This window comes from Dermacentor variabilis, chromosome 4 (assembly GCF_050947875.1).
Source record: "Dermacentor variabilis isolate Ectoservices chromosome 4, ASM5094787v1, whole genome shotgun sequence".
In the NCBI taxonomy this organism is placed as follows: domain Eukaryota; kingdom Metazoa; phylum Arthropoda; class Arachnida; order Ixodida; family Ixodidae; genus Dermacentor; species Dermacentor variabilis.
Genome location: NC_134571.1, coordinates 178,979,731 through 179,123,909, shown reverse-complemented (window position 1 = coordinate 179,123,909; position 144,179 = coordinate 178,979,731). Strand labels below are relative to the sequence as shown.

Below are 144,179 nucleotides of genomic sequence, written 5' to 3'. Positions count from 1 at the left end.
CGCCATGGCAGAACATGTGGGACGTTTTTGTTCACCACCGGTGTGGCGTACTGGGAACTTAGGAGCCGGAAACAGGCCAATAAAGCCTCATAGGCTACCTCATGGCATGAAGGTTGCCAGTGTCTAGGCCCTCCATATGCAACAAGGTGAAGCCCGGTCATATGTAATTCGAAGGATGTAGGTTTGACTTCAACGTGCGACAAGTTGTCCCTTTGCCAGTTTTTCATTTTCCTTTACTGACTGTTTCTAAATTTTCTTTTCTAAATTTTAATAAATAACACATCACTACGTGCCATATGATGCAAAGACAGGTATTTTCTAACGTTGTGGACATCGTATTGTAATAATGGTGCGGAACGGCTGTTTTATTGTTACTCCAAAAGTATTCTATATTCAATTCGGCCCCGAAAATCGTTACTCGCTCGCCCTTACTCGTTCAACGTTGAGACCCCTGCAGTATCGGTGGCAGCATTATTCATGCCTGCAATGTAAGGCGCCTCGTAGCTGTCAGGATGCTGTTTCTGGCTCACAGTGGCAGTTGCCTCGCATACCGTATTGTGCCAACATGTCTTCGCCACGCGTAGTTCACGAAGAGAAAAACCTCGCAGGACAGTTACAAGTGTGTAATGCCAATGTTTAAGCGTTAAGTGGGGGTGCGTATTAGGCATTTTTCGCACCCGATCTCGCTGCCCCTTATGCGCAGAGAGCAACATCATCTGGTAGTGTTACAGGAAACCAAGTTTTGGGTTACGTCACCGGCCACTTTTCATTTATTGATGGAAGCATCGCGTGACCTTCAGCCAATGGAAGCAGTCCTCTCGCATGTGGACGCAGCCAGTGGCGTGAAAGTGAGCAAAGAGCTACGAAAAGCTAAGGCTTTTGAATTGTCATCCACGATGCCACAAAATAAACCCCACAGTACATCCCTAAAACTGCCACCACAGTGACTGCATCGCTGCTCAAGTGCAACTGTCGATTTGTATTAGTTAAGGCTCACTCACGTCACCAGCTTGAGGCGATGGTGCAGCCATTTGCTACTGGCGACCAAAAAGAGACAGAAGGCGACTTATTCTCACGCCAGCCAGTGCTACCGGCTAGTCACCGTCTGCTCACAATTGCATTACCCCGTAAAATAGGTATAAGGGTATCAAACGTCCTGTTCCGGCGCATCTGATTGGTTCAGTAGTTTTGCGACTGTGGTCGAGCGACTGAAAAATCGAGCAGTGAGCGACTGGCCCAAAATGATTTATTTTCGAGAAAGCGACCATTTGCGACAATTAGCGACCAACATGGACTCGCGACCGCTGTAAGTCTCCGGTGTGAATGAGCCCCTAACTGATTGATTCTTTCATTTGCAAGGAAGTACAATGTGGTTGGTACATTCATGGCGACCAATCATTGTCGAAGAGTTCATCGGTATATAGATCTCTTGCATAGTATGATGATTGATCGTAGTATTATTGATATGATTGATATGCTATATGTAGTATGATTGATGATTGTTATGATGACAGTATGATTGATAATATGATTTCATGCGTCCTATTTTTCGCGCTGAGAGAAATGTCCTACTTTTTATTAGTTAAATGTTGCTACTTGTTGCTTGTTCTTGTTTTCAACCTGCTGCACGAGACGCTCCTTTCTTCATTGAAGATGCTTTTTCAGGGCCTTGAAAGCTCTTGCAGACACTTCTCTGACTTGAACAAAAGACGCTGCTAACATTTTTTTTCTTTTTCGAGTAAGACTCTTCTACGCCTGCGCTGGTAGAGCCAATTTTGTCTCTCCCACAGGCTTACCCCGAGAAGAGTTTGAAGCAATGTCCGTTCTCGGCTGACCATATTGTTCCTGCCACTGAGCTAATGCGGCACATATACACGTGCCCGCTCAACAATACAGTCGGGCGCTTCCAAGAAGGTAACACCCAGTTCTCCAAGTATTGTCCTCGCTTTACCTATACCTGATTTTCCGTTTTTTTTTTTTAATGCCCTGCCCGACATTGATTCTGGCCGTCTCTTGGCAGATGAGGCGACTTGACGACTGCGGAGGTCTGCAGCTTCACCGCTGGACTTGCAGTGAAAGTCCAACCTAATTCAGTTTGCAGCAGTGTGTCTGTCTGTCTCTCTGTCTTTATCTCTCTCTGTCACGTGAACGCCTCAAAGAGAGACTTGGTGGACCGTGGTATTTCAAACACAGGAAAATGGCTTCCTGCTACTTTCCCTGTGTGCGTCGGTTCGGCGTGAATGGAATGGAATGGAAAACTTAATAAAGTTTTCCATTCCTTTTTAAGGTTTTAACTTTTTTAAGGTTTTAGCGGGTCGAGGCCGAAGTTTTCATTCTTGTTCGGCGTGAAAAAGCATTAAAGTCATTTGCTTGCTGCGAGACCTGGAGCGGAATAAGACGCTGGAGGCTCAGCAGAAGCGGGACCACCAGAAGGCGACCGGCACATATAAAACCTGCGAGCAATGATGAAAGAGCGCGCTTTCGTTCTTACTTTATTTCGTGACGACTGTTCTGAATGCGATTATTAGACTTTAACTTAGCACCCGCCCTGGTTGCTTAGTGGATTTGGTGTTGCGCTGCTAAGCGCGAGGTCGCGGGATGAAATCCCGGCCACGCCAACCGCATTTCGGTGTGGGCGAAATGCAAAAACACCCGCGTACTTAGATTTAGGTGCACGTTAGAGAACCCCGGGTGGTCAAACTTAATCCGCAGTCCCCCACTACGGCGTGCCTCATTAACAGATCGTGGTTTTGGCGCACAAGACCCCATAATTTATTTTGTAACTTAGCGTTGCTTATGGTCCATTCTGCTTACTTTTCCCTCTCCCGGGCAATGCAGAGAAATACGTCAGTTTTGCGTCTTCCAGAGCGTGTTTCCCAGAAACCTGAGTGACGCACAGTCTGGTTGGCTGTGAAACGACAATAAAGGCAAGTAGACAACAGAACTTCTTTTTTTTTAAATCACGCGCGGCATGTAGCACATTTCTACTTCATGGGTTAGATTACTCTCAGAGGCGTACATTATTTGCGCGAGAAATCAAAATGACCATTTGAATCATCATTTAATATTGGCTAACTAGGTATTGAACTAATTACTTCATGGCACATATTGCAATTTACGAATTGTACCCGTGGACACCGAAAACCGTATCCACTTAAAACAAATTATGGGGGCGATAATCTCAACATGGTGCCATTCCAATGTATGCGATAAGATGCCACACGTGATGTCCGAGTAATTTTTGGGGCGTTTAATGCATAAAAAGGCATGTCTTCAAATAGTGGATAAGTGCATTTTTACCGCAAGTGTGATAGCACCTATCCCAATAGTGCTGTTTCGAAAATTTGTTCCGAGTGAATGTGCCTAGTGAAATCACTTGCTTCAATTCACTAGTTTGATTCACGAATTTGAAAACCTGATTGGACACCAGGCATCGCTCTCCACTCTCGACAGCTGCTTCTGCTCTCGCGAGCATTTCAAATATGTCTCGATCACAGAAGGTGGACGTTACATCTACGTCATGCGCCAGAACAGCCAAGGATAGGCAGCGCTGCTCTAATCTAACGGAAGAGAACCTAGAACGCGTGGGCTTGCAAACTCGCATATAGGAAACACCATAGTACAATGCTTCCCACCGCGATAGTTCCGCTGAATAAATTTTTGGCCGTTTTTTTTTTCTTGCACAATGCCCCGAAACCATTGTCCTTGTGTATTTCAGGACGAAAGCGGTATCTGTGTACCGCATATCCCTGTGGTCAAACCGCGCCCTCGTCAACAGCCTGTCATCGTCGGCGCAACTTGTCACGCATTAGTAAACTTCTTTGATCCAACAGCTGGCCCTGCGGCTTAGGAAATGAAAACGTGCAGTTATTTCTACTGATTTCGCTTAAGGATGGCTGTCCCTTCGAAGAGCACCATTCCCTTCGATGAGCCACCACCTAAATTTATATGTAGTTGCTCGCGTTCTTGCACAGAAGTGCAAGAGCTGGTGACCGTCCCCTGCAGATGTTGACGCAGAACACATTGGACATCCCACAGAGTCTTCGGGTGTGTAGCTCGCGGGACAAGAGTCGCAAGCTGTAATGGCCGCTTCGTTCGGTCCGGAGAGCGACTGGCCGCACCCGGCGTAAATGGTCGTAAGCGTGCCCGTGCTCTTTTAAGCAAGAACCTTAATTTGGTTATCTCGCCGGCCTCACAGCTTAGCTGTTGAATGGTGTTCCACCACGGTTTTCGTGTGGCGATGAAGTCTGACGAGCGACATCGTGGTTGATATCAAATGTAAATTCAACGCAATGTGGTTCGTAGTCACCAATTGGTTTTGAAACTTAATTATATGTGATTAAACCTCGCGTATATCTTCTTTTAATAGACTACTTATAAGCGTGTTTCTGTTTGTTTGTTCGTTTATTCGTTTGTATGCAATTTGTTTGTTGGTTTGTCCAACAACCGCTAATATTTAGGGTTAGGCGAATATTTTGGAATTTCGAGAGAGTATCGAGTTCAGTATGGAATAGTTGAGCGCGGACGCATAAATTTACAGGGAGAATATTTATTATGGTTCACTTAGGTACTAAGTCTTTATTGACAAGCAGAAAGATGAGAGCTAGTTATGTATCGAGCAGCTGGCGTCCTTGCACACAACAGCAACAAGTGCTTAACGTCCCCTGTAAATGTTGGCGCTGTTCGCTATTCTGTTGAAGAGAAAGCAACAGTTTTAAACCCAAAATCATTTTTTATCAGTTCAAGAAGCGCACAGATGCCCCTCAACTTCGGAGCCAGCCTCTTTAAAAACAATCTTGCCAAAAAAGAATTGCTGCTAGCTCTATGTCTAGCCTTTAAAATATGCTAAATAAACGGTTGCTTAACAAAAATTTCGCTAAATAAACATGTATACTGCAGGATTTGCAAGTGTTCTGTATACACGTTTAGAAGGGCCTTAGTTTTGGAAAGAGAAAAGTCCATGTGGTAGGGTAAAATATAACCTTGCTCTGTGACTAGACTGCCCAAGAATCCTAGTGACAGACTACAAGAAAAAAATAACAGGTTCGCATATAGGCTTCAGCCGTGAAACCTAAAAACAAAGGCACTATAACATAAGACTATTCCAACCTCTTTGTATTCCGATCGCCTTGCGTCAAATTTACGTAACCACTGGCGCAAGCAGCGGGCGTAAGCAGCGGGCGAAAGCAGCGGGCGCTGACCCATAGCGTTGTTTGAACAGCCCAATCAAACGCTCTCCTCGTTTATAGGAGGTCACTTTGTTTGCTTCTAAAGCGAACAGCATTGACCGCCTTGACTGTTTCTTTTTCTTATTTAATTGGCTGACAAGACGCTAAGAGCGCGTAGGAGTGGAGAAGGTATTCGTTGGGTACGAGTTAGCGAAGTTAAAGCATATAATCGGATGACTATACGAACAGGAGATTCTTATTGGAAGCGACTTTTTAAGCCAAGGCTCCCACGTTGGTACAGTGGGCTAATGACAAAAAAGGGGTAGAATCGCAAGGAATTAATTTCATTTAGTTCAGTGCAATTTCGCATAATGACTGTATGCACGTCATATCAGTTTTCACAGTTTTCCTGATGCCGCTTAACATACACGCATAGTGGGGTGGCCCGAAACAGTTTTGACGAATCGTAGAGGACTGATTGCAGAAATTGGAAAGAAACAGCTTGGAATAGCTTTACGTTATACCACCCCAATGCTCCCATTGCCTATTTTGGTCCTGCAACTGGTTCGGAAACCTTTTTTTGTTGTCTCACTTCCGGTAATATGCGATACTTTGTTCAGCAAATGGAAAACAGTTGCAAGGCTTTAAGATTCGGCTATTACAGAATATTTGGTAGATTTCCAATATGAAAAAAATATCGAATAGTTGTCTTTCAAGTACGAATAGTTAGTGTCTAATATTTCATTAGTATTCGGAACTTGAAATATTCGTCCACCCTCGGTTATTTTTGTTTCTCACGTCGCCTTATGCCGCTTCCACGTAGGAAGTGAGGAGTTCGTACGACAGCGACGGTGAAAGCTGACGCCGTGGCGTTGCAACGCAGCCACCGTTGAGATCGCCACTTAAAATTGGCTTTAAAATAACACCGCATACGTGGAAGCCGAGAAGCGGCCGTATGACTGCGGCGTCGGTGCTGATTTATTTATTTATTTATTTATTTATTTATTTATTTATTTATTAGTATTACCCTCAGGGCCAGAGGCATTACAGAGGGGAGTGGAACATACGGAAAAAGAGACACTATACAGGTTTTTCTTCTGCTAATACCATGTTAGCTAAAACGATGAGATAATTGCGGGAGGCAACAAAAATTCAAGCAGTTGACCGATAACAAATATAATTACATAGGTGTTTAGTTACATTGCAATACACTTGTGTTTAAAACATTATGAAACTGGGAATAGTGAACAGTGGACGTGACTGCTCCAGGAAGGTGGTTCCAGTCCTGTGAGGTGCGGGGTACAAATGATTGATAACATGTTTGCGTTAAGCACGACATTATTCCCACCTTTTGTGCATGATCGGAACGAGGGGAAATGTATGAGTGAGGAAGAATAAGGTCGTTGTGTAGGGCGGGACTCTAGTATATATTGTGGAAGAGACATAGGCGAGAAAACTTGCGGCGACAGGCGAGTGACGCAAGCTGTACGGACTCTTTCATTAAAGTGATACTGGCAGTACGACTGTAGTTTCCTAGGATGAAGCGGACAGAGTTATATTGGACAAGCTCGAGGGCAGAGGTTAATATAGCAGTGCTGGGGTCCCAGATTGAAGAGGCATATTCGAGTTTACTTCGGACTAAAGATTTTAAAGGAGGAGTTTTAAAGAAACAGGAGCAGATGAAAAATTGCGCCGGAGGTAACCTAACGAGCGGTTTGCATTGCTAATTATTTTGCTAATATGAAGAGACCAGACCAAGAAAGAGAGGAAGTTATGTGGAACCTAAGTAGCAATAGGACGTTACGGATTCGAGAGCGGAATTCTGGAGCAAGTAGGAAATGGGGCAAGAAGTTGTACGGGAGATGCGTAATACTTTACATTTTGTAGTGTTGAGTTCCATCAGCCAGACTTTACACCAGTTAGATATACAGTTGATATCGTTTTGAAGGATCGTAACATCATTTTGGTAAATCGTCGGCGAATAAGTGAATGTTAGAGGTCACGCATTGCGGCAAGTCATTAATATAAATGAGAAACAAGAGAGGGCCTAGCACTGAACCTTGGGGCACGCCAGAATGAACTGGCCTCAACGGGGAATTATAAGTGTTAGCAGACACGAATTGTGAGCGTCCGGTTAGAAAATATCCGATCCAGGAGAGAAGTTTCCTATCAGTGTTGAATTTGCTTAATTTAAAGAGAAGTAAACTGTGGCAAACTTTTTCAAAAGCCTTTACGAAATCTAGGAAGACACAGTCAGCTATAGAACGACGATCAAGAATTGTATGTAGCTTGTGTGTAAAGGAAGCCAACTGTGTTTCGCAGGAAAGAGATCGGCGGGGACCATCTTGAGCCTTCGAAAAGAACGAGTTGGCATCAAGGAAATTAACAATGTTTGTGTAAAGAACATGTTCGAGGATTTTACACGGGATACTAGGTAGTGAAATCGGGCGGTAGTTTAGGGGTAAACTTTTACTTCCAGATTTATGAACTGGAACCACCTTTCCGACTTTCCAGTCGTATGGCAGTGTGGATTCATCAATTGATTGTTGGAATATTTTGGATAGCATAATACTAGAACATATTTTGATACTTTTTAAGAATTCCGCGTTGATAAGGCCAATTCCTGGGCTTGAGGACACTTTCAATGACTCGATTATTTTTCGATGCCAAGGGGTTGAATAATTACTGGATCCATTGTTAGAGAATCAAAACACTGCACGTTGGGAAGTGTTGTAGACGAGGTTGTAACAAAATTACGCCAAAATACATCATTTAATACCACAAAGCAGTCGGCAACCGGAATCGCATCACCCGAAGAGTCAAGTAACGTGATTTCGCTATTACGGTCGAGGTGAATGGTTCGCCAAAACTTTTTTGGGTCATTACTCAGCATAGCTGGCAGAGTATTTTGTAGGAAGTTATTACGAGAACATTTCAGTGCGGAGACATAAGCATTATTCGCTTTCACATATGCTTCCCACCGCTGCTCGGAGGGAGAATGCTTGGCAGAGCGATAGAGCCGCTTTTTTTGTTGTTGTTGTTGTTACGAAGTCGTTTTAAATTCGAGTTATACCAAAGTGCCTTTGAATGCGAAGAAATAGTGCGCATAGGTACGTGCTTGTCGATTAGTTCATGTACTTTTCTTGTAAACATATTCCAGTTAGTTTCGGTAGTACGGCTTTCAAAATCATCTAAGAAAACGTTGAGAAACGTAGACAGTTCGTTATTAATAGCTTCAAAGTTGGCTTTACTGTAATTACGAATGGACTTTTTGACTGTCCGGTTTATCGACTGACAATATTTTACTTGAAAACAGAGCGTTAAGTGATCGCTAATACCTGGCAGATACGATAAATCAGAGACCATATCAGGACAGTTCCTTAGTATAAGGTCAAGCGTATTTTCCGTCTAGTGCGATTAGCCTAGTAGGTTGAGAGAGAAGCTGATAAAGAGAAAATACCGAGCAAAGATTAATAAAGTCAAAGCTTTCTGATGAAAACGGTTTCAAAGCCGGGGGCTCAGAAGACCAGGAAATGTTGGGAAAGTTGAAGTCTCCCAGGAGGAAAATGAAAGTGTTAGGATGACGTGCAATAATAGTATCAATGGCATCATGTAAATGGACAGCAAAATTTGAGCAAATATCGGGTGGGCGATAGCAAACCCCAAACACAAACCTTTTATGGCAGATATAAGCGTGCGCCCATACAATTTCTAGATTAGTTTGAACAGGAATATAGGAAGACGGAATATCTCGCGAAATAGCCAACATAACACCGCCTCCTACACGTGATTCACGGTCACAGCGATAAATGCTGAAGCTCGGTTCGTCATGAAATATTTCGTTGTCTGTAATGTTTGGGTGAAAGTGAGCGCAATGATAGATGAATTGCACGTGTCAACAACTGATTCAAGTGACTTACGCTTATTAAGTACGCTTCGGACATTTGCCAGAAGTACAGACACACTGGGTGCTGGCGACAAACCACCACGTCCCCTCGCGCTTACCTATGATGATGTTTCGCCAGTCAAGTTTGGCGCTGAAGGTCGCGATACACTGTTAGTTGAAACACTAGAAATGGGCGGGTTTAGCTCTTTAATGCTGCTGCCGGCTGCTTCGTACACGTAGAGTTTATTGTGGGCAATAAGCTTGTTGTGCCGCAGCTGGAAGTTCGGTGACCCGGGTAAACCTTTGGCGAATTCAACCAGCTTTCTTCTAGCATGGCGAGTGGCGGCCGAATGAGCCTCTCAGCTAGGCCGTTTCCTTCAGGATGATAGGGCGCGGCGAATTTCTCTATCACGGGCCCATTCTTGAAGCTTCTTACTGCGGAAAGCTGACCCGTTGTCGGACACCACCAGCTTGGCGTCCTTGAACATATTTAGCTCCGCTAACGTCAGAACAGGAGCGCTATAACGTAAAACTATTCCAAACTTTTCTATTCCAATTCTGCTATCAGCCCTCCGCGATTGGTCAAAAACTTTTTTCGACCACCCCCCACTTCACCTGTCTGTCACGCGACGTCACGAAAACCGCGATACCTCCCCATCTGATATAATGTGTACGCACTGATTATGCATGATTTGACAGAAAAAAGAAAAACAGTTATTTCTGATTCGACCCCTTTTCGCCATTAGCCCTCGGCTATTGGTAAAAAGTTTTCGGGCTGCACCCACTTCACCTGCCTGTCACGCGACGTCACAAAACCACAGGAACTCACTGCGTCAAAGTGACGTGTACGCGATAAAGATGCATTAATATGCCGAACAAAACTGAATTTCTTTCGGAATATCCGCAGGCTGCCCCGTTCCGAAAGGAATAAAAGATGGCTGCCGCCGATCGCTGAGACGCAGGCTACTCTCACCTGCCGGAGAGCATGGGTGTATTTGCGTATAATAAAACTTCTTGCGTGACCGTGTAACGTTTTCAAGCACTTCCGGCTCGTCTACTACCTCATTCTGCCAACTCTTCTTTGCTGAGGGTCTGTTTTAGCGTCATTCTTAAGCTTCCGTTGCATGCCGCCGCGATTTTCGACCAGCCACCACAAGCTAAGTAAGGGAAAGCCGACCAATCGCAGACGCCGTCACCACCCTCTTCATCCGGTTATCGATTTTCAGTGCACTGGCTCTGCCCCAGTGAATCCCTCTCCACTTGAGCGTTCTCCTCGCCTCTTGTCAGCCAATTAGCTACGACAAGCCGCTCAGTGTAGGCAATGTTATTCGTTTTTCAAGTAAACAAAAGTGACCTCCTATGAACGAGGAGAGCGTTTGATTGGGCTGTTCAGACAACCCTGTAGGTGACCGCCCGGTGCTTGCGTCGGTGGTTACGCAAATTTGACGTCAGGAAATTGGAATAGAAACATATTGGAATAGTTTTACGTTATAGGGCCCCAGAATTGGCGTCTACCTTTCCTGGCTTTGCAGCTGCCATGCGTGCGCATTCATCTATTGCAACAAGAAATGCTTGAGTCTTACTGACTCCCTCGCCTCGCTTTTTTATTTCTGCAAAATTTAGATACATTACTTCAAATGGTACTTGGGAATGATTAGTGACCATTTTATTCCCTCTTGGGCAATACTTGGCGTTGTTACTCTGGCACTGGTGACAGGTTTTCACGTAGGTCTTGATGTCTTCCTTCATATTTTTCCACGTGAATTGACCTTTTATCTTTCAATAAGTTTTCCAGTATCCATCATGCCCTCCTGACTCGGTGCTGTCATGGTACAGCTTTAAAACCTTTTTCACTAAACTCCGAGATACGCAGAATTCGCCATTATCGCAAGTCAAGTCTTCGGTGCCTTCCCACAAGCTGTAAGCGTGTCAATGATCAGATGTGCCCACTTTTGTGATGAAGCTGCAAAGGGCATGTGCGCCAGGCAACTTATCACCAGGTCGATGGCTTACATCGAAAGTGAACTGTTGTATTTCACTGCAACCCTGCCCTTAGGCTGGGTTAATCCCAAGAGGTAGGTTAACGCTCAGTTGTCAGTGAAAAGCCGGAAATTACGACCCTCTGTGTAGCTACTGAAAAACCAGAATGCCATCACAACAGCCAGAGTGTCTTTTTCTGTGGTCGAATAATGTTCTTGAGCTTTTGAGAACGTAGAAGAATGATAGGCAATCACTTTGAGTTGCCGTCCCGTCTGTTCCTTTGTGTGTCATTGTTATAGAACGGTCCCTGTACGGTATTGTGAAGCGTCTGTGCACAGTTCGAAACGCTTGTTGAAGTCAGGTAGCACAAGCACAGGATTCGACGACATAGCTTCAACAAGGTACTCGTACGCTTCCTCGCACTCTTCACTCCCCATAAATGGCACATCATTTTTGTGACAGCTTAGTGACGCATCCGGTCTTTTCAGCGTAATCATTAATGAACGTACGGAAATGACCGGTGAGTCCAAGGAAAACACGGAGTGAGTGTAGGTCATATGGCTTGACGAGCTTCCGCATTCTTTGTACAGCCTTCTCTTTTGTTGTTTTAGTTTGGCCGTCAAAAAATCTTCCTAGAAAGACAACATTCGTCTGAAAAAATTCACTCTTGTTCCTGGTAATTTTCAACTTTGACCTGCTGAGGGCTTCTAACGTTCACAAAAGGTGTTCTTTATGTTCTCTTGTATTTGAGTATATAACGATGTCGTCAGTGTATACGTTACAAAATATTCCCAGGAACTCATCAAGAATGCCATTCATCATTTTCTAGAACCAAGCTCCAGAATTCTTCCAACCGAATTGTAACCGGTTGTACTCGTACACATCGAAAGGTGTTACAAAAGCAGTGTACTGCTTGTAATATTCTTATAGTGGCACCTGCCAGCATCCTTTACAGAGGTCGATCCGAGAGAAATAATTGATCCTGTAGTTTCATTGATGATCTCGTCTATTCGGGGCACGAGAAAAGGACACAAATCAGTCTGGTCGTCTATCTGCCGGTAACCTGTGCAAAGGCGAAATGAGCCATCGTCTTTCGGTACTATGGTGATTGGCGACGCGAATGTGGATGTTGAAGGCCTTATAATACCGGCATTTAGCATTTGCTGCAGTTCAGCCTTTAGCCAGACCTTCTTCTCGTGGGAGAGACTGTATGGCTTTATACGCACTACTGTCACGTCACGAAGCTTAAAAGGTACCTCGAGTACATCTGCAGCTGGTGGGTACGACTCAACACAAATAAGTTCGGGAACATTTGTCAGTATCTCATCATCATTTCCAACGCTTCGACGTGAGTTTTCATTTCCACACACATTAGGCTTAACTGATCCGTCAACGCTCACTTCTCTCCAATAAACATTCATTTTCAATCGCTTCATATCAGGTCTAGATAAAATAAACAGAAAGTCAACACCCTGCATGACGAAGGCATCTACTTTCAGATGATGTCCACCAAATCCAACTTCTACTTCGGCCCAGTGTTGCAGCCTTCTAGTTTTTCCATCATAGCTTTGAACAATAACTACTCTTCCTTTAGATACACCTTGCTCGGTTGGACAAGTTCCTAATTTACCAGGCTTACGGATGCTCCAGTATCAAGCAGCGAGTCCACACTTTTACCATTTACCATCATTTTATCAAATAAAAGATTTGATTTCAAAGGGTATGCATTTTCCCTCTTTTCACAGTGGTCGGACTCCGTATTAAAATATTCTACCGTTTCGCCATGTGCGTCAGTGCTCAGTAGTAGAGTACTATGTTTTTTAATAGAACCATCAATCAGACAACCGATGTACACATACCTAAGGCAAGTGAGTAAGTCATCCGTGGACGTTAGACGGTGTACATGAACCCCTCTTTGGGATTCGTTAGTGATGCCTTGAATTATCAGCGGAAGGATTGCGGAGCCCGGTAGACTAGGGTTGGCAATGTAGAGTGAACGTCTCTTCTCGAAAAAAATAATCCATGTCTGTCCTTTCTCTGTGTCTGAAATGTATTGCGCCGTCCCATCTGTCAGACGGATTTTGCTCAAAAGCGGTAAGAAAATTATCTTTCCATTTATGCCATGAATCACGGCATTGGCTTGCGATTCGCAACTTCCCACCATTTTCGGGAATTGCCAGATACCAACGGTGCATGTTACACACTTTGCCGTCCAATGAGGTCCAGTAGTTTTGCGCACATGCATATTCATAAAATCTGAGCCACAAGTTGGCGGCATTGGACATCCCATCGAAACTATCAGGCTTAACCTCTTTATCTCTTCTAGATGTGAGTTGCAAACTGCTTCGAGAATCAATCGCTGTTGCTCATACTGAATGGTCTGCTGCTGCAACAGCGCTTGCAACAAGGCGTTATTCGTGTGCTCCGTCTCGTTCTTGGAATCTATTTTTGAATGTCCCGGAAACCTAATCTAAAATTCAGTCTTAAAAGCATCGATGCGTACCGCACCCTTCTCGACGAGGGCCGCTTCGCTCACTTGACTCTTCTCAGCGATGATGCCAAGCAGTTCCGATGAAGTCGCTGATTCATGAAGAAGCACTGGGTCTTCGCCATCAAGCTGGTAGGTCTTCATGGTCGCCTGCCCCATCTGTTCTTCTTTACCAACGTTACTTCAAGCCACATGGCCGGCTGCGCCAAATATTAAGTATTAGTTAAAATACACTCATTTATTTACAGGGATCCATCTTGACCACTTTCTTCTCTTCTTCCTCTTCCTGTCTCTTCAGTTTCCTTCTGCTTCGCCGGAACATCACATTCATTAAATGTTTAACTGTTTCAGAGTTTCTCTAATACTATTGAATAGCTAGTTTTCATCAACGCTAACTATTAGAGAGATTTAGATTACGGTACGTAAGCGTTGAGGTCCCTGTTACGTTTCGCCTACGACGCGCGGTATAGCCGGCGCGGATGCAACGGACGCTGGGGCTTCGTTCAAAGCGGCAGACATTTTGGCCCGTTCGGCGCCGCCGCTACGCCTCCCCGCCAAGCGCGTCCAGGCATGTTCCAATGCCACGTGTCTTCGTGTGCGTGTGTGTGTGTGTGTGCATGTTGGTGCCCACGCTTGTCGAAGCGCGGCAGCCGGGGAGAGGAGCTCCCCCAACTGTGAAGCGAGGAGGTCTGACCGGCGCCGGCCCGGCGGATGCGTCACCTACGCGTCCCAACGTGCCCGAGCGGCGCCGGCCCGGCGGATGCGCCACCTACTCATCCCAACGTGCCCGAGCGGCGAAGTCACGTGCGCGTCTATAGAGGCGTTCCTTCTTGCCCTCAACTGCGAGAGTATAAAAGCAGCTGCCCCCGGACGCCAAGGGAGAGGCTCCGATTTCTTCTGTTGAGTAACGCGCTCTCCCGTCTCTCTACTTCGGTCGACCTGACCGCCCGCTCTTTTACGATGCTAGAATAAACAAGTTGTTCTGTTACCTGTCGACTCATGCTTTGCCGGGACCTTCGGATGCTTCCAGTTGTGCCCCAGGCCGCCAGGCCAACGCTACCCTTGGGGCTTGCGACCCAGGTGCAACAACGGGCGTCAGCGCTGAGGTCACAACAACTGTCTGCCAGCGGTGAGATCGCGACAACGGAGGCCAGCAGCGAAGATATGCAGTTGACTGTATGCTGAGCAGCACAATGACCATCCGGGAGCAGTGCAACGAGCCCTGTGTGATGACTGGTTGCCTGCAGCGGAACGACTGCGCTGAATTCTTGGCTGCGAGGTTTGGTGAGTGCGGGACTTTCTTCTTCTGAGTTTTGCCAGGCTTTTGTTAGTGTCAGAAACAGAGCTGGTAATTGTGGTTGTCGTTGCTGCCGGGTTAGTTTGCGGCAAGACAATAATAGGCAGTAGAGAAAACAGCATTCAGAGCAGCCATGGATTTGAAGTCGTTGCGCAAACCGAAATTGCTGGAGCTTGCAAGAGAGTTGGGTCTGGATGTCTCGGACAAACTCAGAAAACCAGAACTGCTAAGGGCTATTCTTGAGTTAGAAGCTGAGGATGACGAGCTGTCGGAATGCCTTGAGACCATTGAGGAGAGGGAGACTGCAAAAAGACAGGAGCGCGAACTTAAAGAGCAAAAAGAGAAACAGGAGCGCGAACTTAAAGAACAAAAAGAGAAAGAAAAAGAAGAGCGCGACTACGCTTTGGAAATGAAGCGTCTCGAGGTAGAGTTAGAACGCGCTCGTAATGGAAGTCAGGCACACGGTGCAGGAGAACGAGTATTGTTCAAAATGACTGACCTGATGCGGCCGTTTAAGCTTGGAGAGGACATTGGTTTGTTCCTGGTTAACTTCGAGCGAACGTGCGAGAAGCAGGGGTTCTCTCGGGAAACGTGGCCACAGCGCTTGCTCACTTTGTTACCCGGCGAGGCGGCCGACGTAGTCGCTCGCTTGAATGGAGAGGAGGCAGAGGATTTCGACAAAGTGAAATCGAGTCTGTTAAAAAAGTACAGGCTGTCAGCAGAGGCGTTCCGTCGGAAGTTTCGGGAAAATGAGAAAGGCAGAAGTGAGTCATATACGGAGTTTGCGTACAGGCTTATGTCAAACATGCAGGAGTGGCTCAAAGAAGAGAAAGCGTTTGGTGACCACGATAAAGTTCTGCAGTGCTTCGGGCTGGAACAGTTTTATAGTCGGTTACCTGAGAACGTGCGGTACTGGGTCTTGGATAGGCCAGACGTTTGTACGGTGGCTAAAGCCGCTGAGCTAGCCGAGGAGTTTGTGACGCGTCGGGCTCGCGGAGCTAAGGACGGTCAAAAGGGTGAATTTGGCTCGAAGTTTGAGAGGCCGAAGTTCAGACCCATGAGAGCAAAGGGGAACACACGTAGTGCGGATGCGAATGAAAGCAGTGCGACCGAACCTAAGGAGACGGCGGCAGCCGAAGCCGAACGCAGAAAGCGGTTCGAGACGAGGCAAGCGCGCGTTTGTTATACGTGCCAGAAGCCGGGTCACTTTTCGGCGCAGTGTCCGGAAACAAAAACAAAAGTCGTGTTTTTGTCATTATGCAGCACTGACGAGAACATGAAGCTTCTCGAGCCTTACATGCGAGACCTCCTCGTGAACGGGAAAGAGTGCCGAGTGCTTCGCGATTCCGCAGCTACGATGGATGTAGTTCACCCCTCCTACGTAGAACCCCATATGTTCACGGGCGAGTGCGCATGGATCAAGCAAGCCGTGGAAGCTCATAGCGTGTGTCTGCACGTAGCCAAAGTGCTTATTGAAGGACCTTTCGGAGCGCTTGAGACGGAGGCCGCAGTGTCATCTATGCTGCCCCCCCAGTACCCGTATCTATTTTCGAACAGGTCCGATCACCTCCTGCGCGAGAAAGGGCTTTTGTTTGGTGAGGCTAGCGTTCAGGCCTTAACCAGATCGAAGGTTCGGGAGCTCGCTGCAAAGGCGGTAGTTGCGGCGCCGACGTTGTCAAACAATGAAAAAGGGTCAGAGGCGCCGCAAGCTGATATTCAGAGCACGCCCGAACTGAATAAAATTGAGTCTGTAACGTTAAAGGCACCAGATACCGGAGAGGAAATTACCGACGCGGGAAAGTTAGAAGAGCTATCTGCAGATTTGCTCATCGCGCCTACGTCAGACGGACTTGATAGGTTGCTAAAAGTCAGCCGGTCGGTTTTGATAGCCGAGCAAAAGAAGGATGGCAGCCTAGAAAACGTGCGCTGCAATGTCAAGGAAGGTATCGCCAGGAAAAATGCGCGTTTTGTGGAAAGAGGTGGAGTCCTGTACCGGAAGTATCTAGACCGCAGGGGAGTGGAGTTCGATCAGCTGATCGTGCCTCAATGCTATCGTGAGGATCTGTTGCGCTTGTCGCACGGGGGTTCGTGGTCCGGACACCTAGGAGTTAAGAAAACTAAGGACCGTCTCTTGCAAGAGTACTATTGGCCAGGGTGTTTTCGGGACGCAGACCATTTCGTGAGGACATGTGACACCTGTCAGCGGGTGGGCAAACCAGGGGACAAATCGAGGGCGCCGTTGAGATTGGTACCTATCATTACGGAGCCTTTAACACGGCTCGTTATTGATACAGTGGGACCTCTGCCGGTAACAGCCACGGGGTACAGACACATTTTGACTGTAACAGCCACGGGGTACAGACACATTTTGACTGTGATCTGCCCAGCGACAAAGTTCCCTGAAGCAGTGCCGCTTAAAGAACTCAGCTCAGTTGAGATAGTCAATGCACTACTGTCCATATTTGCGCGAGTTGGATTTCCGGCGGAAATCCAATCAGATCAGGGCACAGTGTTTACTAGCGCTTTGACGACAGCCTTTCTCGAATGGTGCGGGGTAAAGCTGTTACACAGCTCAGTGTACCACCCCCAGTCGAATTCCGTTGAGAAGCTCCACTCCGTCATGAAGCGCGTGTTGAGAGCATTGTGTTTTGAACATGAAACTGACTGGGAGCTGTGTCTGCCTGGGGTGATGTTTGCATTACGGACCGCGCCACATGCGGCTACGGGGTTTTCGCCAGCTGAGCTGGTGTACGGTCGCTCGCTGCGATCTCCGCTTCGCATGCTTCGAGAATCGTGGGAAGGCAGGGGCGACGACTCAGTCGTGGTGGAGTACGTGCTTAAGCTCCTCGAACGCTTAAGAAGGGCACAGGAGTTGTCAGGTGAAGCAATGGCAAAGGCCCAGCAGAGGGCCAAGGTTTATTATGATCGGACAGCCAGGGCCCGTCGTTTCGAGGTGGGCGGTGAGGTCATGATATTGCGCACATCGCTAAAAAACAAACTCGACATGCAGTGGGAGGGCCCAGCACGGATTGTTCAAAAAACTGTCGGACGTTAACTACGTGGTGAGTCTGCCAGGAAAGCGGAAAGCACAGCAAGTTTACCACTGTAATCTGCTGAAACCCTATAGACAAAGGGAAGCAGTGGTTAGCATGATGGTAAACGTTCCTGAAGAGCTTCCGGTCGAGCTTCCGGGACTAGGCTCAGTGACGAACAGGGAAGACACCGATCAAGTCATTAGTGACTTAATCAGTAAAGCACCGCTGTCGCCTGAGCACAAAACCGAACTACACCAGCTCTTACAAGAGTTTCAAGGTCTGTTCTCTGAGAGGCCCGGTAGGACTTCTGTCCTTACTCATGACATAGAACTTACCTCCCCAGAGCTAGTACGATCCAAGGCGTATCGGGTGTCACCCCGCCAGAGCGATATTATGGAGGCTGAGGTAAAGCAAATGCTACAGCTCGGTGTTATTGAGGCTGGTGAGAGTGATTATACCTCACCTTTGATTTTAGTTGAGGTACCGGGCAAGGAACCTCGTCCTTGCGTCGACTACCGCAGGCTTAATTCCATCACTAAGGATCAAATTTATCCGATCCCTAACATCGAGGAGCGCCTTGAGAAAGTTAGTAGCGCTCAGTTTATTTCCACCCTAGATCTTGTAAGGGGTTATTGGCAGGTTCCACTTACAGAAGAGGCTAGTAGGTATGCGGCGTTCATTTCACCAATGGGAACATTCCGTCCTAAAGTGTTGAGTTTTGGTTTGAAGAACGCGCCATACTGCTTTTCAAGCCTCATGGATAAAGTGTTGCGGGGACAGCAAGAATTCGCTTTACCGTATCTAGACGACGTAGCGATATTCTCCGCATCCTGGTCTGAGCATATGGCACACTTGCGGGCAGTGCTAACCCGCCTGCGCGAAGCGGGCTTGACAGTCAAGACTCCTAAGTGCCAGTTAGCACAGGCCGAGGTTGTCTACCTCGGTCACGTGATTGGTCAGGGTCGTCGCCGCCCCTCTGAAATAAAGGTGGCCGCTGTGCGAGACTTCCCGCAACCGCGCACGAAGACCGATATTCGGTCGTTCTTAGGTGTCGCCGGCTACTATCAGAGGCACATCCCCAGGTACTCTGATATCGCGGCTCCCCTGACGGATGCTCTAAGAAAGACAGAGCCGCAAACAGTCGTCTGGGACGAGACAAAGGAAAGAGCTTTTAGCGCCCTAAAGAGTGCCCTAACAAGCCAGCCTGTGCTATGATCGCCAGACTATACAAAAGGGTTCGTTGTTCAGTGCGATGCTAGTGAGAGAGGCATGGGCGTTGTACTGTGCCAACGGGAAAATGGAGAAGTGGAACACCCCGTCCTGTATGCTAGTCGTAAGCTGACCAGTCGTGAGCAGGCGTACAGCGCCACCGAGAAAGAGTGTGCGTGTCTCGTGTGGGCCGTTGAGAGATTGTCATGCTATCTAGCCGGCTCGAGGTTTATCATTGAGACGGATCACTGCCCTCTCCAATGGCTGCAGACCATCTCTCCCAAAAATGGCCGCCTCCTGCGCTGGAGCCTCGCTTTGCAACAATATTCCTTTGAGGTGCGTTACAAAAAGGGGAGTCTCAACGGTAACGCCGATGGCTTAAGTCGAAGCCCCTAACGTAGGAATCAGCCTCAAAATTGTTTGTTACTGATGTTTTTCTTCCTGAGGCAGGATTTTTAACATATTGCTTTTGTTTAGTGTTTCAAAGTGATGACATGCTTTCTAGTGCAATTTTCCAATTTGTGGACGCGTTCTGAGTGCTGCTAGACTACTGTAAGGAACTAGGCAGTGGTATAAAAGGGGAAAGAGCCTGGCAGGGCTTAGTGAGGGTTGTGCCGTGCTTGCTGACGGAGCGGTTGAGTTTCAGCGTAGTTCTAACGCTTGCCGGGAACGAGAACAAAAATGTGAACTCTCCCGAAGTCACTTTGCAGTGTCCTGTGTGAACCTGAACGAGGCCTTCTCTGTGCGCTGCGCTCAAGAAACGTCGAGGGACGCCCGACTTCGGTTATGAGCATCATCGAGCGACATCCCTCCGGACAGCGGATGCAGTCCCCTGACCATCGGGATCTCCTTCCCCCGGCGGGGCGGTCTGTTACGTTTCGCCTACGACGCGCGGTATAGCCGGCGCGGATGCAACGGACGCTGGGGCTTCGTTCAAAGCGGCAGACATTTTGGCCCGTTCGGCGCCGCCGCTACGCCTCCCCGCCAAGCGCGTCCAGGCATGTTCCAATGCCACGTGTCTTCGTGTGCGTGTGTGTGTGTGTGTGCATGTTGGTGCCCACGCTTGTCGAAGCGCGGCAGCCGGGGAGAGGAGCTCCCCCAACTGTGAAGCGAGGAGGTCTGACCGGCGCCGGCCCGGCGGATGCGTCACCTACGCGTCCCAACGTGCCGAGCGGCGCCGGCCCGGCGGATGCGCCACCTACTCATCCCAACGTGCCCGAGCGGCGAAGTCACGTGCGCGTCTATAGAGGCGTTCCTTCTTGCCCTCAACTGCGAGAGTATAAAAGCAGCTGTCCCCGGACGCCAAGGGAGAGGCTCCGATTTCTTCTGTTGAGTAACGTGCTCTCCCGTCTCTCTACTTCGGTCGACCTGACCGCCCGCTCTTTTACGATGCTAGAATAAACAAGTTGTTCTGTTACCTGTCGACTCATGCTTTGCCGGGACCTTCGGATGCTTCCAGTTGTGCCCCAGGCCGCCAGGCCAACGCTACCCTTGGGGCTTGCGACCCAGGTGCAACAACGGGCGTCAGCGCTGAGGTTCCAACATCCCCTAACACTTGTGTAAGTCTGCAGTGGCGTATACCCAATCCGAAAAGTATTACAGGTTTGCGCCCCAAGCGCTAGACGCGCGAGCTCGCAGCCCCGTCAACATGTAATCACATGTGGCGTTTGCATTTCCTAAAATATAGAGCTAAAGATATAATTACAAATAAAATAAATACTTTTTTCAGGAGATATTTAGACACCGAAGGTCTTCGCTGACATGAAGCAAAAAAATATACACGTGCGTAAGGTTGCGGTTAATGCTGAGCTGAAAGAATCCACATGGCTAGACATCTTGTCCTCTGGGGCGCTATAACGTAAAGCAATTCCAAACTTTTCTATTCCAATTCTGCAATCAGCCCTCCACGATTGGTCAAAAAATTTTCGTACCATCCCCACTTCGCCTATCTGTCATGCGGCGTTACGAAAACGGCGAAAACTCCCCATTTGATTTATGATATGTGCACACTTATTATGCGTGTTTTTACCAAACTAAGGAGTGAGTGAGTGTGAACTTGATTTAGGTCCTGAGGAGAAAGAATTAAATCAATCCGGCGGCTCCACCCAGGTCGGAGCCGGTAGACAGAGTCCTTCGGCGACGGCCGCGGACTCGAACAGCCTTGAGCTGAGCGATGAGCTCTGTGTTTCTGAGAGCTGAGTCCCTGCACGACTGGTCAGAAAAGTCCATGCCCGCGTTGGCAGGGCACAGCCAGACTATGTGTTCGAAGTTGTATTCGTGGCCGCAGTATGGGCATTCAGTAGAAAGGTCGGGATTTATCCTGCTTAGTGTCGTTGGTATTGTGTATGTTCTAGTCTGCAACTGTATGTTATTGACGGCCTGTGCTTTTTTGAGCTTTGGGTGGGGAGGAGGAAAAATTATTCGTCCTAGCCTATGATTTGAAGTGATTTCGGGGTATGACAGGAGCGGGTCTTTGTTGTCTAGTTCCCTCCAGGCTGGTTCGAAGGGAGCGGGTGGACAGCAGGCGCGGAATTCGAGTTCTCGCGCCAGTTGGTGTGTCCGCTCGTTCAGCATGCAGTCAGGACGTCCGGAAATGTTGCCCCTGTTTGCCGGGAACCATGTGATGTGTGGGGACACGAGATTGTTATCTCCCATGTCTTGGAAGAACAGTTCATTGACAACCGCAGCTGCTTTCCAAGAGACGAGGGCCGCCGAGAATGTTCTAATGGCTGTTCTTGAGTCCGAGTAAATGACAGAGTCACTTGTACAGCTTCGAAGGGCCACCGCGATCGACATTTCTTCTGCTACATGAGGGAAGTTGGTAACTACCGCGGCTGCGTTGACGAGCGAGCCATAGGTGTACACCACGGAGACCGCATAGGCGCCTCGATTCCAATATCTGGCTGCGTTAACGAAGGGGACTTGCGTTTTGTTACGTTTGATGTTGTCGAGGATTACCTTGGCTCTCGCTTCTCCCCACCATTCGTTGTGGGTAGGTTGCAAGTTTCTTGAGATTAGATTAATTGTTATTGCCCTTTTGGCGTTTGTGCATAGGTGCGACTTCTCTGGTGGCATTAAGAGGGACTGTATGGCTGCTTCTCGTAAGATCTTGATTCCCGCCCTTGTGAGTGAGAGCCGACTAATTTGGGCGTTTCGCTGTGCCTCAAATAGTTCGGTTGCCGTGTTGTGTAGCCCCAGTTGGAGGAGTCGTTCCGTGCTAGTGTTTCTATGGAGGCTTAGGACCTTTTTTAATCCTGTTCTGATAAGTGGGCCGATTTTGTTCATCTCCGGCCGTCTTCTTCCAGTTGAGGAAGGGGGCGGCGTAGGTTACGTGGCTGATGAGGAAGGCGTGAAATGTTTTTATGAGGTTGTCCTCTTTCAGAACGTTCCTTGTGCTGGCGACCCGTGATATAACCCTGGTGTTGGGAACTCAGCGCTGACGCCCGTTGTTGCACCTGGGTCGCAAGCCCCAAGGGTAGCGTTGGCCTGGCGGCCTGGGGCACAACTGGAAGCATCCGAAGGTCCCGGCAAAGCATGAGTCGACTGGTAACAGAACAACTTGTTTATTCTAACATCGCATAAGAGTGGGTGGTCAGGTCGACCGAAGTGGAGAGACGGGAGAGCACGTTACTCAACAGAAGAAATCGAAGCCTCTTTCTTGGCGTCCGGGGGCAGCTGCTTTTATACTCTCGCAGTTGAGGGCAAGAAGGAACGCCTCTATAGACGCGCACGTGACTGTGCAGCTCGGGTACGTTGGGACGAGAAGGTGGCGCATCCGCCGGGCCGGCGCCGCTCGGGCACGTTGGGACGAGTAGGTGACGCATCCGCCGGGCCGGCGCCGCTCGGCACGTTGGGACGAGTAGGTGACGCATCCGCCGGGCCGGCGCCGCTCGGGGACGTTGGGACGAGTAGGTGACGCATCCGGTGGGCCGGCGCCGATCAGACCTCCTCGCCTCACAGTTGGGGGAGCTCCTCTCCCCGGCTGCCGCGCTTTGACAAGCGTGGGCACCAACATGCACACACACACACACGCACACCGAAGACACGTGGCATTGGAACATGCCTGGACGCGCTTGGCGGGGAGGCGTAGCAGCGGCGCCGAACGGGCCAAAATGTCTGCCGCTTTGACCGAAGCCCCAGCGTCCGTTGCATCCGCGCCGGCTATACCGCGCGTCGTAGGCGAAACGTAACAGACCGCCCCGCCGGGGGAAGGAGATCCCGAAGGTCAGGGGACTGCATCCGCTGTCCGGAGGGATGTCGCTCGATGATGCTCATAACCGAAGTCGGGCGTCCCTCGACGTTTCTTGAGCGCAGCGCACAGAGAAGGCCTCGTTCTCTCGTTCAGGTTCACACAGGACACTGCAAAGTGACTTCGGGAGAGTTCATATTTTTGTCCTCGTTCCCGGCAAGCGTTAGAACTACGCCGAAACTCAACCGCTCAGTCAGCAAACACGGCACAACCCTCACTAAGCCCTGCCAGGCTCTTTCCCCTTCTATACCACTGCCTAGTTCCTTACAGTAGTCTAGCAGCACTCAGAACGCGTCCACAAATTGGAAAATTGCACCAGAAAGCACATCATCACTTTGAAACACTACACAAAAGCAATATGTTAAAAATCCTGCCTCAGGAAGAAAAACATCAATAACAAACAATTTTGAGGCTGATTCCTACGTTAGGGGCTTCGACTTAAGCCATCGGCGTTACCGTTGAGACTCCCCTTTTTGTAACGCACCTCAAAGGAATATTGTTGCAAAGCGAGGCTCCAGCGCAGGAGGCGGCCATTTTTGGGAGAGATGGTCTGCAGCCATTGGAGAGGGCAGTGATCCGTCTCAATGATAAACCTCGAGCCGGCTAGATAGCATGACAATTTCTGAACGGCCCACACGAGACACGCACACTCTTTCACGGTGGCGCTATACGCCTGCTCACGACTGGTCAGCTTACGACTAGCATACAGGACGGGGTGTTCTACTTCTCCATTTTCCCGTTGGCACAGTACAACGCCCATGCCTCGCTCACTAGCATCGCACTGAACAACGAACCCTTTTGTGTAGTCGGGCGATCGTAGCACAGGCTGGCTTGTTAGGGCGCTCTTTAGGGCGCTAAAAGCTCTTTCCTTTGTCTCGTCCCAGACGACTGTTTGCGGCTCTGTCTTTCTTAGAGCATCCGTCAGGGGAGCCGCGATATCAGAGTACCTGGGGATGTACCTCTGATAGTAGCCGGCGACAACTAAGAACGACCGAATATCGGTCTTCGTTCGCGGTTGCGGGAAGTCTCGCACAGCGGCCACCTTTATTTCAGAGGGGCGGCGACGACCCTGACCAATCACGTGACCGAGGTAGACAACCTCGGCCTGTGCTAACTGGCACTTAGGAGTCTTGACTGTCAAGCCCGCTTCGCGCAGGCGGGTTAGCACTGCCCGCAAGTGTGCCATATGCTCAGACCAGGATGCGGAGAATATCGCTACGTCGTCTAGATACGGTAAAGCGAATTCTTGCTGTCCCCGCAACACTTTATCCATGAGGCTTGAAAAGCAGTATGGCGCGTTCTTCAAACCAAAACTCAACACTTTAGGACGGAATGTTCCCATTGGTGAAATGAACGCCGCATACCTACTAGCCTCTTCTGTAAGTGGAACCTGCCAATAACCCCTTACAAGATCTAGGGTGGAAATAAACTGAGCGCTACTAACTTTCTCAAGGCGCTCCTCGATGTTAGGGATCGGATAAATTTGATCCTTAGTGATGGAATTAAGCCTGCGGTAGTCGACGCAAGGACGAGGTTCCTTGCCCGGTACCTCAACTAAAATCAAAGGTGAGGTATAATCACTCTCACCAGCCTCAATAACACCGAGCTGTAGCATTTGCTTTACCTCAGCCTCCATAATATCGCTCTGGCGGGGTGACACCCGATACGCCTTGGATCGTACTAGCTCTGGGGAGGTAAGTTCTATGTCATGAGTAAGGACAGAAGTCCTACCGGGCCTCTCAGAGAACAGACCTTGAAACTCTTGTAAGAGCTGGTGTAGTTCGGTTTTCTGCTCAGGCGACAGCGATGCTTTACTGATTAAGCCACTAATGACTTGATCGGTGTCTTTCCTGTTCGTCACTGAGCCTAGTCCCGGAAGCTCGACCGGAAGCTCTTCAGGAACGTTTACCATCATGCACACCACTGCTTCCCGTTGTTTATAGGGTTTGAGCAGATTACAGTGGTAAACTTGCTGTGCTTTCCGCTTTCCTGGCAGACTCACCACGTAGTTGACGTCCGACAGTTTTTGAACAATTCGTGCTAGGCCCTCCCACTGCACGTCTAGTTTGTTTTTTAGCGATGTGCGCAATATCATGACCTCATCGCCCACTTCAAATCGACGGGCCCTGGCTGTCCGATCATAATAAACCTTGGCCCTCTGCTGGGCCTTTGCCATTGCTTCACCTGACAACTCCTGTGCCCTTCTTAAGCGTTCGAGGAGCTTAAGCACGTACTCCACCACGACTGGGTCGTCGCCCCTGCCTTCCCACGATTCTCGAAGCATGCGAAGCGGAGATCGCAGCGAGCGACCGTACACCAGCTCAGCTGGCGAAAACCCCGTAGCCGCATGCGGCGCGGTCCGCAATGCAAACATCACCCCAGGCAGACACAGCTCCCAGTCAGTTTTATGTTCAAAACACAATGCTCTCAACACGCGCTTCATGACGGAGTGGAGCTTCTCAACGCAATTCGACTGTGGGTGGTACACTGAGCTGTGTAACAGCTTTACCCCACACCTTTCGAGAAAAGTTGTCGTCAAAGCGCTAGTAAATACTGTGCCCTGATCTCATTGGATTTCCGCAGGAAAACCAACTCGCGCAAATATAGACAGTAGTGCATTGACTATCTCAACTGAGCTGAGTTCTTTAAGCGGCACTGCTTCAGGGAACTTTGTCGCTGGGCAGATCACAGTCAAAATGTGTCTGTACCCCGTGGCTGTTACCGGCAGAGCTCCCACTGTATCAATAACGAGCCGTCTAAAAGGCTCCGTAATGATAGGTACCAATTTCAACGGCGCCCTCGATTTGTCCCCTGGTTTGCCCACCCGCTGACAGATGTCACATGTCCTCACGAAGTGGTCTGCGTCCCGAAAACACCCTGGCCAATAGTACTCTTGCAAGAGACGGTCCTTAGTTTTCTTAACTCCTAGGTGTCCGGACCACGAACCCCCGTGCGACAAGCGCAACAGATCCTGACGGTAGCACTGAGGAACAATCAGCTGATCGAACTCCACTCCCCTGCGGTCTAGATACTTCCGCTACAGGACCCCACCTCTTTCCACAAAGCGAGCATTTTTCTTGGCGATACCTTCCTTGACAATGCAGCGTATGTTTTCTAGGCTGCCATCCTTCTTTTGCTCGGCTATCAAAGCCGACCGGCTGACTTTTGGCAACCTATTAAGTCCGTCTGACGTAGGCGCGATGAGCAAATCTGCAGATAGCTCTTCTAATTTTCCCGTGTCGGGCATTTCCTCTCCAGTATCTGGTGCCTTTAACGTTACAGACTCAATTTTATTCAGTTCCGGCGTGCTCTGAATATCAGCTTGCTGCGCCTCTGACCCTTTCTCATTGTTCGACAACGTCGGCCCCGCAACTACCGCCTTTGCAGCGAGCTCCCGAACCTTCGATCTGGTTAAGGCCTGAACGCTAGCCTCACCAAACAAAAGCCCCTTCTCGCGCAGGAGGTGATCGGACCTGTTCGAAAATAGGTACGGGTACTGGGGGGGCAGCATAGATGACACTGCGGCCTCCGTCTCAAGTGCTCCGAAAGGTCCTTCAATAAGCACTTTTGCTACGGGCAGACACACGCTATGAGCTTCCACGGCTTGCTTGATCCATGCGCACTCGCCCGTGAACATATCGGGTTCTACGTAAGAGGGGTGAACTACATCCATTGTAGCTGCGGAATCGCGAAGCACTCGGCACTCTTTCCCGTTCACGAGGAGGTCTCGCATGTAAGGCTCGAGAAGCTTCATGTTCTCGTCAGTGCTGCATAATGACAAAAACACGACTTTTGTTTTTGTTTCTGGACACTGCGCCGAAAAGTGACCCGGCTTCTGGCACGTATAACAAACGCGCGCTTGCCTCATCTCGAACCGCTTTCTGCGTTCGGCTTCGGCTGCCACCGTCTCCTTACGTTCTGTCGGACTGCTTTCACTCGCATCCGCACTACGTGTGTCGCCCCTTGCTCTCATGGGTGTGAACTTTGGCCTCTCAAACTTGGAGCCAAATTCACCCTTTTGACCGTCCTTAGCTCCGCGAGCCCGACGCGTCACAAACTCCTCGGCTAGCTCAGCGGCTTTAGCCACCGTACAAACGTCTGGCCTATCCAAGACCCAGTACCGCACGTTCTCAGGTAACCGACTATAAAACTGTTCTAGCCCGAAACACTGCAGAACTTTCTCGTGGTCCCCAAACGCTTTCTCTTCTTTGAGCCACTCCTGCATGTTTGACATAAGCCTGTACGCAAACTCTGTGTATGACTCACTTCTGCCTTTCTCATTTTCCCGAAACTTCCGATGGAACGCCTCCGCTGACAGCCTGTACTTTTTTAGCAGACTCGATTTCACTTTGTCGAAATCCTCTGCCTCCTCTCTATTCAAGCGAGCGACTACGTCGGCCGCCTCGCCGGGTAACAAAGTGAGCAAGCGCTGTGGCCACGTTTCCCGAGAGAACCCCTGCTTCTCGCACGTTCGCTCAAAGTTAACCAGGAACAAACCAATGTCCTCTCCAAGCTTAAACGGCCGCATCAGGTCAGTCATTTTGAACGATACTCGTTCTCCTGCACCGTGTGCCTGACTTCCATTACGAGCGCGTTCCATCTCTACCTCGAGACGCTTCATTTCCAAAGCGTGTTGACGGTCGCGCTCTTGTTGCTCTCGCTCTTTCTGTTCTTTACGTTCACGCTCATCTTTCTCTTTCTGTTCTTTAAGTTCGCGCTCCTGTCTTTTTGCCGTCTCCCTCTCCTCAATGGTCTCAAGGCATTCCGACAGCTCGTCATCCTCAGCTTCTAACTCAAGAATAGCCCTTAGCAGTTCTGGTTTTCTGAGTTTGTCTGAGACATCCAGACCCAACTCTCTTGCAAGCTCCAGCAGTTTCGGTTTGCGCAACGACTTCAAATCCATGGCTGCTCTGAATGCTGCTTTCTCTACTGCCTATTATTGTCTTGCCGCAAACTAACCGGGCAGCAACGACAACCACAATTACCAGCTCTGTTTCTGACGCTAACAAAAGCCTGGCAAAACTCAGAAGAAGAAAGTCCCGCACTCACCACACCTCGCAGCCAAGAATTCAGCGCAGTCGTTCCGCTGCAGGCAACCAGTCATCACACAGGGCTCGTTGCACTGCTCCCGGATGGTCGTTGTGCTGCTCAGCATACAGTCAACTGCATATCTTCGCTGCTGGCCTCCGTTGTCGCGATCCCACCGCTGCCAGACAGTTGTTGGGAACTCAGCGCTGACGCCCGTTGTTGCACCTGGGTCGCAAGCCCCAAGGGTAGCGTTGGCCTGGCGGCCTGGGGCACAACTGGAAGCATCCGAAGGTCCCAGCAAAGCATGAGTCGACTGGTAACAGAACAACTTGTTTATTCTAACATCGCATAAGAGTGGGTGGTCAGGTCGACCGAAGTGGAGAGACGGGAGAGCACGTTACTCAACAGAAGAAATCGAAGCCTCTTTCTTGGCGTCCGGGGGCAGCTGCTTTTATACTCTCGCAGTTGAGGGCAAGAAGGAACGCCTCTATAGACGCGCACGTGACTGTGCCGCTCGGGCACGTTGGGATGAGAAGGTGGCGCATCCGCCGGGCCGGCGCCGCTCGGACACGTTGGGACGAGTAGGTGACGCATCCGCCGGGCCGGCGCCGCTCGGGCACGTTGGGACGAGTAGGTGACGCATCCGCCGGGCCGGCGCCGATCAGACCTCCTCGCCTCACAGTTGGGGGAGCTCCTCTCCCCGGCTGCCGCGCTTTGACAAGCGTGGGCACCAACATGCACACACACACACACGCACACCGAAGACACGTGGCATTGGAACATGCCTGGACGCGCTTGGCGGGGAGGCGTAGCAGCGGCGCCGAACGGGCCAAAACGTCTGCCGCTTTGACCGAAGCCCCAGCGTCCGTTGCATCCGCGCCGGCTATACCGCGCGTCGTAGGCGAAACGTAACACTGGTGAAGTTGAGGGGGCTCCTTTTGATGCGTTTTAGTGCCTCCGCGTTGTCATTGCTGTAAGCCATAATGACTATGCCCAGGACCTTGATTGTCGAACACCTGGGGATGTTTCCTCCATCCCTGGTGTGTAGGTGAACGGGGAAGGAGCTAAGGGGATGTCTTTCCCTGGGGCCTTGTTTGCACAGGAGGAGCTCTGATTTGCTGGGGCTGAGCTTCAGTCTCATGTTTGTAAGGAAAGCTTCCGTGGTGTCCAGCGCTTGCTGTAGGTTCTGCTCCAGAGTGCCTAGCGGGCCGCTCGCGGACCAAATGATTATGTCGCCCGCGTAAATCGCGTGCCCTACTCCCGAGACTTTCGAGAGCTTGTTGGAGAGCTCGTGCATTGAGATGTTGAAAATAAGTGGCGAAAGCGCTGATCCTTGCAGCGTTCCGATGTTGCCTAACCTGTGCTTTCTGCTCCTCATTTGTCCGATGTTTATGGTGGCATTTCGGAAAAAATGCGTCGAATAATAGATAATTACGTTTCTTTCGTTTGGTAATTCACTTTAAATTTCGGAGTAAATTACCAAACGAAAGAAACAATTATTTCTTATTCGACGCATTTTTCCCCATTATAACCCTCTGCTATTGGTCAAGCGTTCTTGGGCTGCGCTTACTTCGCCTGCCTGTCACGCGACGTCATAAAACCGCGAAAACTCAACGCGCCAAAGTGACGTGTACGCGTTAAAGGCCCATTAATGTGCAGAACAAAACTTAATTTTCTTCTGAATAGCCGCAGGCTGCCCCGTTCCTAGAGGAATAAAAGATGGCTGCCACTGATCGCTCAGGCACTGGTGACTCGCACCTGCCGGAGAGCACGGGTTTATTTGCGTATAATAAAGCTTCTTGCGTGGCCGTGTAACGTTTTCGAGCACTATCGGCACGTTTACGACCTCGTTCTGCCAAATCTTCTTTGCTGAGGATCCGTTTCAGCGTCATTCTTAAGCTTCCGTTGCATGCCGCCGCGATTCTCGACGAGCCATCGCAAGCTAAGTAAGGGAAAGCGGACCAATCGCAGACGCCGGCACCACCCTCTTGATCCACTTATCGATTTTCAGTGCAGTGGCTCGGCCCATAGAATCCCTCTCCACTTCAGCGTGCTCCTCAGCTCTTGTCAGCCAATTAGATAAGACAAGCCGCTCAGTGTAGGCAATGTTATTCGTTTTTCAAGCAAACAGAAGTGACTTCCTATGAACGAGGAGAGCCTTTGATTGGTCTGTTCAGACAACCCTGCGGGTGACCGCCCGGTGCTTGCGTTGGTGGTTACGCAAATTTGACGTCAGGAGATTGGAATAGAAACATATTGGAATAGTTTTACGCTATAGGGCCCCAGTGCCCCGTTCCAAAATGAATAGAAGGTGGCTGCCCGCCGCTGCAGGAGAGGGCTCAAGTAGCGGGAAAGGAGGATAGCAGTTGCTTTCGGCACCGGTGCTTGCACCGCTGGAGACAACGGCGCGTCCTCGTCCGCCACACTATTGTTAGTTGTGCCCTTCAGAGTACTGAGGTACAGATGTCACCACTCTTAGATTCAGTGTGAGGCACAAATAACGCAAGAAAGCAGCAAGCGCGTAAGTTCTACCTATACATTGGTTCGCTGGTTGGTGTGGTGTGGTGTGGTTTGGTAATCATGGTTTTTTTCTTTACCCTTCCGCGAGCTGGAAGCGTGAGATGGGCAGGTGGCGTGGCGATGGCGACGACTTGGCGATGATAGCAAGGCGTAACGGAAAATAAGCTTGGCTGACTCCCCTCGTAAGTGTACGTGCCATTCCTTCGAGGCAACAACAACATGATGAAGTGTGATGATGAGACGGCTCTGGCCGGTTCCAAAGGACGCGACGGCCCTGGTGCGTTCGGAAGCGCCAGGTATGAGTACGAAGAAAAGAAAAATAAACAAGACGGACAAGAAACAACGACAGCTGTATGAAATACAAAGCAATGACAGTTTCGAGAATCAATGTAGTTTCAGGCCGTCATATTTGAAGTGCTATATGTGACGGTGCTTCCTCGTCAACAGCACTTAAATCCGAAGGGTTTGCTATTCTCTTGAAAAGAAAACTTCGCCCACTTCCGCAAGTGAAAGAGGATAACAAAGACCAGCAGTGATGTGCCCATTTTTCTCCCACAATATATACCAGCATGCTTGCGTACGAAGGAACTAATTTGCCAAGCATTTCATAAGCGGGCAACTTAAATAAATACACTAGAACAAGAACATTACAAACAACATCAAAAGATTGCGATCCGATGCGAGAAAGGTCGTCTAACCTCAGCCCTTTGTTTCCTCTCCAGACAAAAACAAGAATTTTGTTTTCGATCTGCGCAGAGAGACTACAGTTTGGTGCGAACATTTGAAGCACCCCTGGTGGTCGGCAAACAGGAATATCGGGCCGATTATTTTTCTACTTTTGCAGAGGAGTAATATGGGCGAGCCACGTTTATTTCCTATATCGACGATCTAAGAGCATCTCTCGAAAGAGCCGCACTGCAAGCCACCGGAAAACACTGCACAGCTTGCCGCAATTTGCCCTGCCAAAACACGCCCCAAAGAGAAAATTTAGGAGGGCAGTCCGCCTTTGATTTTTACGTTAAAAATATAAAAGCACCGCATATCCCCTTTGCTAAAAGAGGAGTGGGAGATCCGGAAGGCATAATGATAGACCATGCAAGGAAAAAAGCTGCCATGCTATGCGACGGACTTGAATGTGAGGAAGACCTGTTCCCAAAATTTCACACACTCAAAATATTCGCAACGCAACTAGTGACGACAGAAACGAAAGTTTCTAGACACTCAAGAAAGTAAGAACATTTGCAGAACCTCGCTGCTGAAAGCGGCTTAATTGACTGGTTCTCCATTCACTGGTTGACAACCCGCGTCGATGAAGTTATCTCCGCGCTGATGGAAAAAAACCCGCGGCGCACGAAAATCACGATGAGAAGAAACTATGGAAAACCGCGCTAGAGCAACGTCATGTCAAAAAAAAGGAGCTGGTTTAAAGGCAGTGCGGTTATGAATGTCATACTATATCAAAAGCACGTATGGGGACGGCGTAATAAAATTCTCATGTCGTATTTTCATTGATTAGATTGATGCCGCCTAAATGTGCAAGTGCCTATGTTGTTATATCGCGGAGCAAATTACGAAGTAGCATCAAATAAGTTTCGAGACTAACCGTAACCCTACGTGGTTCCTTAGTGGCTATGGTGTTAGCCTGATAAGTACGAGGTCGAGGGTTAGAATCCCGGCCACGGCGACCGCATTTCGAAAACAGCCGAGTGCTTATATTTAAGTGCGCTTTAAAGAATTCTAGGTGGTCCTAATTATTCTGGGGTCGCCCACAACTACGTGCCTCATAATCAGATCGTAGTTTTGGCACGTAAGAGCCCGTAATTTAATTTGTAGACTAAATGTAATTTTAGGAAAGTTACTTTTTTTGTGCATTCAAACACCGTCGCCTTCGAAGTTGTCCCCTTGCGGAGCGTTCCTGCCACTTTGGAGATACGCCATTGAAGTCTTCTATCTAGCACAAGCTTTTGAAGTATGCTCGGAAGTTCGGCTCAGCGTTCAGCCAATCAACAGTGAACGAGCAAGGAAAGCCCCAGCGTGGGTACGTGTCTTCGTCATGGCCTTCACAAATATGTTTGCTTGTTGAAACGTTGGCTCCAGGTTCAGGCTTCCCTTGCTCACCTCTGTTACTCAGTTGAAGCGTTCATCTCCTCGCAACCTTTTTGCCTTGTTCGAATAAAGCCGAGATGTTCTTTCTACATAAAACCGCAAGTTGCATTTTTCAAGGATCCGTGAGTATTCATTGGGCTTACTTAGATGTTTATTTCGTTTAGTGTCCGTGTTTATTCACACAAAATTTGCAGAAGTCCCTGTTAGCACTGCTGCCTCCGTAACCTTCCTTGCTTTTCCTAAGAGTACTTCACTTGTGTCTAAGCCTTTACGGCCACACCTGTGCACTAAATGTGCACCATAGGCATCAAGAGCAGACAATATGTGTTGTAAAATTTAGCAAAACGTTTTTTTTAAACCACGTTCATCTCGCCATTGTGATATGAAAACAATGCGACATTGCAGCTGCAGCTTATTTTTGCCGAGCACTTTTTATGTTTCCTTTTTTTCTAGCGGAAATCGTCGAACGCCAGCAATATACGTATGATACGAAACACTTTAAGCAGCGCCATACGGAACTACAAGTATGAGGGTAGCCGAGCATCAGGGTTGCCAGATTGGGCTATTAATAGCCAAAGTGGGCTACTTTTTATGCGGGTTGGTGTCGAAAATTCCGAGTTGGCGCTGCATGGCTATATTTGGGCTACTTTTCTGTTAAGAACTTCCAAGTCCCGAGGACACGTCAACACGGAGAAAATTCTGGAAGGCCGGTTTAGGAAAACCCAAAGCTCATTACTGCTACAAAGATACGTAGGCAGTCTCTAATACTGTGTTTTTAGCAATGTCGGCGCTGGGAGGATGGCATTAAGTCATGGCTGCCATATTTATACGCCATTCCAGCGCTAAGCTCTCTTCTTTTTGTTTTAGTTTGGGCGCCATCTGCTGCCGGTTCAAGTGTGGTTCAGTCAGAAAAAAGGTGGGGCTGACAGCTGTTGAGTACATGTTCCGGGCCGGCTGCTATACAGCGAACTATTAAGTGGGCTTAACACAACAGCTCAAGTATTCGCGCGCATGTCGTAGCGGGTCACTTTCGCCCGAAGCGTTCAATATTTATCAAGGGTTCCTCGAAGCCTATTGCTTGGTTTTCCCGCAAATCACCGCGTTATTCATTTACCCAGTAAGTTTACGAAAAGAAATCCGCAAGTAGCTTCAAACGAGAAACGTGACAGGTCGTGTCTTTATATATGTACATGCTCAGCGCAGCGCAGTATAGTCTCGACTGTCGATCAAAACGAAATATTCTGCTCTAGTATGAACAAATATCAGGGATGGAAAAAACATTGCCGCAAATCCAATGTTCCCCCTGCTGTCTGAGCTCGCTTTGTGCCTACTTGCGCAGCGTCTTTCGAACGCACCATGCAGTCCAACGCGTGTTCAGACATGTTTCGTTGACAAAGAATCAGTTGAGAAAGCACATGTCGGATGAGACACTGCAAGCTATCCTTCATGTTAAGGTTGGTCCGGCAGAGAGTGGGAACTGCTGCAAAGATTTTCAGCAAGATGAACAGTTTCGGTCGCATTTCTACTCTGCAGTTCTATATGGTCCAAGTGGCAGTAGAACATAATTAAAATGGAGCTAGACTGTATATTTAATCCATTGCCGTAAATCCTTTGTGTGAGAAGTGTCAATTGGGACTCTGCGCAATGTTTTCTTTTCGTTCTTTGTTTTAGTCAAGCACCTACGTATTACGTGACATTTTCGATTGTTCCACAGTACTTCTTGAACGTTGCGTATTATTACAAGGATAAGCTCTGTAAATATATGAAAAACTATGTTCGTCCACAGTGCAGATGGCAAGGCAATCGCTCACCGAAGGTCGGCGAGTGATTGCCTCGCCAACGATGGTGACTCGCCGGTTTTCATACCGTACTCCTGCGACAATTTTTTTGCCCTTTAAACATTGTGCGTGCGAGCAATGCGATTATGGCTTGCTTTTTATATGCACGTTCTTTATCATCATTGTAATACTTCTTTGTTCTTTCTTAAGTCATTACATTGTATTTGCGCACGCGTGTTCTCCAGCTGTGGTGAGAGAGAAAAACTGCCTTCGATATGCCTACCAGGTGCTCGTCGTACTGTTACGCCCATATTTTATCATTCTTCCACGCATCGCATTGCTCGTTTGGCAAATAGTTCTTGCCAGTTTGTAAAGTTATATATACTGTTACTCTGACGTATAGTGCTTGAATTTGCTAAACAAAGGGGTTCACTTTGTACTTAACTTCGTGACAGCCGTACGCTACCCATATAAATCGATTTTACGTGCTCCCTACCCGGATTAAATTTTTAATATTTTTCAAAGTCGCACTGAAAGTAAGGTACACAGCCCGCTTTGGAAATTTGGCAACACACGCATTCGCGCCTGCTCTCACAGAAACTTGCGTACGCGTTTTCGTGTTGAACGAATCTTACCAGCGAATTTCTTTTTAAATATTGCCCAGTTGAACTCTTTACGATACTAATACCACATGGATTATTGCCAGCGCCGTAATCCAGGTGGCCATTAAAACCATAAACTTTAATTCACCTCTTCTCTAATGGGCCAGCAGGTCGTTCTGTTTGTTGTTGTTGCCTCAAAACATGGCTGCCCACTCAAAGGCGAATTGCAGCCTGAACTTGCGCTTCCTTGCACGAGGAAAATGTGTGAACGTTTCAAGCATGGCTTCAAGTTTTCTCCAGAGCCCAGTCTGCCTACAAGCGGCAGCATATGCTAGTTCGATGACGAGCTGCTTTCGAGTAAATTCAAAAAGAAAGAGAGGTAGCGGGAGAGAAATAACAGGTTTATTTTATGAATTAAGCCTTGGAAACGCATCCCTATTTTAATGCCTTGAGCTCGCACCGCCTCTTGGGCACACGATTATTAGTGTACTAGACTTTGGTCCAGTGCGCCGAATGGCGCTCTCCCGCCGTGGCTCCGGGTGTGGAAAAATCGTGCGAGGGCGCTGGCGAGCGAACTGGATAGGGGTGGAGACATGCTTCGCGGCATATTCAACGTAATTTGCTGCTGGCGCTGAGACCGATTGCGCGCTTACGCGCTTATAATGGCGCTTTATTCCAACTGAAAATCTATATTGACACCTTTTTGCTACTTATACATATCTGAGGCATGGGCTACACAGGATGACGTCTTGGATTTTGCTCTCGTTGTCAAGAGCGTCGTCTGTTAGCGAGCGCGCGTTCGTTGCGCGGACGCTGCCGAACGCCCAGTTTTTCTCGCAAAAAGTCTGTTCAGTAAAAACTTTTAAGGTTTTACTTGCTCTGGTGCCCCCGCGACTCTTGTCTGCCGGTACCAATGTAGCTCTAGCCAGGTGAACTGCTGTTTTTAACGCAGTTTTCTAAAAGTTTTATGTAATTTTTGCCACAAAAGCCGCGTACCTGCAACATGAAGGTACGTAAAAAATTTTATTGATATCGCGTTATTTTACGCGCGCTTCTTATTAGGAAAACATTGGTCAGGGACAATCATCAATGATAACAATATTGTAGCGAAATAAACCATTGTTATTGACTGCGTGGTGACAATAGATGCAGACGACCAATGTACTACTAGGTAAATCTAAGGGTACATAGCCAGGTTGTCCCACATATCGTGAGCCAAAGTTTTAAAAATGAAAGGCACTCCGGACGCTAGTTCAATCGAATGCATAACGTTGGCACTGGGCTAGAGTTACTCAGGCTATCTTTTATACCGATTACATAACGGATTAGTTATGTTTAATTAGTCAACTTCTTTAGTATTGGCTGCAGGCCCCAAGTGTGATACGCAATGTTGTAGAGCACCTCGAGAAACCTCTGAATAAATTGTTCCCAACACGATATATCTCATGTGGTCCTTTTTTCGCGTTCCAAAGAAAACCCGCAAAATATGAAAAAAAAACACCACGTCATACCACACATTGTTATTGTGCTGCTCTCAAGCGTGCGATGGATGAACAAGGTCGGCTGCAGCGAGACTGGCCTGCGTCAGGGCATTTGCACCGTCACGCGATAAGAGCCGCATGCCCAGATACCTACACCAGGCATCTGTTAACTTGACCCAGGCAAGAAAAACATTTTTTTGACAGTCTCACCACGTCTTCAACTCATTAAAACTGGGTGCCCAATGTGGTACCCCACTTCTTCAACGAACACAGCAGATCTACAAATTTCTCTATGTGTATGTGAGGCGTGCCGTTACTTTAGTTGTTTCATTTTATGATAGCGCACCGGAAAAGTGAAGGCAGCCGTTTATAATACAGAAGCTGCTTAGTCTAGCGGACGTACAGTAGGGAATGGCGTTACATTTAAGTATGAAATATAAGACAGGCGTAACATGTTTTTCTCAGAAACCAGACTCGAGCATAATTTTTTTCGTTTATTGCACCCCTAGAAGAAAGCCGAAACGCCTTCGTATGATTGCGAAGCACCCTGTGCAGGTCTCACCACCTGGCGTTCCTTAATGTGCACCTAAGCAGCAGTACACGAGTGTTTTTCCATTTCGTTCCGATCGAATTCCGCAACTGAACCCGTGAGCTCGAGTTTAGCAAAGCAACGCCGTATCGACTCATCATCATCATCATGCTGTTTTATGTCCACTGCTGGACGAAGGCCTCTCCCTGCCATTTCCAATCCGCGTTTTGCGATGCCGAACTGCGCATGCGCAATGCCCTAGCGGCTGAGGAACGAAGCAGTTTGGCAGGCGCACCTGTGGGCGCACGGCCGGACTCGACTCACTCCTCCGAGTGAGTGTAGTACGGCCGTGGCAGGCACTGCATTGGTCAGTGGAATAGGACGCCAGGCCTATTCAGACTCTTACAGACCTCAGACTCGCCTCACTCTAAAATCAACAAAAGGGCCATTGCTAAACAGATTATCGAGCAATCTCTGAAAAAGTCATGTACACATGCCATGCAGGCCAGCTTCGACATGCAAATTTCTAGGCTGAAAGAGGCCGGCTTCCCCGATGTGGTTGTGCTGAAAGTTGTTGAAACGCTCGAAAAGAGGCTAAAAGCGCCTTAAAAGATAAACACTGATGTTGCCAATAAAGCTTCCAAGCCAGTCGTAATCCCTTAAGTTCATAGAACTGCACACATTCTGAAGAAGATAGCAACCAAGCACGGTGTACCACTCGTTTTCTCGGCTCCCTGAAAGCTGAGTCACCTTTGCGCCCGCATTGGGAGACTTCACGCCAGAGAGAAGCAAGGTAGCTATGGCGTGAAACACAAGAACCCCCATGCAGATTGCCAAGTTGGCGTTATTTATCAGATTCCCCTGACACGCGGCAAAACCTACATAGGCCAGACGGGCCGTTGTTTGAACGTGCGAATCCGTGAACATAAAAGGTTTATTAAAAACCGGGAGGAACGCCATTTACCCATGCATTGCCTAGATCATAAATGTAGGCCTCTGCTCAATCAGGTTAAGATCCTGTGCAAGTGCAGTAACGAAAAAGCACGGGAACTTCTAGAGGCATATTATATAAAAAAGAAAGGACAAGCATGCATCAGTGACACATCGATCATACTTTACGATAGGGAGGCACGTTTCCTAGAAAATATGATTAGCTGAGCCACGCCATTGGCTTTTTATGATTTTGTGTTTTTTCTCCTCTTATCTGCTGCCGACACCCTGATACGCCTGCGCTGGCATGAACTGACATTTCAGTGTTTCCCCCGAATACACATCAGTTGTTAGTTTACGCCTGTGCCGTGTTCTTCCTTGTGATCGTCTACAAAGCGCATCCAATCTTTCCAAATATTGTGTAACTGCCACATTTCAGGGGCGCCATCGCTGTCGCCCAGACATCTGGACTTCATACTGACACGTGTACTTGTTTATCTTTTTCGGGTGACCGCTTTTCATTGTCAAACAAATGTTATCGCTCAGCGCGAGGCACTCCCGCATGTATCGGAAGTTTCTCGAATGTTATAGATCGTTCTATCCGCCGTCTGTTGTCGCCGAACCTTGAGTAATCTGATTGCATGTATGCGCGACGCGAATGATGTAGAACTTTCTGGAAGACACGTGGGCACTAGCTATTACTCTCGAACGTTCGCTGGCTCCTGTATAAAAGCTCACGCGCTTGACCCGCTGATCAGATTTGGACGATCACCTATATACTGCACTCGCCGCTATCGTTGTGCTTTAAGTGTCGCCTGTTTTTGTGGGCACAGGTTCGGCCAATAAAAGTTAGCTTCGCGCTTCACAGTATTGCTACTGTGTTCTTTGGCGTCACTACTACGTGACAATACCGACGCTGTTTGTGTACACGCACCAGTTTTTACAAATGACGCGGTCGACCGCTATGTTCGTACCGCGGCTTGTTCTAAGAGGGAGACAGGCGCCCCACAAACAGGGAGATATCACCGATTTCGGTCATTCTGACCATTTTTTAGCATTTTTGTAGATGTACACACACTTTATGCGGGTAAATAACGTATGCAACTTGTCATTCTGTTGGCCTCCCCACTGCCTGTGAATGTATATACGCCTAGCACTATGGCACACCATAAAGCAAGACATGAAGTAATGAAACGTGATAGTCCCCCCTAAGAACTACACCTCATGCCCTGTTTGAGTCATGCGGTTTTGTGCGTACTTATACTGCTTTGTCACTTATTCACTTTACGCCACAGATGCAGCGGTTTCAGGCCAAGGAGCAGCTTGTAAAGCGTTGTCGAATCTCTTCTACCAGCCGTTTATCACGCTGAAGAAACCTCCCGGTACAAAGCATTCACCCGCGGGCTCGACGGCTAGCTGACGATGACAAGATATGACTGCGCGTACACGTTGTTTCGGTCTTGTCTCACGCGCTGCTTGTTCGGTCGCGAGTGTCGCGTGGGGCACCTGCCGCGGCGTGCAGCGGCGCCTGCCAAATTGTTTCTCGTGGCCACCGCGTGATGGCGCCACAATGCATCGCAAAAGGCGGATTAGCCCTGTCCTGCGCCAACAGATTCCAACTAGCACCCGCAGATTTCCTAATTTCGTAGCACCACCTGGACTTCTGCCGTCCTCTACTGCGCTTCCCTTCTCTTGGTACCCATTCTGTTACCCTAATGGTCCAACGGTTACATACTCTACGAATTACATGACCTGCCCAGTGCCATTTTTTTATCTTCACGCCAATTAGAATGTAGTCTATACCCGTTTGCTCTCTGATCCAAACCGCTCGCTTTCTGTCTCTTAATGTTATGCCTAGCAATCTTCGTTCCATCGCTCATTGCGCCGTCCTTAACTTGTTTCCAAGCTTCCTTGTCAGTCTCGAAGCCTCTGCCCCATATGTCAGCACCGGTAAAATGCACTGATTGCATACTTTCCTTTTCACTGATAACGGTAAGCTCCCCGTCAGGAGCTCACGATGTCTGCCATATGCGATCCAACTGTTTTTTATTCTTCTGTGAATTTCCTTCTCATGATCAGGGTTCCCTGTGATTAGTTGACCTAGGTAAACGTACTCCTTCACAGACTCTAGAGGCGGACTTGCGATCTTAAACTCTTGTTCTGTTGCCCTGTTATTTATAATTATCTTTGTCTTCTGCATATTAATCTTCAACCCTGCTCTTACACTCTCCCTGTTAAGGTCCTCAATCATTTGTTGTAACTCGTCCGCAATGTTGCTGAATAGAACAATGTAATCGGCAAACCGAAGCTTGCTGAGGTATTCGCAGTCGATCCTTACTCCTAAACCTTCCCAGTTTAATAGCTTGAATACCTCTTCCAGGCACGCAGTGAATAGCATTGTAGAGATCGTGTCTCCTCCTTATCTGACCCCTTTCTTTATAGATATATATATATATATCTTCCTACTTGTGTAGAATTAAGGTGGCTGTGGAATCTATGTAGATATTTTCCATGGTATTTACGTAAGCGGTCTGTACTCCTTGATTGCGCAACGCCTCTATGACTGCTGGTATCTCTACTGAATGAAATGCTTTTTCGCAATCTATGAAAGTCATATAGAGACGCTTATTGTACACTGCGGATTTCTCGATTACCAGATTAATGACATGGATGTGATCCATTGTAGAGTATCCCTTCCTGAAGCGAGCCAGTTCCCTTGGTTAATATATAATACTGGGAGTAAGCTAATGATCCTGTAATTTTTCAGTTCTTTAACGTCTCCCTTTTTGTGAATTCGTATAATGCCTGCATTCTTCCAGTTTTCTGGGACCATTGCAGTCGATAGACACTTCGTATAGAGAGCCGCCAGTTTTTCTATCATTATGTCTCCTCCATCTTTGATTAAATCGACTGTTATTCCATCCTCTCTTGCCGCTTTTCCCCGTTTCATGCCTTACAATGCCCGTTTGACCTCATGTATAGTTATAGGAGGAGTTTCTGTATACTGTTCATTATTGTTTCGGATAGAGTACTCCTGAGTCCTCTGGGCACTGTGCAGGTCAGTATAGAATTCTTCCGCTGCTTTTATTATACCTTCGAGATTGCTGATGATATTACCCGGCTTATTTTTCAGTGCATACACCTTGGTTTGTCCTATGCCAAGTTTCCTTCTCATTGATTTCAGGCTGCGTCCATTTTTTACGGCTTCGTGAGTCTTCCTCACGTTATAATTTCTAATATCACTTATTTTCGCTTTGTTGATCAGTTTTGACAGTTCCGCGAATTCTATCATATCTCTTGAGTTGGACACTTTCATTCTTTGTCGCTCCTTTATTAGGTCCTTTGTTACATGGGAGAGCTTGCCTACTGGTTGCCTTCGTGTATTGCCTCCCACTTCAATTGCTGCCTCTGAAGCCAGCCTCGTTACTTGTTTCATTCATTACCTCTATGTCATCATCATTATCTCTCTGTTCTAAGACTGCATATTTCTTTGCAAGTACCAGTCTAAATTTGTCTGCTTTTACCTTTACTGCCTCTAAGTTGACCTGTGTTTTCTTGACCAATTTTACTCTTTCTTTCTTCAAATCGAGGTGAATCCTAGCCCTCACTAACCTATGATAACTGCACTTTACCCTACCTAACACTTCTACATCCTGCACTATGCTGGGATCGGCAGAAAGTATGAAGTCAATTTCATTTCTTGTTACACCATTAGGGCTTTTCCAGGTCCACATTCTGTTGCTACGCTTCCTGAAAAAGGTGTTCATTATTCGAAGCTTATTCCTTTCTGCGAACTCTACCAGCATCTCTCCGCTAGTGTTTCTAGAATCGTCGCCGTAGTTGCCACTTGCCTGTTCACCCGCCTGCTTTTTCCCCACTTTTGCATTGATGTCACCCATTAGTACTGTTACTACTACTCATCGCTAATTCAACATCTTCATAAAACTGATCTACTTCGTCATCGTCGTGGCTGGATGTTGGAGAGTAGGTTTGTACTACCTTTAATCTATACCTTTTATTAAGTTTGATTGTTCTGTAGAATAATCAAACTGCTGTAGAATACGACAATGTTGCCCGCTATGTCCTTATGAATTAGGAATCCTACCCCGTATTGCTTATCACGGAGACCTCTGTAGCCGAAGACATGGCCGTTATTTAGCAATGTGTAAGCCTCACCAGTTGTAATCTCACTAAGGCTGACAATATCCCAAACAATGTCTGATAGTTCTTCGAAGAGTCCTGCTAAGCTAACCTCACTCGAGAGGGTCCGGGTGTTAAACGTTGCAAGGGTCAGTTTCCATTGGCGGGCTGTCCGGATCCATAGATTCTCAGCACCCTCTGCTGCGTTACAGGTCTGACCGCCGCCTTGGTCAAGTGCTCCGCAGCTGCTGGGGACTGAGGACCATTGGTTAATTGTATATATCATCAGGGTGGTTGTGGCCGAATACTGCACAAGGGAGGCCAATTCCTGTTCTGATGAGGGAGTGCCTTTGTTAAAGCTTAGTGGGCCTTCCTAATTTGGTTGTACCTGGATTAGTATAGCACCACTCGCTCTCGGCATCTTTCGCCAGTGTCAGGCGTCACTCCAAGCCTGCAGATGTAGTGTCACTCCACTACCACTGTGGTGCCATATCCACTATGTAGCCACTAATTAAGATACCGCGCAGCTTTTTTTTTTAAGCATGGACTCAAAAAAAAAAAAATTAACACAGCTTACGGACCAAAGATTAACATATATAATGGCTACTTAAAACTGTTTTCGGCGCCCTAGGTCCGACAGCAATAAAAGAACCCGTACCAATTACACAGTATTCTGTTACGCGCGGAAGACGGAAACATGAATGGACTGTTGCACTGGAGTTTTTTTTTTTTTTTTTCTATGAGAATACTTCCCGTAAATCAGAGTACAGGGTGCCGTATGGGGCAGATATGTTTTATTTGTTTGAAACAGCAAGCAGGCAGTTTACATATGTTTTTCCGTCTGCGTTTCGCAAGGCCTACCAATGGAAAACTATATGCGCAAAAATACACACGAGAGATACATGCTGCTTGAAGAACAAGAAAGATATAAGTTCTCCAAAGGCAACCGTACAATAACATAGTAGAATGAAAGCCGACACTGCGGCCGCAATGCACGCGCAATCACCGAGCAGCATTCTAAAAAAAAAATGAAGAAGAGAAAGAAAGCGTCTATTCCGAAGGCGTAAATACCAAGCTCTTGCTGTTATACTGCCTAATGGCCTACCTAGGTTAAACAATAAAAAAAGAAAGTAAAACACTATCAACTCCCCCAACCAAATTTTCTGATACCCTATTGCGCATTGTGCTTTTGAACGTCTCTGTCTCTCTTTATTTTTATTTTTTTTTGTCGTGTCGCTACTTTTCTTCCACCAATCCTTCAATCGCCTCTTACTAATCCCTATTGCGAACATGTTTACTTTTCCACTGCTCTCGCTGAACCCAAGGGCTTCAAGGAGGCCAGTGGTGCCTAAATCGACCGCTGGGTAGACGTCTTCACATTCTAATAAAACATGCTCCATAGTTTCTCTAGCTTTACCGCAGCAAGCACATGCTTCTTCTTCCTTCTTATATCTCGCTTTATAGGTGCGTGTTCTAAGGCATCCCGATCTCGCTTCGAAAAGTAATGAGCTTCCCTTTGAGTTATCATAAATTGTTTCTTTCCTGATTTCCTTATCTCCTCTAAAGTAGTTACTCATGGTTTCTTTTCATTTGCCGCCACCCATGATATTATTTCAGCCTCTCTGACTTTCCGCTTGACCTTCTTTGTTGCTGTGTTGCCCACCCCACAGGCCGCATACTTGCTGGTAAGCTTCCTAGTTCTTTTCCTCCACTGTGAATCAATGTTTTGTCTGTACAGATACCTGAACACTCTCCCAGCCCATTTACTTTCTTCCATATTCCTCAGCCGTTCTTCATACTCAGTTTTACTGCGAGCTGCCCTCACTTCAAAACTCGTCCAGCCCATATCACCCTGAACAGCTTCGTTTGTAATCTCCTCGTGAGCGCCCAATGCGAGGCGACCCACATCATCTTTGTTTCCCATCGAGTCCTGATTGTACCCCTGATTTAAAGCAAACAACCGCATTTCGAAAAGTAAGTCCTGGAACCATTACACTTTTCCACATACCTCGGAGCACCTCGTACCTATTGTATCCCCATAGCGCTCTGTGCATCATTATGGCTGCATTTCTCTTCCCCTTCTCCGTAATTGTTTTTTCCTGTCCTTCCATATATCTATATTGCCTTCGTTTATCCATATAACAAGGTATTTATATTCTGTTACCCGTGGTATTTCCTGGCCCTGTATCGCCACTGTCTGTTCACTGTTTTCATTGAACACCAAAACACCTGATTTTCTAACACTAAATTTCAAACCTAAATTGTTGCCTTCCTGTCCACAGATATTAGCCAGACGTTGCAAATCGCTTTGCTTGTTAGCTAGCAACACAATGTCGTCCGCTTAATATAAACCTGGAAGCTGCTGCTCTACTACTGTACCCGCCTGTTTGTATGAGAGATTAAAGCCGATATTACTTCCTTCTGGCGCCCTTTCCATCCACACCATGTACATCATAAACAGCAGTGGGGATAAAGGGCACCCAGTCCCATACCCAGTCCCTTGTTGATATGAACTTTCTCCTCGCTCATAATCCCTTCCCATTCAACGCAAGCGGTATTTTCTGGATAAATCACTCTCAAAAGCTGTAGACAATCGTCTCCTAAGCCTTCCCCTTGCAGAATATCCCACAAAATGTTGCTGTCTACGTTGTCATAAGCTCCTGCAATGTCTAAAAAGCCCACATATAACGGTCTGCTTTCTACTTTTGATATTTCAATACATTGAGTAAGAACAAATAAGTTATCATCTGCCAATTTTGAAGCCATTCTGAAGTTCTCCCAAGATGCCATTATTCTCTGCCCATGGTTGAAGCTTTAATTTGATTGCCTGCATATTACCGATCATGGTCAACGGTCTATACGAGTGAATTATATCTTTCTCCTCCTTACCTTTATAAATTAAATTAATTCTATTTTGTCGCCAACTGTCTGGCATTCGTCTATCTTATGAAGTTTTTTTCCACTGCCTTCACCAGAGCTTCCTTACTTTTTCGTCCTAGTTCATTAATCAGCCTAACGAGAACCTCGTCTAGCCCTATGGCTGTGCGCTTAGGAATTTTCTCTTGAGCTTTCTTCCAGTTCAAGTTTGTCAGCACCAACTCCTTTAATTTCCACCTGGGTCTCTTTCATGCTCTTTTTTTCTTCAAATACAATCTCGGCATTGTCCTGAAAAGATTTGGCTGTTATTTTTCGGCTGTAATTTATTGCCGCTTCTCCTTTCATCTTCATCCTTGTCTAGGATATGTTGTTGTATTGTTTTTGACTTCCTGCCTAATAATTTTTAGGAAGGACATTACGCAGTATAATAGCAAGAGCTTGATGGCGCAACCCACTTCGCCGTTCCAATGAGGATGCTCATACCATCTATCCAGCTATCCATTCATTCATCCATTTTTTACATGCTTTACGCAGATCTTGAGGCCAGTGTTGTGCTGGTGTGCGGGCGGCGCAGGTGGTCTTGGAGCCCTAAGTACACGCAGTGAGATTTCTGCACCATTTGCACTATCTATAAAACACCTGCAGAGCTTCATCCACAAAAGCACATAGAACATCATAAAACATTTTAGCTATGTTTTTGGCTACTTTTCGCTCGCGAGAAATTTGGGTCTGGATATTTTCGGGCTACATTTTTAGATCATTTGGCGAATTGTTGCAGGGACCATCGGCAACCCTGGACCTATCCAAAACTATTATCTGTGTTACTACTGCTGTGTTTTTCAGCATTATTGGCAAGTTGCTTTGTGGTGGCGGCTGGAGGGAGCGCGCGGCTGGGCAGCAGCACGAGCAGTTTCACCTCGTAAGTGACTCCAAGGTCCGTTCACCTTGGTCCCTCTTCGCAGCCTTAGCAGCGAAAGGGTTTTTCTTACGGTGGCGTAAGTCTTTGTACTTTGCTGCCGTACTTACGTGGTCCTATTTGAAACGGCGCAGACGGGACGAAAGACACAGGACAAGCGCTGAATTTCCACCGTCTTTCGTCCTGTTTGCGCTGTTTCAAATATGAGCGTTTAAACCACTCGCCCAACTCCACGCTCGTGTCCTGTTGCTGCCGAGCGTAGTCCCGTCGTTGTGAGCGGGCAATTGCTTTAGCTCTCGCAGTGAACGCCTCGAGACATCTTGCAGTCGTACCTTTCGCTTTGCACTGACCGCGGCACTCAAAAGTGAGCTATGGTTTCTCCAGCACAGCCGAGAGTATTGCATTATTGGTAAAGCCAATTTTAAGTTACTTTTGAGCGCTGCCTTCCTAGCTTTCTGCGCTGCTGCTTTCGAGCTACGCGAATCTGCATGTCCTACGTGCTCGGCCATTTAAGCAACGTGATGATTGACAGGTGGTACGAAGCAAGTAGTGCATTGTGGACGTACGCGTAACGACACAAAGGCGTACCGCGTTCTTTGCTTGTATAGCGCTGAAGCGTATGAAGCGCTTGTCATCCAATCGCTGTGCTGTGGGTGTTAGCGCTACAAGGGTCGCGGTGCGTTAGTTACGTACTTGCTTCTCTGTGTAAGGCAGCAGACTTGCCGCCTACGAACAGCGAAACATTTCGGAGACTATTCCACACCTATGCGCAGCCTGTATTATAACACGTCGAAGCTATTTGTTGCTTTTAAGTCTGACGTTTGAAAACTGCTTAAGGCGCCGTTCTCGGTTCGGATGACGCGTTCCACTGTGGGGAAATACGACAGAGGTTCGCGAAAATTACCCCTTTAAGAAAAAACATAGACTGTCTTAGCAGTATTTTAGCATATGGTTGGCAGTTTCGAAGCATTAAGCGGCTGTCACCCTGACGCTGGGGATGTTTGTAATACAGACTAATGTGCACGTTAGCGCAATTCAAGATTTTGGTGCCATTTTGTATGCATAATAAAGCTACGTGAGCGTAATGTGTGTTTTTCTAAAACGCTGCCACTCCCTAATTTTTGGACCCATTAATACTAACAAATTTTAAACTGATGCAATGCGTAGGTAATTTGCCATTGAAATTGTTAGTGACTGGAATGTACTGCATGATGCTTTCTGGTTTGTCTTAAAATCTGGCGCAGTTTTATCACCTTCAGTGGAAGACAGGTGCTCAATCTATAAATGCCAAACAATACCTACTGCCAAATGCAGTTTCTGAACATTGTGAGTCATTATGTTTAGCTAGAGAAGTCTGCCTGTCTGAGCGATGCAGCATGCTGCAGTACTTTAATTCCACTGTGGATGAAATTAGTTCTGGCACATTTGCTTAAATTCCATGTCTTACTGTGTGCAGGCGATGTGTAGTACTCGAAAACAATTAGAAAAATATTCGGTCTTTCATATAGCGACTATGCAATTTGAGGATTGAATCGAACAGAACAGAGTTCCATTTGTTATTCATAAGTTTCAAGTATTCTCACTCACCTAAAAACTCAAGTAAACCTCGAGGAAATCTTTAGCTTGATTAAACCATTCCGACACAGGCTTCCTGTTCATCGCCACCATGTGCATTGCAAGACACAGCTATTTCTTCTCCCTCTTTTGTATAGCCTTTTGGCATTTTGGATCGAGTCTTCCTTGATCGTTGCTTGCACCAGTTATGAGTGCACACCAAGGAAACAAACAGACGCTCTTGTAAAAGCTAACTGCACCAAGCACGCGTCACGCGTATGTCATCTCCATATCCCTGCGAGCGTGTATTTTTCAACCAAACTGCATGGCACGACGTTTTTCACACTAGAGGGTGCTCGCATCCTTTGGAAGTGGTAAATTATCGCTGAGGTGTTCTTTCACATCAGCGTTAGTTTATAGGTAAGCTGCAGAGTGGGGCATCAATCCATTGTAACAGTTAGCGGAGTGACTGCGCTCTCCTGTTGTACTGTTTCTCTTTAGCATCGGTGGAGTGGCACGTAGGTAAAACCAGTCTAACCTTGTGGTGCTGTGATTTAAGTCTACTCGGGGCACTGCATGCTTTTTCTTCATTTCCTTACGAACTTGCAAAGCAATGCAAAGCAATTTAGGATTCCTGCAATAGGGGCCGGAATACATCAAAACAACTAAGGGCGTGAGCCCAGATCAGCTATTGCAAGACGATCGTGCGCTGCAATTTGGGAACAAAATAAAGACCCCAGGTGCCCAAAATAAATGCAGTGTCCGTCCACTACTTGCCTCATAACGAAATGGGGGTTCTGACTCTTATTAAACAGCAGTATTTAATTTAATGCAACTTATGTAAAAGTGTTGTGTGCATTGTGCTTGTGGCACCAGTTGTTGACTAATGTGTTCACAGGGAAGCAGCTGCATTAGCAGAGGGGGCTGCATGATCCCTTTCACCAGAGTGGGTTCACACTGAGCTTTAATGAGTAAATTAAGCAGCAAGTACATGGCAGCTACAACTTGGGAAAGTAACATGGAGGACCATTTGGCTCTTGACCAAAGTGATGACACATTTGATTTCAGCATGCAGTAGCGGTATTCTTACTTGAGCATAGTGAAGGTATTTGTGCACTTTAAAAAGTACTATGTGGTCAGATTTAATCCGTAGCCTTCTCTAAGGTGTTTCTCTTGAGGCTCATTCACATTGGTGACTCGCAGAAATCGGGCGACCACAATGGTCACAAAGTGATCGGTCATTAATATGGCTGCCCTTAATGATCACTTTGGTAAAAAAAGAGCAACTGTTTTGGATTAGTAGCTCGCTGCTTGATTGTTGCTGTGAGCGAGTCCTTAGTCCCGGTGTTGCTTTGGGACTCAGTCAACCAATTGCTAGTCTATCCATGCTGCCATTCTGACTCATTCCAGTTGTGAACCATGGCAACGTACCAGTATCGCCAGGAGCCCCTGACAACCTGTCCCTACAACCCTGCACACCAGGTGAAGCTCGGTCGGCTGCAGATCCACATCACTAAGTGCAAGAAGGTGGGTGCCAGCTTGCACCGACCGGGCGCAAACCGTTGACTTGTCGACTCTCAAACTGTGCCCCTGTTGCATGCATGTTGAAGGACTGTTGTGTAGTCTACCTGTTGGCTTTTATAATTTGATCGCCCAAGGCCACGTTTTCAGAGCTCGTTTACGATTATCTAATGACAGCAAAAATTTTCTTGTGTCCAGTTTAGGGCAAAAGCTGCTTTCAGAGGACTATGAAATCAGCTGTTCACTTTTTTTTTTTGCACCCACTCCTAAAGGTGGGTGTGTAATGCTGCTTGAAAATTTTTAGGAATCCTTATATGAATATTTCGTGCAAAAGCTTTATGAATATTTTCATTTGTCTGACTGAGATTGTTCTAGTCAACTATTAAGAGAGCTTTTTGACAGAGTCTTCCGAGAAATCTTCAAAATTTTTTATAAGCAGTCACAATCTTGAATAAGAAGTTTTATTGTTTCAAAACAAATTGCATTATGTTCTGTCCTCGACTGTGGAGTTTTTTAAGGAAAGATTTATTATACACTTGAACTTCACTTTAACGAGACTGGATGTAACAAAGAAAATGCAATCACCCATTAAATGTCCATAGAGATCCATATATTTAAAACCTCGTTTTGGGGAAGTAAACTTGTTTTGCCGATGGACATAATGAACTAAAATCATCTCCTAAAGCAAAAATACCGACCATTGCGCACTGAGCAGGTCTCTTTCCACCGGGTTCTGCACTTGTTCCATGCAGCATTTCAACATTAGCAACACAAGTCCTTCTCACTGCCATGCGCAAGGTGCCTGCACACAAGCAACACTTGTTTTTTATTGTTTCGCACCTCTGTGTAGCTGGCAAAGCTAGGCGCACTGAGATTGCAATCTCGAAGGGCATGCCTGGCTACACCGCCCTACATATTGATGATGATACTAGTGTGCAGGGTGCTAAAAACCGATGGCCGCACTTCTCTCCCACTGCGGCATGCAGCGCTGTTTATGCCACAGCTAGGAGTGACATCTAAAATTGTGGAAAACTGGCACGAGCCAGCCAGCAAGCCAAGCCGGTACGCACACACAATAAGAAAGTGATAAATAGAATAGCTTCGCTTCCAAGGGCATTTCTGGTGCTGTGCCAGCTCTGTCTCTTGCGAAAGTGAAACTATCTCCGATAGTCATGGAGTTCGCCCAAGATTACCAGCCCGGCTGCGTAGTCGGTGCGCTGTGCTGTGTGCCTCATGCTGTTCGAAAACTATGGACTTCATTTGCGTGACAGCACGCTAGACTAGCTGTTCCATTTGACCGTGTCAATGTTTTGCCAGTTTCACGACGATATGAGCGAGCCAATTGGAAATTGGAAGCAAACGACGTTTTGCAGCAACATAAGGACGTTATCGCAACAGCTGTTGTGTCGTGTGCTACAAAGTCGCATGTTGGGCATGCTAGAGATTCTTTCACTGTTTTATTGAATTTTCATCGCATACGTGGCCTCATAGCAGTTCAGTTGGCCGCGGCACCGTAGCCGTCTTTGCACATTCAAAGCTGTGCATGCCATTGGGCATATGCTGCAGCAAAGGGCAATGCTTGGTATGACGAAGTAACGGATATAACAAAGTAATTTCAGCTTCCCCTTCAACTTCATTCGAACTAGGTTGAACTCTAGTGTAAATCTTTTTGTATTAGTGGGAAATGCGGTTCTAGCGATGTCACATGCAGCTGAACACAATGCAAACTAGTCTGTTAGATTAGCAGCATGCCAACACCAGTGACTGTGACATCACCTAAATGCAAGAGCTTGCAAAGTAAAAGTAAACCAAATGCATACCATACGTCAACCTAATCTAATGCTGTATCCATATTATGCACACAGCACTGACCACTGTGGCACCTACCATACTTTGCATTTCTGCATACAGTAGTGTCGATCAGAAAGTTTAGTTAGTGGTTCCATCTCAACGAAATACGAAGTACCAGCAAACATTTGTGACCTATGGCCTCTGAAATCTGGCAGAGCACATCTTGGTGAAATGCAAAAGCACTGGTGTACGAGGGACGTCCCGGAAGTAAGTTTCATCATTTTTTGGAAGAGAAGATGGTACGTTAGGTGAAGCAATCGCGTAAGAATCCACACCCATTACTGCTTCAACGATGGAAGGAGCGTCAGTGGAGGAGGAAGGACGCAGGCGCAGAGCGCTGAAGAAGAGAGTAGCAGCAGACTGGCTTGCCCGAGGTAATCAGAGTGCAAATCATGATGGCAGACAGACGTGCTGACAATGTCGTCGCCAGTAGAAGTGCATGCTGTTATCTGGTACGAATGCGCACCCGTTCCCTGCATTGAAAGCCGCACTCTCGGGGCGTCACTTCCAAAACAATGCTGAGGTGAAGCAGGCTGTGCGACAGTTCCTTCCATTGCAGGGCACAGAGTTTTGCCAGAGTAGTTTCTTCAAACTGATTGCACGCTACGGCAAAATTCTCAATGTCAGTGGCGACTATGCGGAAAAATAGTGTGAGGTGTATAGTTGATGAAGCCATGGTGTTTTTTTTTTTTTTCAGTAATGTTTCCGTGTGAAAGTAAATGATCAAACTTACTTTTGCAACGTCCCTCATGATAAATGTAGGTGTACGTTAAAGAAACCCAGGTGGTCAAGATTAATCGGGAGTCCTTCCCTATGGTGGCCCTCGTAATTGGATCGTAGCTTTGACACATGAATCCCCAGAAAAAGTGCATGGTTTCCAGCATGCACCGTCGAATCTGAGGTATATGTACAGCTAGCACTGCTGCAAGTCCTTGCATTCTGAAATATGCTGTACTAAATTACTAATGCAATGCCACCTGCAGGGCTGCTCATCATGCTGGCATTGTCAGGGCATTGCGGTATACCAACGTAATGTCTCCACATATGGTTTGAGGAGCTTGAGGGTAAAACTTGCTATCGCTGTCACCAATCTTCGTTAAGCTGAGTGACTGACTTTTTTTTTTTTTCATGTGGCCACCAGATTGTTTACAATCTGCAAGTCAAACCAGTTCAATTGGGTGCAATCTTGTTACGGTTTGCTTTGTAAAGTGTTACAAGGTTGTGTCCCTGCTTAGCACCTTCATGGTGCCCAATAATGGTTGTGGAGTTAATTAGTGGGCTTTTGCTCGCTAATAACTTTTCATGCATGCTCTTTCATTGCACTTGGTGAGAAGATTATTTCCTGTTTAATCCGTTTTCAACTTGTCAAACATCCTGTTTAGTCGTTGAAGATGCTTTCTTAGGGCCTTGGCAGTGGCTGAAAAACCTTCAACTTTGTTTTTTTTTTTTTTTTGCTCAACGAGTGTTGTGAACTCTTTTTGCTGATGAGCAGGCGAGAAATCACGCAAGTGTCTTACTTTGTGAATGTTCACTTGCTGTCTCCGGATTTTCTGGGTGCCATGCTCCCGCCCCACTGCGCTGAAGTCTGCTGACAGAAGTGTGGCGGCCAGTGAATCGCAAGAGGGCAGGCGAATATTTGGAAAGCAAAATCCTTGCGCGGTTTTGCCTTAGGTCTCTTCTATGCCTGCAGTACCAGAGCCCATTTCTGTCTCTTACGCAGGCACACCTAGACAAGGATATGAAGCAGTGCCCATTCTCTGCTGAACATGTGGTTCATGCCAGTGAGCTGATGCACCACATCTACACATGTCCTCTGAACACAACAGTAGAGCGCTTTCTCACAGGTAACGCGCAAGTCTTTGCCTTCACATTTCTCATCTCGTTTATTTCTGAACAGTGGCTGGCCAAACTTTGATTTTTGATTGTCTTGGCGGATGGCATTCCTTAGCAGGGAGATCTGAAATTGTAACAGAAACTGTACTTAATGCTCCGTAAGGGGCAACTTGATTGGGCTAATTAAAGCATGTGGCTGCTGCTCGCCCTACAATAACAAAATTTGGGGTAAAATAACTAGGTAGTTGGAGGGGGGAATTTGTTATTTCTAGGGTGTCTCTCGCCGCCACTTTGTTGCATAGAGGTCACAAATACATGTGTTTCTACGGAGTGACGGCGGGGAATAGGGAAACTTCGGAATATCGAGGAATTCATTGCATGGAGATTCATTATAGGCAGGTTTAATAGCAGAGGTAGAATGTTTGAAGTGCTGCTAACCCATAATTTCAGGCAAAGCGTGCGATTTTGCATGCTGTGCACGAGGACAGCTGACTAGCAGTATAAGACACTGCTACACACACTGAGGCAGATGCAAGTGGAACACAGAGCATGATCGTGCACTGGAACACGGTAGCAAATGGCAGTTTTCCTCTGCACGCACGACTATGACGTGGGAACAAGCATACGAAATAGAACTACATGACTCTTGCCACAGTACCAATTAAAAGAAATACGCACGCATTCGGTTTGTGTTTTATTATTTCTCTAAACTTTAATTTGTCTATGGAGCAACAAATTACACAAATAACAGAAGTCGCCTTGAATAATTCCTGAAGTGCCGCTTGTCCCTATGAGCAACATCACAGCAAACGCATGTGCGTAGGCGCACTACCACGTGTACGTCATTCTCCCGCTTGGAGTGTGGTGGCTGCGAGGAGAAGGGAAAACGGCGTTTACTTTGAAATTTCAGCTCTTTCCGTGATGTGTAGCGATGTAATTCCTAGAAGACACGCTCTCGAGTGTGCATTGTATGCACAACACTCCTCAGCTCAAGATGGCCAGACCTGCTGAGGAATCACTGCTGACTGCTGTACGCGATACTTTATCCTGCTTTTTTTTTTAAAAGAAAATATCTCTACTTATATTTCGATTTATACAGTAGCCACATGGGGGTACCTCGAAGGGACCCTGAACCACCTCTGGGGATTGGTGAAATAACATATTCCACCGGTAGCATACGTTTCTGTGAACATCTTAGCCAAGTTTTGCTGTCATATGCAGTGCATGGAGCTCGCAAGCGCGTACCTGCCAACCTTCCCGATTTTTTACTGAACTTTCCAATTGTACGATTACTGTCCTAAATCTTCCGAAAAGTGGTCTCTGTTCGCGCAATAATGGTTATTGCAAAACCAAAACCGGCCCTGCAGAATCTACAGCCACATTGTAATCATCAGCATCACCAAACAACGGCTGCACTAGCACCATCGGTATCAACGACTAAGCAGCCGATTATGGTGCCTAGTAAGCTGACCAAAGCCAGAGCCAATGTAGCTCTTGCATTTCATGCATGCCTTCATGCATTATGCATTGTTGCTGGTGCTAGGCTGTGTGCGTGCGTTGCATCGCGTAAATTTAGAATCCTCGCGTGCTTGATGCCATGGTGCTATCAAAGCCTAAGAAAAGGTATTTGCAGAAGTTTTTGCGATCTTACACTTCTGAATTTCCATGCTTTTCGACATCAAGAAAAAGAGAGCATTTTGCATTTTGTACAACGTGTGGATGCGACATCAGTGTGTCTCACGGTGGCAAAGGCAACTTGTAACTGCATGTTTCCACGGCGAAGCATCAAAGCTATGTTCGCACCATTGAGCAGCAAGACAACATAGCGAACTTTCTCCGGAACAACTGCGACAACACTGTCATACGTGTGGAGTGCCTGTTTATTGGATTCCTTGTCTGAACACAATCTAACCCATAGTGTCAGCAACCACGTTGGGCCACTTCTACGGAAAATATTTCCGAAATGTGATGAGGCGAAGTGTTGTGGATGTGGACGCAACTTTGAAACGCAACTCTGAAGAATGCGGAGGTGGCCAACCTGAAACATATTTCGCAGGCATCGCTCTCAAGTCTTCGTTTCTTCATTCAGAGTTTCCCTCAGCTGTTGCCCCGAGATTCCAATGAACCTGCTGAAGATGCTTTAGATGCTCTCGAAGCTGAGTTTGGCACACTACAGGCGTACAATCTTCCAGAGGACATCCTGAATGAAGAAAGGTAGGATGTATAGTGGTTTGTGGCTGGAAAAATGAAAAACACTGATGGAAAGCATGTTTCACAGAGTTGCTAAGGTGATGCTGGATTTACTCGTGATACTGCATAGCTACGCAGAGTGTGAGTATTTTTAGCACGACGCGAAAAGTAGGACTGAATTTTGCTCATCGATGTGCAACACAACCCTCCAACACCAGCTACTAGGGAAGGGCTGTCAGTCTGGACCACGTTTTGAGCAAAGCTACTCTGAGAAATTTTTGAAGTGAGCAAAGTCTGCTACTGCAAGGTCCCTGCAAAAGGACTCGTTGAACACTGCCTGAAAGTTTGAACAAACCCCCCCCCTGTTGGCACGAATAAAGTCTCCCGATTTTTGATCTTGCCAGGTTGGCAGGTATGCAAGCGGATTGCGAAGTCTCCTTTCTCTCAAACACTCTTTTCAGCAGAAGGCCCTGTGCTCACTGTCTTCTACACGCACTATTTCGTCATCGAACACACTATTTCATCATTCCGTTAGGTGCTATTTGGCCGATAGCCGACATAAAGCTCCAGTCTGCTGCATGGCGTAGACACCATGGCTGCTTCAGGGTGCCGCCACAAATTCACTGGCTAAGTGTACTGCGGCCCGCTTAAAACAACCTCGTTTGGCTTATGTTTAGCACCTCGTACGCACCAAAGTCTGAAGTCGTGGTATCTATGCTAACATTCAAAATGAAATTTCAACTGCGCACCAAGGTTACATTTGGAAGGCGGATTGTTGTCGGCGAGTCCCACTGTGCCATAGCCTTTGCAGTGCGAGGCATTGAAGGAGGAACAGGAGCACAGTTGAGGCTGCTAATAATTGCCGATAACTCCACTTCTGCTGAACGCACTGCAGTACTTTTTGCGGCCAAGTGTTTCTGAAATAGCCTATTTTCACTTCAAATGCCTTTCTACATCCTGACAAAATGTGGTTCAAGGCCCCTTTAAATGCTGACTGTCTCGATGCAATCCAGCAGCTTGATACTGTGTCTCAATTTCATTTGTGGCATCTTTGCATGTTTCAGTCCGATCTGTCATCTTGATTTCGTTGCTGGCACTTTTCTCTCATCTACATTTAGATCTAAATGACAGCTGCAATTTTCAAAGGCAGCCAGTTTATTGAAGGTAAACAAAAAATTGAGTGCATGATGATGCATTGATGGAGACTGCCAGGGACCTAATGTGCACTTCAGTGTCGAAGGTTCATGGTAGAATGTTTCCATATTTGTCTTTACATGGCCCTTCACATTCTACAGCCTAGTAGAATGGGTTTGACTACTTCCACAGTTACGTTTATTGCTAGTCCTTGTTTTTTTCTCTTTCTTCAGCCCTCCTCCTAATGCCTTTCTCTCCCCCTCCCTTGCAGAGCATCACGTAGGCAAAGATCTGTACATTGACAAACATCTCTGCTTTTAAAAAACAGCTGTCTACTGTGTGTTTGGGTTGTTGTTAAAATGTGTGAATTTTCGCTGTTCAAACACAAGGCTCGATTAAAGTAGGTTGGATAACCAAGTTTGTCACAGCATGTACAGCTTTGTTGTATTAAGGGTCTGTACTGAAGGAAAATGTGCTGCAGAGAGAAGGAAAGTTTTGCACGTTGTCTACCTTTCAACTACTATGCTTTCACATAGTCGAACTATTGGCTTGCGAATACGCTTCCTGCAAGTGTCATGTGACTCGCAGCTTCAGAGAAGGACAAGCCCACGGGGAATGTTGCCCTGCCGCCTGCTGCCGAGGATGTGCCAACAGAGGAGAACTGGGACGAAGGTATTTGCCTCCTTTCCTTCTTGTTTACTAATGGTAGGTTCACTGCAGATGTGGACGTCTAAAAGAATGTTTCTGCTTTTGAGTGAATGGGATGCAGTGGTCATGTTCACTTCTCATCATGTTTATCATTTAATAGTGTGTTCACACGAGATAAAGCCAGTACCTTGCACCAGATTATGCGAGCTGCCGATTCACTGGAATGTAAATTAATGCTAGCTAAAGTGTAAGGTGACAGGAAATGGGGTCGCTACTGCGTGAGATGGTTAGGTGCGATTCTTCAGGCCACAGGGAAGTGTCTTAGTGAGCTTGAGTAACTTCTGGGTAAGCAGATCTCACTGGTGTTCACATGCTGTTGAAATCGTGTATAGACACATTTCATGATATTGAAGTTCAAAATACATGGTGTTCTAGGAGAAGAGCACATATAACAAGTTTTCAATCTTGCGTTCTAATTTGCTGTACCCACACCATTATGGCCAACAGTATGTGGAAATAAATATCTGATGTATTTTTAGCATATTATATTATCTTTTGGTGTCGTATTGAAGTGAATAACTGTTCGTGTAACGAAGTGCCAGGTCCGGTGTGCTTTTGCTTAATTGGGCTCTGACCCAAGGTTTACTTGCTTGCTTGCAGAGATCAGTGGCTCAACCAGCCTGGAGGATAAGATTCCGAGGCCGTCTGTAGCTCCTGTGTTTGTTAATGTCCAAGCGATGGCACCGGCAGAACGCCGGCACTACTACGCATCATTGCACAGCCAGGCGTGAGTAGTGGCACCCGTGCGTGCATGCGTGCGTGTGTGTGTGTGTAGGGACGGGGGTAGTTTGCTTTTGCTTGTGTGTTTTGGAATCTCTTGGGCCAAAAACTTTCATCCACACAGGTTTCGTAGGTTTGAGCTGGACAGAACAGGCTCCCACCATTCAGGAGTGGAATTTAGGTCACTTACTAGAATCTTGCCTTGATATTGTGTGTTAATATAGTACCTTGTAAATGAGTGAGAAATTATTTAAATTTATTTATTTCACATACAGTAAAACCTCGTTAGTACGTAGTTGGCAGGGAATGTGGACCAGGTACACACTAAGCGATGTACTAGTTAACCAACAGTGGCAGATGAGCAGCTATAGACTTACCGGCGGGAAAAGAACTGCATTTTAATTCTTACTCGGACACTGATGGAAGACAACGTTTGTTCGTGAACAGTTTGCTATTGCCCCTGTAGGGGCCTGGAACAACGACAGCATCCTCATACTATGCAAAGCTGCGGGCCCCCACTTCTTTGCAAAGGCCCTCATGAAGGTATAAACACACCTACCGCTTCGGAGATGGAAGGGCCATCGCCCACTTCAATGTTTTTGCGAACGGCATGAAAGTACCAGAAGCTATAAGAGCAGGAAACACGTCATGACCACCATATTTTGACATCACTGTCGGTGGAAACTGTTGTCAGTGAAAACGTTTGTGAGCTGCAATTTCACTATCTATGGTCTGTGCGCACGCAAGTTCCCAGATTCTGGGCTTGTACGCACAGAAAAATGAAGTACTACTACTAGCACACTAACCGTTTGGCATGTGGTAAGTGAAGATGGCTTTAAGCAGTCAGCCAGTACATTAAGTTCAATGCGACATGGTGTGGATTCATCGTGACTATTTTTAAACTGGAATTACTTATTAAGCAGGTACGTATTAACGAGGATATTATTTTGCTTTCAAGACCCAAGGGGGTTACAGAAAAGAGTTTGGTAAAAAACAAAGTTCACTACTATTCACCATGCAAAGGCATGGTGAACAGCACTATTGAATTTGTTTGTGCCAGTGTGACGAGCTTGAATGTCGTGGAAACGCAATTCATCCACACTTGACCTAGGAATCAGTCGCAGGGAACCCTGATCATAAGGAAATTCACAGAATAAAAATGGGTTGGATCGCATACAGCAGGCATTGCCAGCTCCTGACTGGAAGCTTACCATTATCATTGAAAAGGAAGATGTACAATCAGTGCATTTTACCAGTGCTGACATATGGGGCAGAGACTTGAAGACTGACAAGGAAGCTTGAAAACAAGTTCAGGACCGCGCATAGAGTGATGGAACGAAGATTGCTAGGCATAACGATAAAAGACAGAAAGAGACCGGTTTGGATCAGAGAGCAAATGGGTATAGACGATATTCTAATTGACATCAAGAGAAAAAAATGGAGCTGGGCAGGTCATGTAATGTGCAGGTTAGATAACTGTTGGACCATTAGGGTTATAGAATGAGTACCAAGAGAAGGGACTCAATCGAGGTTGACAGAAGACTAGATGGAGCGATGAAATTAGGAAATTTGTGGGCGCTAGTTGGAATCGGTTGGCGCATGACGGGTAATTGGAGATCGAAGGGAGAGGCCTTCATCCTGCAGTGGACATAAAACCGGCTGATCATGATGACGATTGAGGTCCTAGGAATGAGAGGAGTCACTGTAAAGGTTTTATACACACAGGCTATGGTCAGTACAGGGCAATACAGCTTAGACAACATATAATGTAACCTAGTGGTTCTCGAATGGGGGGGGTCTGCGAAGCCATTTTTTGGGCGTTCATAAAACCCAGGCACCTGCGCCCCCCCCCCCCCCATCCTTCAGAAATGTGTTCTTTTTTTTTTTAAGGGTGTGGCTACTGCAAACTTTGGGACATGATTGGGGACTGCAGAAATGCATTTCTAGGCTTGCGTAATTGAAAAACAAATGCTGAAACAGGTTGAATGTGGCTGCAGATAGTAAACTCCTTAAGCTCGACTGCATCACATATTGACAAGCTGTCCAGATTGAATTGACGTGGCAATTTTGTTTGACCATTATTTGCCAGGTGACAACAAAAGGCACCTGTTTCACGCCGCATGGTGAGGGTACGGGCAACACTCAAATGGTGGCAACTTGGTCCACAGTCGCAATGTTTTCGACACTGTGCGTGTGCTGATCAGTCCGCGAACTTGTACGAGACACTGTACGGCGTCTGAAATTTCAACGAGTGTTGTATCTTTCAAAAATTCTATTTGTCTGCTTCATGTGAAGACCGCAGGTACTTGGACATTAACATTTCAACATTCGTAAATTTAAACAGATGCAAAACTCCTGGTCGCATGCTTCAGTTATCAGACATGAACAGCTGCTTGGTCTAGATATTTTCCACATGTACAGCCTTTGAATCCTATCGTTTTGGTTATGTAGTGTGGCGCCGCTTATAGTGTGGATATTCGCTACTCTGGCGACTTACGCTGTAACTGATCTATGCTACATATAAGAGGGAGGGTGCAAACAGGTTTTCGCTTGAAAAGGCAGTTCAAGTGAAGTATTTTAAAAATGGCAAGCAGAAGTTGCAATCCAGCGGTTGTCCTGTGGCCTCATTCGGGATGTGTCTTATCTGTGTGCGTTGCCGTCTCATGAAAATGGAACTCTCACTTAGCTCATTTGTTTATTTGCATTGCTCACCCACTTTCTTCCTCCTCCCTAGAGATGAGCTGTTGCCGAGCGACATGAAGCCAAGGGTGTTGCCGCAGGCGAAGACACTAGAAGAGGAGGAGGAGGAGATGCTCCCCATGCCACCCATGCCCAAGACGGAGTCCAAGGTGTGTGCGCTTGCTAACACTTTCTGAATTAGCTCTTGCACATTTAAATGAATACCCAGGAATGTGGATGCTGGAACAGCCACCGCCGCAGCACATTTGCAATGCACATACAGTCAAACCTCGATATATTTAACACGGATATATCGAATTATTGTGTGTATCGAACACTTTCTATGTCACCTAGAAAATCTCATGCATTCTAAATTTTTATTTCGAACGCGGTCGGACATAAAATAGATACATTGAACTCTGCCACCCCAGACCACATGCGCTCTGTTGTCTAGCAGTGATCTTTCTTGCAACACCCTCGAAGATCGTGGTGGTGCGATGGGAGTTCCCTACAGCTGTGCACCACATTGATTGCACTGAGGGTGCCATTTCAACGTAGCGGCGTACATACGCAGAGACTGTGGCTAGTTAGACCAAGTTTGACAACGTCAATAATGGATTGCTAAACTTCGTGAAGTTAAGGTGGGGCGCCGGTTCTAAAATGATGAGAAGTCACCGAAAAATTGACTGAAAAAACTCTTTTTAGGAATGTTTCTGCCTTCAAGCACCTACCCTCAGATTATTAACACGGATTTTGATCAGTAGATAAGAAAAAATCTGCTTTCAACACGCTGCGGGATCCATGAAATGCCCTGCGTCAGACAAAATTTGTTCAGTCTTTCCACGCACGCCGCAACCACCAGCCGACTGCCACTATCTTGGGCTTGTTTTGAAGCTGGGTTCCTTGTGTGCATTTTCTGCCAGGTGAAAATGGTGCTGCTCACAGATTGCCGTTTTTCCAAAGGGTGATTTCGGGCCTCTGATTGGGTGGAGTGCACGCGCACAAGGCGAGCCCTCAGTCTTGCACCTTGCATTGGCTGGCATGACCAAAGTGGCCTCTTTTTTTTTTTTTTTTGCATGCGCCGTTGCTGCTGATTTGTGTGGGTCGACTTCGTCTGCTTTCGCTTGCATTCATGCGGCTGATGCATCGTCTATTCGTCTTGTGGCATGTCAAGTGACGTTCGCATAAAGATGGGTCAAGCTTACGAAAAAAAAATGGAAGCGTCAGTGGAACGACAGGCTGAAGATTGCATACGATGGCGCACTGCCCTAACGGCTTGCACGAACGTTACGGCCGGAACCATCTGTTGGGAAATTCTGCCAACGCCATTGATTCTACTGGGCCTAGCTGCAGATTGGTGTTGTGGCAGGCAGCGCGAAGAGGTAGCCTCCATAGTCATGGTTTATTTAGACCGGCCAGCCGTGGTGCTGCAGGGTCTCGGAGGTCAAGTGTTTCAGTGTGTTTTATTCTCACGCTACATGCACTTGAGCCATCTTCACCGGCTCTGGAGGCAATAGTCATGTCGCTACAGGGCCTCCCTCCTAGTGCGAAGTGCGATTGAAATATGTGCCGAAGGTGCGCATATAGAAAGAAGACACCGGAAGCCTATAATGTGCGAGTGACAATTTGTAGCGTCCGTCCAGAAGTCCAGGTGAAGCCCGTGTTGCCGTGAAGGGCACAGATAGCTCTCCGTTGGTCGTAGCTTGAGATTTTCTGGACATGAGGCGCGTTGTCTTGTGCGTTGAGGACGTCGCCTTGTGTTTTCGATGTCTGCGGGCTCAGTGTGGTGCAACTCGGCAAGCAGAGTTAAGGCTGTTGAGGCGAACAGAGCAGAGGACGGTGTCGTCGAATGACATGCAACAGTGGCTGTGGCGAACTGTGAGTGGCGCTCTACCATGTTGCCCATGCTAATTCGTGCTGCATCACGATTACAGGTGCGGGTACACTTGTGCAGGGCGGCTTATTGCTACGACCACCATGACCTTGGTCTCGAGATGGCCTGGTCATTCCGGCCATTGCTCGTTTGGTGTGTAATTTTCCAGCGATCTTTTCAGGGAGGTATGGAAAGCAGATTCTGTCATCGTTGGTAGTGACGGGTTCACGCAAGCCAAGAAAGATGCACCAGGCTGCACCGGCAGCATAGGTTGTGAGCGAGGTGGAGCGACAGTTATGCTGTAGTGCGAAATCACTCCCTGCGGCAGGTTCTCATAGATGCTTAGGCCTGGTAGAAGTCTGAGCTCCAGAAGAAGCCGCCCTAGCAGCTCGTGACTTGTGTGGAGATAGCGTATGCGTTGGTCACTCATGTTGTTGACATAGAAGTGATGCTTGAACTGAAGAAACCAGATGACAGAGCTGGCTCCTGCAAAACTTGGTAGGCCATGCATCTGCAGAAGGTATGAGCACAGAACATTGGAAGGCTCCCTTGCTGCTGCTTGCGGTGAAATCTCGAATGCTGATAGCATCAGGGTTATGGTGGTCACTGAAGGCACCATGCAGGGTGTTGCTTGTGGCGTTGCTGTGCCTGCAACAGTGAAATTTGCACTTAGTGGAGCTGGTGGACAGCCTCTGAATCGGTGATGAGTGAGGTGCTCCCGAAAGGAATGTCCAAAGAAAGGAGAGCGGAGGGTCGTAGAGTAGCCAAAAGCACTTGCCCAGTGAATTCTTTGGAAAGATTCATCGTGCAGCTGCCTTTGAGATGGGGAGGAGACTTACGGACTGAGTAGAGGTTTGATGCTGGGACCGGCACATGCTTCTCTTGGTGTGAAGCTTTATTTTTCATGGCCAACGCTCCTTCCGCTTGTGAAGCCATCTGTTCTTCCTTCTTTCGTGTTGTGTAATGCTCCCATATCCAGCAGTCAGTTTGCCTCAACAATGCATCAGAGTCAGAGGCCAATGAGCGATACTTTTCAGGAACAGATTTTTTCATAAAACTTGACGCAACAATCACAGAATGGTAGACAAAGTCCATGTTCACAAACTCCACAGAATATACCAGAAAGTCGCCAGGTATGCGAAGGCACTAAGTTGAAGGCACAATGCCTCAACATTGTCCTCATAGGAGGCCTGGCAGATGATTCAGTCCCTCGGGGGCTTCGTTTTTGCAAGGAACCTTCCGCTGCACTATGTGGAGCATTTGGATGCCTAAAAGAAGGATGTCGGTAAGCTTCGCGTGAAGCGTGCAAGGCTGACAGACATTTTCTCGTGCAAGCCAGTGAGAAGTATGTGGCGAAATGCTTGTGACGATCTCACCTCAGCGTTTCTTCTGGATTTCTCACGCTGACGGGCTGTCACGGCAACCTTCTCGAATTTTAAAGGGCCCCCTTTGAGGCCACTAAACCGATGCCTCGATGGAGCTCGCATATCGCTTGCCACCCGTGACCCCTCTTTGCAGTTGTCATAGCAGTGCCATTCTTTAATGCAGGCAGCTGCGGCTTGTTACACATGATTGGAACGCCCAGGAAGCAGTTAAGCGAGTGAACACAATCGGCAACCAGATGGAGGAAGTGGTTGGGGAGGGGCACTGGCCTCCCCACCATTATAGTTTTCTCGTATCAGCTCTGCCATCCCCCTATTTTGATTTTTTTCATGCACCCCCTTATAACAATGACATTTTTGTGGCACTTGAATATTGTTATAAGTGGGTACGACTACTTACAAAACTTGGGAAAGAAAATATGGTGTTGTGTGCATGTTCTGGAGTCTCCTAGCATTAACAAGAATGTAGCAAGCTATCAGTAACTTAGACACATAATAATCAAGATACAGTTCAATATAACAAACTTCAACAGAACAAGATTCTCGATATAACGAAGTACTTTACTTCTTGTCCATAGAATGGCATGTATTTCGAACCTCAATATAAGTGTTTTTATACAGTTAAACCTGGATATAACGAAGTTGACAAAAGCTCGCAATTTTTCGTTACATGCACGTTTCCGTTACATGCAGGTTTCGCGTGAAGGCTCGTACGAATGATGCAGAAACGAAACCAAATAGTTCAATACATCCGTGAAGGTGAACTCACCCTTCAAGCATTTATTTTACACCAAAAAACTGCGTAATTTCCGCTTGCTTCTTCGGCACGAGTGAAGGCACAACACGCGGCTCCAAAGAAGCTAAATCGTGTAGAGCTCCTTCATCGTCGAGCGAGCCAACGAAACGGCGCATAACGTCCATTGTGTTCATCACTTCCTTTGCAGTAGGCACGTCACACGGATCTGCCTCACAGGCACCATCATCACCGCCATCGGGATTTTGCACGCTTTCAGCTACTGCTGCATCAAACATTTCTTCTCTAGCCATGGCGGCGTTGTCGGCAAACAAAAAGTCAGTCAGTTCAACGTCGTCGCGTACACCACCGTTATTACATAGCTCGTTCCACGCTTGGCCACATCAGACGGAGTAGAAAGGTCTTCCTCCTTCTCGGCACCAGCCCGTGTGTTTTTGGCTATTCCGGCCTTTAAGGGGGGACGCGGGGATCAACTCGGGAAAAACGACCAAAAAATCACTTTTTAGGAAGTTGCAGATTTCGAATGTTTGACCCCTTTTCTATAATATTTTCATAATAATATTCTATATTCATTTTCATATTCTATATTCTATATTTCATTCTATATTCATATATTCATAATAATATTCATTTTCTATAATATTTCTATAGTATTTCCGCTGAAAACGACTGCTAAGTACCATAAATAAATATGTACGTAAGGCAATACAGCGAAAATTTCGTGAAAATCTGTGGAAAAGTCGCGGTTTTCGAGCGTCCCTAGCTCCGGAACGGCAGTACGCAGCGCGGCCATGCTGGTACCGTTGAAGAGAGTGCTTCTTCGCCTTTTGACTCCTCTCTTTCATTTCCTGATAGAGAGAAGAGCAAGCCCAAAAAAATAAAAAGTCTGAAGGTCGTAGAGCTGCTTGTCACGGCCGCTGATTGGCTTGCTTCGTCACGTGCGTTCTATGAGGCGCCCCATTGGCAGAGTCTGGTAGCGAGCTGCTGCGGCGTCTGCTTCTCCCGTTTCTTCGCGCGCTGGCCGCTGCCTTTGTATACGCGTTGGATGCTCGAGGTACGCTGCCGCTTCATCGCTTTATTCGGTTTTGAGTTTTTTATTTCATTTTCTGGTTTCGAGCATGACTGGGCGGACGTGGACGACGAAATTCGCTACCAAGCACCGCTTCGGCAGCCACAAGCGCAAGCCACCGAACATCCGAAGGATAAGTAGGCCTAGCGGAGATGCGTCCGCGCACGAGCTTGCAAGAGAGACTGTCGACGCATTGCCGGGCAGTTCGCGGGCTGTTACAGCCTTGTGTTCCAGTGGTGACAATGCCGAACTGATAACGACCTTTTCCGATGCTTTCGGGCCTTCGACGTCCTGTGAATGCCCCGCGACGTACCCCGATTGTGCCACCGCAGTCACCGAGATGGACGACGAAAGTGCGGTCCAAGCGCGTGCGTCTGTCGGCCGTGAGGACGAACCGTGCATCAGCAACGGCCGCACCATACAGTCACATCATGAGCCACAATTCATCTTGTCGGAGGAGTTGAATATGACCGCTGCCACTGTCCGCGCGTCACTTGTTTCGGTGCCGGCAACAGAACGGAAGATAGGGTTGACGGCTGGAGGAGCATGCTCGGTGGCGACGGACTCAAGCGAGTTTTTGCTTGTGCAAGTTGCCGCACTGAATGCACTTCTCAGCAAAACACGGTGCCATCAGTGCTTCCAGCCGGGGATAGCGGTAGTGCCGGGAACCAGGCTTGGCCTTGCCGTGAAGATGGTTTTACATTGCTCAGCATGCGGTGCTTCGGAAACACAGGGGTCGTCACCAAGAGAAGGAAGCCGATCCTTTGAGGTGAACCTGAGGTCCATGCAAGCAATCAAAAGCATAGGGAAAGGTGCCACTGCCCTTACAGACTTTTGGTCTGTGATGAATGTTTCGTACAGGGGGCTTCATCAGAAGACATTTCAAGGGCACCTGAAAGCGAAATTCAGGCCTGCTGCAAGCAAATCTGCAACAAACGCGTGCACTGATGCTGTAGCAGCTGTCAAAAGTCTACACCGAAATGGACCCAACATTCCATAAGAAAATCACAGTCATTTATGATGGCACGTGGATGACCCGGGGTCATAGTAGCCACATTGGTGTAGGGGCTGTGATTGAATTTTACAGTGGCTTGGTGCTGGACTTCGTAGTCCTCTCGAACTACTGTCATGGGTGCATGTTGGGGCCAAAGCCAGGTGACAGTGACTATGATGTGTGGAGGCAGGCACATCAATGTCAGAAGAACACGGACGTGAAATCCGGCAGGATGGAGGTGGAGGCGGCACTTGAGCTCTTTCGTCGCTCCTTGACAAAGAATGATCTGCGTTACACCAATATTGTGTGCGATGGTGATAGCCGGACGTACTTGGCGCTTTGTGAGGACCAAACCTACGGGTTTATCCAGTTCTCTAAAGAGGACTGTGTAAATCACGTTGAAAAAAGGATGGGGACAAACTTGCGCACTTTGGTCACTAAGAGCAGTAGAGACCAACCACTTGGTGGCCGAGGGGGCCTGACACAAGACCTCATAAAGAGGCTGACCAGCTACTACAGAATGGCCTTGAGAGGGAGCGAGGATGTGAAGGACATGGAGAGAGCAGTCATGGCAACGTTTCATCACGTCACCTCTACAGATGAAGAACCGCACCACGAGCTCTGTCCTGTGGGCCCGACAAGTTGGTGTAGGCATCGAGCAGCAGAAGCAAAACAGGAACCGCAGCCTGCTCACAAGTACAGGTTGAAACCGTATGTAGCTGAGGCCATGTTGCCAGTTTTCCAGCGTCTCTCTGAGCCTCAGTTGCTGGAACGTTGCAAAGGAAAAAAAACTCAAAACGCAGCAGAAAGCCTGCACTCCGTGATTTGGTCAATAATGCCAAAGGATAAAAATGCTTCCCTGATTGCTGTAGAGACTGCCGTAAGTGAGGCAGTGTGTCGCTTCAACAGTGGCACCCTTCGAGCTTACACGGAGTTTTGCACCTCGCTTGGCGTGAAACCTGCAGGACATGGACTCCGTCGAGCGGCCGAGAAAGATGCCTTGCGCAAAAAGAGGGCACAGAAAGCCCATGAAGAAAAGCATAGAAGATTCAAGAAGCCAAGAGATGTACCTGACACCTGCAACTACAAGGCCGGTGGTTTCTAGTCGAATAAACATGGCCCAAAACTTCGAACACCTTTTTCTCAAAACTTTTTTCTACCACCAAGGTCAGCTTGCAAAGCCAATATCTCAGCCACCGTTATGAATATTTTTACACCGTTTGTTTTGTTACACTCATTGTGCACCACTGCACACAGTGACATGTTTTGTTTTCAAAATAGTTGCTTTGATAATTTGTTATCTTTTGTTTTCACAGTCGATATTTTCATGCAACTGAAGTAGCTGCAAAAGAATGAAAATATAAAAAAATTCTGTTAGGCTAAAAAAAATTACAGGAATGTCACTGTGTGGAGGATACATAGAGGAGTGCTATCAATGTTTGTTTGAACTCCTAGCATCAATATACAGGTGTGCAGGCATTTTGCAAAAATGAAAGCAGACCAATTTTGTAAACAAAAAAGTACTTCAGATATTGCAGCCATATTTTCACCATATTTTCAGTTTTGTTTACGTGATATTATTAACATCTGTGCAAAATTTCATCAAAATCGGCTGGTAAATAAAAAAGTTAGCTTTGATCCCCATATCCTCCCTTAAAAAGCAATTCGCGATAACTTCTGTCCTGACCTCTTGCCAAGAGGCAGCAAGCATCTCTACTGTTTGATAAATGTTGATCTTCATCTCCCGTTCCAGACGGATGTCGAGAAGTATCTTCAGGATTAGTCGGCGCCGGTAACAGCATTTAAAACTGTTAATGACCCCTTTGTCCAGGGGCTGTATTAGGGACGTGCAGTTGGCCGGGAAGTAATGCAGTTCGATGTTCGACAGCTGCAGGCCTTCGACATGGTGCGCCGAGCAATTGTCCAGCAGTCGGCAAACTTGACGGCCTTGCCGCTTGACGTCCTGGTTAAATTCCTTTAACCACTCAGAAAATATTGGCTGAGTCATCCACGCTTTGGAATTCGCCACATACTTCACGGGCATATGCTCCGTTCCCTTAAAACACCTGGGACGGGCACTTTTGCCGACAACTAGCGGGACTCGCTTGTCTGTGCCGTCGAGGTTGGCACACAGCAGAATCGTTATGCGGAGCTTGCTCTGCTTTCCGCCGCGGCACTCATCACCTTCTAACGCTAGCGTGCGGCCCGGAAGCATCTGATAAAATAGAGCTGTCTCGTCGGCATTGTAGACATCAGCCGCCTCGAAGCGACTCGGGATTCCAGGCAGCTTGTCAGCCACCCACGAAGCAGCAGCATCGCTGTCTGCGGAGGCAGATTCGCCGCTGATTACTCTTCCGACGACACCGTGCCTGCTCTTAAATCCCTGCAGCCACTCGTTGCTTGCCTTGAAATCATCAAGGCCCAAGATACACGCAAAATCCTTTTCCTTCTGTTGTAAGATCACGCCACTTATGGGTACATTTCTGGCTCGCGTGTCCAGAAACCATGTGAACACTGCCTTGTCCACACCAGTGTATGTGGACAGCTTCAGTCTTTTTTTTTCTTCGAGCTTGTTCCCGACTCCACTGCGTTTCTGATGCTGTGTTCCGCACTCAAAATCGTTGATAGTGTGCTCGCTGGAATGCTGAAACGGGTGGCAACGTCCTTCTTCTTCACGCCCGCGGAGACTGCATTTAAAATTGAGAGTTTGTCTTGAAAAGACAGAACTTTTCGTTTTCTGACAGTAGAACTCATCACGACCAACCGACGACGCAGTTAGAAGCGGAGACGCATGACTACACGCCGACAGGCAGGCCTAGCACCTCCAAAACAAGTCGGACAAACCAGTACCAAAGCACAGTTGTCACACGCACACGTGCAGAACGCAGGACAACTCAAAATGGCAAATGCAACGCATCCATAGAGAAAGAAAGAAAAGTGACGCATGTCGTTCGTCATGGAGTGTCGTTAGTCATCGTCCCTCCCCCTCTTCCTTCCCGCGCCCTGGCAATGAAAGAACCGGCTATCAGCGTTGCTTTTCAAGTGAATTCTTACACATAAGTGCGTCTAAGCCGTTGAAACAAATGAAAATCACAAAATAAGAATGCTTGCCCTCAAATCTATACGAAACAAAATAATTCTGCAAGAGAAATCAGCTGCTGATACCAATGCCACCTGGTGTCACGCTAGACAAGCAAAGCCTGAAAAGACTGCTACGTTAGGCACGGAGCGGCGCCTGTTGCCGCCATCATCATCATCGCTAAATTTGCTCGGTCGCGGCAATCCCTGGCGTTCGCATAGCTGCTGGCTTCTTACAGTATTAATATTCAATAATCTAGAGCATTTCTTCAGCCGAATTTTCCTTAAAAGCGCAAAAAGTAATGACTGATCACCTTTGGGAGTTCGTTACATCAAGGTCGAAAATACATGGGCTTCAATGGGGGCAGCGTTGGGGAATTCAAAAACTTCGTTAAATCCAGGAATTCGTTCCATATAGGTTGGTTACATCCTGGTTTAACTGTACGTGATTTCAATAGAACAAAATTTCCCTGCTGCTGCGAAGGACTATCGAGGCAAGAAATGGAGAATGCCGCAGGCGCAGGTGGTCAAATGGTTGACTGACATGTGGTTAATACTGCTCGCGTGGCTCAAATCGTATGCCATGCAACACAGCTGTCGCTGAAGTGGGGAAGCGTCTTTATCAGCAACGGCGAATTCAGCTGCTCATGGCCTCTTAAATCCTTACTGAATTCTCGCGGCACGCGGCACCTGATTTCGGATGTCTACCGTATAAACCGTATACAGTGGAACCCCGTTCATACGTTTTTCACTGGACCGAGGAAAAAAAACGTAACAGCCGGGAAAACGCAACCGTGAGGAAAGCTCCGAAAATGAATGAAAAAAGTGCAGCTTCAACTATAGACAATTTATTTCCACAGAGTGCGCTTAGACCTTAAAGAAGTCCAGAATGGTGGCTTGCCGTTTCTTTCGCTCACTAGAAATCGCCGCACGTTTCTCAATAGCTTGGAAGGCCGCATTGCTGTCAGCGTCGTTGTGAGGTGCGACGTACCTGTGGAGGAGGTCCAGGGCCGCGATGGCTTCTCCAAAGCTAGTATTTGGCAACTCCCCGGCATCATGCGGCTCGTGCTCCTCGTCGTCACCGCGCCACGGCAATGGCAACGGACAAAGGAATATCCGCAGGAAATTTTGCCTTCTTTGGCGTAATCATGCTAACGATTGTTTAGTATTGCTGCGGAGCGCGCGCGTCCGAGCAGCCCGGTTGCGCGCAGCGCGGCGTGGTTTCGTGAGAAATGTAAACAAGAGAGGAGAGCTGGCCCGATAGGCGGAGCAACGCCATGAGCAACACCAACTTCCGGCTTCCCTTTAGCTATGGCTTCACCAAGAGTGACGTCAGGGCCTCTCCTGAGTTTCCTTCCTCTGTGAGTCGACCCGTCCAACAAACCATGCGGTGACCGTAATCACAGTGATGGTGAGAGCATTTTTCACATATGGCCATCTATTGGCGGCCTCTCGAACTGGCGTGCGGCTTCTTGCAGCTAGTTCCATAGCCAAGCCCGGCCAAGCCCTGTCAAAACTTGTCAAAAACCAAAATGGCGGTTGGAGCGCATTGCCTACTTTAGCCCAGGCGGGTTCGGGTTGCGACGCATCATGCGGGAACGTTTTCACAGCTACTACGTAACAGCGGGGTTCCTTATACATTGGATCTTATGGAAGCTATGCCGGGTCCAGATGAAAACGACGTAGCAGCCGGGAAAACGCAGCAGTGAGGAACGTAGCAGCGGGGTTCTACTGTATAGGTTGAGTGGGAATATAGGTTGACCCCCTTACCTTGAAGGGAAGAAAATAAAAAAAATAGAAGAGAAGGAAATATTGCCGAAACGCATTTATTTGCAATGTCGGCTGCATCCCTGGACCACCGGAGCTGCGACTTGAGTCCGAACTTTCATCAGCGTTGTCGGAAAACGATTCTTTGTCGCTCACCGCCTCCCACAGTGCGTCGTTTTCAGTTCCATCCAGCGTGTTGCTTATGCAGCACTTCTTAAAAGCCTTGTGCACCATGGCATCTGACAAAGAACGCCAGGCCGACAACACCCAGCTGCAGACGGTCGCAAGCGGAGTCCTTTGTAGGCGACCCGTCGGCGTCTTCGGATGGTCGCCGGCCATCCACTCATTGTACTCCTGTCGCACTCTGTCCTTAAGGGGGGACGCGGGTCTTGAAATCGCGAAAAATGGTCAAAAATGGCAGTTTTCGAAAATTGCGTTTTTGAAGTCTTTAATGTCCCAACTATGCCTCTACAAAATATTATGGCTCAATTCCTACTCGAAGTATAAAAAAAACGGCAATTTAGAAACGTCGGTGAGCCGAAATTGAACGCCAAGCGCGAAGGTTTGCCTCATTTTCAAGCTGCCGTAACTCCGCGCGACGCGAACCGATCGGCACCATCTTGGTCTCGTTTGAAAGCTGCTTTCCCGCTCTCCATTCTGGCACCCCTCGGCACGCTGTACACCCTCGTGCAGCGGAGCGATCGGCACCCGTTCTCAAGCGGTAAATCGTCGCGAGACAGCCGCTGATTGGATGAAACGGGCGCCTCCTCGAGGCGCAGCCCTCTGATTGGCCGTGACGCATGCTTCGCCTGCCGCGGCCCCGCGGCCGCGTTGTTCGACTCCTTCACGTCGTCTGCTTTCGCCTGCACGCGCGTCATTTTTCGCGCTCCTCTTTGTTTCCTAGTATTTTTCGTTCTGCGTTTTTCTTTATCGTTCTTGTAGATATTTTGGCTATTGAGTCGCTTCTTTAAACCACGAATTTCTTGCTTTTGCGTGCCTGGTGTCTTTGTTCCGCGTGTCATGATGGCGCGAGACGCGCGCTTGAAAGCAAGCACGTGAAAAGCAGTCAGCAAAAAGAGACGCGCATGGAATAAGAAGAGCGCTACATCGTCGAGAACTACAGCTTCGGTGATGCCGCAAGCTGCTGTGGCCTTGGTGGATGCGGCTGGACTGAGCTCGCCAACAACAGCTTTGCCGGAGGACGCGGCTGAACAAAACCCGTCGACGCTAGCTTCGTCGGTGGACGCGGCTGGACAGTGCCGATCGGTGTCAACTTCGGCCTTACCGCAAGTCTCTGCAGTGCCGGTGGATGCGCCTGGACTAAGCCCGTCGAAAATGCCAACTTTTGAGACGCTGCAAGTCGCTTCGGATTCCGTGTTGTCGGAAGCGGCCGAGCCGGCTGACCGAAGCCTAACGTCGACTTCGGCGTTTCCGCACGCCGCTTCGGTGCCGACGGACGCGGCTGACACGGTGTTTTTCACGGAGGCGGAGTGTACGGGGCGCGAAAAATACGCAGACAACGTTAAAACTTCATTGGCGAAGAAGTCCGCGACTTCCCGCAAGTTCGAGCTAATGAACGTCGGCCAGGAAGTGAAGACGACGATCGCGGCACAGAGTACATCACCGTTGTTCTGTCAGTGCTAAAAGAGCTGTTTGCGTCCTCAAGCTGCAGCAAGTGTGGGATGGCCACTCTCCAACTCGCGAAGTGCAGTGAGAGAGAGCAGTGAGAGAACCAGCAGAGCTGTTGCAGCACAGCTTGGTTACAGTCCTGGGAGCTGCCTCATTTGTAAGAGCCTTGAAAAAGATAAACAGAGGCTGTGCAGGTCTGATAAAAGTCACACCAATGCTGAAAAGGTGAAGAGGATGGCCAAGAAGCACAAGCCTGACAGAACCCAGGACTACTGCCCAGTACTTTTGTGAATGTGTGGCAGATTCATAGAAAATAGCAAGTGACTTTCTGAGCTTTTTTTGTTGTCAAGTGCCAATGCAATACAGAGGTTTTCACAATCTTTACACGAACAGATTTCTGTGAGTTTGGTGTTATTGTGTTCAGTAATGACTGGGCTACATGCTAAAGCATTAAATTTTTCCATGTGATAGGTAAACAATAGTGGCAGAGTAAGCGAAACTTTGAATGCAATTTTCTCAGCTTTGCTTTTTCGTTCAAACGCCTTTGCCTTACAGAACTTTTCATAATGTTTGCATCAACTGATTTTATTGAATTAGGTACCATTTTTTTCAGTAAAACCTCAGCTACATCCTAAAGCTTTCCATTATTCATTAAACCCAATAGACTAGCAATTAAGTCAGATGTAAGCTAATTATTCCCGCATTGTTTTTTTCTTCCTACTTTGTTATTCATTCATGACCTATATGATGACTTTTTGCAAATTTCTTTAGCTTTAGGATGTGCAGTGGGCCCTTGGATATGACAGCTATTCTTTAAAACTAGTTTTTTTAATTAAGAAATTATCATAATTGCCCGTAAGAAAAGACCTATGTGGGATAAATTATTTCGCAATATCTTCATTTCTAGATGAGATACATAAAAGCTGAATATATATTTGGGATCAGCATTCAAAGATATATCTGCATGCTAATTTTCAGAAAGATATGTTAAGAAATAAAAAAAAAGTTTTCAAGACCCTCATCCCCCCTTAAAGGGTTTGTTTAGTACGACGTCGAGTGGCTGAAGGGTAAATGTCATTCCACCAGGAATGATGACGAGGTCGGTCCTAGCTTCCGTGAGCGCGCGCTTTACTGATTCTGTCGGGTGACCGCGAAACGCATCCCAAACCAGCATGCTCAGATGACGCAGCAGCGCACCGTGCCGGCGATTCCACACCACGCGAACCCATTCAATCATAGCCTCGTCCATGTACCCTTTCTCATTCACTCGCACAACAACACCTGAAGGCTCCCTTTGGCATGGTTTTTCTTTTGAAAATGACAAAAAGAGGCAACTTTCTGCCATCTGCCGTGCACGCAAGCGTGACAGTGAAGCGCGAGTGCTCACTTCCTGTCAACAGAAGTTTCACTTCTTTGGCGCCACGTTCGCTGACCGTGGTAGCCAAAGGCATATCAAACCAGACAGGGGTCTCATCGGCATTTGCAATTTGTCCGAGCATGTAATCGTGCTCCTCTCGAAGCCGAATCACATACCGCTGGATGCTGACGAGCTTATTGGCGAACTCCTCTGGCAGCTTCTGGCATATAGATGTGCGGCGGTGGAGAGAAAATCCCTTGCGCGCCATACAACGACGCACCCATGACTTCGGTGCGCTGAACTCTTCTCGGCATACTTCGGCTTCATGCGCAAGCTCCAAAGCTTTGCATTGAATTGAATGCACAATCACGGGTAGTGACCGTGCACGAAGGTGCCGCACAAAGTCCACAAGTGCATCCTCAAGCTGTGGATGTACCACATGACGTCCGCGAAAAGACATTTTGCTCGGTTTGCACGCGAACAACTTATCTTTCTGTCCGTGCCAATACCGCACCCTCTTCTCCGAAACGCCGAACGTGCGCTGAGCGGCCATGTTCCCGTTCGCTTCAGCGAACTCTAACTTTCTTCTTGAAAGCCGTTGTAAACTGCCTCCGCGTGCCGCTACTCATTTCTAACGCGGAATTTCACACGAGGTCAAAACAGCGCATGCGAAGACTAACAGCCAGGGAACGAAAAAAAACAATGCAAGCAATCATTGTTTGGATGTCGATACGGCTTTGGCTATCCGTTCGCAAACAGGTACGCTGCGGGTTGCCAGACTGCGACTCACATTCTGCTAATGGCCGGTATACAGGGCGAGGGGCGACTTTCACTAAGTTTTTAAGAAAAGATCTCGACTTGTATTCCGGTTTATACAGTAATTTGCAAGTGAGGTGTCGAGCAGACTCACTAGGGGGCACGCGTATCAGTGAAGGGTATTGTGCATTCTTCACCGCGTATAGTTTTTGTGCTCGGAGAGCACGTTGCGTCGGTGCCCAATTTGGTGTTGCGGCCAGTTATCCTTGCCTCGTGTGGCAATAAATGTGTTAAACATGAGCAGTGGCACTAGTACTAAGTGCTAGATCCTCTCTCTTGAGGACAAGGTAGTAATCTTGGGAGCGATCTAGAGCGGAGAGTAGAAAAGAATCTCTTCATTCGTTTCAGAATACCACAAAGCTCACTCTTCACAATTTTGAAATCAAAAGATGCGATCCTCAACTCACTGAAGAAAGATACTAATTCACAGTGAAATCGTTTGTGTCAACATACGAAGATGTAGACAAGGTGGTCTTCGTGTGGTTCATGTCTGTGCAGGTGCAGAACGTTCCTTTAAGTAGGGCTGTCCTTCAGCAACAGGTGAAAGACTTCGTGTGTATACTTCGCTGCGACAATTTCAAAGCGAGTAGTGGGTGGCTGCACAGATTTAAGGCTCGGCACGCGATTGTCGGGAAGGTAGTGAGCGGCGAGTCTGCATTGGCCGATGCACCAGAATCTGCTGCCTTGTTCGAAAGTGAAATGCTCCAAGTTCTGGAGCACTATGAGCTTACAGATGTTGACGGCACCGATGTAACAGGTTTATTGTGCCAAATGCTTCCGAGCCGGACTTTATCCCTGAAAGGCGGTCACTGCAACGGAGCCAAACATTGCAAGCTCCAATTGGCATCGTGCTGTGCGTCAGCGACAAGTGCATACCGCTTATAGAAAGAAGTGAGAAGCGGCTTCCTTCCCAGAAGGCGAAGCAGCCGGAGATATGCTACATTCCAACAAGGAGTGGATGATGCGCGAGATCTTTCGTGGCTGGCTGCAGAGATTCAACGAGGAAGCAAGGAGCGCTGGCCACCATGCATGCCTCCTTTTGGGATAACTGTACCGCTCACTGCATAGAGGACATCTAGCTGGTGCATGTGGAATTGAAATTCCTTCCCCCAAACTGCACGTCGCTCATACAGGCGCTTAACCAAGGAATCATTAACAGTGTGAAATGTGCATACCGCAGGCACTTGATTGACAGGCTCCTTCTGGACCTTCAGTTCGAACGCCCAACCAAAGTGGACCTTTACCAAGTGTTGGAAATGCTGTCTGCATCTTAAAAGGCTACATCTTGACAGACGATAGAGAATTGTTTTAGAAAAGCCAGATTTCGCAGAGGTTGCCGCAACACGTCTTGTGGACAATAACAGCAGTGAACAAGGTGGAAGTGCATTGCCCGCGCTTGAGGGCTTTCAAGAACACCAGGAAGCCCTCCACGAAAACTGGCAGCGTATTCGTAGTGATGGCGTCGTTGCAGAGGATGTTGACCTGGATGACTACCTGCATGCTGACTTGCATTCTCGCAACCGAAGGGGTTACTGATGCGTACATTGTGTGGGATGTGCTAGGCGTAATGGATTCAGAAGATGGATCACTATGAAAGTGAAACTTGACACTCAAGACCTCGGGGAACTCCTTATCCCCAGCACCCATGAAGTGCTTGATGCGATCGACGCCTTAAGGCGGTATGCGAGCTTTCTACCTGAGCAGGACCCTACCTGAGCCATGCAAGATATCTGGGCATACAAATGCTGCATAATGCCTTTGTCAATCACCAAGAAGATGCAGAAGAAACTAACGGACTATTTTCACTGCAAATAAGTTTTCTGTGAGCATAGTGTGTCTGCAAATCGTTTTCTGTAAATTCGCTGACCAATTTCTTGAACTCCTGATTTGTCAGAGCTTTTCCATTAGTTAGACTTGCCTGTAATTGATAGTAATTGGTAGTAATTGTATAGACACTCTAAGCGAGTCTTTGTCAGTGACGTTGAGTGATGTTTCATGTAAAGTCCAAGTGCAGTAAGCTCCTATCACGCTTTGCCCGCTGTGCACTGCGAGTGCGAGGATAAGTGTGCGAGCGTGATTAGAGCATGGTGGCCTGATGCACGCTGTCCTCTCGCCACTTGCACGTGGGGCGGGGGATGCTTTATTTGCGGTGTACGACGGGATTTGATGCTGTATTGGTCGGGCTGTGTGGAGAGCAGTCCGCCGATGGTGTCCCACTGCGGCTAGGTCACACTCTCGGCTGCGACAGCATTGTGAAGGTGACGCTATCAGCTTCACATTGCACTGTCAATGTGAAGATACCGTCGGCACGGCATAAAACCCTATCTTTGATCGCTGGCTCTTAAATTGCAAAAAAAAAATTCCATCATCGAAATTAGCTTTTTCGATTGCCTAATAATTCATAAATTTTTACAGCCCCCATCTGTGTGAGAAATATGTAAGTGGCTGAACTTATTTGCATAAAAGGACGAATTTCAATACAACGAGACTTCGATATAATGAAGCAATTTACAGGCTTTACCAGCTTCGTTATATGGAGGTTTAACTGTATACAGTGCATTATATTCTTAATAAAAGGAGCTCCAAATTGGTATGCTAGCACTGATTACAGCTCAGTTATAGTATATGAAAGTCTGGAAAATATTTTTTTATCAATAGAATGACCCTTGATTAGAATCATTCGGTTTTTTCCCTCTGGAACTGATGCAGTAGCGATGTTCTGTTGTACTGAAGAGGCTTTCACTTTTATAGTGGACCTGTGCTTTGCAGCAACCTTTTATTGTATAGAAACTTACGCTTTCCAGTTTTTCTCTGAAATACAGAAGGGCTAGGCAAACGTTATGCCAGGTGGGTTATCTTAAGGCCAATCTGTGGGACAGATCAAAGGAATGCGCGTTGCGCCGCTCGATCACTGCTCCACATACAGCATTGTGTGGATGAGCCGTGGTTGGCGCCACTGGTTAGGGGCAGGCGCTGTTTCATTGTCAAGTTCGACGCGATTTGCCACCTGTCAAAGATTCTGAAATCTAGGGCATCCGTTCGGTGTCCTCGATAAACTAAATAAGACACGTTGTTTATGTTCGCTGAAAGAAAGGGCCAGGTAATGGGCGACGGTCAGGCAAACTGCATTGGGCCTCTTCGATTATCATTCCCTGACACTCCCGGACTGCTTGCGACTGCTGTCCCACATTCGATTTTCTCGAGCAGCTTTGGAAGCTCCACCCACCAATCCGATAGCTTCCAGAAGCATGTTTGTTTTTCGTGTCCCTGAAGTTGGGGACGGCCTGCGGACTCTCGGAGCTGTCAGCAGATATTTGCTCGTAGAAGTGCAAGCAGCTAGCAAACAACGGCTGTATAAAAAAGAAGCGCACAATGTTTGACGCCATGTTGTGACAGGTGCCGTGTACTTCTGCGTAATTTGTGCATTCCAGACGACAAATATTCTGCACTCAGCTACCGCTTCTGTTACATCGGTGCTTTGTGTGCCATCATGAGTTTTTCAGGAGCGCTCTAATTGCTGCAGCTTCAGTCTTTGTGTTTGTTAAGAGAGAAGCACACAATCGTGAACGCATGCTTGCTTTTCTTGGTGTGTTTCGTGAAATTTGTCATCCTCATTGCTACATGTGTACTAAACAGGTAGATTTCGCTTTTTCATGTGAGTGAAACTGGTGTGGGCAGAAGTATATCATATTGTATGCAGCTATTTCATGCTAGTAGTTGGCGTGGTACACAATTGGAGCTTCACCGATTGCCGTTGACGTATATGTTGATCACGTCTGTTACCAAGTTTGAGCGTTTGCTTTTGGAAGGGCAGGATTAGTAGATGGTGTACACTCGCTCTGTCCTAGAAATGCTTCAGGCCCTTAGCAGACGGTCTCACGAGCTTTGGGGATATCGGCAGGTGCTTTCTGTGTGAACAGCGACTGATGTGGCGCAATCCCGATTTTGCTCGTGTCCGGGTAGGTATTCCACTTAAATTTCGCAGACAATGAGTTAGTGGTTGAGGGACATGAAGAGCAAGAGTGTGACATAAACTGCACTTTGCAAACATGTTCTACAAGCTCAGGCTGTGATTCCACTATGCAAGCTTTATGGTTGTGTTGGCCATGTGGTCTCTGGGACTGCACCATTTTCGAGGCCACACTAATAAATTCGCTGGGTAGGACGCCATCTATGAGTAGCAAGGAGCAGATGATGGCAGCCAGGAGAGTGACTTCTGGTCACAGGGCTTTCGAACGAAACCTCGGACAGTCCTCGACAGCTCGGTCACGTGACTGTGATGTGCTCCTCTGTCGGGGTAGCCAAACCGGAAGCTGCAGTTTGCTTACAGTCTGGGACTGCATAATCAGAGGCCCATTGTTTGTAGGTAAAATGTGGTCTCTGCAATAATACACGTATGCAAGGGCTCTAGATAATTTTGGGTGTGTTTTTCAAAAGGTACTAAATTTAGCTCGCTGCCCTGAAATAACCAACAATGCCACCAAGTTGAAATTTATAAATGATGTGAAGAAAACTATGGCAATATAGTTTGTGAAGTGCCTATGGATTAAACGTAACTTTTCTGAAAAATTTAACTTGTGCTCAGAAGAGTTCTGTGAACCATTTATCATATACTTACCAGTATCCTGATGGGACTCTGCATCACGCGCAGGTTTCATTTGGCAACAGTAAGGGGCATGTCGTGGGTCATGTACAGACAAAATTGAGGGTTTTTGTTCATCATATCTTTTTCAGTAAATTGCCTGATCAAGTGCTCCACGGCATAATATGATTGACTTCTACTAGCTGTGCAAAATGGTGCATGCAGTCGTGGCACAGCTACAAATGCTACCAAAAACAAGCTTCGCAACAGTTGGTGGATTTCTATTGCAAATGTGTGTGTGTGATGTTAAGTGAATGTGGATCAAATACAGCTCTTGCAAAAAATATATAAAAGGGATGTTTACCAATGTCACGCTGCCCTTGTCACCTGCATTTTTCAATGCCCCGAAAGAACTGTTACACAATCTTGATACAGTAAAAGCTCGTTAATTCACTACTCGTTAATTCGAAATTTCGGATAATTCGAAGTAGTCGCTGCGGTCCGTCCAACAATGTATTGAAAGCAATATGTAACACATCCCGCTTATTCACACTGAAATCCGCACCACCACCTATAATTCGAACTCCGCATCATCGTGCATGGGGAGAGTGCTAGTGCGCAGGTGCACGCTGGCGTCGCCGTGCGGGTCATGCAGCTTTCCTTTTTTGATCAGCGGCAAGGATGATAACACCGTCGCCGCGCACCGTGTTCTTCGTGTACGAGCTTGCGAGGGCGAGCTGGCGAACGCGGCTCAATCTTGCGTGCGTGAGAAGGTGGGGCAGAGTGCGAGGCAGGGAGGTGAGGCGAGGGAGGGACAGGGGGTCGATCTCTAGCAGCTGCTGCTTACGGCACGGCCAAGCGGGCATCGCATCTTGAAAGCGATCTGCGACGTGGCCAAAGTGCGCGCCCGCATGGGCCTCATCTTCAAAGCGATCTGCGATGTTTGCAGAGTGCGTGTAGTGCTGGTAGCTTCATATGCGATGTGCTTTTTACGCTTCGTTCGCGTTGAAGCGAGAGCTGTACGAATGTCAATTCGCTCGCTGCTACTGCTGCGTGTCCTCACTCCAGCGTTTTTCAGCAAGTTTCCGCGGTCATTGAGCGTGTGGGGTCTCTCACACCCGTGCTCTTGGGACAAAGGAACGACAACGCAGTAGTGCAAACAATCACAAAGGCATTTATTGCACCTTTCATAGATCAATGCCTGCTAGCCGAGTTGCTATCCACAAAACATGCCGATGGGCGCGCGACATATCTAGAAGTCTGACTCACCGCGACCGGAAGCGAGCGAATATGTTCGCCCCATGCTGGATCCCAACGCCTGGTACTTCGCGTGTATGGTCACGCGAATCGTGGTGCGTTCGAAGGCGGCCACGCGAGGCGGTCTCGCAGAAGCATCGGTTGCCGCGCGCGCGGAATGTCCGCGCCGTTCGCCGACCCGCCGGGGAAGCGACCGCCCGTCCTCCCCTGCGCCCCCAAGTAACCCTGCCGTGAGGCGGCGTTAGCAACGCAACGCTCGCGCCATCTCTCGCACTGCGCCCCAACCACATCGACCGCCGTGGGCATCACGCAGGCCACGCGGCGAAGCCGGATTACAGGAGATGCGCCATGCGGGAAAAACATATCAGGGGACGCGCGAGAGTCGCGCATCCCCACAGACGAGATGCGTTCATGCTTACCTGTGCGCGCGTGACAGTGCTTGTTAATTTATTTAGTAAGTGAATGCTTACGAGTTTATATGGCTGATAAAACTATTATCCTTACTTCGTATAGCTATCTACTAATTTTCTATCGCAATCGATGCTTTGCTTTTCGCGCGAGAGTGCGACATTTTTTTCTCCGCCCCAGTCAGCGCGACGAACGCGCGGATGGAGCAAGAGCTATCTCGACGTCGGGCGCGGCGGACCACGCTGGCCGCGTTCAGTTACGTTGGCTGCGCCAGTGCTTCAAGGTATACAGGTTGTTCACGCCAACGTGACGTAGCGTGTGCACGCGTGCTCACGCCAATTCAGACTATATACGCGCCTTAACCGAGCGTTTTTTTTTCTGACTTTGATTAGTTCGAATTTTGTATAATTCGAATTTTCATAGCATCCCCGTGGAATTCGAATTAATGAGCTTTTACCGTAACTTAAGGAAATGAGGAGCATCTTAAGTGCACTGTGCCCTGAAAATTCAATGATACTGGCAAGAGCATTACACAAAATTGTTGAACCCTCGTTATTATGCTATTTCGTTGCGTAATACGACTTTTGCCAGGTCTGACGGTGTTTTGGTAACAACACATATTTTAATGTTCTGCCCTGGGGGAACTGTACAGGCCCACAAGATCACATTTAGTGAAAATGGGAAAATCATTATTGCCAATGTTTGCACTAAGTAAAATCTATGTGGAGGAAATGCTGAAGTTTCTCATGTGCCCAAACGTGTTATTGGCTGGAAAGGTTTCAAACAGACCAGGCATATGGGAGGCACTGCTTTAAAGTGTACAATTTAATTCGGGCAGCTTTGTTGCAACTGCTCAAAAGAAACAACTTCGCTGGAAAATGGCTTGCAGTTCTGCAAGGTCATGCAAGTCTACAGTTTTATTCCGTGGAGATTAGTGTTTGTACCTCCATTTAATGCAAAGGAATAAGTGGAGGATATCACCAGGAAAGAATATTGGCACCCCTTTTATTCTCTGCCAGACCTCAGTTCTGTTCTCCTCTCATTTCTTTTTCTTCTTTCAGGTCCTTCTGAAACTGAAGGCAGCGGAGGAAGCCCTGCAGAGGAAGTTTGGTGAGTGGAGGGGCCTTGCAAAAACTGTGTCTGGATAAAACATCAAGCCTGGTGGGTTGCCTCTGTTTAGAGAGGACAGTGCAAAATGGTAGACTCTAAGTGAGAGAAATATGCAGGGGCAGACTAGTAAGGGTCATGTATCCAACACATTAACTGCATATTGCTTAGCTGCAAGCTTGTGCATGTTGGAAGTGGCATTTCTTTGCTTCTTGACCACCGTGAACGACCACACATAGAACAACTTGGTGCCTTCGGCATACCTGGCGACTTTCTGGTATATTCTGTGGAGTTTGTGAACTTGAGCTTTGTCTACCATTCTGCGATTGTTGCGTCAAGTTTTATGAAAGATCTGTTCCTGAAAAGTATTGCTCATTGGCCTCTGACTCAACCATTAAGCCTTATGATGGCAGGCCGAATCGGTGACAACAAGTTCACCAAAGTCACTGAGCTTAAAAACAGTGTGTTGCTTGCAAGTCTCTACTGCTCAGTTTGCTGCTGCTAGTTTGGTGTGGAGGTGTGGTAGGTTCTTTGTTCGCTCTGTCTGCCCAATTGTGTCACTGCCAATGAAAGCATGTAGATTGGTCACTTGCATTCAGCTAAAATGGTTACATACCTGCCAACCTTTACAATTTTATTGTAATATTACCTTAGTTTTAAAGCTCGTTTATGATTGTTATATTAACGCGAATAATTTTATTGTTTCTAGTTTAGGGCAACGCTGATTTTAAATTGTACAGAAACAGTCGCCAAGAAACTTCTTAGACTTTTTTTTTTTTAGATTTGCTCGATTGGTGTTGTACCTATCCGCTGCATCACCACCCTTCAAGTTTCGTAAAGATATTTCTGTTTGTGGCAACTAGAGAAATATGCCTGCTCACAGCATCCGCACAGAATGTCTGCAATTTGTAAGAATTTTAGCAGCGGACATGTAGAATACAATAACCTTGAGTATTTTTTAACGAATTTTTTGTACATTTTGGGTTCGACTGAAATACTTCTCAGATATTAAGGTTGACAGGTCTGTTGGTAGGCATGAAGTAATGAAGTACACTTCCTTCTATTGAGGTGACGTGTTCAACGCATTCACCGTACGCTAAGCTCTGTCTAGAAAGGCACTGCCACTAAAATGGTCGCTAGTTGGGTCACCGTAGGGGTCGGGCGCATTGGTGCTGACTGGTCAAGTTCGAATTAGCTGGCGAATGCCAATTTTAAGATATAACAAAAGTTCGGGCCCATAGAAATGCAGGGGTGCTGGCCAGCACCTTCGGTCGGCTTCTTTAACCAAAACACAGAATTTAACCAGATTTGTATTGACACGCTCACTGCGGCATGGGTCACCGGTGGGTCACGGCACTTAATGTGCACTGTACGGCTGTGGTGGCTTTCTCTGCAGTGCGCAAATGACATATTTGCTAGAAATCAACAAAGATAGACAGACAGACAAAGAACTTTAATAACAAGGTCCTGAGAAGCTTTGCCCTAGGGCAGAGCTGCGGGCCGCTCCCACGTGGGGACTGGTAGGCTGAGCCTAACCGCCGCATCGTGGGCTCTCTGGACAGCCCAAGTTTGACGTGCATATTCTGAGCTCCAGATGGCAGAGCTCCATTCTTGTTCTGTGATGTGATTGGGTCCCTGTAACGAGGGGCATCGCCAGAGCATGTGTGCGAGATTGCTAACAGCCCCACAGTCGGGGCAAGTAGAGCTGAAAGCCTCTGGAGTGATCGTGTGGAAAAGGGCCAGCTTCAGATAGCACTGCGTCTGAAACTGAAACTATTATTGCTTCTGATCCGATGCGTTGTGGTGCCATCCCTCTCCACCTTGAGAAAGTATCAAAGAAGCACAACTATCTGGCGAATTACCAGTGGGTCACTACGCACCAGAGGAATACGACAAGTGACGCACCTATGGGTCATGATGCACAGGAATCAAGGCACCAAAAAGTGCTGCTGCAGTGAACGTGTTAATGGAAGTCTGCTGTATCAGCTCTCAGCATTGATGCAAGCTAGCAAGAGAATTGTGCTGAAGGGATGACTGGTTCCTTCCTTGCAGCATTCTTGTGAGTGACTTTTATTTCTTTAGTTAATCCTTCTAACAAATATTTAAAGGGGCCCTGAAACACTCTTCTTAGCAGTCGAATGACATCACTATTAAATTACGTCTCCTCACTGACGTCCCGCTGACGTCAAGGGGCAGCCGCCGGCAGCCTGAAAAGGTTGAGGAGAAGCCTCTGTTGAAAAGAGAGGGTTTGAGAAAAACTTTTGCGCTACGCTTGCAAGCCTCGCACACCGCACACGAGTGTGAAATTTCAGTGAGATGCTTGCAGAGGCGTATGCTATCTGCAGGATGTGTTTTCTTTTTTTTTTCACAAAGCCCGAGGTACTTTGTGGAGAACCTTAGGGAAAATCTTAGGGAGAATTCTTCCCCTGCGGCACTTTGCATTATATGCCATTGTGTATTACAACTTACAACATGTCACTTCTGCCTCAACTTGCAGCTTTTTACCTTAGAACGTTTTAATCTGTAGTTACCAAGAGGGTCAGTTGATGCAGGACAGAACTGGTAATTTTTTGGTCTTAAGGACTGCACACGCATCACCCACTGTGGTGGCACACTGGCTACAACAAGCTGCTGTCGAGAACATGGTCGTGGGTTTGATACGCAGCCACGGTGGCCACATTTTGGTTGTGGTGGTGGTGAAAATCAAAAACGCATGTGGTGTTTAGATCTACGTGCACATCAGGGAAGCCCAGGTGGTCAAAGTTAAATCCGAAGTCCCCCACTATGGCATCTCTCATGGCCCGAGTGTTTCTTCGGGACGCTAAACACCATGAATGAATCAATCACTGTGCAGGCCCCTAAGGTGGTGGCTTGGACGAGCTGGCGATACTGAGATTCTATGTAAAATGCACGCAAGGACAGGACATCAAAGGATGGCACATGCACGCAGTGCTAAATTTATTCGTAATGGTGGTTCGGTATATTTATCTGTACAGTTAAATCCCCTAAGGAGAAAATGACAATCAACATAGTCAAGACAAGTCACGTTGGTTAGAATGACAGAAAGCTGAGCTAGTTGGTAAGGATTCATTTCGCCTCAGTGCTCCCTTCAGTTGATAGTCTGCGTTAGTGTTGTCCACTTCTCTACTCTTGTGTCCTGTCTGCACGCCTCACCTCTTTTTTGCATAATCACATTGGTTAGCAGTGATCGTTCCCCTCGCCTTCCCTTTGCTCTCATCTTCTAGCATCGTTGCTGCTAACCAACATGAATTGCAGTTGCAGAGGTAATAAATGACATGTTGTGCCATTAAATTCATTAGTTGCGAGCCAGCACTGTCTGTGTGCCATTCTTTTGTGTTCTGTCCTTGCATGCACTGGTACGCAGAGCGTGAGTGCCTAATGCACTCTGCTAACCGATGCAGCTGTGATCTTGTCCCTTTGCAAACAGGTCCAGGGGTGATAGTTGATGACAGCGACAGTGGCGACAGTGGTGATGAGTCGGACCAGCTGTTCAAGACCCATGTGCACCGCATGGGACTGGGCCGTGGCTATGCTTCGGCTGCTGCTGCCAAGACCCGTGAGTGTACCTCCTTAATGCTTCACTGACAATGTTGGCAAAGGACTCGTGTTAATCATTTAAGAGCGGGACATACAAGTTCCTGCAGGTGATGCATTATTGTTTGAAATGTGTGAAGTACAGTTAAACCTTGGTTTAACAGTCTGCAAAATTCTTCAATTTGCTTTACTATATCAAAATTTCATTCTATTGAAATTCAATCATTTATGCAAAAAAACAGTTGCCGATGGACTTTTCTGACATAGAAGGGGGTCACAATATTCTCGGGATGATCAGGCAGTCGGAAAGAGCAAATTTGTTTGTGAAAAAAGAAAAAGCTTTTTTGAATTTGGAGTTTTTGACGAAAGATACTTTTATGCCACGTCAATGATATTTTCACGTCGGCGGTATGAAGCAAAGCCACGCTTTTGCGTCCACTCCGCCTCCGCAGCTGATAGTGTCGCCCGCAGTGGCACAACGCAATGATGAAAAGCACTGGCTACGGGAAGTGCATGCCTCATCTGCCTGAAGCTCCAACACGTCTCCAAAACTCTAGATTACGCAACCACCAGCATTAAATATGCAGAAAGACACTGCACGGTGTCACGCCATGTCACCTTGTACACATGCACCAGATTACAGTACAATGTGGTTCATATATTTTGGGGAAAAAATGCGAGAAGGAATGTACTCATAGAAAAAAATTATGATCTGAAGGAACTAAAAAATTTGATAGAATAAACTGTATTTGACATCTACGTAATGCGAAACGTTGCGCGAATCGTTGTGCATGAGACGCTAGTGCGCATAGACGCTGGTGCGGTCAGGTTTCAACAGCCCGAGGCACGATTTGTTGTTTTTCTATTGCGTAGCGTTTTAAGACAGTGACAGGAAACCGAAATGAAATAGACCTGAATGGCAACGCCGGATGCTGCTGAAGCGAAACATGACGCTCGCATTGCACTGCCTGTAGCAGAGAATGTTGGTGCGTTTGGATTATCCTGCACTAAAAGCATGCAATACACTACAAATGGCACTACACCCCAGGCACTGTAGTAGATACCATATTTTCTCACGTATAACCCACCCCAAAAATTCCAAGAAAAGCTAACAGTAAACTAACAGTTGGGGTGCGGGCTATATACGAATTTCACCTGCAGGTGAGGCTTCACGGCAGTGCGGCATGCGCTGCCATGTTAGCCACACCTCGAGGCAAAGTTCTCCATCATTTAATTTCGTAATCTCCTAGGGAAGCCTACCTTCTGTCCTTCAAGCTCATCCATTCTCCTCCTTTTGACAGGTCAGCATTTTGCGTATAGCAAAGAGTGAATGTGGTGCCGGCGAACTCATACCCACTCCCGCAGCGCTCCCTTTGTCCAGGCGAAGCACTTTGTGATACAGTGGAGAGCGAAATCACCATTTCATGCGAGGGCTGCTCTGGCCTTACTGTCATCCTCGGTTGCGACAATGCTAGCTGCGCCTGTGAAGTGATCAGATCCACCTCAGATGTCGCCTGACTGGTTCGTCTGTGGTCATGTCTATCGTGTGAATCCAGCTTTATCAGTATCGCCGAAGATGGGGTGAACAGTCGCTGGCCGAAGATATGACATGGACGAGTCATGCATCTGTGAATAGACTGTTCTTGCAAAGATTTGAGCGTTGGTGTATGCAGTTTTTGTGCAGGTTTTCTTTTTTCCCTGCATTTGTAATTGGGGGCACTGCTTATACGCTGAAAAATATGGTAGGGGATGATGGTTATCACTAACTTTGGTGGTGACAACAGTGAATGCGGCATGCGACAACTCAGGAGGAGAATTGCTGGTACCAGAATAAAAAGCTGGAGCGATTTAGAATAGAGGCCCCAACCGTGTGGGGCCCCAAAGAAATCGCGTCGAAGCCACTTCGCATGCACGAGACGCAAAGTGCGTTTGGGTTTTGTGTTGGGCACACTATTTCACTGATTTAGTGGGAGCCCCAAAAGCTGCCCCAAAAGCTTTACGTCAACAAACATGGTGGCACCCATCAAAGCAACAGCGCTAACCTAACACCAGACTGATATTGGTTCATGGTAACACGGGAAGTTCGCAATCTAGGAGAAGTGACTGCGATTATCGCTTTCTCTCAAATAGCATGTGTTATGCAGATTGATTCATTAGTCTCCTCTGATTCTGAATTTGATTGTCGAATTCTTGGCTCGTAGGCCTAGCATGGCTTAATTTGGCTGGTGAAGGCATGTGAAGTTGGTTACTCAAAACTAAGTGCAACTAATTGCTTGCTGCCAATAGGATAACCTCTGAAATGTAATTAAATGTGGAAGAACAAATGTCAAAATTAGCCTTCTCATCATAAAATGGTATGTTATTTATTTATATCAGTTTTTCTTTGACGCCATAGAGGCGCTGCAATCACGAGGCATCACCCGCAAGTGTAAAGCCCCATTCTAAAACTCTTCACTCCTGCACGTCCCAACACTAACACCCACAAAGCTCTTTGGGGCCCCTATTCTAAAAGTCTCTACTTAGTGTGCGCCAGCATTTTTACATGATGGGCAGGCAAGTATTGCGGGATAGCAGATGTGGCGGGCGGTCATCGTTTTCAATCACACACTCCTCGCGCATTTTCTTGTTTGCATGGAATCTAGTGGACGAAAAACGTATCATACGATCGCAGTTTGACAATGTACTGTATGGTGGTGCCCAATTGTGTTTTCTGGGAATGTATGAACTGGCAAAAGTAAGCGTAACTCTCCAGAGTCATTTTTTTGTGTTCTCAATTGCGAACATTGGTGCTGAGAGATTGTATCTAACAGAATCGTATTGATGAGGTTCTACTGCATGGGTTTTTAAAGTGGGTTCCGCTGAACTTAGGGGCAACGGTTCTGCAGGCCCTTCCTCAGGGTTTCGCGAGCCACCAATTAGTTTCCCTGGTTCTGCACTCGCCAAGTGGCTAGGACAGTGAACACAAGGTGCACTCGATCCAAGGGACTTCCATTACCCATGCCAGAATGTCAAAAAGCACATCACAGTGCGTAACGGAAATGCGCAAACTGCACAATAACTCCACCGGCAGCTTATAGCCACTCGGCCTCCGAAAACGGGCAGCGCTAACTTTGAGGGGTTTTAGGCAGCGCGCCTAAGATTTTGCGCTTGAATCCCAGAGGCCGTAACTTACACTGTGCACATTTCTCCCATTTATAGATGAGTGGCGCTAGCATGCGCGATACGCTGATGTATACGTCGGAGGTTTTAAAAAAACATGCATGCAGCAGTGCAACGCAGTTGGTTCTAGTATGGTAAATTGGCAAGTGTGAATCACCACGAATGCTCTATGGAAAAGAGTGAAAATGGCTAACGCCCTACCGAAACAAAGCGGCGGAGTCTGCATCGCCATGCTCATCAGTGGAAGTCGTACGTGATACGCATGAATACGTGGCTCGTAGCAATGCTGGAACGCTTCGTGCCTAATTGTGCCTGCCCTTAAAGCCTTTATTCTTGCCTTTATTACCTCGCATAACACCGTGTTGGCAGCTGGCCGCGCGTCGTCATACGTGTGTAGGCACCATCCATGATCGCGTTGATAGCCACCACAGTTTTGTCCGCAGCACTTGCTGCAAACAGTACTTTTGTTTTGTTTGGTGCACACGTCAGCCATGTGCCTTCAAAACTGCGTAGTCACCATTCATGATTGTGTCGATAGCAACCACGGTTTCATCCGCTCTTGTTGCACTAGGCGCGTGCATTGGCCTCCTGCCTTCAGAACTGCAAGGTCGCCGTCCATGATTGCATTGATAGCAGTTGCGGTTTTATCCACAGCGGTTGCGGTAAACAATAGTTTCGCTTTGACTCAGTGCGAAGCTGTCGAAGATGAAGAGCACTGGCTACATCGTGACGGGAGGGCAATTCGTTGGCAACAAATTGTCTGGCCATCGTGATATTGACTACTGGCGAAAAAATAATCGGGATGTGCATGCGCATAGTGTCAGGAATTCGCGAGGCCTTCATCACTGCGAGCACTGATCAGTCACGAGCTGATGAGAATTGCAGCTTCCGCACTGCTCTCGTGCAAAATAGAAGCAGGAGTTACCGATTCATTCAGTGAATAAAAGTGTGTTGGTGCAGTAAGCATTCGTTTGTTTTCTTGACACCCTCGATAATTCGACATTCGGTGAATTCAGACGTCTTCTATTTTCTTTTTTTTTTTTTGGTACCATGAAATCAGAATGAACAAGGTTTTACTGTACTCAAAGTAGAGTCGGCAATAATTCTAAGATCCCTTGTGATGAAATGTTATGAGTGTCCCTTCCCCATGCAATAAGCACTGAAAACTAATTCTCAGCATGCCTTGGTTGTGATGCTATCTTTTCTTCGCTCATTGCACCCAGTTTGGACTGTGTGGCTTGCATGTCGCCATCAAAGTAACCTGCCCAACACGATCATTGGTCCCAAACACATTGTGCACTACACCTATACTCTCTATTAGGGGGTGGGCTACCTTGGCACTTTATGGAGATTAGCAGGGTTCCCTGGGCCCAACACGCTTAAGAGCCCCACTTTAACTGTATGCCTCTAAAAGCGTGCATGTGGGCACATTATGTATGTGCTTAGGCCCGCTGACAGCCATGCACAACCACGGCCACACTAGAAAACGAGACGCGCATCAATCTGCCTCCCACACACCCGCACTGGCGTGCACTTGATCATGGTGCCATGAGTTCACTTCACTCCCTTTGCCCCCCCCCCCTCCCCCTTTACCCTTGCTCGCGCGAGTGGACAGTGGTCATCAAACCACATTCCTTCTCAGCTTACCCTCTCACGCTTTTACTCGCACCACGCTTTCAGTCGTGCAAGCTTGCCATGGGCCTCCTGATCTGAGAACTCTTTACCGTCAGCACCAACCATGGTCGGTGCGTGCTGCGATGTGCAATACTTTCTAAGCAATAAAAGATTGCCATTAAGCACACTATAGCCCACTATTAAAGAAAGACCATTGGTATTTAGAACAATTTGCTATTTCTTGAGCTTCAGAGGGAAGAATGCACTTAACTCTATTTGACAGACGTTCCATTGATAAAAAATATTTTCCAGACCTTCGTATATGAAGTGAGCTATCGATGCTTGCATAACTAGTTTGGTGCCCTTTAATAATAGTAGAGCACACTCTATCTCAATTCATAGGTACCCATGTTACTGATAGCTAGCAAGGTTATTCTTAAATACTGTGGCCTGGCCTGCTGAGCGTGCAGCACTGCGATTTTTGCACACTATTTAGAAGCATAAATGTGTGTTAAATGTTCCGATACTCGAGTTGATATTTGGCTTTTTTTTCTTAATTCAATTCTATATTTGATTTGAAATCTGCTATTTGGTATTCGCGCATGCCTACATTTAATGGATTATGCCATACCCAAAGGTGAAAGTCAATGTGAAAAGCTTTTTTTTTTTGCCAGTAGGAAACACTCATCCATAGAGTTAATTCTTTGCCTGCACACATTTCCTATGTGTTGATAAATAACAGGGAGTTAATAGGTCAAGCGACATCTGGCAAGGCATTGGCAGTTACTTGCTAACTCTCCATATTTTTTTGTCATGTTAGTGGATTTGCATCCATCTTACTTATACAACTGTTGCGTGAATATTTGCAAAAAAATGAATTGTTTGTGAAAAAGCTTCGCTTGTCAATGTCTGAACTTTCTGCACGAGGAGCGGAAAGTTGGTGACTTTTGACATTCTTTTATCCTCCACATGCCTTGCAATTGAAACGAAATGAAATATCCTTCGAAATAAGTTCCTAAAGCAGGCAAAATCGGCCAGTAGCAAATTGACTGAAAAATTTCCTGATCTAGAAACAATGTGTTGTTCGTTGTTCTTTGCTGTGCCAAGTTTGCTGCTTATAAGGTGCATAATTAACAAAGTGCATACATATCCCTAAAAGGGTGCGTACTCAGGGCAAACTTTAAAATTGAGTGCCATCCCTTTCATAGCCCTTTGGCACCCTTTGTCGTGGCGGTGGATGCGCACCGTGCTTTCACCCGCCGTGGTTGCTCAGTGGCTATGGTGTTGGGCTGCTGAGCACGAGGTTGGGGGATCGAATCCCGGCCACGGCGGCCGCATTTCAAAGTGGGCGAAATGCGAAAACACCCATGTACTTACATTTAGGTGCACGTTAAAGAAACCCAGGTGGTCGAAATTTCCGGAGCCCTCCACTACGGCGTGCCTCATAATCAGAAAGTGGTTTTGGCACGTAAAACCCCATAATTAAATTTTTTTTTTTGACTGTGTTTTCAATCACAGCTGTCTCAGGAATTGGGTGTGTGAACTTAGGATTGGGCACACTATCCTATAAACGCTTATGTGCTGCTACCTTACGACATGCAAACTAGTTTTCACTTTTTTGTTCAAGCTCCTTCCATCTTGTACATGGTACAAAAATGGAGAAATAAGTAATTTGTCACTTGTCTTCGAGGCTTCCAGAGTAGACAGGGTGTTCTGCAGTGAACAAGAAGTGCTTGGGAAACTGATGGGGCTAGATTTTTTTAGAAACAGCCGGTGCGACACCAAAAGGAGGAAGTGAAGGAAAGCATAGGAGACGTGCTTGGTTATTCGGACAGTCTCCTGGCATCGCCACTAGCCCCATAGACTTAATGTATAAACGTGGCCGAAATTTCGGATGGCTTACAGCGTCTCGTGTGATAATTTTGATTTTCGACTGCACGACCATGTGCTTATGTGGCCACCGAGTCGAGCAGAAATAGCAATATTTTTCAGCTATCGCCGGCACGGTGTTCGGCCATATCACCAGCACTCCGACAAACTAGCAAAACCTAGTCGATCTGGTAGTCGCCGACGAGAATTCAGTGCTTGCATTGACTGTACTTTCGTCTATTTGTAGTGATATCATGACAGCGGTCGAGATACGGGCAACAATATTGTAGTGATGCCTTCCACTCGATTTTTTGTCACTCTTATCGACGGTTTACGGCCAGCTGATCTCTTTGATAACATGTGCAGAGCATCGCCGACTCTTGACAAAGCTCGAAAAGTGTAAAAAGTAAGGGTGTGCAAATATCGAAATTTTAAATTTCGAAGTGAATTTGAATAATGAAAGCAGTGCGAATCGAATATTTTTTTAAGTAAATATAATTGGTTCTGCAAAAACGAATTTTTTTTTCTCACCAGCCAGAGAACTAAGAAAAAAGCAAGTTTATTGTACAGCAAATAACGTACAAAAAATTATGATTAGTAGTGAACAATATTTTATAGTACAGTGTCGTGTTCTTCTTTTCCTTTGTCCTTGTCTGTTTGGCGCTGTTAATTTCCGAAACCTGAACTACCACCAACTTGCCCAAGTTTCTCTTCTAGTACACCACCTTCACTTGTCAGTGTCAAAACTGCAGCTACTTAATGTTGTCATGAAGGAAGGATAGCTGCTCGACATGTTCGGAGAGCCGTGACCATCCTCCTACATGTCAGAATGCCTTCATACACTGAAAAGAGCTGCTTACTAGACGCACTAGTATCTAGGATCATCAGATATCCTTCTACAAGCCAAGCCAACTGTTTGGACTATGCTTACATCACCACTCACATGGCTATTCGTTTTTTGGCCCCAAATTTCGTCTTGTACATATCTTTCAACCTGTGCTTGTGGTACTGAAAATTGCTGCCGCAAGCAAGTGAAAAAAATTGGTCCTGGTTGACAAGCTTATGTCTTTCCACAGAGCTGATGTGGACCGAGCCTCTTTAGCTTTTGTTCTTCAAGACATACTATCTGAGTTCCTTGGTGCTGAAATTTTCCTTGCTTAAAGCCAGGTTTGTAATCCAGGTTGCACTCCACCACTTTAGATGAGGGTCTTTTTTTAAAAGCACTGCCAAGCTTGCTACTTGGTCAAGTTTCTTGTTTGAAAGCCATGTTTTTAGGCACTTGGCCAGATTACTAGCAGACAGAGGTTTCCTCTTGGCGGCTGGTGTAGTGCAGATGCATAAAGAGGCAGCACAGTATGGCTACTGTCACAGTCAGTCATAAGCACCAGGGGTTGCCCCATGACAATGCCCTAATTACTTTTGATACACTTCACTGTGTGGCAAAGATGCTTCATCGCAATGCAGTTTGTATGTTTCGCCGCATAACATGGCTGTGCTGCACAGAAGCTGACTTACAAAAATTAACAATTTCCAGGGGTTCGAATATTTCAAATAGTATTCAATTTGAAAGACACTTTTACTAACTGATTAGAAGTGAATATTCGACGCTTCAAATATTCGCGCACCACTAGTGGAAAAGAATAGCACAAAAGGCAGTGCTAGAAAATTGCAGAATTTCCGTGAAACATGAATTTCCAGTGGTTCGAATATTTAAAATAGTGTCTTTCGATTCAAATACTAGCCGATTTGGCAAAACATATGTGCATGCAGCAACATACGTTGACGAACTTGGGCTGTATTCATGAACGATCACTTTTGAAAGATAACTTGTATTTTCACAATATATCGTTGAGTAGCACGAACATGTGCACAGAGATAAGGTAGCGTGCTTGGCCCTGTGCCAAGAATGCTGTCGCTCCTAGATGCCACTGCATCGTAAGATGTGCTGCAGTCATATGAAATTGAAGGCACCCCCGAAAGTGATGATCCAAGAATATGGCACATCTTTGTTGGTGACTTGTTGAATAAAGCCACATACTTTTCGGCGAATTCAGCATATTGCTACGGCACAATATGTGCGATCACGAAAGGCGAGCAGTGTGAAGACGACGACGACGATTAGAAGCTAGCGCGGGCTGTTGCCTCTTGGCCAAGCGCAGCGTATTGCCTTGTAAATATACTTGTAAATAGCTTTTCGTCGGTGTCTTCCTACGTAACATATCTGGTGGAGGTGGACGTTCCCTGTACCTCGTCACGGAGTTTCGCAGTGGACGGTACGTCGAGCCTTCCTTCATGGCTCCCGGCGACGACAACCCGACTCCGCTGGCTCTGACACCTGCTGCCACTTCGACGACCTACATCACTCTCCCCGCTCCCCGTGATCCTGACGTATTCTCAGGCAAAGATGGGGAAGACGTCGATGACTGGATCAGCCTGTATGAACACGTCAGCCGCAATAACCGGTGGGACCCTACTATTATGCTCGCCAACGTCGTCTTTTACCTCGGTGGCACACCTAGAGTTTGGTATCGCACGCACGAAGATGAGCTCACCAGTTGGGATTCACTTAAGACACAGCTTCGAGACTTGTTCGGCAACCCCTACGGTCACCAACTTGCCGCGCAGAAGGTGCTTTCCGGCCGTGTGCAGACGTCAACAGAGCCCTATGTCACGTACATTCAGGACGTCTTGGCTCTGTGCCGCAAAGTTGACACCCACATGACTGAGTCCGACAAGGTTTCCCACATCCTCAAAGGCATTGCCGATGACGCCTTCAACTTGCTCGTGTGCAACAACGTAGCAACGGTGGATGCTGTTATAAAAGAGTGCCGCCGCCTGGAACTCGCCAAAAGCCGACGTATTGACCAGAAGTTTGCCAGTCTGCCCAACACCTCAGCGACATCTTCCTGTGCCGACGCTCCTCGTCCCAACAACACTGCTGATGTTACCAGGATCGTCCGGCGTGAGATCGAGGCCGCCTATCCGGCTGCCTTCGACTCCAGTCCCACCAACACATCTGCAGTCACGGTCTCACTGATCCAGGCAGTTGTCCGCCAGGAGTTCGAAAACATGGGTCTTCACACCATCTGCTCAGCCCATCGCCCTGTTACCCGCCCGGCTTCTTCCATTCCGCCCCGTCCCGCATCTTCTTACCCTCCACGTTTCCGCAACCCATCTGAATGGCGCACTGCTGACGACAAGCCCATTTGTTTCTACTGCCATCGAATCGGGCACATTTCTTAGCACTGTCACAGTCGCTGGAGTTCCCCGATCCGGTCTACTTACACTGCCTACTCTCGCTCCCCAGGTGGCCCTTTTCGTCCCTATGCCGCACGCTCCGATAATGCCGCCACTGATTCTCCTGCAACGAACCGCCCCTATTCTCGTTCGCCTTCGCCCGGGCACCGCTCCCAGCCGGAAAACTAGACGATGCAGCGCCTCGAGGTGACGCTGCATTGCTCCCTACGCCGCCAGATCCTCTACTGACGTTGCCCACTCATCTGAACCTTCTTGACGTGCAAGTCGACGGTGTTTCTGTGTCTGCACTCATAGACACTGGGGCGCATTTGTCCGTAATGAGCGCTGACCTTCGTTACCGGCTCAAGAAAATTATCACGCCCGCCACGACGCCTGTTGTCCGTGTCGCCGATGGCGGCACAGCCCCCGTTATTGGTATGTGTACCGCCCGCGTCTCCTTCGCCGATCGCTCAACAATCGTGCTATTCAGTCATCGCCCACTGTCCCCACGACATCATCCTCGGCTTAGACTTCCTCTCCACACATTCTGCTCTCATCGATTGTTCCGCCAGTACTCTCCGCCTTGACCTGCCTGTTCTCGATCCTGCTGAACCACACCCCAGTCGCCTCAGTTCCGCCGACTTCGTTCGCTTGCCACCTTCGGCACTGACCTACGTTGACCTAGTGTCTTCCCCACCAGTCCCAGACGGTCACTACATCGCGGCTCCTATGCAACACGTCCTCCTTACACACGGGATCACAGTACCTCATACAGTTTTATCTATTACGGCGAATTGCGTCTGCCTGCCAGTGGTCAACTTTGGCTTGACGACACAAGTGCTGCCACGTGGGATGTCTCTGGCCCACCTTTGCTCATTCGAGGATCACTCCGTAGCATCCATTGCAGTTGACGACACTTCATCCGATACTCCTCTACCATCGCAGTCGGCAAATTGTACCATCGCTGATTTCCAGAACATGATTGCCCCCGACTTGCCGTCCGAGCACGCTCGTGAACTCTACCGTGTTCTGTTTTCCTACCACGATATTTTTTACTTTAACGATCGTCCTTTGGCCCAAACTACAGCTGTCAAACATCGCATTAATACCGGCGATGCCCCTCCTATTTATCGCCGCCCGTATTGAGTGTCACTGGCTGAGCGTCAAGTAACAATACTTTGGACTCCTGGTTATTCAGACATTGTGGTGGACCCCGTGAAACTTGAATTATCGGTTGGTCACTGTAATTGTACATTCAGCTCCCACTGGCAGCTTGTTTCGTTTTCTTCTGCTTTCATTTATGATTTCCTTTATTAAGAATGTGAAGCATATTGCATATTTTACCTTCACTTCAAACTCAATTGTACATTTCAATTTCAACAATAGCTAAACTTTTATAAAACTAATATAGATAAAATAGGTATAATGGATTGTCACATACAATGAAGTAAATTTAAGATGTTTTTTACTGGTATCACTGTCTAGCAAATAGACACTTATAACAAATACTGGATACTGTAAAGCAGATAATTTCTTGCCAGATGGGACTTCGTTATAAAGGAGCTCAACTGATGTAAATTTCATTTGTGGATTTTCTCAGCTTTATGCGACTGTTGTGAGCGCAATGATGCACCAAAGGAAAGTCAAAAAAATTTAATGTGCTTAAATATGGTCTCCGACCATGTGAACAGGAGCTGCTCATGCAAGCGATAACGACTTGGAAGCGGAAGTGCGGTCGCGGATGAAGCTCATGGGCCTCGGACGTGGGCGTCCTCTTCCCCGCAACTGATGAGCGGTGAGTAGACCAGCGCGTTGCCTGCGCAGCTGGATGCTGAATTGCTAGGGAACACCTTTCACAGTTAGCTCCTTTGCAGGGACACTAAAGTGAAAAATGAGCTGTATGAGTAACTCACCATTTCGCAATACCTAAAAAGCCACCCTTATCACTAGAGGAGCCTTAGAAACCCAGGAAAAAAAAAAAAAGAATTTAAAGATTGGTGGTTACGATGCCTTGAAAGGTACCCGAAAACTATTTTCAAGATTTTGTACAGACATACTAAATCATTAAAATAGGCCCTTCTGATCATTAAGTGAGGCATTTAAGTGCTTCACATAAAGCATATAATTTATTATAAAAAATGTGCATCACTACTGATCGCAACATCACTGTTCCTCCAAGTTTTCAGCAGCCCCCTCACAATTTACATAGCCCAATTGACGTCAGTTGGGCGAGCTGTCAGATTTGCTACCCAGGTCGCGTCATTGATATTTTTTTCAGCTTTATGGTGAACAAATGTTCATAATAGTTAAAATGTTGGTTAATTTCTTTCTATAAGAAAGTAACAAATACGTGACAATTGATCACTACACTACACAATCTATTATGCAGAGGAAGTAACAAAAGGTGTTTTTGTAGCATGTAGCCACGACAACTTCCCTGGTGGAAAGCCCAAGCAGAGGCATCGGTACGGCGCATGTTCCGTAGAAAGCTGCTTCACTGGTGCCAGGGCTTAATGCAGTATTGTGCACAGTAGCCCCAAGCCAATGGCTTTTGTGGATTTCACGTCCTAAATGAGCACTCATGTCATTAATGCAGAAGTGTTGGCTGTGCAGCTTATCCCTACCCTTTGTCTTTCCCTGGCTTCATGTTTATCATACGTTGAATCTGGCTAGCTAGTCCTGGTAAATTTAGGCACTAATACGTTTTAGTGAAATATTGACACGCAAATGCGATAAGCACTTGTGGCAACATCTGGGGTGTGTTTTTAAGTGTATTTCATCTGCTGCTGAAGTTCTGATTAGCTGGGCTGGGGTCCACGTGAGGAGATGGCTGCCCCCAGCCAATCGCCACTTTAACTGCACTTAAAATGGACAAGCCCACTAGGTATTTTGGGGTATTTTGGAGAGGGGTATTTTGGAGAGGAGAGGGGTATTTTGCAAGCCCACTTGCAAAATACCCTTCTCCCTCTTGTGACGCTATGCTCGGCCTGACCGAGCTGGCCTCTTATGGTTGTGTACAGCTGTCAACGCACATTTCTTTGTGTGAACCACCTGGTGCTACAGTTATTTCCTACGAATAAGTGTAGCAGAACAGGTGGTCGTAGCACATTCTGGTTTGAACTCTGCATCAATGTATGCCACTGCCAAGCTGCCTTTTGAGTTTCCATTGTGATAATCTGCAAATAGAGTGATGCCAAGTCATAAAATACTATTGGCCAGAACTTGCCTGACAGTTTAGTACCTTTAACATAAAAAAAAATACTTCTGATGGGTTTTTTGTATTGTGCAGTTAAGCACCCAAAGGGAGACCATAGAGCAACACTAAATCACATTAGACTGATAAAATATTCTTTGAAAACTATATTTTCGTTAACAGTAATAGGCTGATTTTTACACCGGAAAATGAGTGTTATATAATTTCATGCGGAAATCCCAGTGCTGGTGCGTGAGTGCGACGTCTCACATCTTAAGCTATATTTTTTATATATATATTTGGGCCACATCGGCTTAGTTAACCTGTTCATTACTAAAAAAAGTGTTGGCAAGGGAATGAATAGCTGTTCCTAAAACTTTGTTTGTCTACTTCAAGATCTCACAAATAAAAAAAATTTTTGAACTAATAAGTATTTAAAGCCAACAAGCTGGGTTCGCAAATGTGGACACAAGTTCTGAAAACATCTTGTAAGCTGCTTGCAGCCATTTCTCCTCTGTTTTATCACCTGCCTCAGGCAAGATTCAATGCCCTCCTTTAGGAGCAGGATAAACCATGTTGCAGGTGGGCAAACTGGCATGGCTTCTATGCTTCGTAACTTTTCACTGAGGTGTACTTGGCTTTAGAAAAAGTCGCAGGCCTGGGCGGCACACGCAGCAGCCACAGCTTAAGCTGGAGAAGCGGCTCCTTAGGAGACAGTTGTAAAGTGCTTGGAGACTGTACTGCAAGTACTGAGCATGCGGAAAGTAGTGCTTTAATTTGCACACATTTATGAAGAAACACTCGGGTGTGCTTTGTGATCTGAAAAGTAGGCCGCGGAAGACATGCAGCAAGGCAGTATGGGTCTTCACGGCAAAGCCTCTCTGCATTGTTTTCACGAGAAGGAGCGGGACTCTCCGCCTGGGTTCAACAGCGAGCTGTGGCTTGTGCTGCTCTCTGCACAGCGGGCCACTGAGCCCAATGTTGCCCAATTAGTACAGCCACTTGCATAGCTCTGATTTACTTTTTCAGCAGTGGTTTGTACCTTGCGAGGTGCCGTAATGTGTACTGAAGAGTAAACACAGGTGTCCTTGACATGTGGCACTATATGATACAACTGCTACATGCCGTGGTATCTGGTGGAGTACAACACAACTGCAATGCAAAGTTTGCACGTATCGACACCATGCAGAGTGTATCTCACATCGCGTGACAAGTGACTCGGTGCAATGCAACTACTGCCCGGTGTGCCACCTGGTACAATAATATACAACTGCAATGCAAAGTGTGCACATATCTGTGCTACGTGGCACACAACTAGCAAGCACCGGCGTGGCGCAGCTGTAGAGTAGCTGACACAGAAAGCCTGGGTTCGGTCCCGGCAGTAACTGCCCATTTTTTTTCTCATTCCTGGTAATAGCTGCAGCGGAGACGGGCGGCGGTAGACAGCATCGCCAACCAAAACTGCTATTGGATTAAGCCCATAACAGCTCACGTAGTAAAGGAGTCCGCAAATGGGGACACTGGTAGCAAACAAGATTTGTGAAAACGCTCGCAGCCATGTATTTTAAGGACTGCATCAGCCAGGATATGCCTTCCTCCTTTGAAACTTGAGTGTACTGTGGTCCAGGTTGAGAAAGGTGTGCGATTTTAATCTCTTGCCACTTTTGACTCGGGAGTACTTGACTTTTAGAAAAAGTGTCCACAATTGTGGGCAATGATAGCGAAGAGACTAACGTTCTAAAAACTTGCCATGTTAGTTTTTGGCCCCTTTAAGCCCTAGCAGACACCATCAAAATCCATTATGTCACAAGTGAGCTGGGGTGGGAATGTCAAGGTGGCATCTTCACCAGTCTTTCACTTTTCAGTCTTCTCTGCAGTGCCAAACCTCTCCTCATGGTAACTGTATTTTTTGGTATTGTAGAAGGGTAATGTAATTGTGTAGGTGAATTCATTCTTGTGTTTAGTGTTTCTTTAAGGCTGACATCATATACAGTGAAACCTCGTTAAACCGTAGTTGGCCGTAGCTCGGAAAAAGTACGTAATAAACTGTTGTACTGCTTAACTTAATCGAAATAGCATATCGCCCACTTACCTGTCAAAAACGGGACTTGAAGAGGGTGTGATGAAAGGGCAGAAACATGCAGTATTTATTCACTCCGCAGCACAAAATTGTTATTTTGGTTTGATGCTGCCGTGACCTAGCAGCGACAACAACAGCATCAAACTTACTGAAGCTCTGAGCCAGCTTTTCAGCCAGTCCCCTCTTCTTGGCAAACACTCTCATGGTTGATTCCTCGTTGGCGTTGGATATTCTCATGCACAAGTGCAGTAGCGCTGCAGAAGTTTTGGGGCGCCTTTTTGATTGCGGGATGCTGTTCTCATCGCACCGATTGCATTCATGAGGTTGACATAACGTGCAGTTTCTGCCACTGTTGGGCCTGAATTGCCTTCACTGTCGCTTTCCGTGCCGTCCTCATCACTGTCGTTAGGCGACACTACAGCAACAGAAGCAACAATGGCAAAAAGTCGAACCTCGTAGCCAGCATCTTTAGCGGTCGCAGCAGCGCTGCTGAGCAACTTTTTAGCATTCCAAATGTCGCACACCGTAGTGAACGGTGGATTGCTGTCGCGTGCAAGCGCCGACTTCTTTGGGCCACGTTCGATAGCATGAACGATGTCCAATTTTTCTTCTATGCTGAGCACCCAGTGTTTTTTTTTTCCTTGCTTGCACAACGCCAAAATGATGGTTATGTTGATGTGACTTCACATATTAATGCACAGGGCGCTTGGAGGCTGTTGTTCCTATTTCTGAGGCTTCTGGGCCGCCCGATAGACACAACTCCTTGCCACGATTGCGCTATGAAAAGTGGAAACACTACGTGTTAATCAATAGGTAGGCAATCAGCTGGTACAGTTTATGCAGATACAAATTTAATGGTCGCTGAGTTGGGGATTTGATTTTACTACTTTTAAAACGAAACTACTGTTTAAGCGGGTACTGTTTAACGAGGTTTTACTGTATCCATTTTGGTTTTAAATGTGTGTGGTCTTTTTCTTTTCTTGCAGGCACTTCGATGCCCTCGGCAACTTGGCACAGCGCTCTAGACAGGCGATGGAGTTGTGCTTCACCAAGCAGACACCTATGAGCTTCCGCAATGTAGTTTTTAAGACTTAGCATCCATGCAAAGAAGGATAAGCATCTGAAGTCAGCCATTACATCGCAACATTTTTAGTAGTCACAGCAAGAAACTCTGCAAAGCATTGTGATAACATCTGTGCGTGCACATGATCAGCCGTGAGTGGCAGCGATTTATGCACAGCATAGCACTCTTTGTTATTCATTCATTGTTCATCTTTGGAGGCTTTGTCTCTCCCCATTCTTTTCTGTTCATGGTGTGGCCAAGTCCCAAGTGCCTATTAAAGAGTTTCACTCACTGTGCTTTGTTATACTGGACACATTCAAAGTTACTCTGAACTCCTGGAGAACATGAAAAACAAGTGCTCAGACATCATCGGCATCTTCCAGATGTTGGGGATGATTGTTGGATAGTGTGACCTGCTGCCCTGGACTGTTGTGCACTTCTGCTGCCTGCATTTAGAGTTCCAACATCTTGAATTGGCCCTGCGAACATAGATACTGATGCAAGCAAATTGGCTTGCGACAATGTTAACACAGTGATTTAAACAAACGCACAAGGTGGGCCTATTACTGCGTCTGTTTTGAAAGTGTTGTGGGCCCAGCTTCTCAGATGCATCATGTCAAACAGGCAGACAGATTTTACCAGTAGTGAGAAGCTATTGGAGGTTTCACGATTTTCCGCGCAACAAGACAGAACAAATATGGACAGGTATGGTGTCTTTGAAGTTTTATAGAAAATATGTCAAATACACAGGGTCACGAAAGATACAAGATGTCAATTAACCGTGTACTATATTAATGGCTCGGTGACCCTGTACCAACATGTTTTCAATATGTGTTTGGTTGAAAGACTGCACTAGTGTCGCCCCTACATTTTCCTAATCTACCTTGTGCAGTAAATCGAGATTCCATTCCAACTCGCCCGGTACTTCATTCTTGCTGCAAGTTTCTGGTACATACGGGAAGTAGAAGAGACTTGTGACAGGATCACAGCTGCTACTACAAAAGTAATAGCACGGGTCACACACGTTGGCGAAGCGTTTGAATTGTCAGACTGGGAATGAGACGAGTGTGGCACTAGACAAGCCCCTATGTGATGGTTAGCCAAGATAAGAGTTTTTTGTAGGCAAGATCGTATGACTTGCACACAGGGTTGGGAACCACGAAGTTGACAACAAAAATTGCTGATGTGAAATCTCTCAACTCCTTGTAGACATTGGACACGTACAAGTGCTTTGTACAAGTGCTTTCTAGACAAAGTATCACTACAGTTTATTTTGGCGTAATTCTTGCCTTCGAGTTGATATCAATTCAACTTTGCCCTGCCACATTCTAGCCGCCTGGTTAGCTCGGATGGTAGAGCGACTGCCTTGGGAAGGCGGTGGTCCCAGATCAGAGTCCCAGACCAGGACAAATCTTTCTTCAACTGCGAGGCTTTTCTTTCAAGGAACCCGTATGGGTTTCCTTTGTAATGATTAGTTACGTTTAGGCGCATGTCTCATTTTCCCTTTATCAATTCATTTTATGTCGAAGTTTATTGGGCTGTTTAGATACAACCACAACAAAAATTGGAGGACTGTTGTGAAATGCTGTCACAGCAGGTTAATGATTGTGTAAAATGTGAATTACAGCCTTGTGTGCACGTTTGAAAATGTCCTTCCTAAAATGGTTTTTGCTGAACCCAAGGGCTTGAAGAAGGCCAGTTTTGTCTAAATCGACCGCTGGACAGACGTATTCATTCTAATAAACATGCTCCATCGCTTCCCTAGTTTTACTGCAGCAAGCACATGCTGCTTCTTCCTTCTTATATCTCTCTTTATAGGTGCGTGTTCTAAGGCATCCCGATCTCGCTTCCAAAAGTAATGACCTTCCCTCTGAGTTATCATAAATTGTTCCTTTCCTGCTTTTGTTATTTCCCCTTAAGTAGTTACTCATGGCAGGTTTCTTTCCATTGCGCCCACCTACGAGATTATTTGAGCCTCTCTGACTTTCCGCTTGACGTTCTTTGTTGCTGTGTTGCCCACCTTACAGGCCGCATACTTGCTGGTAAGCTTCCTAGTTCTTTTCCTCCACTGTGAATGTTTTTCCTGTACAGATACCTCAACACTCTCCCAGCCCATTTACTTTGTTCCATTTTCCTCAGACCGCGGATCCGGATCATGAGACTGAAATAATCGGAAGAATAAGAATTGGCTGGGGTGCATTTGGCAGGCATTCTCGAATCATGAACAGCAGTTTGCCATTATTTGTTAAGAGAAAAGTGTATAACAGCTCTGTCTTACCAGTGCTCACCTACGTGGCAGAAACATGGAGGCTTGCGAAAAGGGTTCTACTTAAATTGAAGACGACGCAACGAGCTATGTAGAGAAGAATGATGGTTGTAACGTTAAGGGGATAAGAAGAGGGCAGATTGGGTGAGGGAACAAACTCGAGTTAATGACATCTTAGTTGAAATCAAGAAAAAGAAAGGGGTGGGTATGGGCAGGGCATGTAATGAGGGAGAATAACCCATGGTCTTAAGGGTTACGGACTGGATTCCAAGAGGCGGGAAGCGTACCAGGGGGCGGCAGAAAGTTAGGTGGGCGGATGAGATTAAGAAGTTTGCAGGGACAACATGGCCACAAGTTAGCACATGACCGGGGTAGATGGAGAAGTATGGGAGCGGCCTTTGCCCTGCAGTTGTCATAGCCAGGCTGATGGTGATGATATTCAGTCGTTCTTCATAATCAATTTTATTGTGAGCTTCACTCACTTCAAACGCTTGGATACGCCCGGTACGTGTGCCCTCTTCCGGCCATCATGACCCGAGACGTCCGTAGTGGCTGGCGCTTCGCGCGGGCGGAAGCCTTGGCACCCCACTGTGGGAACAAATGCGGAGTATTCGACGTGGACGCCTGCAGCCCACACCATGGGGGTTGGTACTTGGCCGCAGTCGTCCACCAAAACGCCGCTATGAACGGCCTTACGTTCAAAGCATAAGATGTAACACATGCAGAAAAGTGGCCATCACGCTCTCCGCCGCAGATAAAGACTCGTGGGTCATTATTACCGATTCGCGAGTGGTGAGCAGGAACATCGAAAGGAGCTTCATTCCCAGTTTTGCGTCCAGCATACTTCAAGACAGCAATTATCTTGGGGCCCCCGCGTCCCACATGATATGAACTACCACGCACACAGGTCTCGAGTGCAATGAAGTGGCCAACACCGCTGCCCGCGCATTCACTCTCCGGGCATCGCCCTTGGTCGCCTCCCCTGAATGCGGATTCCAAACCCAATACGGATTTTACCTTTATGGAAATCACCCAACATTACTCATTCGGCCATGCAATCTTTCCTAAAGTCTGTAAAGGCCTCACGAAGGCAAAGGATCGTACTCCTCGCCTCTATAATAAAACGTTGCTCGGCTCTGCAGTCCAAAAACATTTCGGCCCTGCGTGCACAGGGAAGTTCCCACGCTGTTGAGAAAAGTCTCCGCACCTTCTCCATATACCCAACTCCACGCGGCAGGGCTGGGAGGTGGCCGTGCTCGGCTGCTTCGACCTGGCGAGCCAGAAGGCCCTGGTCGGGCGTGCCCGAGCCGCGGCTAAAGCCAAAGGGCTCCTGTAATGAGCCCACCTGGTGTTCATAAGGAACGGCCCCTTAAGAACTGCTCCACACCCTCCCTGTAAATACTTCGGCCAATAAAGTTTTTCAGTCAGACAGTCCGCAGAAAGCGCCTCTAAAATATTCATCTTGCAGAACGGATCGATCATTTCCTCCAAAAGTGACCAGCTGCAGAAAAAGGTGTCAGATTTGAGCTTTCGTTTCCGCAGAATGCACGTTGCTTGTGCGAGGTATCTGTGGAAGAGTGCGTTGGAGTCTTCGTCGTGGTAGTAGCAGACGCATTCTCCCACGGTGAGGTCGGTGATGATGTTTGCAATGAGCGTCTGGATTAGCGAACTGGCTTAAAAATCTGGCACTATGAGCTCTGCCATGTGAAGGGTCGTCAAATAATCCATGCCTAGGAGATATGAGCCGCCAAAAAAGCCAATCTTCTCTCCCGTACTTTTCTCATTATTGTAAACCTCGAAGGCAAGGTTCATAAGCTGTGAGAGACATTTGATCACCTCGAACATGAAAGTTACCTCGCAAGGTGTAATGAATCTTCCGCGGACAGTAACGTTTTTTAAAGAGGGATGGCATTTTATTGCTGGGAGCAGCGAAAGGTGGAACATCACGCCGCAGTTGAATTCCATCTCTGTGACGCAGCGGTGCTGGCCGAGTAGACGCTCAACAAGGTCTTGTGCTTTCGCTTCGCTAGAGTCTTTCCCAGAACCGTACAAGACATACGCGCAAGGGTTTGACTGCACACTCCAACAAGTACATCAGCTCGGCTCTTTCTTTCCCTATCTTCGCGGACCTCCAGGCCAGTGCCGAGAAAGACTTTGTTCAACTCGCGTCGATGTTACAGTAATCTACAGCTCGCACCGTCCTCCCTTGTGCATTCGATGTTCAACCAGTTCCACTCGGTGCTGTCTCTGTCTGGCGCACCTTGGATGTCGACTGAATCTTCCGCACTCGACGCTATAGACATGATTCACCAGCTCCCTTGGTGTCAACACGCTGGTCTGTCAAGTGAACGCCCTCCATCAGACCTCTCATGTGAGACCTTTGCGTAGAAAGAAATGGCACACAACAGTATTAGCGAATAAACAGTGGCTGCGCAGGTAAGCACTGTCAACACACTTCTCTCAATGCTTGTCGCAAGCTGCCCACTCTCTTGAGGCGACGATATCACGCTCTCGGCCAGCAGAGGTTCTCCAGCTGAAATTCAAGAGACACTACAAACAGGTATTAATGTCACTTTAGCAGGGAAGAAGTTAGGGAGTGTTGGTGGGATACATACAAACAGGGATACGTAGCGCTTCGTCCTTGGGTCATTCTTGCACTATGTATCCCAGTTTGTATTAATGTCACGGCGCTATAGCTTCAAGAAAGGGGCCTAGCCCTGTCCAGTGCCAAGTGCGAGCACATAGTGGTCCCCAACCAAAGAGAACCGCAGGCAGAAGAGGAACGAAAAATGATAACACTACAAGTGAACCAAGATATTGTCCCGGGAAAAGCGCATATCAAGGTCCTGGGCTTTTGGCGGCAGGACAATGGTGAGGCGGACGTTTGGGTGCGGCAAACAATTCGGCAGCTCCATGAAGTCGGGAGGCTACTTACAAGAACAACACAAAGGGTGAGAGGTATCAAAGAGCACCAACTCGGAAGGCTCACCATGTCCCTGGCTATACCTCGAATAATGTACCAATATCCATACTTACAAGTCACCAAAACACAAAAAAGCAAACTTGAAACCATGCTCCGGCAGATAGCGAGAGTTGTACTATAGGCACCCCTGCATATTCGCGATCCAACCAAGTCGATGAGACGGCAGTGCTGCCTAAATTGGACGAGCTGAAACAACTCCACCAAGAGGCACAATTTAGTCGCCTGAAGCTATCTAGACAGGGACGGGCATTTATGCGTGATCTAGGCTACGATATGCCACAATGCCCTGACAGGGAACAACAATATCATCCGTGAGACGCGCTAGACCGTGTTACCGTCGACCCAATACCTCGAAATATGGTGGCAGTCACCAGGCACGTACGCAGGATTTCTTCTCGGGGCGGGGGCGGGGGGGGGGGGGGGGGGGGGGGGGTAGGCAACCCAAGGTAACATTTCTATGCAAATGAGGAGGAAGGTACCTTTACTAACACAAATGTGAACAATGCCCACCATTCGCCACAAGGACGCGCAAACCTGCAAAAGAAAATTGAAATAACGTGTATATCACAGGTATGCGCCTGTGAGATATACCTCTTCTTTATTTGGCAAACAAAGAACCACATCAAATGGACTCGCGCATGAAATATGCGCAGGAATAACCTTGCCAAGAACAAGTTAACCAGCGAAAGTGCAAAATAAAGATCTATAGTTCCATCTTTTTATTTATCTCTGGAAGAAAAATAGAGAAATGTATATTTGCGGAACAACCACAGTTCTTTTGGATCCCTTCTTTACTGCTCTACCAAGTGCCAAAACCAACTCGTGTTGTTATTTGGGAAGTTGCTTAACAATGCGTGGTCACCAGTCCCGTACAACCGCGTAGAGTGCAGGACGCTGTGGTTCTAGACGTACTGCGCCCACCGCGGAAGGTTAGAAAAACACCCCTATTAGGACAGCAGGAAAATGGCTACGTCAGGCGGCTCGATTGATAACTGTAGAATAGTCATTCAAAACACACGGAATTATTTTCCACTTACAGCGGCTTTTTTCTACTTCCTTTTTATATAAAAAGACGTTGATCCATAAATATTTTCACAAATAATTTTCGCTTTTCTTACCTGTTTGGCTGTTGCCTTGGCTTTCTTCCTTAGTAGATAGCTTAATTTCTCATCTCCTTAATTGCGACTCTAGTTTCCAGTTGCCAATTTTGCACGAAAAGTGCCGTACAATTAGGGAAGAACGAGACGAAGTAAGGGGTGACAGTCATAATCGCTTATGGGTTGAACGGTTATTGCAGGGTCTGATGATGGACGCTGTTTCGCAATATTTTATTTTCCACCTTATCTAAGCCATATCGCGGATATGGTTCCGAGGATCTTCCAGCGTCGCGGCGAGCCATCACTCAAGGAAATAATGAAGCAAAAGGAAAAGTTACACGCATCTGGCGTTTTCTCCGGCCACAACTCTTTCCGCGTGCATACAGACCAGCTGACTTTGAACCGAGTCTCTCTCCTAGCCCCTGGATCCGTCTAAACAAAGAAGGTTGAACTAATGAAGCAAAAGCGATGTGCGTGATCGTTGAATAGTGGTCACATAAAAATTGTGCTGGGCACTATAAATAAAATAAAATATTGTAATCAAAACAATGAACTACGCCCTGCCTGCTGCAATAGATGGGGACAACTGAGTTCATATTAAGTTAATCGCGCAGGCACTGAATCGATGAAAAAACTGGCCTCCACACCCCAGAAGATGCCGATAACTACCGCCATCCAAAAGGAGTGAAAAACATGACAACCATTCCACTTTGTAAATATGGAATGCAGCGAAAGCTGACGAGAGTCAAAGCTCAAACGAAAAGCAAAGTGTTTCACATGCGCTGCGGGTCGGCCTGAAGATAGTGCAATATCGGACCGGCCAGCGGCGGAGGTGAAACAGGCTTTAAGCACCCCCCATACGTGGGCCGCTCCCGAAGATAGTGCAACACTGGGCCGACCCTCAGCGGAGGTGAAACAGGCGTTAAGCTTTCCCCATACGTGGGTCAATGCCGAAGATATTGCGATACTGGGCCCACCCGCGGCGGAGGTGAAGCAGGCGTTAAGCACTCCCTATACGTGGGCCTACCCCGAAGGTAGTGCAATGCCGACCCTACCCGCGGTGGAGGTGAAGCAGGCGTTAAGCACTCCCCATACGTGGGCCCATCCTGAAGATTCCGAAGGGCGGGTTATAGGTTCCCGAGTCCACAGGCGTATGTTCCATTGATCTTGGACCCTTTTTGCACTATCACCAGGATCGGCCCACATGATGATGTGGAAGAGACTACGGAAGTTAATCATACACTGCTTTCGCTGTAAGAGGCAGCAATGTGTTGACCGCCGAGTAGGTTGATTTGTCGGCGCTTTAGGAATGTGTGTGAGGAGTGGTGGCGTGGACGGATGGGGGGGGGGGGGGGGTGTATGCCGCTTATTTCGGGAGAGGAAGGTCCCGGGCCCCCCGTGGGTACGTGCCTGGCAGACACACAGACACACGTGCCTGGCAGACACACACACTTGTCCCCACACTTTCAAGACTACATACAAGGTTTGCCTGGTAAACCTGCTTGCATGGCATGTGGCAGCTTACCGGATAATGCTCACATTCTGTGGGATTGTCCGGGGAGCCGTCCCGCTATTCAAGCTAGCCTTGCCAAACTCTCACCCACCCGTAGGCCTGCGACACGAGGAGTGGCTGGCGGACTCCTCCTCCGAATACGTACGTACCATGATTGAGCTCATCACGACGATCTGCTTGGCAGACAACTATAGAAGAAAGCGGGCGAACCCAGACTACGGTTCTTGAATAAAGTTTATTCCCTCTCCCTCTCTCTATGCTTGTCCGTTCTACTGTGAAGCATGTTTCGACCACAAAATGAACAAATGTCGCCTACTCTCGGCATATATACCAAAGACTAAATGCGCTGCGAATGATCGAGGAAAAAATTCCGAATTGCGCGCTCAGGATTCTTGTATATGCTACTTAAATGTGTTCGATCTCTGGCGAATGAAAATTACAACACTAGTCTAAACACTTGTTCCAACCCTTTTATGAATTTTCCAAATAACAGTGCGCTTTATCATACAGCTGCTGTTAACTCTAGCATGCTCGCCAGCTTCGCGGCAGCCAGCTAAGCCCATGTACGATCAGGATAAGGGCGTAAAAGTTTTCAAGGGCAGAGCTTCCGGGTGGCTTAGTGAGATTGTACTAAGGTGACCAGCATACATGTTCAAGGCAGTGTGAGCTTTGTTTTCTTTTTGGCTTTGAAAACAAGTCGACACCTATTGCGAGCGATCAAGTTTATCACTGCAGTTTGTGTGCGTATGGTGCTTACATTTACGTTTCCTTGGCATGAAGCGATTCTTTGCGTCCAGTTCGAAAATTGCCTATACAGCAAGTAAAACGATTTCGCCTAATGATTAACAGACGCTTCAACTGTGGCGACAGGCATCAAGCCGGTGGGTATACATAATTTATCCTTTTTCATCCAGAAAGCCAGTAGGCTACCCGCCCTGGTCGCTTGGTAGTTTTGGCGTTGCGCTGTTAAAGGGACACTAAAGGTTACCAGAAACTCAAGTTAAAGTGGTATAGCAATGTTCTAGAACGTCTAAGGCGTCAATATAATCGCGAACAGAGCTTTAGTAACCGAGAAATTGAGGTAAATGCACGACACGATTTGAGACCTCCCAGCGACATTCCGGTACTAGCCCGATGACGAAAGCACTCCTCATAATTTGTGTTACTAATACTCAACTACTCGTATTAAAAATATCATTTCATTCTGTTATAAGACGAAAAAAAATGCTACTTGTCTACGTCTATTCGATTCTAAGAAAAAATAACATTTTGACGTTACTCTTCAGTAATATGGGTGGTCGAAAGGTTTCGTTTTCGCTCGACTCTGCGCGCTCGACTCTGCGCCGGGCACGCTTTGGAGTTTCAGTAGTTTCGTTATCGCGTCGTGCTGTGAGGGTTCTGCTGGCTCGCGAAACTTTCATTTGGAAGAAGCAGCGAGAATGCCACGTCCATGTGATGTCGTGGGAAGCCCTCGTTGCTTTCCCGCTCCGGAGAGCCGGTGTCGAAGCCGCCGTCGTAGTACGCAACGACGCCGGCAGCGCGAGCCCTCAGCAGCAGGTCGCGATCGTCAGTGCTCAAATCGCTGGAGTTGAGCCCACCATCGCGAGCCAATCTGTCGTTGTCAGGGTCCATTGCGACGAGCGTCGAAGTTTGCGTCATAGAATGAAGTACCAGCTTATGGTCGCGCGTTTCTCCTTCCGCTAGCCATCATACTCCCGCTTTCGCTCTCCTGTCGGCTCTGTCTTGGCTCTGTTTCTGGCCGCGCGTTTGCGTTTTGCGCAGAAAAGCCGTAGCACCGTATGCGGACACCGTTCTACTCACCGATGGCGCAACGTCACTATGAGACCCAGTACTCCTCGATCGGAGGGCGGGCGATTTGAACTGCGCTAGAGGTACGCGGACGCTTCAGAACGCATTTTCTCTTAAAATAAGTCTCTCCTTGGCACGAAACAAGCGTTTCGAGGTTTCTGGAATGGTATTTCAACAGTCCACGTTGACTAAATAGTAACCTTTAGTGTCCCTTTAAGCACGACGTCGCGTGATCAACCCGCTGCCGCGACCACCACATCTCACTGGGGGCGAAGTGCAAAGAGGCCCAGGTGGTCGAAGATATTCCCGAGTCCCCCACTACGGCGTGCCTCACACTCAAATCAATGCTTTCACGCGTGAAAACCAAGCCAGCGTTCCTTCTTTCTATGTGCTCAAGGGCAGTATGACGTAAATATATTGCAATCTGTTTTATTCCAATTCCAAAACCAGCGCTTCGTGATTGCTCAAAACTCTTCGATCCACGCCCGCTTCGTCGTTCTGACTCGGGTTTTCACGAAAGCTACTAGAGCGATCACCTAAAAACGTCACGTGCGCAGTGTTTATGCATGATTACGCTAACAAACCGTTGCCTATCCCTCGGCTATGGGAAAAAATGTTTAGGGCCGCGCCCATCGCAAACCATGCAAGCTCACCCCATGAAGTGACGTGTGGGATATGCATTATTAGGTCGAAGAAAAAAAGCACTGCGGCTTTGCTCCATTTTCAAGGAACGGAAAATGATTACTTGTCGATCGATAAGGTCTGGCTCTCTCCACTCAGAGCCACTGGCGAGAACGTATTCCTTCCCCAACGACGTCGCTCTGCGAGCGCCTCTCCTCTTAGAATGCGTTTAGGCGGCTTCTCATCCTAATTAACCCTGCGTTTTGTTAACACTCCAATGAACACAATAAAGTTTATGCGACAGCACTTCCACGTGTAGCATGTGGCCTAGTTCCAAAAGGTTCGGAGCCTGTTTCCGGTTATTTGCATTTCGGGATTTAGTGGAGAAAGCACACGGATGCAGCGTCTCTCTCGGTGAATGCGGCACGCCAGCACTTGGCATTCCCCGGTGCATTGCCACCACTTACATCAATGCGACGCAGTGCAAATGAGATGCGATGCGCCACTTGTCGAATTCATGTAAGCACCATAGGGCGACCAGGGCTGACACTCTAGGAGCATCTATTTCGGTTCCCCTATCAAGATGGCAGAACACGGCCTATAGTTCAGGCTGCGCGGCAAGGATTGGGCGTGAACTGTGTTGGTGTATGTTGCTGCCTCGACACATTGACAGCAATGTGACTTGTCTCGCTTTTACGGCTGATGGCAACGCTTACTTTAGCACATAGCAAATTTGCTGACGTTTGTGCATGTTGCTCGACTTCCTCTTTTCTGGCCCCAAAATTAGGTAGAACTTAGTCGGCGCACCGGCTTTGCTCCCAAGACCGTGTTGATAATGCAGGGTTTTGGTGCATGCTTATCGAAGCACAATGCTGTAACATCGCGTCGCACTATCTGCAGGTTTTTTTGCAGCTCCTTTGACCGAGACAATTTTCGGTACGCACCGGCCGGCCGTCGTAAGGCGCCAGCGGCGCGTCGCGGGTGCGATAAGACCCCTCTCTTCTTTAAGGTAGCAGCCACTCGTATATTTGCCACCATTCCCTTATCCATGCCGCTTTTGTCCTGTTTTTCCATCTCGCCGTTATCGCGACCGCGCTTCCCGCGCGCTGATTGGCTGCAGTGCGCGAAACTGTCCTAGCAGCTGATCAACACGTCAAGAATTGCAGAGTTTGACGGAAGCCCGTCTGGTCGGTATGAAATATGGTGAAAAGGTAGACAAAACCCGGGTCACTACGCCAACCAAAGTAAAAATTTAAAAGAAGACGTTTCGCCTCCAACACGGGAGCCTTGTTCAGAGGTCTTACTTTGGTCGGCGTAGTGTCCCGGGTTTCGTCTACCTTTCAACACGTCAAGACGTCATGAAACTCGTTTTCCCTTTTTTTACTTTTTTTTTTGCCGCCATTCGGGGGCCACTTGTGGATCGCGCGGCCACGGCGCACGTGGTTTTGCAAGTATTGCAAGTTGTGAGCTTCGTTTATGCGGAAGAATGCCTGGCTGCTGCGCTTTTCAATGCAGGCTGCAGGCGGGAAATGGGGGCTAGCATTGCTTGCAATCCCCGGAGGTAAGCGGGACTTCGTGCAGGAAACGGAATAGTTCCACAATATCGGAAGGAAAGATTCGCACCTTCCAAACACACCGTTCTTTCCGAGGGAAGTACTGTACTTCTCCTAATACTTGTTGGCAAGGTTGTACGAAGGTTTTTATAATTTTCGCAAGCCAGACTGTTTGTTAATGCACCGCGTACTTCTTTTAATACTAGAAGGTAAGATTGCACGAAGATTTTTATCATTTCTGTAAGCTAGCTAGACTCCTTGCTCAATTTATGATGATGCAGCACTGTACATATACCGCGTGTAAAAAATTTAACTTTTTTTTTCTAACTGTTGCCACCATGGTACATTGCTTGGTTCTTTCGCGCTCACATCATTTTTAATTCAGATATACATTAGGATGGTGTGCGGGCGACTCAGTGTTCCGTTAAATAATTATGTGTCTTGTTTTTATTGATAACTTTTGTGTATAGCACTTGGGAAGCCATGGAAGCGTGGCACTTCTTGCTCCTCGCTCGTCTGCGTGCTGTCTCTGCGGCAAACATAACTTTTTTTTTACATACAAGCATTTCTTTTAAAGCTGCGAGGCATGAATCCCACTGTGAGGTTACACAGTAGATCCCGAACGTATGTTCACATACATACAATATACACTACTCCTTACGTGCACCGTTTTTATGAGACGATGTAACTAAATAGAAACACGGGGAGTGTTTCTTGCTTCGAGAATTCTCAGAAAGTGCCGAGAAAATCGCAAAAACAAGTTTTATTTTGTGCGCGTACAAAAATGTTTCCATTGACTACTTTGAATTTTGCTCGATTGTTTTTCGTAAAAAATCATCAAAACCATTTTTTTCATTCATTATTTAGTAATCGCATTCCTATAGGCTCGACAGTTCCGTAGAGTTAAATGACGGAAATTCTGGAATACCGGCGGCGAATGACTTAAAGAAAGAAAGGTTGCCCATAAGAATGGTCCCCTGTCACACCAAATAATGTTTAGTTCTTATGCATGAATTTGGAGAATGTGGCCTGATTTTTCAAACGCATGCTGTAGCGGCCGATGTTTCAGCGTGTGATGTCCAGAATGAAAGAAAAAAAAACATCCCGTAACCGTTGCTCAAAGTTACGTCGGCATCCGCTGTACAGTAAGCAGCCAGGAACACGAAACAAAACCGCGTAACTGATGGGCTTTATTTTGGGCTTGTCACAGAATACGAGCTACGCGCATTGCATTTGGCTCTCGAATTCCGGTAAATATACGTGTTGCATGCTGCTGGCTTACTGTGAACCGGCGTAAGCGAAGTTCCAGTGCACGCATTGTTTCATTTATTGACTCTTCAGGCAAGCCCAGAATGCGTCTGGCGTTGTGTTCGAGTCCTTTCGGTGCGATCGATAAGTGCGGATTTGCTCGAAAAAAAAATACATTATGTACATTCTTGCTTATTTTACTTAGGTGTTTTTTAAAGCCACGCATATGAAGTGAACGCATCAATTGTCTGCGCTGCTCAAGCTTTGCGCACACCACACGCCGGTGGGCCATGGATTGTCAATGCAGGTCATCGACAGCAAGCCGCTGAACGATAGCCATCTTTAGAGCACTTCTGCTAGTTTATCTCAAAGTCTGTTTTAAAAAATATTCGTCAGCCTGACCTATCGGAAGTGCGCCATAGTCGTATCGGTGTCATTACGCTATGGATTCCACAATAACGCATCAAACGAGGGAAACAACAAGCGCCCGCGTTCACTCTTTCGGGGCGCCTTGTGGGCGCTGGCCCCACTGCTATTGCGTGCCGTGCGCAGCGTGCTGGCCCGTGGGAGGGTGAAATTTCAGAATAATTGAGGAGGAAAGTGCGCGCGAAGAGGAGAGTGTCGCCACTTTCCAGAACAGAGGGTCTTTATGATGGATAAATGGATGGATGCTATGAGCGTCCCGTATGGAACGGGGGGGGGGGGGGTGGCGCCACCAAACTATTGTTATTGCACTGCCTAATGTCCTACCTATGTTAAAGAAAGAAAAGAAAAGAAAAAGAAGTACCCGCGATGATCTCCCCTGATCAAAGTTTCTGAATCCCTATTGTGATCTTTGCTTCTGTACGAGTCCGTTGCTGGTCGTTTCCCTACTTTTCTTCCACCCATCTTCCGATCGCGTCTTACTAATCTCTATTGTGGACATGTTTATTTTCCCCCTTGTGTCGCTGAAGCTAAGGGCTTCAAGGAGGCAGAAGGCGCCTAAATCCACCGCAGGGCGGATATATTGTCTTCATATTCAATTATCAATATACAGTTATCTAATATACTATTACAATTGTCCTATTCTTCATCGTGTCCTTAGCTTTACCGCGGCAAGCGCATGCTTCTTCTTCCTTTTTATATCTGGTTTTATTAGTGCGTGTTCAAGGGATGCTGATCTCGCTTAGAAAAGTAACTCACTCTCCTTCGAATTATCATACATGGTTTCTTTCCTGATTTCGTTTTTCCTCTTAGGTAGTTACTCACGGCACATTTCTTTTCTATTGCGCCGCTCATGACATCTCAGCATTTCTGACTTTCCGCTTGACGTTCTTTGTTGTTATGTTTCTCACGATACAGACCGCATATTTGCTGGTAGGGTTCGTATTTCTTTTCCGCCAATGTGAATCAATGTTCTTCCTGTACGAATACCTGAACAATCTCCAGACCATTTACATTCTTTCATATTCCTGAGCCGTTCTTCATAATCAATTTTACTGTGAGCTTCCCTCACATCAAAACTTGTCCAACCCATATCAACCTGGACAGCTTCATTTGTAGCCTTCCCGTGAGCTACCAATGCGAGGCGTCCCACTTACCTTTAGTTGCCATCGAGTCCTGATTGTACCTCTGATTTTTAGCAAACAACCACATTTCCAGTTGTAAGTCCTGCAACCATTACACCTTCCCACATATCACGGATCACCTCGTACCTATTGTATCCCCATAGCGCTCTGTGTTTCATTATGGCCGCATATCTCTTCCCCTTCACCGTTCTTCTTTTTCCTGTGTTCCTATATACCTATTCCCTTCGTTTATTCATATACCGAGCTTCCTAGGTTGCTTTAGGTGATGTATCTCCTGGCCCTTTATTGACACTGTCTGTTCACTGTTTTCATTGAATATGGCAACACCGGACTTTTCAACGCGAAATTTCAGACCTAGTCACGCCAACAGCGCCACGAATTGCACAAGTCAGCGCACCGGCATGTGGAGCAGACGACGGCGCTCACGGTGCTCTCAGTGATTTCGCGCTGCAGGTTCAAGGCTTGACGTACCGGAAAACGCATTTTCTTGCATCTGCTTTTGAGAAAGAGCGAGAGATTCAAATGAGAGAACGGCAGTGAGGTTAAGCAGAGTTTAAGCCTGCGGTTTGCTACCCTGCACTAAGGGTAGCAAACAAACGGGGACAAAAATAGAGGTCGCCACTTGTACAAGGCAGGCCACATTCATGGCACCACGGGCCGTAAAAGCAGAAAACTAGCGTAATCTGCCATGCAAATGCACATCGCCAACGGATCTCGCGCGGAAAGCTATGAGGCGGAGCTTCAGCATTTATATTTCGGATGTTATTTTACTGTGCAAGTTAACATAGTCGCGCATTTAATCGTGTAAATACGGGAAAAGCTAAAAAAAATCACCGCCGATGTATGAAAACTATATAAAAAACATAACATTAGGTATGTATCATGCAGCAACTGGGCGTGTGCTAGCGCGTATGTGCCCCAGGAGCCGACGGAGATCTGCCGCTCTTCAATTAACCTTTCTTTTTTTTTTTTGGCGTCAACTTGGGTCACTGCAAGTATCAAAACATCACAATTACACGGTCATGTTCACCTTTTGCGATTTTTGTTTCAAATCATGGCCGAAGTCGACATTGTGGTAGTTTCGACTCTCAAAAAGCGCTTTCTTGCCAAATAGGTCAAACTTCGCGCTTGTGCTCTTTAACGCCTATGCGTGGCTGATGTTGAGGTAAGAGGCTTTCGCTGCTACCGAAGCAGTGCGCAAAGACTGCACTGATTTTCTCGCAAATCATACAATGCTGAAGTATTTGTCTGAAGACTACAAAGGTTGCCAGAGTGATTGAAGTGGTTGTGAGCGATAACATGTAGACTTGGGGGCGTTTTACTTGGCTCCATTGGCGGTCGGCAAGTTGGGGATGCCATAAGGAAATCGAAATAAGCTAGAAGCGAAATAAGCTAAACATTTAGCACGATACTTGAGACGTTTTCCGGTATGTTGGCATTGGACGCGAACCCGCAACCATTACAAACCTTGAAGAGTAGATATTCACTGTCCTGAAAGACGCAGCTAACTCGACCACCGAGCTGGACCACGGGGTCGAAGGCCTGGCTCCTGATGCTAAACTGGTCCACCTCTGGTCTGCGCAGCAGAGCGTATAACTTGACTCCATTGGCAATTATAAAAGTACGTGTTGTATGGTGGGATCGAAATTAGCTGCATCAGGGTGTTTACCAAGTTGACAATACCAAATTCCCTGAGTTTTCCGGGTTTTCCCTGAGTGGCTTCGTAAAATTCCCCGAGTGACAGAGAAGTTTGTTTTATTTCAAGACGGGCTGACAGCATGTCACCCGATGCTGTCACTCTCTAGTAAGTATCTTAAAAACAAAGAAAAACTACTTAATCCAATTTTAATGGTAAGGAGTACTGAAAAGAAAAGGGAAGGGTGGGGTAAGTGAAATACATAAGAAATAAAATACTTCGGAATGAAAAGGTAATATTTAATGCGAATTGACTTGAACATTATGAAATACGAATGAAAAAGAAATGCATGAATAGCAAATATTTTAAATATGAGCTATTTCTATCAATTGATAGCAAGCTCATTGGTATAAGGCCAGAACTTTCACACAGGTAATATTCTCTCTCACAACAGCTGTGAAGTCACTCTGAACTGTCCAGGTAGACTCCAAGCCCGCTCAGAACGCCTATGCTGCGTTTCACTGCTTTAAAGCGTTTATTTTGTTTGCACGAGGGCTACCTGCATCTCGGCATCAGCCAACACATCATTTATTTTTGTGTGCTCAAGCTGCTTCAAAGAAGCAGTGGCATGCTTCCTTTCCCGTTCATTCTTCAGTGCGTAGGTCATTTCTGTTGTCGTCTTCGTTCAGCTGCGCGTTCGCCCCACAGACCATTTTAAGCGTCCTCTTTGTCAGTTGTACAGTCAACTTCCGATTTATCGGACTCCTTAGTGGCCGCGCGAACATCCGAAAGATAGGGCGGTTTGAAAAAATGAATGCATGTATTTTACTGCCCTTAAAGGGCCCCTAACCAGGCCTCATAATAAATTTTGGTTATACGCGGGAAGTTGTTACGTGTCCTCTAGGGAGCATTCTGCCGCAAAAAAAAAAAAAAAAAATTCAGATCGGATCAATAATAGCCGAGATAGAAATACTTTAGTACCGCCAACCCATGATTTCAGGAGGTGAGCTCCACTGCCAAGCAAGACACTCTCTCCACCCGGCCCATCTAACCTCTGCAAGCGAAATTCCTTCCCTGCGTTCTCCCACACCGGGCCTAGAGGATCGCGTGACACATATGACACAGACACCGCCTTCATTTCTTTCTCCTTGTTTTGTTTCCCCAACTTTTTTTTTTGCGACGATACGCGCTTGCGCTGACGGTGTTGCAATCGAGCTGTTGTGATGGTCTCATTTCTACAGCGCACGAATTTGCACACTTTGTACGAGGGCACCTGACTAGCAATGTAAATCACTGCTATAGAAATACTGAGACAGACACAAGCGGATCACAGAGCATGATCCCGCGCTTTCGGTGTCTGCGCGGGCGACTGCAAAACGTGGGAACAAGCAGATGAAACGGAAGTGCATCTCTCTTGCTGCGCTGCGAAGTAAAACAAAAACATGCAGACATTCGGTACGTGTGTTTTATTATTTCTCTAAGCTTTAATTCGTCTATTCAATCAACATATTACACAAATAACAGATTTTGCCTTGAATAACTGTTTATGTCACGTGTCACCACGAGCGACGCCACAGTGCAAATACGCGTACGTAGGCGCAAAAGCACGTGTACGTCATCCTCCGGCTTGGAGCGCAGCGGCCTCGAGCAGAAGGGAAAACGATGTTCGGTTTGAGATTTCAGGTCTTTCCGCGTGGTGTAAACACGAAAAACGCAAGCAGCTAATTGATGTCTAAAAGATGCCTTGAACGGCTAATTCGAAAGTCTAGTAGCTGTCTTGATAAAGTCATTTTGTAGCCATGGACATCTAGAAGTACCTCAGTAAGTCCTGCTAACGTTACGCTAAATGTTGGCTAATGCACAGCTTGACTAGCACAACTGAAGACTTCCTCTAGACATACTCTCAGATTTTGCGACAGATGTTACAGTAACACGAGGTTTGCCCGCAGTTACAATTAATTTTTAATGAGGCACAAGCATCAGAAAAAAAAGGGTTTATAATGTCCGATAGAGGTGCAGGTAGTTTTTCCAGATGAGAACCATGGGAATAGTGTAGTACAGCCCCATTGATCGATTAGTGTTTTTACTTAAAGCAATCCATTGATTGTCAACTGTGAGAACTACTTCACAAATAAAACAAGATCTATATTGTATGCTCATTTTCTGCCAATGTTTGCCCATTGACCTAAGCAAGAACATCTCTATATGAAACACGTCATTATTGGCAAAAGGGCGCTTTGCTGGGTCTCCACTAAATTGAAATAGTTCCTAGCACGGAAACATTTTGTCAGTGATGCTGCAGTTCAGGCAAGAATTACATCCTGGTTTCAGCTACAGGGGGCACAATATCCTGAGACCAATATACGAAACAGAACGCTGTGTTGCAATGAATTGCTAAGAAATAAAGGATAGTAGACATCTAGAAAAACACTCTGTGAACCACTCTAACTGGGAACATCAATATATTTTTTCTAATGTCCACGCTTCTTTTAAAACTGAATTGTAACTTTGCTTGTGGGTGCCCCTTGTAAGGTAACGCCACATGCTTCCACAGCATCACGCAGAAATAATTGAAAGTTCTTCAGCATCCCACCTATTAGTGAAAAATTAAATTGTGGGGTTTTACGTGCCAAAACCACTTTCTGATTATGAGGTACGCCGTAGAGGAGGACCACCTAGGGTTCTTGAAAGTCCGCCTAAATCATTGTACACGGGAGTTCTCGCATTTCACCCGCATCGGAATGCGGCCACCGTGGAAGGATTCGATCCCGCGACATCGTGCTCAGCAGCCCAACACCACAGGAACTCAGACACCACGGCGATACCCATTAGTTAATTCCTTGCACGTTGCATGTTACCGGAAGTGAAAGATAAACCATAATATGCTGTTATTTTTTTGATACACTGTACGATGAGTTTTTCACCCATAAAAGATGATTGCAAGCGAAAATGCAGCAAGACATCTACTTCACACCATGTCACATAGTGATATTTTATTACCTAATAAATTAGAGATGATGCAGGAAGTGTAATTAACAAGAGTGACAAATAACATCAAAGGTGATCATGGATGAATTTAATTATTATTGCCGCCGCTGCCACAGCAGCCCAGCCTTCATAGGAGAGCACTGGCTGCCCACACAAGCTTGCTGTCAGAGGCCACGCATGAAGGTTCTTGTGTCCCGACACAGCAGTTCTTGTAGACATAGGCAAGCAATACCTGCACAGAATAGGGAAAGAAAGCGAGGGAGGAAATGGGAATGTTCAAATTGGCACCTGAATTAGCAAGATGTGCTAAGTATGAAGTTTGGCTCACAATAAAAATAAGTTTAAGCACTCCTTGCTCTTAAATTACTGGTACCGTTAGGTATGCATGTGATGATGTTTAAAATTACAAGTAGATTCCCTGGCATATAGTTTTAAAATTGCCGAGCAGACTCAGACAAAGTCAGCCTTGAAATATTTGTGGCTAAAAAGGCATTTATCAACTTGTCAAATAAGTCTGAGAAGCTTTCTACAAAATATAGTCAGTTTAAAACAGTCATTCACTTTGTAGGTAAAAAATGTACTAACCAAATGAAGACGGTAAATAGCGTTCTTATATTGTTGAACTAAAAGCAAGTTTGGCATTTTGCACGGCCTAGCTGTTGTCTTTTTTTTTCAACCTTAAACATGACACAGCACAGCACAAATTAAGCAGCTAGCATGCAAAGGAGGACTGGTGAAAAAGTAGTGTTCCAAAGCAACACTCCCAGCAGGATCAATCACTTTTGTTGATATACTTTAGTGTGACCCTAAATTGCGTACTGCCTAATACCTCACACCAATGATGCATCACCTTGCATGATGCGTCATACATAATTGAAAGCATCCCATGAAATGATCAAACGATAACAGTGCGCATTGTCTTTGAAGTGTTACCATGCTGTTTGCGCGAGAATGTGCAAAGTGATTCGTATAGGTAGCAAATTCATAAGTGCATCTATAGCCTCAGGTAAATCTGAGCACCTACGCTGAATCTCAATTGAGAAGCCACTGCTCACAAAAAGGTGTATTCAAGTGTTCAATGGTCCATGTTGAATAATTGCCCACCTAGTGAAAAATCAAATGTGGCAGGCTAATGGGCCAGGGCAAATAAATTGCTAAATTCTGATAACACCTCCAATGATATCATTGAAATAGTTGACAAGAAACAGCAGAGGTAAATTATAGTTATGACAGAGTTATAATAGTACCACTGCAAACTGCGGAAACCTAGAGCATCATGACTGTTCTACACGCACATATGTTGCAGCTCAATATGTATCTCAAACGCGGACCCCTCCACACATCACTGTGTGATCTCCTCACAATAAGGCTAAAAAAACAATCTTGCACAAGCTACCTGACGTGATTCATTTTCCAAGCGACAGCCAAGTGCTGACTGTGGCAGAACGAAATTGAAGTTCGTCCATGTATGGAAGCCTCTGCCCATGTTTTATGAATTGCATATTCATATATTGTATATTGGCCTGCGCGTGCCAGTGGTGTATAGATCGGATGCCCGGTATCGCGGACAGCCAAATTTTTATGCGAATATGCCCTGGCGCGCTTCGGCCTCTCCGGCCCCAACCAACGGGCCACCCGGCTTTTCACATTTCAATCAATCAATCAATCAATCAATCAATCAATCAATCAATCAATCAATCAATCAATCAATCAATCAATCAATCAATCAATCAATCAATCAATCAATCAATCAATGCGATTTTATTTCGCAACTTTACAAGGCGAGAAAGATGGCCGAAGAAAAAGCAGCTACTCTGCAACTTTTCTGAGCTCCGGCCACCCATCAGCAATGAAGACGAAACACATTTAGCATTACTGAACCTTCAATTGATTCCCCCGCTACTTTTGGGTGCCCTGGAGATCCGGCGCCCCCTCTTTTGTAATATCAGGTGCTCTCCGAGGTCTCCGTTTGCCGGTTACATGCGCCGTCGTGGAGCTGTACCTGTAAAAAATCCAGTCTATCGTCGCAACCAGAGAAGGGCCCGCGACGTATACTACAACACCAGCCAGGACCTTGCCACAAGCAGAACTCTCGTATAAAAGTAGAAATGACGAAAACCCGCAGGGCCGATGAACCCATCTATCAATGGTCGCGGGTAACAGCTCAAAATATTCACGTTGTTGACGAAAAACGAAGTGCAGTGCATTTCACTTACCAGAAAAAGTGTTAACCGCACTCTAACAACAGAGTGCGGGGCACTCTCTTCGAGGGAGCATCTGCTTGTCCATATCTCACCATTTTTTCGAGAGTAGATGGACCCTCTTTGAGAGAGAGTAGGATAACTCCTTCTGACAGAGTTTTGTTACTCCACCGCAATGGAGTGGTGGTACTCTTCCGTAGAGTGTTAATACTCTCCCCACAGGTGTAATAGTACTCCCACCGACCGAGTGCTCCTGCTCCTCCAAACCGAGTACTTCTACTCCTCCATGCCGAGTGTTTCTACTCTCCCAAACAGAGTGCTTGTACTCCTTCAGAACAAAGTGCTAGTACTCTTCCCAGTAGATTGAAAGCGCGATGCAGATCCATGTTCACGTTAGAAGGCATTCGAAACTTACGTGTGGCGAATATTTGATTCCTTCATAAGCAGTTCCTGCACTTTTTCTTGGTGAATGGGACGTAACCTGTAGTCGCCGAGTTACTCAAATGAAAGATTTTCTCTCTTAAAAGGTCAAAATCTTTTTTGATCAGTCATGGGACAAAGTGCCTAATTATTTGAGAAACATGCTGACAATCATAAAATCAGATTACATTAATGTCCTTGAACTTTAGGCCACATCTTGTATTAAAACATAAGTATGTTCTCTAAAGTTTCATCGGTATTACAGTCTAGAAATATCCTTTAATTTGAATTAACTCCACTTTCTCAAAAATAAAGTAAAGAATGAAAAGTTAAACTAGATAGAGATGTAAAAACTCGCAAAGTATTGACACTATGATAGAAGAGGAATATGCGCCACATTACTGGCCAGCAAACAAATTTCTGGCACAAAACGCGTGCATTTATGTGGCAGAGGTTACCATATGAGCAGCTAAGCATGGGGCTGGTAACGTAGATAAGTGTGCAAGGAACTTCATTGTGTGTCTTATTCTAAGACAGCAGCTCATTGTATAACGTCCTGTACAGTGTATGGATGCGCCTGACTTAGAGTGCAGTGCATTAAAAATGTGTAGTATGTTCTTATGTGAAGCCGCAGGTATAGCCAGCTTTGCTTATATTCGAGATAAGGTTATTCAAGTATGGGCTGCGCCCCATTATTTCTAAGTGTGTCTTGTTGTGGTTCAGCAGCAATAACCTGGGGCCGGTGTCAAAGCGGTACAGAGGCGTATTATATTCGGTTGGCCTTCTCACGAAAGTAGTTTCCTGGTGCTGTTGGGATGGATCCGTTACTCTTTCTCACAAATAAATAAAATTAAATTTACAATATTATCTAGCGTGCAGCAAATGAGTGTTAAACTGCAAGGAGCATTGCTATTAAAATCTTGCGCATCAAATTTCTTGTGATATATGGTAGCTTTTCACTCCTATTACGGCAAGAATGCTATACTTCTGAGGAGGAGTTTGAGATTCTTGAGGAGCTTGAGGTGCTTCAGGAGCTTGATACAGGATCAATTATTGGGACTTGTTGAAAATGCAATCTAACTAAAGTATAGCATGGCTTCAGATGTGAACGAAAAATCAGATGTGATGAATATGACGCATCAAAGGCGACATGAGCATGTGTACAGGCAAAGAACCGAATGAAAAAGACAAAGAAGCAAATCACAAATTGAGGAAGGCACCATTCTCTTTCATATATCACTTTCATGCACGTGCATTTTGCATGCGACTATGCATATACTCGCACAATGAACCAACTAACCCAAACCAAAGCTTTTTTTTTTCTGTTGAAGTGTTTAAGATGCGATTAAGTAAGAAAAATTATCGCTCTTCACAGAATTTTTGTCTCAAAACAAGTACACACGTGTCTGTGAAGATTATTACACCACCTCATTGTGCATTCTACCTTAAGTCCAGGAATTTATCATGCGGGAAAATGCTTTAATTTTATTTTGCCTTACCAAAATTATGTCCACAGAAGCCATAAAACTAAGGATTTTTTGCTTAACATTATATATTCACATCCGCCACTTGATGATCAAGTGTTCTACTCAGATGCTCTCTGTTGTCTGCATTGAACACATCTCTCCCTCCACTAGCATACTTGTTTGGCAAGTAGATTGAGTCACCCTAATCAAAATATCAAATACCTGCCAGAAGCTATCACATTACTATTTCACAGAAGGAGAATCCATAACTGTACATTTTAAAGATAATTTTCATTACAAATTACTCTCCGGTTTTTAAGACGTAAGGTGTACACCACGGTGTATACAGTGGAAGGCCTTATTTGCTCCTTGCTTTCGCTTCGCGAGGCAGTAGCTGTTCTAATGAACTGGTTTCATGAGGGTGCACGTAAACGACAATGGCTTCTTAAACATGGGATTCTCTTCCCCCAATGCTTCCCGTTTCTGAAACCGAAAAGGAAGCCATACTTCTAAAATTAGGTGTAAGAAATAGATAAATGTGAAGACATGAAAACCTGTCGGCTTCATGTCAGGATTTAAAATACAGAACGACAGTGGTTTATATTTGCACCCTTGCATTACCACGCTGTTAAATGTGCGCTATTAAAGCTGTTAAACGTAAGTAAGCACAAAACGAAGCATAAGCTGTTGTTTTTTTATAGTGAACACAGGCACCGTGCTCATTGGAAGTATGTATCATGCCACTAAGCAAATATGCAATTTCATTGTTCCACTATTTTTTATAAAATGGATATATCTGTTGGGAGGCAAGAGAAAAAGCAGTCACTTCCCACAAGACTATAAGCTTTCTTTAAAGACGTTGCTAACTTTTCAATTAAACTTGCTTTTATATGTTTGTCTCCAGAGCGCATACTTGATTTTGAATTTCCCAGCCGAGACGTTACATAAATATACCATGTTAAGATGACTGCTTAGAGCACGTGATAATTTTCGTCTTGTTGTGACATACTGTATTTAGAAAATTTTGTTAACATTGAGTCAAATGGTACAACCAATATACCCACATTCTAATTTTCCCATCCAAATTGCATGGCAATGTATTTTGATTCTTTGACGTGCTCCAACACGGGAGTCTTGTTCACAGATTTTACTTTGGTTGGCGTAGTGTCCAGGATTTCGTCTACCTTTTCAACCCGTGTAGAGGTCATGGAACTCGTTTTAGCTCGTTTTTTAGCTTTTTTTTCCCGGCCGCCATTCGGGGGCCACTTGTGGTCGCGCGGATCGTGCGTTTTGCAAGTATTTCAAGTTGTGAGCTTTGTTTCTGCGGAAGAATGCCTGGCTGCTGCGCTTTTCAATGCAGCTGCAGGCGGGAAAAAGGGCTAGCATTGTTTGCATTCCCCGGAGGTAAGCGGGATTTCGTGCGGTAAAAGAAATAGTTCCACAATATCGGAAGAAAAAGGTTCGCACCTTCCAAACACACCGTTCTTTCCGAGGGAAGTACTGTACTTCTCCTAATACTTGTTGGCAAGGTTCTACGAAGGTTTTTATAATTTTCTTAAGCCAGAGTCTTCGTTAAAGCACCGTACCTCTCTTAATTCTAGTAGGTAAGCTTCCACGAAGATTTTTATCATTTCTGTCAGCTAGACTATTTGTTCACTTTATGATGGTGCAGCACTGCACGTATAGCGCGTGTAAAACATTTAGCTATTTTATTCCTAACTGTTAGCACCATGGTTCATTGTTTTTTTCTTTCGCGTTCATACTATATTTAAATCAGATATCCTTTAGGATTGTGTGTGGGCGACTCAGTGTTCTCTTAAATAATTATGTGTCTCGTTTTCCTTGATAACTTTTGTGTATAGCACTTGGGAAGCCGTGGAAGCGTGGCACTTCTTGCTCCTCCTATGTTTCCGTGTTGTCTCCGCGTCAAAGATAACTTCTTTTTTTTATACAAGCATCTTTTTTTAAAGCTGCGAGGCATGAATCCCACTATGAGGTTACACAGTTGATCCAGAATGTATTTTCACATACATACAATAAAAACTACTCCTTACGTGCACCGTTTTTATGAGACGATGTAACTAAATAGAAACACGGGGAGTGTTTATTGCTTCGAGTATACACAGAAAGTGCCAAGCAAATCGGAAATAGTAGTTATATTTTATGTGTGGCCAAAAATGTTTCCATCGAGTACGTTGAAATTTGCTTTATTGTTTTTGTAAAGAATAAAGGTCTCCACACAAATTTGTTAGTCGGCTTCCTTAATAACCAGTGCAGTGAGCTTTCATGGATAGTGTTAGTTCACCATATGCACAATACATTGGGCACATATTTAGCGCAAGTTAACTTTCGTGTTGATTACAATCTCACTGGCTGCCCTTGGGAGCTGCATTTATCTCATAAACTCTCGTTCACCAATAAGAAAAAGAAACCTTCATATCGCAATAACTACTCCGAAGCTTATGTCCGAGAGTATTTTCTTTTTATTTTTGCGGATCGCCTACGAGTCGCGAACGCATAATCACGCCTATAAACATCAAAACCATTTTTGCATTCATTATTTAGCATTCGCACCCCTATAGGCTCGACAGTTCCGTAGAGTTAAATGACGGAAATTCTGGAACACCGGCGGCGAATGACTTAAAGAAAGAAAGGTTGCCCATAAGGATGGTTTCCTGTCACACCAAATAATGTTAAGTTCTTATGCATGATTTGGAGAATGTGGCTTGATTTTTCAAACGCAAGCTGTAGGGGCCCATTCTTCAGTTTGTGATGTTCAGAATGAAAAAATATCCCTTAATTGCTGCTGAAAGTTATGTCGGCATCCGCTGTACAGTAGGCAGCCAGGAACACGACAGAAAATCGCGTAACTGATGGGCTTTATTTGGGGCTAGTCACAGAATACGAGCTACGCGCATTGCATTTGGCTCCCGAATTCCGGTAAATATACGTGTTGCATGCTGCTGGCTACTTTGAAGCGGCGTAAGCGAAGTTCAAGTGCACGCATTGTTCTTTTTATTGACTCTTCACGGAAGCCCAGAATACGTCTGGCGCTGTGGCCAAGTACTTTCGGTGCGCTCGATAAAGGCAGATTTACTCGAAAAAGAAAAACCGTTTTGTACATCCTTGCCTATTTTACTTACGTGTTTTTTAAAGCGACGCATTTTCCTTTCTTTCTTTTTTTTCTCCCGCCTTAAACTCGTTCTCTTAACTACTACACGCCGAAACAAAGCAACAGCGCTCGCATCCGATCCCATAGATGAGATACACAAGGGACACAAGGGATGCACAAGGGACGAGCCGCCGTGAGAACGACGACGAAGTCGGTCTGTGCCCTTGGCGCGAGTGTGTGTCGGCCTGGCGCTCTGGCTTCAGTCCAGTGTAAATAGCCTGTAAATAGCCTCTTTCGTCTGTGTCTTTCTACACGCAACATTCTGGTGAAGGTCAGCGATCCCCGTCCTCGCCACGGAACTACGGAGTGGTCGGTACGTCGAGCTTGTCACCATGCCTCCCGGTGACGAGCCCGCCTCTGCAACGGCTTCCGCTGGTCCGACTGCTCCAACCGTCACGGTTGCCCGACATCGTGACCCTGGTGTGTTTTCTGGCCTGGAGGGACAGTACACTGACGAATGGATCAAGCTATATGAACATGCCAGCGCTAATAACAGGTGGGACCCAACCATTATGCTCGCCAATGTCATCTTTTATCTTGGTGGCACCCCACGCGTCTGGTACCAGATGCATGACGACGCGATAAGCAGTTGGGACACTTTCAAAGAGAAGCTACGGGAACTGTTCGGCGACCCTATTGGCCGCAAGGTTGCCGCGAGAAAGGCTCTTGCGTCTCGTGTTCAGACATCTACAGAGCCGTGCGCTTCAGGCATCTTCGACGTCTTGGCTCTATGCCGCAAAGCTGAAGATGCTATGTCTGAATCAGATAAGGTGTCACATGTCCTAAAAGGCATCGCCTTCGACGCTTTTATTTTGCTTGTTTTCGGCAACGTCTCGACAATCGACGCAACCATTAAAGAATGCCGTCGCCTTGAACAAGCCAAGAGCCACCGTATCACATACCACATCACGCGGCTACCCAACACCGCTGCTACGTCGACATGTGAGGGTCGATCGCGTCAGGCCACCATCTGTGACCACGTCACCCGTATTGTTCGCCGCGAGCTCGAGGCCACCTGTTCGCCAGCTTTCTCCACGACGCCTCCCGATCCGCCAGCAACCACGATTGCCATGATTCAGGCCGTAGTCAGACAGGAATTTGAGAACATGGGTCTGAACTCCGTGTGTTCAACATCTCAACCCAGCGTTCCCCAGTTCTCTACCGGCCCTCATAATCCCCGACAGTCATTTTCCACCACATCTCGCCGCAACCCGTCCGATTGGCGGCCTGATGACAGACTAATCTGCTTCCACTGCTGTCGCATCGGCCACGTCGCTCGTCACCACCGCAACCGATGGCCACCGCCTCCTCGGACATACGCCGCCACTTATTCCCGCACCTTTGGACCTTCTGTTCCCTATGCCACCCGCCATGAACCCAATGCCGGTGATGCCCCTGCTCCGAACCTTCGCTACGACCGCTCGCCCTCACCTCGACGCCGTCAGTCTCGTTCGCCCCAACCCCGCCGCTTCTCTTCGCCGACTATCGCCTCGCGGGCCCAGCCGGAAAACTAGGCACTGCAGCTTCTGGAGGTGAAGCTGCGTTGTAGACACTGCCCTCAAATCCTCTGCTCACGTTAAACACGAACCAAAACCTTCTTGACGTTGACGTTGATGGCTATCCTGTCACGGCACCCATCGAGACAGGGGCACATCTTTTTATTATGAGTGCTGCCTTCCGACGACGACTGAACAAGCTCTTCAACCCAGCGTCGGCACGCGTCGTCGGCGTTGCGGACGGCGGTACTGCGCCTATCATCGGCATGCGTGCTACACGTGTTAGCATCGCCAGCCGCCACACTCCTGTCCTCTTCACCGTGATTTCTCATTGCCCCCACGACCTCATTCTCGGCCTCGATTTTCTCTCCGCGCATTCTGCTCTTATTGACTGCTCTGCCAGTACCCTTCGCCTTGAGTTGCCGATTCTCGCAGAACCTTCTGACGCACCCCAGTGCCGCCTACGCCCCGCCGGCTTTATTCGCCTGCCGCCAAAATCAATAGCCTATATTGAACTCTTGTCTTCTCCACCAGTCCCTGATGGCGGGTACCTCGTCACTCCTCTGCCGGACATTCCACTACAGTATGACGTTACCGTGCCTCACAGTATACTTACTATTACAGCGAACCGCACTCGCACACCTATCTTTAAATTGGCAAAGCAAATTATACCGCAAGGTATTTGCCTTGCCAACGTTGACTGTCTCGGCGACCATCACGTGGCAACATTATCGACCGATGCTTCTTGCGAGCTTAGCAGGCCCATCGTGCCAGCCTCGGCCGCCGATACCAAGATACAGAAAATGATTGCGATGGACCTGTCTTCTGCGCAGGCTGAAGACCTTTATCAAGTATTATTGCCCTACAGAGATATTTTCGACTTCGACGATCGCCCTTTAGGCCAGACGCTCGCGGTCAAGCATCGGATTCTTACTGGCGATGCTACTCCTATTCGCTGACGACCGTATCGAGCTTCTGCGTCGGAACGCCATGTAATTCAAAGCGAAGTGAATAAAATGCTAGAAAAAAACATCATTGAGCCTCCTTCGAGTCCCTGGCCGTCACCTGTAGTGTTGGTTAAGAAGAAGGATGACACGTGGCGCTTCTGCGTAGACTACCGTCATCTGAACAACATTCCTAAGAGGGACGTCTACCCGCTACCACGTATAGACGGCGCCCTTGACTGCCTCCACGGTTCCAGCTATTTCTATTCCATTGATCTTCGTTCTGGATACTGGCAGATTGCTGTTGACGATATGGACAGAGAAAAAACCGCGTTCATCACACCTGATGGCCTATACCAATTTAACGTAATGCCGTTTGGATTATGCAACGCCCCTGCCACCTTTGAGCGTATGATGGACTCCTTGCTCCGTGGTTTCAAATGGTCCACCTGTCTATGCTACCTCGACGACGTCATCGTCTTCTCGCCCACGTTCGACACTCACCTTGAGCGTCTAATAGCTATACTTGACGCATTTCGAAAGGCGAACCTGCAACTTAACTCGTCCAAATGTCATTTCGGCCGCCGCCAAATTACTGTTCTGGGCCACCTCGTTGACGCTTTCGGAGTACAGCCTGATCCCGACAAAACTCGCGCTGTCCGAGACTTTCCGGTTCCGAAGACAGCCGCAGACGTTCGAAGTTTTGTAGGGCTATGCTCGTACTTTCGTCGTTTTATTCAAGATTTGGCGGCAATTGCTAGACCCCTCACTAATCTTTTGAAGAAAGGCGTACAATTCTCGTGGGGTACTGCAGAAGCTGACGCCTTCTCTAGTTTCGTTACTCTTCTCTCCTGCTTTCCTGCTACACGGGCCCATATTGCGTGCTTCGCCAAGTGACCGATGTCGCCTACGAAATCGTTCTAGCCACGCCCACTACGTCCTCTGCTGTGGCAGCCAGTGACATTGTCCACGTCGCCCGACTCAAACCCTACAACTCTCCGCGCCCCTTGGATACTTAACAGCACCGTGACGGCGCTTTTGCCGCCGGGGGGGGGGGGGGGTAGTATTACGATATCATCGAGCGATGCACAAGGGACCAGCCGCCTCGAGAACGACGACGAAGTGGGTCTGTGCCCTTGGCGCGAGTGAATGTCGGCTACACGTAACAATATATATATATATATATACACCGTCGCTTAGTGCCTGGCAGTTTTCGTCTCTGGCTGCTCGTACTGTTACTTACTCTTGCGTTAGCGCGTGACAAACTGGTGGAGGTGCTGGGTAATCTAATCTATGCACCACACCCCTCCGAGCAGCAGGAGCTCCAGCCCCTTACCGGTGCTTACGCCTGTACACCGCGCCAGCAGAAGGATCCGTGGACAAGCCCCCAAATTTGGACTCCTCCAGAGAAAATGGCAGCTCCTACCACGCCAACAGGTATGGAAGGCCCAACGCCTATTCATTCTACGCTACTGAATCCGCGAACGCCAAATCCCTTCCACGGCGCCATACATGAGGATGTTGAAGATTGGCTGGTCCACTATGAACGTGTTGCCGCGTTCGACAAGTGGGATGACGCAGAGAAACAGAAAAACGTATGTTTCAGCATTAACGATGGTGCAGGTGTTTGGTACGAGAACCGTGCAGATGCCGTAAATTTATGGGCAGAATGCAAACGCCGGATTCTTAAGACGTTTGCGAGCCCTGATCGCCGGGAGCGAGCTGAGCGTGATCTACAGTCCCGTATACAAATGCCGAACGAAGGTGTCGCAATGTATGTCGAGCACATGACGCGTCTCTTTTGACGAGCCGACCCCAGCATGTCGGAAGAAAAGAAGGTGCGGTACCTGATGCGCGGAGTGAAAGAGCAGCTGTTCGGCAGTCTCGTGCGCAGTCCTCCCAAGACTGTCAGAATTTCTTTCCGAGGCCATCACCATGGAACAGACGCTTCGGCAGTGGACACCATCATGCGAACGCCAAGTGAACGCTGCCTCACCTACGGACTACTTCGGAGTTCTCGGGGGCCGCGTCGATTTCTTTCGAGAGCTCATTCGTTCTGTAATCCGCGAAGAACTCCAGAAGCTGTCAGTACCCTCATAGCCGACGCTCAACTCCTTGTCCAGCGTTCTCCGTGACGAAGTCCAGCAAGCGCTAAGAGAACCACCCTTCAACACAGAAGCTCGACCGCTAAGAACTGACAGCTCCCGTATGTCGTATTCGCAAGCTTTGAGGCAACCTGCCCCACCTCCCTCCCCGCTTCGTACCGCGTGCCCGGTCATCCGAGGCCCGTCCAAGTGGCCTCGTATTACCAGGACCACCGACAGGCCCCAAGGAAATCAGACGTGTGGTGGGCACATGATCGCCGTCCCCTTTGCTTTCACTGTGGCGAAGCTGAGCACGTATACCGAGAGTGCTCCTATCGAGAGCTCGGACTACGCGGATTTTCAGCAAACTCACCGCGACCTAGGTTCGGCCAGCGTCCCCCTGAAATTGAAGAATACGTTGCCCAGCAGTGCGTATCCCCATCAACTCGTCACCAGTCACGCTCCCCTTCGCCGTTGCGGTTTTCTCCGACTTGCCGTACGTATTCGAGCGTGGTGCGGGGTCGGTCACCCAGCCCGCGCCGGGAAAGCTAACCACAGCGGCCTTCGGGGGCGAGGCCGCTTAGTCTTGACGTGCTCAAGGACCCCTACTGACGCGTACGCGGACCGACGATACATCGATGAAGACAGTACCTGCTAATTACAGAAAAATAATTTCCTTGGACATTCCTTTACTGCTCGACGGTCGTGAATTGACTGCTTTAGTGGACACTGGAGCGGATTATTGTATAATCAGCGAAAAACTGGCCACCCCTTCTGAAGAAAGTGACGACGCCTTGGAATCTAACGCCAATTCGTACAGCTGGCGGGCATATCGTCACCCCACTCGGCATGTGCACGGCACGAACACAGATTCGCGGCTCTACGTTTGTTGCCAGCTGGAGCATTCTTCCTCAGTGTTCTCGAGACCTAATCATCGGCATGGATTTTCTCAGGGAGCACGGAGCTATAATCGACATTCGACAACGCCTCGTCACTTTCTCGACAAAGAGCGCCGCAGCGACGACCCACACCATCCACCCTCGAGCATCTCTTCGTGCCATCGACGACGCTGTCACGTTACCATCACGTGCGTGGTTCAGGTGGCATGTGACAGACTCTTACACGGTGAAGCGGTCGCAGAAAGCAATCACTCTCTCCCGCTTTCTCAAGGTGTTTCCGTAGCAAGAAGCCTTATTGATCACCATGATGGCCACTGTGAGGTTCTTGTCACGAACTTCAGCTACGAACACCGGCACCTTTTCCGCGGTACTGTCATCGCCTACGCCGACCCGATCGCCGATGTCAGAGAGTATTTTGTTTCCGAGGCAATCGATAATGCTGAAGCACCTATACGCAACGTCGACATTAGTCCGACGCTTCCTGAAGAGAACAAACAACCCCTACGCGAGCTGTTGCCCGAGTTCCACTCTTGCTTTGCATGGTCATCGAAGATCCGTCAAACGTCGATTACGAAACACCGTATCATCACCTATGACGACGTGTCCTCCATACGGAAACAGCCTAATCGTGTTTCCCCGACCGAACGACATGCGATTCAAACGCAGGTGAAGGAAATGCTTCAAGACGGCGTAATACAGCCTTCATGCAGTCCCTGGTCATCGCCAGTCGTTCTTTTTGAAAAGAAAGATGGCACGCTTCGGTTTTGTGCTGACTACCGGAAGCTAAACAACGACACAAAGAAAGACGTGTACCCATTGCCTAGTGTCGACGATTCTCTGGATAGACTGAGGCGCGCGAAGTATTGATCCTCAATGGATCTGAAAAGTGGCTACTGGCAAATTGAAGTAGATGAGCGGGACTGCGAGAAAACTGCGTTTGTGACTCCGGACGGACTTTACGAATTTAGAGTACTCCCTTTCGGCCTCTGTTGCGCGCCAGCCACATTCCAGCGAATGATGGATACAGTTCTCGCTGACTTCAAATGGGAAAGCTGTCTCGTCTATCTCGATAATGTCGTTATCTTTTCGGAAACTTTTGACGAGCACCTTCGACGCCTTCGGAATGTACTCGAAGCCATTCGATCGGCTGACCTTACACTCAAGCCAGAGAAATGCCATTTCGGTTACGAGGAACTGAAGTTCCTTGGTCACGTCGTGAGCGCGGCAGGTGTTCGGCCCGATCCCGGGAAGACTGCTGCCGTAGCTACTTTTTCCCACTCCAACCGACAAGAAAAGTGTCCGACGGTTTTTGGGCTTGTGTGCCTATTATCGAAGCTTCATTAAAAATTTTGCGACGATTGCAGAGCCGCTATTTCGCCTTGCACGTGACGACGTGCCATTCCCCTGGACTGATGAACAACAGACTGCCTTTGCGGAGCTACAACGTCGATTGTCTTCTCCTCCCGTGCTCGGTCATTTTGATGAGGATGCTGACACAGAAGTACGCACTGACGCCAGCAATATCGGTCTCGGAGCAATATCGGTCCTGGTGCAACGGCAAGACAGGACTGAACGAGTTATCGCCTACGCGAGCCGCACTCTGTCACAGGCAGAGTCCAATTATTCCACCACAGAGAAGGAGTGCCTCGCGGTTATTTGGGCTACTACAAAGTTTAGGCCGTATCTCTACGGGCGGCCATTTAAAGTTGTGAACGATCATCACGCTTTGTGCTGGTTGACCAACCTCCGAGACCCTTCTGGACGATTGGCACGTTGGAGTCTGCGACTCCAGGAATTTAACATCACCATCGTATACAAGTTAGGTAGGAAACATGAAGGTGCTGACACGCTATCAAGAGCACCTATTGATTCTCAGAATCCTAACGAGGAAGACGACAGTGCCTTCCTGCGAGCCATCACCATACCGGACCTGCTCGCTAAACAGCGATCGGACGCTGAGTTAAGGCCCATCATTGATCACTTAGAAGGCGGCATCGCGTCCATTCCTCGCCCACTTTCGCGACGGTTGTCGTCATTTTGCCTTTGAGAGGGCATCTTATACAAAAGAAACACAGGCGCCGGCGACAAACCACATCTTCTAGTAGTGCCTCAAGCCCTTCGCGACGACATCCTATTAGCCTGCCACGACGAGCCGACATCTGGTCACTTGGGCTACTCAAGGACCCTGGACAAGGTACGGCAACTGTACTACTGGCCTAGACTGACTGCTTGCGTCAAACGCTACGTGAAAGGATGCCGTGAGTGCCAGCGCCGAAAGTCACCACCCTTCAAGCCTGCAGGCCTTCTACGACCAACCGACCCTCCGCGTAGGCCGTTTGATCAAGTTGGAATGGACCTTCTTGAACCATTTCCCCTGTCTTCCTCCGGCAATAAGTGGATCATTGTCGCAACTGATTCATCGACGCGTTACGCTGAGACGAAGGCACTACCACGCGGGACAGCATCTGAAGTTTCCCAGTTTTTTATGCATCACATTGTGCTTCGGCATGGAGCATCGTCATTCATCATCACTGACCGAGGGACGGCATTTACGGCGAAGCTTCTGGACGACATCTTCAAGTTGAGTTACACGAGTCATCGAAAGACCACTGCATACCACCCTCAGACTAACGGCTTGACAGAAAGACTAAACAAAACAATGGCAGACATGCTCTCTATGTACGTGGATGTGCAGCACAAAACGTGGGACGAAATCCTGCCGTACGTAACGTTTGCGTACAACACTGCCACACAGGAAACTACACGATTTACGCCGTTTCGTCTCGTTTATGGTCGAGATGTTGAAACTATGCTAGACGCCATGATTCCATATGAAGACATCGATCAGCTCGACCAGTTAGCTCCTGACGTCGAGGAGTACATTCAGCATGCCGAGGAAGCACGTCAACTGGCGCGTGTCCACATAAGACAGCAGCAGTGTACAGGTGCCATAAGGTACAATCTTCACCATCGACAAGCTACCTATGAGCTTGGTGACCAAGTTTGGGTTTCGACCCCCATTAGACGGCGAGGCCTCAGTGAGAAACTCCTGAGCAAGTACTTCGGACCATACACAGTACTAAAGGTGTGTAAGCGACGTGAACTATGAAGTGGCTCCAGACGGAGACCTACCATCGCCCAAGCGCCGTTTGCTACGCGCAGAGACTGTACATTTCGTCCGCCTCAAGCCGTATTTTGCACGGTGATGTTAAGTGTACTGGTGAAACAAACTTTTGTTTTTTGCTGTCGTCGCGTCGTCCTCCAAAGAACTGCGAAGCGTTTTTTTTTCTTTTTTGTTCCCGACGACAGAACCCTTTCTTTTTTTTTTGCCTCGTGTGCATGCCCGTATGTGTGTTAGCGTGTTTCCCCCCCCCCCCCCCCTTCTTTTTGGCTTACCTAATGTGCGTACTTTCCGTGTACGTCTTGTGTTTGAGCTTCGAGTCGATGCTTCATTTGGAGGGGGATAATGCCACCTGGTGTTTTGAGCCAGCGAACAGTCAGCATTGCGTGCCCAGCAAAACGGCGAAGAAGACGACGAAGTCAAAGATCCCGCGCCAGCTGGAGAACCGTCGCTCAGTGCCTGGAATTTTTCGTCCCTGGCTGCTCGTACTGTTACTTACTCTTGCGTTAGCGCGTGACAATTTATATATATATATATATATATATATATATATATATATATATATATATATATATATATATATATATATATAGAATATTATCAGTCAGAGCAGTCGTAGTACAGCCCTCTGGGCCGTTCACTTTTCGAATGTAGTCTTATATTAGGCTTAATATAATTACACGAAGGTATTTCGCCCTCGTCAGCAGCAGTCCTTATAGGATAGCTACTCGGGCTAGCTTCCCACGCTAAGCGTGCCGTGCTCGCACCTGCTTAACCTTTTCCTAGACTCTAGAACCGCTCGAGTTCCCTCTCATCGACGGGCGGCCATTTTTGCCAAGTAAGTATGCCTTCCAACCACTCGCGAACAACCACTTCCAACCACCCTCCTCCGACCATCGCGGACAACTCTTTCCACGTAAGTATACGAGGCTCTGAACAGGAGTTATGGCGCTCTAATGTAACCTGGGGCCTGACGGACCAACAGACTGAGCTATCCCTCCGGCCAACATTCAAGGGTCAGGAGTTCAAATACCCTGTTCTCTTCCTTTTTTATTTTCCTTCCTTCTTTCTCCCCCTTTTTAATATTTCTTTTCTTTTAGTTTATCACTGTACGGGGACCCTCTTAAAAAATCTCCTCTATTATGTATGGCCACACATGTGCAGGTCATAAATACCAGATTTCTCCAGTTGAGTGCCATCTGTGCGGTTTAACCGAGCTCAGATTGGTCTGCCTTGGTTGATTAAAGAAGGCACCACTGTAGGTTAAACGAGGCATACAACTCCTCCGGCGGCGGTAGAGTATCCGCCTCGCGTGCAAGAGAACCGTGGTTCGAATCCCGGTGCCGCGCAATTTTCCACCGAAAAAAGAACCATGTGTTGAGAAATTTGCATAAACAGACCTGGAGTGCGGCCTGATCCCGGTGACCAGAACCGTTAACGCACTCTCGCACCAGAGCAGGATTGGCTACCCTGGTGCAGTACTTGGCCACAACCTCCTATATGAACACAACCAATCCCCGGCCCTCAGTCCCCAGCAGCCGCGAAGCAACTGACCACGGCGGTGGTCAGATCTGTGACGCAGAAGAGGGTGCTAAGAATCCCTGGCTCCGGACAGGCCGCCATTGGAATCTGAAGCTGCCATCGTTTAACGTTAGAACGTTATCTAGTGAAGCGAGTCTACCAGTGTTATTGGAGGAATGAGAGGGTAGTAAATGGGATATACTAGAGCTCAGTGAGGTTAGGAGGACAAAAGAAACATATACAGTACTAAAAAGCGGGCACGTACTGCGCTACCGGGGCTTAGCGGGGAGACGAGAACTAGGAGTCGGATTCCTGATTAATAAGGATATAGCTGGTAACATACAGGAATTCTATAGCATTAACGAGAGGGTGGCAGGTCTTGTTGTGAAACTTAATAAGAGGTACAAATTGAAGGCAGTACAGATCTACGCCCCTACATACAGTCATGATGACCAGGAAGTCGAAAGCTTTTATGAAGACGTGGAATCGGCGAAGGGAAAAGTCAAAACAAAATACACTATACTGATGGGCAACTTCAATGCCAAGGTAGGCAAGAAGCAGGCTGGAGACAAGTCAGTGGGGGAATATGGCATAGGCTCTAGGAATAGTAGGGGAGAGTTATTAGTAGAATTTGCAGAACATAATAATATGCGGATAATGAATACCTTCTTTTGCAAGCAGGTTAGCCGCAAGTGGACGTGAAGGAGCCCAAATGGCAAGACTAGAAATGAAATAGACTTGATACTCTGCGCTAACCCTGGCATCATACAAGACGAGGACGTGCTCGGCAAGGTGCGCTGCACAGACCATAGGATGGTCAGAACGCGAATTAGCCTAGACCTGAGGAGGGAACGGAAGAAACTGGTACATACGAAGCCAATCAATGAGTTAGCGGTAAGAGGGAAACAAGAGGAATTCCGGATCAAACTACAGAACAGGTATTCGGCTTTAACTCAGGAAGAGGACCTTAGTGTTGAAGCAATGAACGACAATCTAATGGGCATCATTAAGGATTGTGCAATTGAAGTCGGTGGTAACTCCGTTAGGCTGGATACGTGTAAGATATCGCAGGAGACGAAAGATCTGATCAAGAAACGCCAGTGTATGAAAGCCTCTAACCCTACAGCTAGAATAGAACTGGCAGAACTTTCTAAGTTAATCAACAAGCGTAAGACAGCTGACATCAGGAACTATAATATGGATAGAATTGAACATGCTCTCAGGAACGGAGGAAGCCTAAAAGCAGTGAAGAAGAAACTAGGAATGGGCAAGAATCAGATGTATGCGTTAAGAGATAAAGCCGGCAATATCGCTACTAATATGGATGAGATAGTTCAAGTGGATGAGGAGTTCTATAGAGATTTATACAGTACCAGTAGCACCCTCAACGATAGTGAGAGAGAATAGTCTAGAAGTATTTGAAATCCCACAAGTAACGTCGGAAGAAGTACAGAACGCCTTGGGAGCTATGCAAAGGGGGAAGGCGGCTGGGGAGGATCAGGTAACAGCAGATTTGTTGAAGGATGGTGGGAACATTGTTCTAGAAAGACTGGCCGCCCTATATACACAATGCCTCATGACCTCGAGCGTACCGGAATCTTGGAAGAGCGCTAGCATAATCCTAATCCATAAGAAAGCGGACGCAAAAGACTTGAAAAAATATAGACAGATCCGCTTACTGTCCGTTGCCTACAAAGTATTTACTAAGGTAATCGCAAATAGAATCAGGAACACCTTAGACTTCTGTCAACGAAAGGACCAGGCAGGATTCCGTAAAGGCTACTCAGCAATAGACCATATTCACACTATCAATCAGGTGATAGAGAAATGTGCGGAATATAGCCAACCCTTATATATAGCTTTCATTGATTACGAAAAAGCGTTTGATTCAGTCGAAACCTCAGCAGTCATGGATGCATTACGGAATCAGGGGGTAGATGAGCCATACGTAAAAATACTGAAAGATATCTATAGCGGCTCCACAACCACCGTAGTCCTCCATAAAGAAAGCAACAAAATCCCAATAAAGGAAGGCGTCAGACAGGGAAATACGATCTCTCCAATGCTATTCACAGCGTGTTTGCAGGAAGTATTCAGAGACCTGGAGTTGGAAGAATTGGGGATAAAAGTTGATGGAGAATATCTTAGCAACTTGCGATTCCCTGATGATATTGCCTTGCTTAGTAATTCAGGAGACCAATTGCAATGCATGCTCACTGGCCTGGAGAGGCAAAGCAGAAGGGTGGGTCAGAAAATTAATCTGCAGGAAACTAAAGTAATGTTTAACAGTCTCGGAAGAGAACAGCAGTTTACGATAGGTAGCGAGGCATCGGAAGTGGTAAGGGAATACATATACTTAGGGTAGGTAGTGACCACGGATCCGGATCATGAGACTGAAATAAGCAGAAGAATAAGACTGGGCTGGGGTGCGTTTGGCAGGCATTCTCCAATAATGAACAGCAGGTTGCCACTATCCCTCAAGAGAAAAGTGTATAACAGCTGTGTCAGGTTTCCACCCCCCGCTCACGTGTGGGGTGGAAACCTGGAGGCTTACGAAAAGGGTTCTGCTCAAATTGAGGACGACGCAACGAGCTATGGAAAGAAGAATGATAGGTGTAACGTTAAGAGATTAGAAAAGAGCAGATTGGGTGAGGGAACAAACACGGGTTAATCACATCTGAGTTGAAATCAAGAAAAAGATATGGGCATGGGCAGGACATGTAATGAGGAGGGAAGATAACCCATGGTCATTAAGGGCTACGGACTGCATTCCAAGGGAAGGGAAGCGTAGCAGGAGGCGGCAGAAAGGTAGGTGGGCGGATTACATTAAGAAGTTTGCAGGGACGACATGGCCACGATTAGTACATGACCGGTGTAGTTGGAGAAGTATGGGAGAGGCCTTTGCCCTGCAGTGGGCGTAACCAGGCTGCTGCTGATGATGATATAAAATGAACGCATGTATTGCCTGCACTGCTCAAACTTTCCGCATACCATACTCCGGTGTGCCATGGATTGCCAAAGCGCGCTGCGCGGTCATCGAAGGCAAGCCGCTGATCGATAGCCATCTTTAGAGCACTTCTGATAGTTTATCTCAGAATATGTTTTCAAAAATATTCGTAAGCCGGACCTACCGGAAGTTCGCCATAGTCGTATCAGTGTCATTATGCGATGAATTCCACAATAACGCTTCAAACGAAGGAAACAACAAGCGCACGCTTTTTTCTTTCGGGGTGCCTTGTGGGCGCTGGCCCCTCTGCTATTGCGTGCCGTGTGAAGTACGCTGGCCCGTGGGAGGGTAAACTTTCAGAATAATTGAGGAGGAAAGTGCGCGCGAAAAGGAGAGTGTCGCCACTTTCCAGAACAGAGGGTTTTTATGATGGATAAATGGACGGATGCTGTGAGCGTGCCGTTTGGAACGGGGCGGGGAGTGGCGCCACCAAACTATTGTTATTGCACTGCCTAATGTCCTACCTATGTTAAAGAAAGAAAAGAAAAGAAAAGAAGTACCCGCGATGATTTCTCCTGATCAAAGTTTCTGAACCCCTATTGTGATCTTTGCTTCTGTACGACTCCGTTGCTGGTCGTTTCCCTACCTTTCTTCCACCCATCTTCCGATCGCGTCTTACTAATCTCTATTGTGGACATGTTTACTTTGCCCCTTCTGTTGCTGCACCTAAGGGCTTCAAGGAGGCAGAAGGCGCCTAAATCCACCGCAGGGCGGATATTTTGTCTTCATATTCAATTATCAATATACCGTTATCTAATATACTATTACAATTGTCCTATTCTTCATCGTGTCCTTAGCTTTACCGCGGCAAGCGCATGCTTCTTCTTCCTTTTTGTATCTCGTTTTATTAGTGCGTGTTCAAGGGATGCTGATCTCGCTTAGAAATGTAACTCACTCTCCTTCGAATTATCATACATTGTTTCTTTCCTGATTTCGTTTTTCTTCTTAAGTAGTTACTCAGGGCATATTTATTTTCTATTGCCGCCGCTCATGAGATTATCTCAGCCTCTCTGGCTTTCCGCTTGACGTTCTTTGTTGCCATGTTGCTCACCATACAGGCCGCATACTTGCTGGTAAGGTTCGCATCTCTTTTCCGCCAATGTGAATCAATACTCTTCCTGTACAAACACCTCAACAATCTCCCAGACCATTTACTTTCTTCCATATTCCTGAGTCGTTCTTCATCAACAATTTTACCGTGAGCTTCCCCCACATTAAAACTTGTGCAGCCAATATCACCCTGGACAGCTTCATTTGTAACATTCCCGTGAGTGCCCAATGCGAGGCGTCCCACTGACATTTAATCCGCATCGAGTCCTGATTGTACCTCTGATTTTAAGCAAACAACCACATTTCCAGTTGTAAGTCCTGCAACCATTGCACCTTCCCACATATCACGGATCACCTCGTACCTATTGTATCCCCATAGCGCTTTGTGTTTCATTATGGCCGCATATCTCTTCCCCTTCACTGTTATAGTTTTTCGTGTGTTTCTATATACCTATTGCCTTCGTTTATTCATACACCGAGCTTCCTAGGTTGCTTTAGGTGATGTATCTCCTGGCCCTTTATTGACACTGTCTGTTCACTGTTTTCATTGAATATGGCAACACCGGACTTTTCAACGCGAAATTTCAGACCTAGTCACGCCAACAGCGCCACGAATGGCACAAGTCAGCGCACCGTCATGTGGAGCAGACGACGGCTCACACGGCGCTCTCAGTGATTTCACGCTGCAGGTTCAAGGCTTGACGTACCGGAAAACGCATTTTCTTGCATCTGCTTTTGAGAAAGAGCGAGAGATTCAAATGAGAGAACCTCAGCGAGGTTAAGCAGAGTTTAAGCCTGCGGTTTGCTACTCTGCACTAGGGGAAGGAAAATTGGAAGTAAACACGGAAAGAAGAACGGGGACAAAAATAGAGGTCGCCACTTGTACAAGGCAATCACATTCATGGCACCAGGTACTCTAAAAGCAGACAACTTGTGTAATCTGCCATACAAATGCACATCGCCTACGGAGCTCGGCGCGGTAAGGTAAGAGGCGGAGCTTCAGCATTTACATTCCAGATGGTATTTTGCTGTGCACGTTAACATAGTCGCGCACTTATTCATGTAAATATGGAAAAAGCACAAGAAATATCACCGGCGATGTATGAAAACTATATAAAAAACATAATATTGGGTATGTATCATGCAGCCACTGGGTGTGTGCTAGTGCGTATGTGCCCCAGGAGCCAACGGACATCTGCCGCTCTTCAGTTAACCTTTCTTTTTTGCCGTTAACTTGGGTCGCTGCAATTATCACATCACAATT

At 47.1% G+C, this 144,179-nt stretch overlaps 1 protein-coding gene and 1 pseudogene across 4 annotated transcripts; both read left to right on the top strand.

Annotated features, from left to right (window-relative positions):
• Positions 1-46,089: 46,089 nt before the first annotated feature.
• LOC142579973 (uncharacterized) lies at positions 46,090-102,544 on the top strand. Of its 4 annotated transcripts, none has more exons than XM_075690664.1 (11): positions 46,090-46,222; positions 49,184-49,300; positions 52,866-52,989; positions 56,891-56,974; positions 57,611-57,737; positions 60,465-60,579; positions 82,437-82,485; positions 85,931-86,059; positions 90,877-90,941; positions 97,608-97,711; positions 102,176-102,544. In XM_075690664.1, the coding sequence occupies exons 2-10, from the start codon at positions 49,193-49,195 to the stop codon at positions 97,659-97,661; spliced, it is 855 nt and encodes a 284-aa protein (XP_075546779.1). In that variant the 5' UTR covers positions 46,090-46,222; positions 49,184-49,192; the 3' UTR covers positions 97,662-97,711; positions 102,176-102,544. The 4 variants fall into 4 exon arrangements, with proteins under 4 accessions (XP_075546779.1, XP_075546782.1, XP_075546780.1 ...); XM_075690665.1 differs by having other exon boundaries at positions 46,157-46,237; XM_075690666.1 differs by lacking the exon at positions 46,090-46,222 and adding an exon at positions 46,280-46,298.
• LOC142578080 (uncharacterized) lies at positions 65,953-67,747 on the top strand (annotated as a pseudogene).
• Positions 102,545-144,179: the final 41,635 nt, after the last annotated feature.

Bases quoted from the DNA above. Each gene is read 5' to 3' on its own strand.
- LOC142579973 (XM_075690664.1), top strand. From the start codon at position 49,193: ATGGCAACGTACCAGTATCGCCAGGAGCCCCTGACAACCTGTCCCTAC. The intron at 49,301-52,865 runs GTGGGTGCCAGC...TCTCTTACGCAG, and splicing joins ACATCACTAAGTGCAAGAAG to GCACACCTAGACAAGGATAT. The intron at 82,486-85,930 runs GTGAGTGGAGGG...CTTTGCAAACAG, and splicing joins AGCCCTGCAGAGGAAGTTTG to GTCCAGGGGTGATAGTTGAT.